This window comes from Micropterus salmoides, unplaced genomic scaffold (genome assembly GCF_014851395.1).
Source record: "Micropterus salmoides isolate LMB-PRFRI ecotype aquatic unplaced genomic scaffold, ASM1485139v1 Ms_hic_scaffold_8, whole genome shotgun sequence".
Taxonomy (NCBI): Eukaryota; Metazoa; Chordata; class Actinopteri; order Centrarchiformes; family Centrarchidae; genus Micropterus; species Micropterus salmoides.
This window is the reverse complement of record NW_024044570.1, coordinates 16,477,623-16,600,415: the sequence shown is the minus strand read 5'-3', so window position 1 is coordinate 16,600,415 and position 122,793 is coordinate 16,477,623. Positions and strand designations below refer to the sequence as shown.

The window sequence follows — 122,793 nt, the reverse complement described above, 5'->3', positions numbered from 1 at the left end:
ATCACTTGAGAGAAAAAAAGAGGAACGGAACAGCTGCAACACGGCAAAGCTCACACACAGTGAGCACAAGATGTATTTACAATATGTTTTGACTGTTACATCAATCTACTGCTGCTCCCAGGTGGACTGTACATCATGAGTGGCTTGACTGACATGATAAAAATCAGTGTCATTACATAATGCTGTATGAGTGCTCAGTAGGCGTCTGGGTAAAGCTGTCTGAGTCCCGCTGTCTTTTGAGTTCCCGTCCATTTGCACTAAAGTGTAGTTAACACCAGTCATCCATCTGTTTGTCTCATCTGAGAGCAGAGAGATGGACCACTGTCCTGCAGGGTAGAAGTACTGACAACAAGCCGAGCTCCTAATAAGGAAGGGCAGGCTGGCCGAGGCACTCTCTGTAAATATCCCTCAGGTCTGAGAAAGACAGAGGAAGGGAGCTGGGGAGGAAGAGGGAAGCGGATGGATTGCAGCCTTATATGGACAAAGCACTGCTTTTCCCAGGGTTTGTGGCTCTGACCCCCGGCATGGTGCCAGATGCTGCTCAAGCAGCTCCTCTGCACCCCCAAGTGGTGCAACCAAGGAAATGCTAGTTGAACAGATTTTTGTTTTTACAGTTTTGACAGAGGGTTTTCCAGATCCACTTAAATAAATAAAACAATAAATGAGAAATAATGTACCGAAACAAACCTCAGACAATGGATAAAATGGAAGCTGCAGAGGTGGAGGCATCCTGAGTCACCTACAATGCGAATAATGAGTCTTTTATTAAACCTTCCTTGCCTGTTAAATGCCCTTCTGTCAATTTGAAGCCTGACATCTCCAAGGTTCTTTCCCAGACTTTATAACGCTCATCCAGAATCACAGAATCATACAGCTGGTTACAGGTTGAGTAGTCATATCCTTGATTAGAAAACTGTCCCCCTTTACCTGGGACAGGTGGTATTACAGGGCCCCAGGACAAATCTTGGACATGTTATGTACAGTAAAGAAATGACTGGAGAGAGATGGCAAGAGACATTCTTGATGCTTTCAGAAGATGTGGTTCTTGGTCGGCACCTTAGCCTCAAGGCCACCAGGACCCCAGCTTGATCTCATTTCACTATGTTAAATACCATGCTGGTACTGGTTGTGGGACTTCCACCCATGCAACCAGGGGCAACCCTACCTGCAACCCCAATTATAGTAAAAACAATAGAAATGTATATTTAAACAGAAGTCAGAACACACAGATATTCTACTGAGGTGAAATCAAGAAGATGTAAAAGGGAATACTGATTCTGCCAGACTTTCTTCAAGCAGGTTGGTCCAGAGGCTCTGGCTGCAAAGGCTTTGTCGTAAATTATCGAGCAGATTGTTTGGTATGAGGAGTAAAATAGGTGGAACGGGTATTTAGAGCAACTGGAACGCAGAGTAGACATGACATGATTTAGCGTGGAGAGAATGACGTGATACTTCTTGGAAAATATATGGAAATGCACTCTCACTATGACCTGGAGAGTATTTTTTAGTCTCAGCCAAGTGGTCCTGGTGTTTTAAGTGATGTGCGTGACCCCCATTAGAGCCATTACTACTCTAACAAAAGTGTATAATATTGTTATCTTTTTCTTAAAGCTGGGAGTTGCCATCAGACATAGTGAGGTCAGTGTACTTGACATGTCACTAAAATCTAATGATAATGTTCAATATGTAGTGGTGTCCTACTAGTGATCCACTGAACAGATGGGTTAAGACGGTTAAGACCTGTCTTCTCCTCCACATTCTGCAGAATCCATGCCATGTTTTCCAGCATACCCTGACCCTTGTCCAGGTTTTCATTGCAGCACACAGAGCTGCATGGCCTCCTCCTACTTCTCTCTACTAAAAGTTGGATCTGTTTTTTCGACAACTTTTGTCTTCTTTGCTTTCACTAGATATGCCCTGTAGACGGAATTTTTAGAGGTTCAACTGTAAAGAACAAGCGGTTTGGGAACTTCTGCACGTTTTACCTTTGGTTTGGATTTTTCCTCTCTAACATTCCTCTTTGTTGCAGAAACAGATGCTTCTTCCTGTTCACATGAGAGTGAAACATTTCCACAGTAGTGATGTGTTTAGAGAAATTATGCTGGATGTTTATGCAGGCTGTTGACTGCAAGTGCAACAACTCCAGCTAAATTTTAGACTATTTAGCTTGATCACTGAGATTGTATGTTTATTCCTTGCTTTGCCAATTAAAGTAATTAAACATTTCAAGCATGCTTAATTAATGAGGGAAAAGTATTTGTCCTGTAATTTAGTTTTCCTGTTTATTGCTCATTTTAAACTAAATCTTTTAATCTATTTGCTTGATGATGTCTTAGGATGACATGTCTTGTGACACAAAAGTGTCAAAGTACACAATAGCCATTACTGGCAGGAACCTGTGAAAAGTGTGTGTGTGTTGTTCCACAGCAAAGATTTCCAGTAATGATTGATTGTTTCTTACATGTGCATGATGAACTTTATTTTACTTTACAGTACATAACTATTATAATCTTACTGAGGGAGTATAATAGTGCTGGTAGAGGGATGATGTCAAAATATAGATGTTGTTAAGCCATGCTAACTTGTAGTAAATTAAACTATGTTTTCCTTTTTTAAGAGCTTGGACCTTCTCAACAAACCTTGACTGCATTTGGAAAACCTTCCTCGTTCAGTTTAAGTGTTCAAAGCCTCCTCACCATGTCCTGCGACTCAGACCCTTACGTCTTCTCCACCAACACACTACCCACCGACCTCCGCTTCCTCCCTCCACTGGCTAACGGGCTTCTGGGATGGAGGGTGTACAACAATATCATGCACATGGGTGGCGTGTACAACGGGGAGGGTGGACGTTGTCATCGAGCAGACATCCCCTGTCCTTTGGCTGTGAATGTTGAGACAGAGGAACCGGCCCAGCACACCTACAGCCTGGACACCCACACAGGTAGTCTCTGAAGGGTTTTTACTGGCTGGTTGGCAGAACTTGTGTTGGTGCTGATCTTATTTCATGCTGTGAAGAATAAACGCTGCAATGACTGTCTCATCTCCTCATCCAGGCATTTTTACCCACACTCTGAGCTCAGCAAGTGTAACCGTCTCACAGTCTTTGTATTCACACCGATATCACTCCAACCTGATGGTGATGGAGATTCTGTTGGTGCGCCAGCAGACTTCGGCAGAGCCAAACACTGTTAAGCTGGTCAGTTCGTTCACACCTCAGAGCAAAGACATCATTTTCGAGTCTGGTCCTGATTACAAAGGAGGAAGGTACGGTTAACAGAAACGCATGTAAAAATGTTCACTATATATGATATCTTACACAGTCTATGTTGCTCTATCCTTCAGGCACATTCAAGGAAAGACGACCAGTGCTGAGATCCCAGGAGGTTCCTGTCCCACAGTACACCTTGTGTGGACCCCCATATCCTCCACTTTGACACTGCTTCCAGAGCAGAGCCAGGCTCGTTGGGGCTTCATCCTGGTTGTGGCTAACAGTTTAGACACTGCTGAGGCCAATTTTGATGAGGGCCTGAACCTGATGGCAACTGGTAACCTGCGTCCGTCTCACGAGAAGGCCTGGAAAGAACTGTGGCTGCAGAGCAAGGTTGAGGTGGCAGGGTCAGAGAGGCTCTGCAAGGCTCTGATTGGCTGCATGTTCTACCTGCTCAGCGCTTTCCCCTCCATACATGACACCTCCAGATCTTTTGGTGGAGTCAGTCCAGGCGGGCTGTCTAATGGTGGGGATGGTCAAGACTACTGGGGCCATGTTTTCTGGGACCAGGTAAGATTAGGGACAGTTGATAGTTGCATGTTGTTTGTTTGAGTGTTATGATGTGTCAAACAATGAGGCTATCTTCCTGTTAATAGGACATTTGGATGTATCCTGGCATAGCCCTTTTCTATCCCAAGCTAGCCCGAGCCGTGCTTGAGTACAGGGTGGGTACTGTAGATGGTGCAAAAGACAACGCCCAAAAGCAGGGCTACAAGGTAGGATGATCAGAGGGATGCTCAGGTGTCTCATAGCTCTTCTGCCCTCACTGACTATGCAGTGTGTTTAACACACATCCAATAAAGATGTTAAAGTGAGGAGTTTAGTTGGTCTTTGTAGTCTTTTTTTTACTGGAAGTAATTGTGAATCTGTGATACAATAAGCAAAGGTTAGCACAGTTTTTCTCGATTGCTTAAACACATTTCTTGAAATTATGCCTCTTTTTCTCGAAACTCAAAACACAAATCCACAACTTATCACCCAATTCCCCAAACATCCTATTTTCAGGCCAAAATGAAGCTCTCCACTCAAAATCATTCAGTCTTGCTGTAAAACCAAACTTTGCCCTCAGACATAACACACAAGCCCTAAAAACACACACACTGCAACACACTCTTACACACTGGTGAGATAAATTCAAAACAGTACTACAAAAACTGGTTATAAGTAATGTTGCTTGTGGTTCTCCCCCTCAGAAACCCTTTTCACATGATGAACACAACAAAAGGAATAACAAATGTAAACATTTGCACACATTTTTTATAACAATGAAACTGTGCCTGAGTCTTCTGAAGAAAAGATGCTGTTTGTACAGGGACTGAAGTTCCCATGGGAGAGTGCTGTGTCAGGGAGGGAGGTGTGTCCAGAGGATATTTATGGACTGCAAGAGATTCATATAAATGGAGATGTCACCCTGGCCTTCCAACATTATCTCTACCTCACTGAGGTATATGCTCTGTATCTGGATCTGACCATCATTATATTGTCTCACCCTGTGTGAGGATATTAACTGAGCTCTTTGTTGCAGGATCTGTCCATGTTCACAGAGGGCCGGGGCAGTGAAGTGGTTTATGGTGTGGCTGATTACTGGGTTTCTAGAGTAACATGGAACCCTGAGGAACAGAAGTATCATCTCCTAGGTAAAAAAACAGGTTTCTGTAATGAAGTAGGACTTGACTCTCAGTGTAATTGATGTTTATTAAAAGTTAAGACCTTTTTTAGTCAAGCAATGAATTATTATTCTGCAAAGAAATAGTATTTTTGAGGGTCTAAAGGGGCTCGAAAACTCACAAAACTTTTCACCATCATCAGAAGTGGCGAAAATTTACAGCTAATGTGGGTCTTGGTCATGGGTGTTGTAAAATGGCTCCATAGCTCCCCCTACAAAATGTTTTATCTAATGTAAACAAGATTTTTAGCAGATGTGTCATCCCAAGACTTCTAAAAACTTCTTGAAGCCATAGCCCAAACCCAACAGGAAGTCAACGATTTTGAATTGCAATTTTTGAGTATTTTCTGCCATTTACATGACCCGGACCTAGTGATAATATCGTATTGACTTAAATTTTTTGCAGTGCAATTCTCGAAAAACCTTCGGGTTTAAATGGTGCACTAAGTGTGAACATTTTATGAGTGGTTTGTCTATGGTTATGTTTTGATATGAAACAGGAAGTTGTAGTAACTTCAGTGTACATGATCCAATATGCCACAAATTTCAAATGTTTGATAAGAGTCCCGGCCTGAGCATATCTATACCAAATAGATGTAATAGTCATTACACCACCCACTGGCAAAAGAAAGTACACTGTGGGTAACACTTAATGTACTACAACATAATTAACATATACCTGGTGTTCTCTAGCACCAGGTAGCAGACACAGGAAGTGACTCCTTCGTGCAGTGTCTTAAACGCATTTCCCTTTTGTGCCATTTAGGTGTCATGCCACCTGATGAGTACTACTACAATATCAACAACTCTGTTTACACAAACACAGTGGCCAAATTCAGGTACTAGTATTGAATATTTCACTGCAGTGCAGTTTAACTCATGAATACCAGTAATACAAAACGTTTCTCATTTGCCAGTCTTCAGTTCGCTGTAGAATTGGCTGACCTCCTCCAACATCCTGCACCAAAGGAATGGCAAGAAGTGTCCGAACACCTCAAAATACCTTTTGACCAAGAATCCCAGTACCATCCTGAGTTTGATGGCTACCTTAAAGGTTAATTTTGTTTAAACCTTTCTGACTCTGACCTGCATAAGAAAATCTAATGTCCATAACCTGACGTCAGAATATCTTTTGGACCTCTCGCAGATAATCCAGTGAAGCAGGCAGACGCAGTGATGTTGGGCTATCCTCTTGGATTGCCAATGTCCCCAGAGATCAGGAGAAATGACCTTGAAGCATATGAGCCAGTGACAGACCCTAATGGTCCAGCCATGACATGGGTAAAAACACAGTATGATGTAGGGTCAGTAGAAGATTGATGTTACCGTTAATTCCATTTGACGGTATTAGAGATTTATTGTTAAATGCATTTTTAAAAAGAGATTAAACGATTTATGAAATAAAACCGGGCAGTGGTAAAGGAAGTATTCAGATCCTTTGCTAAAGTACAATCTTACTTGCCTTCAAAATCCTACTTAAAGCCACTTAGTTAATATTTTATATTAACAATGGATCAGTACAGAGAGTACATGTGAAAGGAGTTTGTAGTGATGAACGCAGAGAGAATTAACACCCGACTCTGTGGTTCCCCTGAGCTCGACAGGTGTTTCAGCCAATTGCTTTGGTTTTACATCTTGCAACTTTCATTGGATTTTCACAGCTCTTTATCATGCTCTGATAAACCTGCCCAGCACCAAATGAGAGACAGACAAAGTTAGCTACTAGCTAGTGACCATAGTGGAGGTATTGGTCAAGCCAATTTTTATCTACTTTAGAGTGTTGGGTGGTTTAATCTGTAACAATTCATTGTATTTTAAAAGCTTGTAACAGGTTTTGTAAAATATTAATCTACAAAGTAACTAATATTAATAGCTGTCGGACACATTAAGTTTAGTTATGTAGTCATTAGTTGCTTGTAGTGCGCAGAATTAGCTGTTTTACTGTTTCTCCTTGCATTGAATGTAAAAGCCTGTTGTCACTTTCACTTGTAAGGGTATGTTTGCAGTCAGCTGGCTGGAGCTGGGGGAGGCTGAGAAGGCTCAACATTTACTTGAAAAGTGCTTCAAAAACATCCAGGGGCCGTTCCAGGTCTCCTTCCAACTCACCCACACACACACACACACAATACTGATACATGCCTCTTGACTCGATATCCAGGAATGTGTGATTACCTCTCCTCACAGGTATGGAGTGAATCATCTGATGGCTCTGGTGCGGTCAACTTTCTCACGGGTATGGGAGGATTCCTGCAAGCTGTGCTGTTTGGTTACACTGGCTTCAGGTCGGTTGTCTATCCTCCCACCATGGAAAAACATTTCAATATGCACGTAGGCAGTGATACAAAGATTAACATAATGTGTTTTTTTCCTAGAGTCCAGAAGAAATGCTTGGCCTTTTCCCCACTTCTTCCCAATGACATTTCTGAGCTCTGTATCCGTGGTGTGAACTACCTGGGCAGTCAGATGGACTGGCTGGTGAGGAAAGATGACGTTTGTATCATACTGAGGGAACAGGCAAGCAGTGCAGGCAACGCAAAGTCCTATGATTTACAGGTTGTCCTGAAGTCATCGGGAGCTAAAATCCCTCTCACGCCAGGTAACACACAAGCCAGGACATGCAATGATAGCAGTCACTTTCTGTTTTTATTTGTTAACTTATGCAATAAATATGACATTTTGTACAGTAATAATAAAGAACACACTTAGCCTTCCAAATTATGGCCAAGTGAGTCATTTATACATGACACTAAACATAATACATTTCAGAAAAACAATAAATATCAGGAGGATTAATAAAAATGAATAACAGTAGTACATTAGGTCATAGGTAGGGCACAGTTTTTGAGAAACAAAATAAGAAAAACCGCAATGATGAGGAAAATTCACAAGATGAGTCTTGAAGTTTGCGTTTAACTATCTGTCTTATGCAGGGAGAAAATGATGGAGCACTCGCAGGCTCTCCATTTAATAAGAATTGGGTCTTCAGACACTGAAGAGGCAAAAGGCAGACAGGATTTTATAACAATGATGTCCAGTAGCATGACTCCCATAAAGCTGAGAAGACTCCAGGGATTGTCAGTGACCTTAGAGAGAGACATTCCACTTGTCAGAACAAGACAAGTTGCTTGCAGTATATTGAATGTAAGAGTGAGTCTGTGGACTGTGATGGGAATAATCACACTCTGGAGGAATTCAGTTCCTCGACAATTTGATTAAAAGATGTGAAGAATACTTTGCTCCTTGTGCAATGTCCACCCGTATCCAAAATGGTACATGATAATTCAGTTATTAACAGGCTCAATTCCCCACTGTGACATCCATCAATGTGTCCCTGAGCAAGACACTTAACCCCTAGTTGCTCCAGAGGCATGCGACCTCTGAAATATATAGCAATTGTAAGTCAATTCGGATAAAAGCGTCTGCTAAATGAATAAATGTAATGTTACTGGACAATTACTCAACAAGCTGAATGTTTGTGTCTCACTTTGAAATGATGTCATTTTATTCAGTACTGCATTATCCTTACTTTGTTCCTTGATTTCATGTTTCTTAATGACATTGATGCAGTAACAGAATCTTATTAATTTACTTCAACATATCTATATTTTCAGGGAAGCCAGTAACTATTCCTCGAGAGCCCGGGTATGTTTGTAAGGTGGCGTCAACATCCACCTGTTGGCCTTTCTGAAAAAGCAACCATGACCTTCCTAATCCTTTCATTTACCCCTTTATTTTTTATTTTATTTTTTATCTACACAGAGGGACTACAATAAGGATTTACAAAATATGGACTGCTTGTGTTTTTTTGATTAAAAGAACAAATGTTTAACTGTTCTGACTGCTTATTTGTTAACGCAATGGAAATGTTTATATTTAATATAAAAATTTCCATTGTGGAATTATAAATCTACAAAGATTTCTTGCAGTATGTCTGCATTATTTAGAATGCTTTTATAAAAAGCTATCACGTATTATTATATGCCATGTTATAAAACAATTAAATTGTATTGTAAATTATATATGTATTCAAATAAAACTCTCTACATTTAACTGCGCTTAATTTTCCTTTTTGTTTCCATCTCTTGTGAGTATGTTGTAAGTTGCACACAATACATTTAAAAAGAGTTCACCTTACATGGGCGAGCTGCACCAGCACAGCCTTTTTTGTGTGATTGATGGCTTCAGATATCCTGTAGCTTTGTTTCCTGGAGGGAGGCAGCAGCAGTCCCACAGACAAGGGACATAACGAGATTCATATTTACCCTCAGAAGCAACAACAGTTCCTGCCTCTCGCATAGACCCATTGTGGTTGGCCTGTCATTAATAAATAAAAAAATATGCAGAGCAGAACAAGGCCAATTCTAACTAATCAGAATCCTAAAAAGAGTTACCAATTTCTACAATCGAGTGACCCAAAAATCTCCACAAAGCCCTGACCTGCCAAGAGATAAATCCAGAGAAGAGTCCCCTAAATCAGCTAATGCCCCCCAAGCCTCACAGATCCTCAGGACAACAGACACACACTTAATCCAAACCAAACTGCAAATAAACAAAACACTTAAATCACACTTTGGAAGTAAATCATTCAGAATCAGAACAAGTCTTATTTGGCCTTAAACAGAGGCTATACACTAGCAAATTAATTTACTAACAAACCCAACAAAACAATATGGAAAACCACGACCATGTACAGACTCAGTGAACATAACTAGGCCATCAAGAGGCCACCATAGACAAACCTGGCTTCCTAGAGAGGAAATGATATGTTCACTTGTTCACAAAACAACATGTGAAAAATACAAGATCTAAGAAGAAACCACTTCCTCCAAATTACTGATAATAATTGCAGCTAAATATACACTGACTTGCATACCATAACCTGAGACCAGTGAAACACAAATATAAAATCACCATACTACAGCAACAATGTTATTATTGTTATGGTTGTTATATTGTTTGTTTATTTTCCTTTAATGCATTGTTATGCTGTTACTTTGACAATATGAACATCTTTCGGGCCAATAAAGGCATTTTGAAATTGAAATCGAATTGATAAGTAAAAAAGGGATATAACAAAAATGTAGACTTAGAAAGAACTCATTGAAATCGATAAATAAACGTAAACGTGTTTTGTAGCAGACTGAAAGAGAAGGACAGCTCTGAGACATGCTATGTTTGAGTTCCGTGAGCAGAGCAGAACAACTCCTGCCAAATATCAATTGGTTGATTTAAATCTGAGCAGCGCTGTAACTCCGCCCTGAACTTCTTTTGGGTTTGCTCGATTTACATTCACATGTCAACGGTTTCCTCACTCCGCACCATTGCTCACCATTGTTCCAAACGGTTGGTTCCGCCCTTGCGGATAATCACAGACAAAATCGAACAACTCTTCTCTAACGTCACTTGAGCTTCACCTCGGGATTGGCTGGTGCCGTTTCGAAAAAGTTAAACGGTTTCAGCGGGGAGGATTTCCAGTACAGTCCGGAGAGTTTATACATGAGCTGAAAGGAAAGTGGGAACTCCTACATTTCAGCACATTTATTTTTATGTCAGTATGCGATTGATTTAGCCTTTAAAATTAGCGCAGCAACGAGCATCGGATTCCTTTTTCTGAAACGCGGATATCAAAGGTAATACTAATTGTTTTGACTTCAAAGAAAATGTTAGCGTTAGCTGGCTAACATCGTGCCGTTAGCCGTTTAACTTTTTAAATTAAAACTTTAACGTCATCTCTGTTAAATGAGCTTATAATGTTTTCCAATAACTGTTACCACTGTTATATTTAATGATTGCTGCATGCTCGCCGATAGCATTTGACTGTTTAATATTAGCTAAGCGAATGTGTTAACATGGAAACGTTAACGTTAAGTTAGCTATTTGTGTTCACGTCTTGGTTTTATGTTTTGCGAATGTGTTCTGTTTTTCATGTAACACAACGTATCCGTGCTGCTGTAACATGAAAAAAGTGACGTTATGTTATTGTTGACCTCATTGTTATTAATGTAAAGTTAAAGGAAATTGCTGTACAGTAATCCGTCCGCGAATATAAGGCATTGCGCATGCACCGATTAACGTTACACCTACAAAGACATGAAGAGTGCAAAATGGATCCCATTACGTATTGATTTGGTGTTTGGTAATGTTACTGTTGTTATGAAACGGGTTTCACTTGTTTGTGTCAGTGATCTTAATGGATTGTTTACCTTCTAACAATGCTAACCTTTCAAGAGAGTATAGATGTGACCCTTTTTTGTAAGTTAACGTTACATGAGGACATTTCACTAAACAGACACTGTGATACTACTTTAAATATTCACAGTGTAGCTTAAATGGTTGAGACAGTCTTCATCTATGTGAAGCATCAATAGTTTACAAGATCTCTCAGTCAGTAATGGCCTCAGCAGTCAAGGTTTTGTGTATGTGGTGCAGCTTGTACACTCTGCTGTAATCCCGGATGAATTGCAAAATGAGTTGCTTTTGATGACTATATTTTTCTAATTTGCCGTTAAGGGGGTTTAAAATAAGTAGGTTCAAATAGTCATCCTGCTTATCAGAAAATAAAGGCTGTGTCAAAAAGGAAATTAAAACAGAAACAACCAGTCTGGTGTTTATGGGGTCTATAGTGATGTGTCAGTTCATTTTTACTGCATGTTCCACCTTGACCTGGAGTGCGATCTTTCCTTCAGGGCGCCAACATGAACTCCGTACTGTCATCTGTGCGATCCCTCATGCAAATGTTTGATGGCAAAGTACAAGAATTCACTAGCGACATTGATAATGTCCACATGGTTTGGCTCGAGGAGATCCAACAAGAAGCCAACCGCATGTTCTCAAGGTAGGCAGGAAGTAACAGACTGAATACAATCTTCAGAAATCTGTTCTTTTCAATAATTGTCTTTACTAATTTATGCTGTTTCTTTTTATTTCAGAGATTTTAATGCTGAACCAGAATTAATGCCAAAAACGCCATCACAGAAAAAGAACAGTCGCAGGAAGCGTGTGTCTGTGGGACGTCAGGAAGAAAATCAAGCCAGAAGAAGGTTTGTTGCTTTCTTTCCTGTTTTAGTAGAGGCTACATTTTCACGTTTTCTTTAAAGCTGAGCAATTTTAAACATGTTGTGCCTTTTGTAACTCTAAATAAATATTCCTTTCCTGTCCAGATTTTCAAAGGGAAAGCGCAGTAACCTTCGTCGCTCCTCTGTCAAATCACTGAACTTAATTGCTGAAGAAGGGGTCATTCCCGAGGCTTCCACCTCTGAAACCAACACCACCACACAGCCTAAACGCACCACCCGCAACAACAAACAAACAAAGTCTCAGGTGGCAGAGGATGTGAGCCAGTCACTTCATGGCAGCTGTATAACTGAGGAGGTGGAGAACAAGAAGCCAGTGCTAGTAGAGGATGAAGAGGTGGACAAAAATAACAAGGTGGATGCAGAAGTCAAGTCGGACTACATATGTAGCACTGCCCTGTCTCCACCAAAGATACCTTCACCTGAGGTCGTTGTCAGCATCTCTACAGCAGACCGCCTGTCTGCTGAGTTTGCCATAAATTCAGAGCCTTCTCCTGGCCGCACAGTTACTAAGATTGCAATAGCTGGCGACGCTCAAAGCTCTCGGCGGAGCTCTGTACGGTGCTCCCTTAAGCTACGTCACTCGCTGGCTGGTCTGCGGCACAGCATGACACAGGAGTCTGTTCGCCGTGCCTCACGCCGCTCCATGCTTAAGAGAAAGGTGGCTCGTATGGGCAACTCCACATGTAGCAGCAATGTTGATGGTGAGAAATAAACCATATTTGGTTGTTAACTTCATAACATGCTACTTTAGCAAATTCTACCTCACTTTATTCTTGTAAATCTGTTTATTATATTTGGCTGTTTTTCTAATTGTAGAGGACTCTTGCATGGACTTTGCAGAGGAAGAGGAAAAAGAGGTGTAAGTAATGAATTAAAATGTCTTTTTGCACAGATGAATATATTGACATCCTAATGGAAAAGAAAAAAACTGGTAACATTTTTTACTGTGACTGGTATATTTGTCAACATAACTTGCCCATAGCCACATGCGAATGGACATGATGATTCAATGTTCTTTTATTTATTTGAAAGTGTTCGTCACCCATATTAATTTATTCACTGCTGTAGCCCGTTAGAAGCTGCAACTGCAGACACAGAGGATAATTCGGCAGGCGAAGAATCAGTGGAAACTCCAGAGGTATGAATATGTGTCTTTGTCTAATGAGTGTCAAACAGAAATTCATTTTTATGCTTGGGTTATTGATCAGCTTACATTATTTAGACCCAGATTAACCAGCACATTCAACCGTCTGTTGGACGCATTACTCGGTCTGTGGCTGCAAACTCTCCCAAACTTGCGCCCCCATCACTGTATCCCGCTGAGCAAAAAATGAGCACTCCCAACAAGAGAACAGGTATGGGAACTCTCCATTTTAGGAATTTTTGTTACATTGGATTTGAGTTAAAAGGTCTTGTAATTTAAACACGTTTGTATAAAAAAATGCAACTTGTATGTGCTAAACACACGTTTGTGTCTGTTTCAGTTGTCACTGAGAAGCCTTCCCAGTCAGGTCGGAGGTGAGTGCTCTGTGTGTGTGTGTGTGTGAGTTTACCTAAATGACAGATGGGAGGGTCTTGCACTTTTTGATGACTGCAATGACACTGACAATGAGACTGTTGCATAAATGATGTGTTGTGTTACTTCTGTGTCTAGGTCACGCCAGAGTACCAAACGCAAAGCACCAGATACTGTAGAGGAAAGTCCCACAAAGAGGTTCTCTCCTCCCAAGAAAAGTCAAAGCGTAAGACCTAAAAATCTTGGTGTTGAATGCAAAATGGAGCATATGTATATAGTAATAATAATAATAATAATAATAATAATAATAATAATAATAATGAAAAATGGATTTCTCAACCAAACTGTAATATCTTCTCCCTTTGTTGTTAATACATAGGCAATCAGACCCAACATGAGATCTTTCCTTCACACTGTGCAGAAGAACCAGATGCTAATGATGACTCCAAATTCCCTTGGCCGGTCTGGTGTTATCAAGTCCTTCATTAAACACACCACGCCTATGAAGACTGATTACAAGGTGAATTTAACAGATGCATTGTCATGCAGTGTAATACCCGACTGTCGAGCCAGACGGTGGTAAAAGAGGCCAACTCTGCAATACTAACAGGTGTACAAAACACAGTTCATTAAAGGGAGGATGAGATTTTAATCAGCTTTATTTTAGCAAATGCCAGTCAATGTGCCTGGATAGACCCTGATGATTGACTCGAGAGATCTATACTGACTAACTAAACTCCACTTGCCCAAAACAGACGTCTGGTTTTGCAGTGAATTCAAAATAAATAGTATTTTTCCTGCATAACTCCTGATATCTTATAATTTCAGGTGTGTGTGTGTCCAAAACCAAACATATTGGAACCTGCAAAAGCACAAATTAACAATGTCACAAATTTAAACTGTTGTATTAAAAATAGAGTGCGTGTCCTTAAATTTTAAAAATATTGTGGGTCACATTTATGAATATTTGGATGTTTTTCTTTCTCCCTTCCCCAGTTGAGCGTTGGTTTAGTGGTAAGTGTAATGTTGAAGCACTGTATGTCTGGGCATTTGGTGGTGTCTAATATCCCCAGCTTGATTGAATGTCTCCTCATTTACCACATACATTTTTAGATAAGGCCCTTTCTCACTCATTTAAATGTTCAGGCTTTCCTCTGTATCAGAACTGAAATTAAGGCCCGGGCAGTTTGATAGCTGAAGATTTAGAAAGCTGTTGTTAAATATGGGCTCTAGTGAGAAAACAGTGGCTACGTTTCCAGATGAGTCACTCAAACGTTCGACTTTGTTTAACACAAATTTAAATGTGAGCCAGAGTCTGTACTACACTTTTTATGCACAGTAGACAGACTTGCATGTAAACAACCGAAACCGTATCACAATAATTTAGCCCTGAAATTTAGCAGGGTCTATTGGTGAAAGGGGCTACTGTGTTTCCACATCATCTGCACACCTTGTTAGTTGATGGTGTCTCTAATCCCACGGGTCATTAATGCTCATTCTTTGTAATCTTTAAACCTAACAATGCTTCAAACCACCTAAAATAACTTTGGTAACCTCACTGTTTGTTGGCTTTGAAACATAATTTCATCAGAAGTAGAAAGTGAAGTAAAAATCCATCTCAACCAGGAGCCATGAGTGTCAGTGGATAAAGATTTACTAGGGGAGGAGATCACACTAGAGAAAATGGCATTGTTCCTTTTTTTGGGGGGGGGCGGGTCTGGGTCATGTTCAAGTTTAATTTGTTGTAATCAAATGGTATTCAGCTACGGTTAGTGGTATTTGGGAACTTTGTCGTAATGTACTGGGTGATTGTCTGTGATGAGATAAACAGTTACATTAGTTAACATAGACATGACGGTAGACAAGTTATAATGGGTGATCTCTTTTAAACCAGCTACATCTTGTAGAATTGTAGGCTTGAAAGCTGCCTGTAAGTTTCTATTTCTTATTTTAAAAGTAACTTCCAGCAATGTCTTCCTCTACACTTAGCTGGTTGAATTTGTGCGCACACAGTAGTTTAGAGACTAACGATCACCGGTCAAAGGACAGGAGGATCTCTGCAGTTCAGCAGTGTGAGAACAAACTTTGATTTAACTCTTTAAGACCATGACCAAGTCTGTCAGGGTGGATTTTTGCTTCATCCGTCTGCTACAAGGATATGGTGATCTGTTTCCACATGAATGCACGCCACCTGCTACTTTGGATGCTTTAATGTTGGACACCTATTGCAGTGCATTAGAAATTGATTTCTGACAGCGTAGCTTTAATAAATCTTTGTTTTCTTTTCTCAGACGAAAGAGCGTCAGAAACTGGAAGCTCTTAAAAAGAAGCAGGAGCAAGAGGAGGAAAGAATGAAGAAAATGGAGGAGGAGAAGAAAAAGAAACAGGATGAACTTAAAAGGTTAACTCTCAGCCTCTTTATATACTCTCAACTGACATTTTAGTATAATCCTTTCCTTATTTTACTTATTATTTTACTTACGTATAAAATTTGTGTTACAGGAAGAGGGACGAGAGGCTAAGAAGAGTGTTTGAGGCCAAAGTCAAAGAAGAGCAAAGGGACCAAGAAAAGAAAAAGAAGATTGAGCAAAAAATGGCTCAGATTGATGAGAAGAATGATAAGGTATGCGACAAATTTGGGGTGTGTCAGTCTACATGTATAGCCCTGATATAACCCTTTTCCCCCTAATCTTTGATGTGACTGTGCTTCGTCATGCAGCGTCTGGCAGAGGAGAAGGCCAAAAAGAAGGGGGCTGTTAAACGTCAAGACGAGCAGGAGCAGAAGAGGAAGTTAGAAGAAGAGGCTAAACGGAAGAAGATTCAGCAAGCTGTGAGACGATGCTCTTTTAGTATTTATTTAGTTTTTACGTTGGTGTAGCTATGCTCAGCAAACTGAGGCTTTATCACATGTCAGTGCATGCAGAGCCCGTTCCCATCCTGCACAATAATGCCTATTGTCCACTCTGGTGGATGTAACCCTACTAGCTGATGAGTAATTTTTACTATAGGTTTTAGTGTTTTTATTTATTTATTTTTTTAAATAAATTTTCATATGGTTGTTAAACATATTCAAAGAGGTTATGTCTCATCAATATAAAGTACACATTTTTCATCTCTTTTCCTGTGGCAGGAAGTTCTGCCAATATTACATTTTCCTGACAGGCTTTTTTTGTTTGTTTGTGTTTTCTAAAACTTAAGGAGGAAGAGAAGCGGCTGCAAGAGTTACTGGTCAAGAAGAAGGCTGAGGAAGAGGAACAGCGAGCTCGTAAGCTGGCTGAAGCTCGCAAAGTGCTGGAGCTGAAGAGAGAGCAGGAGAGGGAGAGAGAGGTGGAGAGAGAACGACTGGCTGCTGCTGAAAGGTCTGTAATGACTGCTTTTACTTTTGAACTAAGTAGCCTAATTAACTTTTGAACATGGTAATGGTGTGTTACACTGAAACTTGCATCAGTGAAAACCATAAGGAAAAGGTCTGTATTTACTCCAGAGTTTGTTTTACTGATTTGCGGTCTGTTTTTCAGGGAGCGAGTGGAAAAAGAAAAGGCTCTCGCTCTGCAAAGGGAACTGGAGAGAGCAGCAAGAGAGAAGGAGAGGAGAGAACTGGAAGAGAAAAAAAAGGCACTTGAAGAAAAAAAAAGACTGGTAAGAAATAGAAATTTATAACCAAAACATCTTTTAACACGTCTGAACAGTGATAGTTTAAGCAGTCCAAAGGGAATTAGTTAATTAATGTCACCATTAAGCTTGATTTATACTCCTGTGGCGGGTCTATGTGTGTAGCTACGCACGAAGCCATGCATTTATACTTGAGCGTTGACGTCGTTCTGCAATTAAACCGCCAAAAGCTTGTTGGCAGTAGCGCTACATCGTCCACCATGTTGACTTTTGCTGGCCAAGCAGGCTAACTTCCGGTTTAGCCCTCTTTTAATGTGAATGGGGGTAAAATTGTTATAGGGTGTTATAGCCTTTTCAAATGATATCATCCGAATGGATCACATTCTGATAGTGAAACGAGTCATCCGGTTTTGACGGTCAAATATATTGATCCACCATGTTACAGCCACTGGTTTGGCCACTAGTAGATTTTACTTCAAAGTATGGGGCACTTCCTGTTGGCTCTGAGGCATTGCGAGGCTACCCAGCCGACCAATCACAGTTCTTACGGTCCGCGTTGCCTCAACGTGTAATTACATTTTTGAGGAGGTGCACGTCAGGTGACGGTGTAGCGACGGCGTAGGGTACAGGGCTACACAGAGGCTACGCCATCGATTCGATGCAGAAGTATAAATTGCAATTTAGAATGCATTGTAACTGACAAGTTGTTAAAAGACTGCATGTTGTAAAGTATCAAAACTCAAACTTTTCAGATCACTCCTGCAGTGCAGTGTACATAGGGCAAAAAAATTCAATACTTTATTCATTCAAAGAAGGTTAAAGTCAAGGGCAACTGGACTTGGTTGAAGATACTACAAGACGTTTTGTCCCTCATCCGCAAGACTTCAGTTCTGACAACATACCAATAAGTGCCCAAGCAAGAGAGAAGGAACAGTACCAACTGAAGGGGGCACTTGCAGCCTGTGGATACACTAAATGGACCTTTGTGAAAATTGCCACAAGATCCAGGAAGAAGAACAACACTACAAGGGATGAGAAGATCAAACGCAACAATATTGTGATTCGATACGTGTCTGGAGTGTCAGAGAAACTCAGGAGGATTTTCAACAAACGCCACAAATCTGTGTGTTTTTTTTTTTTTTAAACCCAAGAGCATGCTAAGACATAAACTAGTACACCCAAAAGGCCGCACAGCCAAACACAAGAAAAGCAATCTAGTGTATGCAATCCAATGCAGTGAGGAATGCACAGGGCTAACTCCTCAGGTCAAGACTCACACTTAAAGGACAAAGGACACTCGTTTAAGGATCACCAGTTGCACATTTTAGACAGAGAGGATGGATGGTTTGAAAGAGGTGCTCAAAGGCCATGACAAAAAGTCGGAAAGACACAATGCTTCAATTTACAGGGTTTATTGTGACCTAAATTAACCAAAAATAATGCTTAAATTTTGGGATGGGTCAGTCAGCAACATCAGTAGTGTAAGTGTGTGGATGGGTGATCATGGTGTAAACTGTTGTGGTGTCAAATTAAAGCAAACATGTAAAAAAAAAAAAAAAAAGTTGTAGTTGCTGGCAGGGAGGATGGGAGAGAGAGAGAAAGACACGATCTTGGAGGTATGGCTTTTATCTCCTGTGGAGCACTGGGGCAAGGTGTTCCAGATCAGGGAGGGACCACTGCAATCAGCTCCTCAAACAGAAAAGCACATCACTATTACAGTACTGAGACATACACACACACACATTCAAGCCACATGGGAGAGTCAGTTGTCTCATAATGGGCATGTACAGATTTCAGGAAAAAAATATTTTTCATTGGATAGTCCTGGTTTACACACATTTTAAAGTTAATGTATTAAGATATTCAGCAGCTCTTGGTTTGTTAGTTTGGCCACTCGGCTGTCTGGTTGCTCATGTGTTTATTTTATTTTTGTTGTACTAGGAGGAGCAGCAGAGATTAGCTGCCGAAGAGAAAGCTGCCAAAGAGAGAGAAGCTGCTGCTAAAAAGGCTGCTGATGCACAGGTAAACCAGCGTCCACACCGCAAGCCTTAGTGCTCGGATTTGGATATTTTGCTCAGAGCAAAATTTGTTTGGCTGTTCACTTTATTTTTAGTATGTGGCTAATATCAAATTCCAGTGTAAACACTTCCGCGTTCCTGAACTAACCACCATGCACAAAAGAACAATAACAAAGATGCCACATGGGGATGCTTATTTGGAGCCAGAAGAGATGGGATTATGATGTGAATGCCTTTTAGAGGAACAAATTTCATCCAAAACCTCAGGATGTCATGGGCTACTTTTAACTGTCAGCGCCTCCCTCCGTCATTCTATATTAACTCCCGCCAGCGCAGACTTGTGACAAAAGTCACGTAAAAGTCTCATGAATTCTGAAATGAAGTTGAAATCAGAATTGAAAAGGCACGATTCCATTTGTGTTTAAGCCATTTTGGCCTGCAGTCTGTAGTCTACAGTGTGAAACTGTATAGGCATTCATTCCCAGGTCAAATGACTGCAGTAGTCACGTGTATTTATCAGCTCCAATCAGCAGTGATGCAACTAGCATAAAAGGCAAACTCGTCTACTGGCGATGTGAAAGGAGTCAATCTCCTATTTCTATTGCTTTTATCCACATTTAGAAAACGTGCATATATGTGCTCATTCTGGTGTAAAAGGGCATTAGTGTAGGTACACATGTACAGCTGAACATAAGCAAAAGTTAACTCAAAGGCCCGATTTACTAACATCCCGAGTACTAAATTGCGTGTGCATTCTAAAATATTGCATGTGCAATTTTAGTACCTGTTATGGGTGATTTACTAAGAATTATTGCATAGATGACAACAGGAGCAAACACAATGGAGGTGGGAGTATTTAAATGAGGGTTTTGCGTGTTTTAATGGTTTCCGTCATGGAGAGTCGGAGTGAAAGCAGCGACGGCGCGAAAACCTTGGTTTGTTTCGTTCAGTGTGTCCGGAGTATGTGGAAATCGTATGTACCTGCAAGTACTTGGGACAGCACACCTGGAAAAACTGCTTTAGGAAACCCCAGCAGAAACGGCTACAATATGCTGGAATGACTCAGACGCGAGGAAATGCCAGCAGCAGAGGAAACAATCACTGACCGTGCCCGGTTGCCCTGGGATCTCCTGTCCCTGGCCCTGTACACACCCTCTCTGATACCTACAATGGGTTGTGTCGCAATATTATGACCGGCGCGCTGTGAGCAGTTGGTGATCGTTCCCTCTGGCTGGATGAATTTTACTCATGATCCATGCACTACTGCAGCTGGGGGCTCTCCGCAGCGCCACACAACTTTCTTACCTCTTCCATCTCACGGAGAAAAGAAGGAAATTTGCTTTATTGGCATGAATTTAAAACAGTATTGACAAAGCTAAAGGAAAATACAAAGAAATTCCATTCATATAGTTCATTGAATAAATAAAATAATTGTATTTCTATATATTAGATATAGAATAATATTATTAACTTCTCTACGTTTACTTTCATTATGGCTGTGTCTCCTTCTGGCAACAATAACAGCAGCCATCTCTGTGCAACACTTGGCGATTTGCACCTTCCTTTCAAACGTATTAAATACAGAGGCTGTTGCACTCACGTGAAATTGTGTTTATGCTTGGTAGATCACATTGCGTGTAGTAAATGTATTTGCACGTTGCGCCCCAAATTGTATATTCAGTAAGGCAAAAGTACTAAATGAACAACAGGTGCAATCTTGCGCTTTTGAATGACGTCACTCTGCGTGCCCACCGTTAGTAGATCATCTTACGTGCTAATTTGCTGGTGATATCAAGTTTACACACGTTTTTACTCTCGTGAACCTTTAGTAAATCAGGCCCATAGACTTTGCTCTTGACCACTTTTGACTTGACTTGACTTTTCTGAAATAGTCTATATAAAAGTGTTTCGTTTTCTGTGGATTATGCAGTTATTTGGGTGAATTGACACAGTACATAATATTGTATTTTCCATCTTTTTGAAGAACGCTGCTGCCCTGAATATGACTGTGGACATGGAGGTAAGGATTTAACACAGCCACTCTGAAAATAATTTCAGTTGAATAAACAAGGGGACATTTTGGAATAATACACATGAAACATTTACCTGAGCTGGGTTTTGTCTCTTAAAAAGTTGTTTAGTGCCTTTAGTGTTGCTCATCAAAAACACTTGTGTTCTGGGGGCTAACAAACACGCTGTGCTTATTTTTTTTTACCACTTTTCTTTTCAATCTTTGCAGCGCTCTGTAATGTGCACGCCTGTAAGAAAAGATGGTGGCCTCAATGTGACTGTGGATATTGAGGTAAATTAAATGAAGCATCTTTAATCAATGTCTATCTAATGAAAATAAGATTTTTTTCTTCAGAGCAAAGCCTGAGCATGATGTGATTTATCCTCCCCTGCAGCGATCGCCACAATCATACTCCATCACTCCGAAGGGCGGCAACAAGCCTTTGATCCCCAAAACTGCAGAAGATTACGGGATGGACCAAAACAGTGACGACTCCACTGACGATGAGTCAGCCCCAAGGAAACCTATCCCATCCTGGGCAGAAGGTAGGAGAATTTACTGTAATAACTTATTATGATGACGTTCAGTCTGCAGTCCAGGCTGTTTTTAGTTGTTTTATAATGCTCAAGGCTGAAAGTGACTGTTCCCTGAATCCATCCCTCAAACGCGATTATCCAATCACAGGTTAGCAACAATAACTACACACAGTCCAGCTTTGGCTTTTTTATGTGGAAGCGATAAGCATGGGATTGTACTAAGGATGATACCTTGCAAGTGTGCAAAGTTGTGTGTTTCTTTATAGGCTTTCCTAATATAAGGAGTGGGTTACACATTTTCTATTCTAATATTAGCTGCAATTGTTAGTGTCTGGCTAGCTAGCGGACAACCTACAATAGTGAGCGTTCCAAGTCCGCACCAATCAAAAACTAACAACATTAGTTTATTGGTTTACAGGTTACCTTTTAAACTTGCACATTGTGTGTGTCTGTCTGCCATGAGTATGGTCCCACTTTGTGGAAGCCAGTTGTGGATGCTATCAGAGTTTAGACTAACTGTAGCAGCTCTGTCCTGCTCTAAAGACCAGCACGTGTTGGTCTTCGTCCTGAGATGTTACAAGTCAAAACATACAGTTTGAAAATAGAAAGCTGAACAGGTTTATGTTAAATGAGAGGTTTTCCAGCAAACAGTAAATTTCAATATTTAGATTTATTCCAAATTTTGATTGTTACATGCCTGATGTAGATTTAAATGAAACATGTACTTGTTTCCTTTCCTAGGTGCCAATCTGCAGCAGATTATTAGCAAGCAGTACTTCAACCCTCCTGATTTAGACTCTTTCTTCGGAACAATTGAACCACCAAAACTGGAAAACATCTTTTACAAGAGCAAGCCTCGCTATTTTAAACGCACCAGCTCTGCTGTTTGGCACTCTCCTCCAATTGGAAACAAGTAATGTCTATACAGCAATGTATATCTGTATCAGTGTACAAAGTTTTTATTTTTGTTTTGTCTGTTTCCAATAAAGTCACGTTTTTCTCTGTCATTTCTAATATTAAATTTTTTTAAGGTATTAGGCATCAACATTTTAGTAATATTACTAGTTATGTAAAATATCATGGATTTCAAGCGAGGAAATGCTTCACACTTGTACTTGAAAATGGGTGTTTATTATAATCCAGTTGGGTGTGAACTTGTGAAAGTTTTTACCAAGTGATCAGTAAAAACTAATTTGTATAATGTGTGTACTGACTGTAAATGATAGCAATGTGTGGGATTTATTCCAGTGTATTAAAATGGTAAGACCACAATATTGTGTAGGTTGCTGCTTTTGTTTGGATATTACATCATACACATCAGTCCAGATAAGAACATCTGTGGGGCTGTAGCATGGTTGTGCATGGCCTTTACATAAAACCTAAGTGGAACCAATAATAATTGTGATGGTTCTGTTCCATTTAGCTTTATCAGTAAACCCTTACAGTGAGGCAGCATGCATATCACCAGATCCCTCGAACTGAAATACGGCTATGTTGTTTACACCGGTGTTTTCCTGCTATGTCAGATTGTATGCCACATACAGAGTGTCACCCCCAGAAAACAAGTTAGTATTCAATTTTGCTTTCAATCTAAATGGATTCTTGCATTTAATTGGTCATTTAACATCATGGACGTGAAGGGAAAACTTTGAAGACCTACAAATCCAGCAGGACCAAATTTCATCAGCTGAAGAAGATGTGCTGCTCTGATCAAAACTCCACAACAACTACTAAATGGATCCTAGGGTGAGTCTGTTCTGTCAGTCGGTCTCTCCACAGTCATGAATAAACTTTACATCTACATATTTATAGGAAAGTTGGAACCATAGCAAGTTTATATTCAGTCTTTTCAAACTGAAGCACCTGTCACTCGTGAGCTGTGGTCATAATAAAACAAGGTCCTGGATCTGTTTGAACAACTGGGAGAATCGGTAGGATGATGCCAGTAGTATATTAGAAACAATAGTTTCCACACTGAGCAGAAGTTAAATTCTTGTCATGACTTGTTAAAGTAACCAGTGGTGAAATGGAACTAATTTACTCAAGTAGTGTACTTCAGTACAGATTTCAGGTATTTTACAGTGATTTCTTTTTATGCCACTATTTACTTCTACGGCACTACATTTTAGAGGGAAATATTGTATTTTTTTATGTCATTACAATTATCTGACTGATTTTACAAATTATATTTCTGCTTACAAAACATGAAGAACTTATACATTTCTAGTTAAAATTAAACTACCAAACACTAACTACAGCAGAAATGATTAGTTGATTGACAGATAATTAACTGGCAACTAGTCATTTTTCATGTAAAAACATGTCATGGTTCCAGCCTCACAAATATGAGGATTTTGCTGCTTTTCTTTTTAATACTTTTGAGGTTTGGACTGAATGTGTCACTTTGGGCCCTGGGTAATTGTGACGACATTTGTCACATTCTTCTGTATTTTTAAAAACCACACAATTAGTGGATTAAATAATCAACAAATCAATTCATAATGAAAATAATCATAGTTGCAGTCTTATACAAAACTGTTTTTAAATTTTTTTTTCAACCGTAAAACCCCTACTTTACATTAATGCATGAGTAATAATCATCAACAGTCACAAGGGACACTTTTATGCATTGAGTACTTTAAAAACTATGTACATTTTCCTAATTATACTTAAAAACTTTTACTTAAGTAAACTTATTTGCGGGAGTATTACAGTGTGGTATTAGTACTTTCACTTAAGTAAAATATTTGAATACTTCCTCCAACACTGCAACAATAACTGCTTATTGTTGTGTTAAATTAGATTTGTGGTGCCAAATCCACCGTGCACATGGCTGTGTTACTGATTATGTACAGTCCCGCCCCTTTAAATGCTAATGTTAATATGCTAACATGCCAATATCTGAGCCACCTCCTGATACAGGCAGGTATGAGCAGCTAACATCAGCCAGTCTGCTAATTTCTGTCGTTGGAACTTCCATGTATCATATTGCTTCAAAACCAGCATAGCCACTTTGTGAGAAGTTCGACATCGACAAACCAGGTACGTTTACAAAACAGCTTGAAGCTGTGTAGGTTGTAAATGATTTTAGTTGTCTGAGATGAACTGATGGAGATCTGGTTGCTAACAGTGACTAACGTTAGCGACATTAAGGATGTTAACGGCTACTTAATTATCTAGCTAGCTGATGTAATAAAATAAGCTATTAGGCCCCGTCAGTTATCACCAATCTTATCACCAATCAAGGCTGTTTTCCTCTTTAATTTAGTGTGTAGTGTTGGCCGCCGCCATGTTGGCAAGCTTTATCATTTGTCAGCCAATTTTGACCTAACGTTTGTTTTTTTGTTAACTTATATGAACATGTAACGTTAGCTAAACATTCTTCTGTGTCTTAATCACATCTGATTAGCCACGGGTTTGTAAAAGATATAACGTTATCAGTAACTAGCTCAAAATGGAAGTGTTTATTCATCTTGTTTATGGTGGCTCTGACCAATAACGCCTGCCTTTAAAAATACACTTAAGTTTCCAGCTTTTCAGTCAGTTATTGTGAGATGAAGGTCAGTCTGTCTGGATCGATATAAATGCAGTAAATTGACGATGCACCCAAATCAGCCTAAGCCACAGCCATGGGAGTACGTTTGTATAGGGGCACTTTTTTGTTAGAAAGTACAGAGGTTGTTACATGCATACTAAATATCCATCCATCCATCCATCCATCGTCAACCGCTTATCCTGCGTACAGGGTCGCGGGGCAAACTAAATAGCTGAACGAATTTACTTTGAAATCCCATTCACCACCATTGTATCTGGGTCAAGGCAGAAATCTCAATACTTGTGCAGGTAACGTTAATGTTAACGGTAAACCCATAATGGACTGCATCGGAGACATGCAACTAGTCTAAATGAAGGAAAATGTCTTTCTGTTTTAGTTGTCTATGCCTGTTATTGGTAGTTGTCTTTAAGGTATTTTGTTATCCAGTAATATACTGCCTTATTGGACCTGCAGAAAAGTGTCATACGAATGTGTTTATTCAATTATTCATTTTTACAGAAATGACTTCACAAATCCGCCAAAACTTCCACCAGGACTGCGAGGCTGCTATCAACAGACAGATAAACCTGGAGCTCTATGCCTCCTATGTTTATCTCTCTATGGTAAGACATGGTTTCGAATCGAACCAGCAATGCAATGTGCACCTCTCCTGTCCAGTGTTCATGGCTCAGTGTTATTTGTGTCTTTATAGCTCAGAGACAAAAACAAAGGCTTGTTGTTTGTTTTTAGGCATACTATTTTGATAGGGATGATAAATCCCTACCAAATTTTGCAAAGTTCTTTCACGCGCAGTCTAAAGAGGAGCGCAGTCATGCAGAGAAGATGATGAGCCTGCAGAACAAACGGGGAGGTAGAATTTTCCTGCAGGACATTAGGGTATGTACCTGTTTTCAAGTACTGATTCACAAAGTAAATCTTTCATAAAGGTGTTTTGGTGATACTTGAAGTACCAATTTATGATGCAATTACATTTTTTTTTGTTTTTATATTTCAGTTGCTTATTTTTGTTAACTCATCTTTTGGTTGTTTTTTTTTTTTTAAATCAGTATAACATCGGTGTTGAATTATTTATGTCTAGAAACCTGATAGAGATGAGTGGGGGAGTGGCCTGGAGGCTTTGGAGTGCGCCTTACAGCTGGAGAAAAGTGTAAACCAATCCCTGCTGGACCTGCAGAAAATGGCGACTGAGCACAGCGATCCTCATGTAAGCAGCAGACTGAGGGCCGGTGTGCACAGCATCTGGTTCCGTCAGGGTTCATTTGTTTCAGATTTCGTATACACACATGCACTGCAAAACTATTTTTACTTCCGTCTCCTCCTGCTCTGTGTTCACTTGTACTGCATTTTTAATAAGGGTTGGGTATTGAGAACCGGTTCAAAGTCCAACTGTTACCAGAAGCATGTATTAGTCAACACACATGCATTTCAATTCCAATTTTTTTGCATATTTGAGTTGCACTTCCTGATTGAACTGCAGTGAGCATCGCATCATCATAAGTTGCACTTGTCTGTCATTTGTCATTTTCTAACGCAGTGCATCAACAAAGCATACGAGGGACACCGTTTAGCTTAGTTGGTAGAGCGCACACCCCATGTACAAAGCTAAGTCCTTACCGCAGCGGCCTGAATTCGAGAATCACATCATCAATTTACAATCCTGGACCATGGCGTACTGCAGCCAACACTCAAAAGTTTGGCTTAGTTTTACTAAAAAAAACACAACACGGCAAAATGCAACACCTGCAGTAAGGATATTTCGTGCTGGGGAGGAAGAACTTCCAACATGACCAAGCATTTACTTCAACACGGCATGAATCTGAAGGAATGCACCATGTTCAGTGTGTTGCGGTCTCCAAGCTATGATGACGGCCCAGATACAGCCAACGCTAGCAGTAGCAACATCTCACACTCAAGTACAAAACACAGATGAGCTGTAATACCTGCAATTCCTGCCGGATGTGACAGTGGTGAGAATAACAGTCTTTCCTTTGTATCCACAGATGTGTGACTTCATAGAAACACATTTCCTGGATGAGCAAGTCAAATCTATCAAAGAGCTCGCTGACTTGATATCCAACCTGCGCCGCATGGGAGCCCCTCAGAATGGCATGGCTGAGTACCTCTTTGACAAACACACCATGGTTGACGAGGGTAGTTAAACTACTGTGACACTGATGACCATCCCGGTCACCGCTGCATGCCAGCTCGCCCCTTGTCCTTAACATGTACTGCATATAATACAGATAGCGCTGCTTTATTTATGTTTGTTGGCTGTCGATCAACTGCAGTTTGCAAAAGGCTTCAATAACTCTAAACTGACCTCACCTAGAAATAAAGACTGAGCAAATCTAATTCATGACATTTATGTGTTGATGCTTTCTGATTGTGTGTTTGGTGTTTCCAGTATGGAGTCTAAAACACTACATTTTAATCCATCCATCCATCATCAGCCGTACATCCTGCGTACAGGGTCGTGGGGGGCTGGTTCCAATCCCAGCTTACACAGTTTGTAATAAGTTTTAAATAATTTAAAAAAAAAAATAAAAAATGACAATATATAAGGTCTTATATCCCACATGTTTCATACATGATCCACATTTGTCTCCTGATTTTTGAATTTGCATCTTATTTTTCTTTTTCAGGCTTAAATTTAGTCAAAACTCATTCTGATAGTCTGAAGTACTTTTTGTTCCCAATATTGCTCCTTTTTATTGTGTTATTGAGGACATTTAAAAGAACGGGAGTCCTCAAACCTGGCTATTGTTTTAGTATGTGCCCATGAAGGCGGCTGCTAATTCTCTGTGTTGAGCTTATTTTAGTTGTCTTATTAAGAAAAACATCTTTTACAATTAATTTGTACATGAATTGGCAAAGGAAAAACAATTGACAAATGAACACTAGTTAGAGTATTCCAGTAAAGTGGAATTAATTAAAAACTAAATTGTTTTATTATAATTTCACTACTTACCACAAGTAGTTTTGGTCACTTTCATAATTTAATGTTATCTGAACACATCATATGAATAAGCAGGTGAAAACTGTGAAAATGTTTCCTCAACTTGTTTCTTCAGGAGACGCATTGCTTTCTATAATTTATTTATTTAGTGGTTGTGAATTTAAGTTGTACATATAGTCCAGTTGCATAATAAAAGTAATAGTCGCAAACATCATTTCAGGTTTGAATGTTTATTGAAAAAAAACAAAATGACAAAAGAAACATAACATGATACTTTTTTAATTAAAGAGTACACTGATGGAAACAATGCTAAGAAGATTTTAGAATATACACATTTTGGCTCGGTGTCGCTGAGTTTCAGAGGAAGCTGGAAAGAGTTTCTTATTTTTCCTTCACATGTTGACGGTTAAATCTCATAAGGTGCTTTTTGCATTACAAATAGGTTAATTGTTCTCTAAAAGCTTATTAGGAAGATTAACTCGGTGATTGCCAAAAAACTTTTCAGTTGTGTGTATGGCTCCAGATGACTGTAATGCACTTCAGATATTAACAAAGATCAGTGGCTGCTGGTGTGAAATGTTTTGAATGATACAAAAACAGTCTGTCACAGCTTCTCATCTCAGTCCTGCTCCTTCCCTCCTGCTGCCTTGTTCACGCCACCGTCCACCAAAACTCCCAGCAGGTCCCCTTCAGCCAATGAGATGCCTGAATCATTGGGTGAGTTTTGCTGATTGGTTTCTTGCTGCTGTGACGCTGAAGTGGAAACTGTATTCATGTTATTGCTCAGCCCGCCGTTAGTGCCCCCGTTGCTTGCTCTCATGTTGGCGGCGAAGTTCCCATGGTTACTAAAATTACTGTGACTTGTACCGTTGCAGAGATTTCCCGTTGTGCCAGCGCCGCTGGTGCTTGTTGCATTAATGCTGCTAGAGCTGCTGGTGGGATTACTGGGATTTGCTGCTGCTGCGCGAGAAGGAGGAGTGAACGAAAACACCCTTTCTCCTCCGCTTCCTGCCGTCCGAGCACTCAGGGGTCCGGGCTGGCTGTCCGCTGAGGGGAGGGGGTCCAGAGTAAGGCGGAGAGGTGGAGGGCGGCGAGACAGAAGGCCATGTCCAGGTCTTAGTTTAGATATTGGGCAGAGTTCAGGTGGGGGGTCAGGGAAGGAGAAGGCAGGGGTATTCGGCACCTCTCCATCCTCGCTCAGCCAGGGGAAAGCAGAGGACGGCGGTGGTGGGAGGTTATTGGGAGTGTCGGGAGGCAGCATCTGTGAGCCCACCATTGGAGGTGCAAGGGAGCTGCAGCTGCGGTCCCACTCGTTCTGAGTTCGGCGGGCAGGTCGAGGGCGGGGCACCGCGGGGGGCACACAGTGGATGGGTGTTTGGGGGCAGCTATAGAAACCCGGTCTCTCATACAAGGGCATGGTGGAGAAGGCATAGTCTGGATCTCGCTCTTGGTTTAAAGGCTGGCGGCCTTGATTGGGAGTTGATGGTGTCTCGGGGTGCAGGTAAAGAGGGAAGCGACTTAGTGGTGCTCCAGGGCGGCGCCGCAGCAGAGAGACCCGAGAGGAGCGAGGAAAGTTAGGGGACTGGACACCGAGAAGACGACCCAGCCCTCCGATCAACGGGGTGGAGTAGTTGGCCTCCTCATGTTCTTTGATTTGCTCCAGGTTGGACTGAAATTCCATCTCCTCCTTAGGAACACTAGTTTAAATAGAGGGTTATGTGATGGTTAGCTAGAGTCTTTGAGAAAAATATATGCCAGAAAATAAAAACATTACTGAACCTGATATCAAGGGCTGAGCCCATGAAGGAGGGTTTGCGGTGTTCAGCACTGGCAGCAGTGTAGGGAGGCTGAGGTTCAGACTCATTCCAGTACATATCCCTCTCAACCAGCGGCAGGCTGTCGTACATCTCATCCACAGACAACAAGGAAACCTGAGAGACAACAGAAACCACCCCAAGTAGAACAAGTCAGCCTCTGTCCTACGGTCAGTGTAAAAGTGGGAAATAGTTTGGTTTGAATCTAAACCTGTAAATTGCGATCAACGAGCCAGTTGGTCTCAAAGTCGTCATCATCTTCACCAAAAGGATTGATGAGTTGCTCAGCCACCTGAGACCATGAACAGGAAATACCACAGCACAGCTCAGAAATGGATAAATAAATAAAACACTGATGAGTGTGACTCACTTCTTCTGCCCCTCACCTTCAGCCAACCAACGTAGAAGAAAAACTGCAGCAGGGTGAAAACAGGCAGGTAGAAATCCAGATCGTGACCTGGGTAACCCTGAGCTGGATCCAAGAACTGACGACCAATCAGACAAGCCAGGAAGAAGCTGTAGACCGCCACTGTCACCACCTAGTTAAAAGAGATTAGTCAAGTCTGAATACCACAGAGAAAGTGTTTGCTTTTTTCTTCTTTCTTTTTTTTTTTTTGCAGATTTCTTTTTCAAGGTCAGACTGCTAATTTTGATCAAACGGAGTTAATCATTTCAGTTACATGATGATTACTGTAACACAAAATCAAATTATTTATAGCCTATGAGCAGCCTAATATTAGCTTGCTGTCATTGCACTAATCATTGTATTACAAAATGACAATTAATTAAGGCATTAACTATATTCCAGTTATAGCATAGTGTATCAACAAAACCTGAGTATAGACAAGAGGCAGGCTGATCCAGTCATAACCGTACAGCTTCATACACTTTGCCCGTAAACTATTCAACTCCTAAACAGAGGGGGGGAAGCAGGACAGGCAAAACCAAATTTAAAAAAAAACTGTTTCAGAGCTAAATTTGCCACAAAGTGAAGATGTTTGGGTTATTTTGTCATGCAGACGGATTAACATGAAGACCTACAGAGAGAATGGCTGTAAGCGCCACGTCGTTGTTGATGCGACCCTCAGTCCGAGCCCTCAGAGCCAGGCTGACGAACCACATGCAGGGGACCCAGAACTTGTTGTGAGGAGAGGGCAAGTCCTCCAGGTGCCTCAGCTCCTCTGACGTCATCAGACCTGAGAGGCACAAATGCAGGAAAATGAAAGTAGCTAAAATTATACAAAGAGAGAAAGCCTTTAAGATGTTTGTTGAGTCTGAACCTGTGCCACGCTGGGCCAAATGCACCACTTCACACAGATCACATAAAGAATTTTAAAAAGTGCAAACAGACCCTGGAGCTTTGGATGTGTGCTGTATGCGAACAGTGACACAACGGTGACTTTTGGTGGTTTCATCGTACCTGCCTGCACCAGATGCTCCATGGTGGGAAACCTCTTGTAAACAGCTGTGCTGACAGAGCGGTAAATGAGCACACCAGAGAGGTTGGCGTATCGCATCAGAGTTCGTCGGGTCAGCCTGGAGGTCTCATCAGCTCCACGAACATGACCCCCGACTAAAGCTGCCAATCGGTCCGGCCAGGGGACGTTCTCAAACTGGCCCCACCAACGGGACACGACCAAGGTGACATAGAAACCTGGCAAACAATGAACAAATAATTAATATGATATGCCAACCTCCTGTGATGGGTTCCAGGAACACGGTCTTAGATTGAGATGTATGCACATCTATTGCCCATGTTTAGATTTAATTTTAAAGTAGTTAAACAATCAGCCCTCAACTCACCCAGCACAAACGACACAGGGATGAGCTCGGCATAGCGGTCACAGTATAGTGACAGCTTCTCAAAAAGCCTCTTCTGGTCTTCATTAAACACAAACCTGGTGAAGGAAACATCTATTGAGTCCATAACAACTAAAACACAGGGAGGTGACATTTACACAACGGTCTATGGACTAATGGCAGCATGGTACTCACTGTGTTGTTATAACATGTTTCTCACTTTGACAAGATATTTTTAATGTTATAACAAGATATGTAATTATAAAATGTTCTTATTATTGCAACATACCAAATTATTTTGTTTTTCTTGCATAACTTGCATTTCTTTTTATCTTTTTATATCACAAAACAAAACAAATGTATCTCATTAAAATGAGCAAACCTTTGTCTTTATAACACAAGTTGGTATGTTTTTAGGAAGAAACCATATGTTGTTAACATGAGAAAAAAAGGGTCCAGTCTTGTTATAACAGAATCAGTTTGTTGTTATAACGAGAAAAGGATCTAAAATGAAAACATTTTCTTGTTATTATTAGAAACTGTAAAGCACACTTACTAAACCAAACCTTTTCATGTGAAGGACCCATAAATACAGAACTGTGTAATGACCCCCATTTGAAAATTTCAGTCCAGTAAAAATGCACTTTAAGTAAATTTAACTTTGTCATACATGTACACAACAGTAATTGGTGTACTGAAAGCGTGATGGAAACAGTTGTCCTGAAACTATACAGTTATCTTTATATACTTTTAGGGACAAAACATTTTATTATATGTTAAATTTTACATTCCATACGCTATGGACCCTGTTGTCCCCAGATTCCCGCTTTAAGACATCCTAGATTTGATGAGTGAATAAATACTGTTAAATAATATTACTATTACTATATCGGTCCTGGCCTAATATCAGACAATATTGGCTTATCAAAGATATATCGGTAAGTTGGCCATTAAGTAACTGCATAATTGCTAGACAGAAATGCCATAGAAACATTGGAAATAATTTAGAAACTGTTTCTATTACATAGTTGTCCACCAGAGAAGAGAACAGTGATAAGTTTATTCTTATATTGCAGAATGTCCTGATTAATATTAATCTCCAGTAACTAAATTTAAGTGATCATTAACAGACCTGTCTAGATAAAAAATAAATATCAGATGATATGTAGTTTTTAAAACTCAAACATTTGTCTGGATCAGCCTCAAAAATCCAGTACAAACTATCGTCAGTCTGGGCTCAGACTAGAGGGCATGAAATATTACTAATGGCGTTTTCTCAAAGAGAGTACCTATAAACTATACTGAAGAAGTAGTAGAGAAAAGTGAAGATGATGAGCTCTCTGTAGAGCAGTTTATAGATGCTGCCTTTCCATCGCAGAAGCAGGTGAAAGAAGGTCCCCAGACCTGCATCAGCAACCCTGCGAGAGTATGTTACTGTCATTGCTGCTGCTCGCTGGCCGACTTTCTGGCTGACTGTGGCGTGACATGAAGGAAACCAGTGTGATGTTGTTCTCTGTGCTTCGTCTGAGCTCAGCTATCAACCTGGATTTGCCAATTTGGTCACATATCTAAAATGATAAAATTAAACACAACCAGGTTAGTTATTTCATTCATATTCTCTACCTACTCCACACTCTATGTGTTTGGATTTATATACCCCTACTATGTTGAGAAACAGAGTAGGGCTAAATCATACTAAATCTACTGACACTGATTTTCCATTTTCTACATATTTAAATGATCAGTTAAAATGATAAATTTCCTTATTTTATGGATCTAAATTACACAACTATATCCGAAGAGATGTCTGCAGGGCTACAACAAGCAAATACAATATGTGAGGGTTCTAAAAAGTAAATTCTACCAACTCACACACAAAGCTGTGAAGTTGTGGATACTTACCACTCAATATGAAAACGTCTGGCCATCGCACTCGATGTGGTTCGAGATGTGTGGCGGCAGCGTCCGTGGAGAATGTTGGAGAAAGGGAAGCAGGAAAGAAAAAAAAAGAGAAAAAGGGGCTCCTACACCTCCGGTCACTTGATGTGTTAATCTGTTTCAGCAACAAAGCTGCATTGTGAGGCCGGGTCCTGTTAATCTGAAGTGCCTACACTGCCACAAATAGGTTGGTTTGAAGGCATGAGCGCTTGTTGTGTTCAGATTTTGGAAATACAACCAAATCAATTTCAGCAACTTTTCTACCCATTTCCTTCAAAGTTTAACGACCAGTTAGGCTTATTTCCCCTTTTCTTCTGTTGAATCACAAACACACACACATTTGAACATATTCTCGTGTTTTGATTTCAGCAAACTTCTAGAGGCAAAAGTGATTCTTTTCCGTTTGAAACATCAGTCAGCTATTGTTCATGGAAAAATCTTGATCTGGTGAGACTCTGCGCCTCCCCTCTGCTGGAAGAAATGTGTACAACTGGACTCTAACTGGCCAGAAAGTGTTAGTGATTAACCCTTCCTGTCTAACCAGGAGACCAACAGCAGGGCGAAGTGCAGAGACAACCTGCTGAACTCTTGAGATTATCAAAGCACAATTTCAGCAGCTTTTTTGATGCAGTGGCAACAACTGAGGAACACTTTGGTGGGTATATTCTGTGTATTTTTGTGTCCTTAAGACATCCTGGATGACTGTCTATTGTGTGTGTGATACTTGCATGAGACTGTTACTTAATGTTGGTTTTGTTTGCATTGGATATCTCAAAGAAACAAATTCCTTTAGTATGACAACCTGCAAAGAAAACCTGCCATACCTCCTCTAGCTCTGCAGTATTCAGAGAAGGAAGAAGTGAGTAAGTTACAGTTTAAACACTGTAGAGGTCACAGCTTGTCCGTTGACTACTGGAAGACCTTGACTGTGAGGTTTGGCAAAACTTTCATGTGCTTTTATGTTGCAGTATGTAACTCTTTCTCCTCTGCATTTTAGGTGCTTGACACCCACAGACATCAGGATCATTACACACCAGTAAAAGCTTTTAATAAAGCGATTGTAACTTCAATGAGGACGTCTAGTAGTTTCTGATTAGTCTCTGTACTGCCTGAGAGAGACATGGATGCTTTTGAGGGAATTCACAGCGTCCAAATTTCCTCTTCTCCACCATCTTCGACAACAGCAAGCCCAGGATATGAAGTCCTCAAAACAGGGAGAGCTGGAATAGCAGTATATTCCTCTGCCGTCTTCTTTGGCACACCGGATGTCCTGAGAAGGCCAGTTGCCAGACACAAGTCCAGCAGGAAAGCTGAGGAGGAAGGCTGTGTTGTTGGACGGTAAGTGAAGTAAAACCTAAAGCCCTGGGATGAGAGAAAGATGAGTTTGATCTTACCTGTATGAGGTAAAGATGATGGTTTTAATTGGTTAAACACTTTACTCTCCATGATATTGGTACCACTGCACCTACATAGGAGACAGCAATCAGTTAATTTTCACACTGATCTAACAAAAATCTACTACAGATGTGGTTCTGTTGGACACAATGTTCACTTAAACTCCACTTTTAAATAATCTGTTGAAATCGTGAAAAGGTAACAAGACCTGTGAGTCACTCCTGCGCTGCTCTGTCACAACTTCAACCCACTGAACGGACGAATGTTCCCTTTAGGATTGCTCATGTTTTCAATCTGTGACCTTCACATTAAAGTAGTAGCCTAATTGTCAAGCCAGATGACTACACATGTAAACTAGCAAACAAAAGTTTTATTCCCTAGAACAGCCATTGGACAAATATAGTAAAGAGAGTCCAAAACAGAGGAACGTTGGCTTATACCAGCAGCATGTTCACAGAGCACACAGTCAGGCGTGCTTTCAGTCTGTGGTGCCTACTGCAGGGTCAGCTCAGGACTTGTTTTGATTTTAACTTTCTAATATATGAGAGTACAGACAGTAGAGAGCTGACAGGAAATGAGGGAAGAGAGGGAGATGGGGGAAGAAGTGCCACAAAGGTCCCGTGCACTGGTGTGCTTTATTATGGCAGATTTCTTATTTGTAGAATACGAGGGGGGTGAACTACTTTGGTATGAGAGTTTGCATGTAAACCCTGTGTGATAAGTATAATAATAATAATGTTGTCAGTACTCTTTAACCAACAAACTATGTAATGGGGGCACTGTTTTTAAGAACGTATGTGGCATTTCTGCACTGCAGTTTCTTTTTACTAATTGGTAGGAGGCCAATATTATCTGGGATAATCAACCAATTTATTGTTTTGTTTCATGGGAAATAGATAAATCTGCTTATATTTGTTCACTATTTGATTATTGGTAAATTCACTTTAACAATAATCAAAGTGCTTTATTTATTTTTTATTTCATGAATAACTGCACTACAGTTAAAAAGGTCTGATGTATAGTAAACTGTCTCTAAAGACATGCGTTATCATGGAATGCGTTTGGAAAGGTACAACGAATGCAAACTATATGAAGTATTTAATTGACAGTGAATACTCTGCAGGATTACCAATGCTTTTATATGGGTTGAGATAAATCTCCTACTTCTTGAGCTAAATGACCCCTTGGATTAGCTAGAAAACAAACCTGAAAACAGGGCTGTTTTTCTGAGCTCATGAAAAGTTGACTATTACTCTCAGTCGTGATGATCTTATAGAATATGATGCACTGTTGTAGATTAAACTACCCAACTGCATATAAAGTGGATAAAAATAATCAATCAATAATAATAAAATCAACACAATGAACATCTGCAGCAGCGATTACTCTTAAAACATCACACATTACAGTAAAACACTGACAGGGAGCACTTTCTGCATAATTAATACTTTAAGTACATTTTGCTGATATTTTTTTTAGATTTTGACTGACTTGTAATTGCAGGATTTACCACTTTGATAGATGGGATGGCTTTATGGTAGGCTTTTTGATAATTTTTACTAGCTTTGGCCAAGTTTGCATTTTTACTACTCTTGTTGAGAGTGAAAGAAACTAGTTGTTTCAATGAGTAGCTTACTTTTAACTTTGTGTTGTCTTTGTGCAGTCTTTGGCTATACATTTCACATTAATCGACTTACAATCAACTCAGGTTGGTGGAAAATGGAGGAGGATGTCTTGTGCAGACTACCATAGTTCAGTACAGATCCCACAAATTTGTAATCTCACTTGTCTGTTGATTTTTCTCTGAAAAACAAATAGGTGAAAAGTATAGCCTATATTATCAAATCATAAATGATTTCCCCCCTTATACCGCCTGGTGACTGCAGAAATATTCCTGAATAGGCCTGCTTATTCCACCACTGCTTAACAGAGGGCCAGCTCATCATTTGGGCCCCTTAGTAGGACAATCTGGCCATGATGGTACTCATTTTAAAATGGCTTTATTAGTGAATAATGTGTGTGCTTGAAGTTTTCATTGGTATAGGCCTGACTGTCTGGCCTCACTTACACCCACGTATAGATAAACAGCCAACAAACAGCTAACCATGCCAGGTGAAATAAAAAGATGACTCTGTGAGTGTGACTACACTAATGCTGACTGGATGAATGTGGCGGTGTGCTGAGGCTGCGGGCTCCGGACGGGATGTTTCAGGACGGTTAGAGCGAGTGGATGAGCTGTCATGTGACTGGAGAGAAAGAAAGAGGCAGAGCGGAGACACTCGTTTTTTCCCTCTTGCTGGATAAAAGAACAAGGGATGCGAAGGAAGAAAAACAGTGCAGGACAAAGCTGGAAAAGTGTACCACACTAAATCGTCGTTACACTTTAACGTTACCGTTCCGGACTGCTGCCGTTGTTGTTGTTGTCGGTTTGTTCAGTTGTCTACGTCAGCGTCCGCATTCCTCCGCTGTGATTTCAAACGGCTGAGATTAGTTTAACTGCAACTAGCTAACGTTAGCTCACTTATTTGTTAATTTAACAACAACAACAACTACTACTACTAGTACTACTGAAGGACACTGGAGGGGAGAAGCTGACAGACAGGGTGGGAGGTTTATCTGCTGCTGGACACTGACAGGGTAAGGGCGGATGCGGATTCCCTCCGTATTAAAAAGTTGCAACTTACGACGATTAACTTAGCTAGCTAAACGTCCCGGTCTGTAACTTAAGTTCGTAAACTTGGGTGATTTGAGCATGAATTTTAACGTTACAGCTTTGTGGGGAAACGAAATGAAATGCGAATGCTAATGCAGTAACGTTAAGTGTCTAAAACTGTGGTCCGGGGTCAGCTCACAGGTCTGTAAATCAAGTCATTTCCCTCACTAGCTGTAACTTAATGAGAAAATGTATAGTTTTACATCATAAAAGCTGGAAAAGAGGAAATATTTGATGTTGTCAGACACAATTCTGTTGTATAAATCGACGATAAGCAAATATTGTTAGAAAACTTTGGTGGGAAACATTTTAAAGAACACCATATTGAAATATCAGTGTTATGTTGTAACTTAGGCTATACCCTAATATTTTGAACATTTAAATCATGTATTTAAAGATCAAAATTATCCACATATAGTAAATATACACCCAGTTTATTTGGTCTAGCTAGCTACAAATAATGGTGTCTCAGCGACCCAGGAATAAACCCTTCTAGACCATATAATGATATGATCTGTGCTAATGAATTGTAAGAGATACATCAGTTTCTGTTTTTACGTATAAAATAATAAAAGCATTTAAAAGTACAACACACTGTGGTTTACACTGTACTTGTTATTAGTATAAACAAAAACTGAACAATATAACCATAATGGTGTTAATAGTTAGGATGTATTCGGTTTAACAAGCCTTAACGTTACCTAAAAAAACAAAAAACTGAATGTATATAGTTTTGAGTTTTTATGATGATCTTAGCAGTTTAGTTACCCATAATATACCCCAGTCCTACATGAAAATGATGACTCTGGTTTCATGCTCCTCATTAGGTTCACTTGCCGTGTATCCATTTGTGAATCCTCAACATGAAACACTGTCAAACTAAAATGGTTTCATTTGTAAGGGACGATGTAACGTTACAATATTAAACATACGGGAGTTATTTTAAAAGCTAACTTATATCTGCAGCCCTTTTCCAGTAACAATTAAAACATACACACAGCGACGTACAACATGCAGCATATAGGACAGGGCAGGCAAAATGTGAAGAGTCAGTCAATATCATTAAATCAACCGTATTTCCTAATCATGGACTGGATAAAACACGGACGTAGTCTCTAGTTGTGGGCGGTTTCGCCTGTCGCCATCTTGGCACTACTTGACTTGCCTCCCCGGCTAATCCAAAATGGGCAAGGCAATGGAGCACCCGTGGAGCTGAGGCGGGCCAAATGAAACCTGTGAGGGCACCTACCTGTCATGCTTTCCCCTTAATTATGCATAACTTTAAGCCTTAAATAATTTAAACCGATAGGTTATATAAAAATTCTATAGCTATAGAGACTAAAATAGTTTTTTGTACCAGGCTGTAAACGTGTTTATTTCTGCTGTAAAATTGGCCGTTTTAACATTGGGGGTCTATGGGATTGATTAGCTTTTGGAGCCAGCCTCAAGTGGCCAATTTGATGAACTGCAGTTTTTGGAACTTAACTGTGTTTGCTTCATTTTCCAGGTTGCCACTTGGTCGTAATCTCTCGTTACAGCAACCCAGACATGAAATCTATATCTCCCCACACTAACCATACTGATTATATGTCTGCTTGTGTGAAGGTTGGTAGATCTGGATCCAGAGATAGAGTCCAGAGTGGAGGGAGGAGACCAGGCTGCGCACACCTCAGGCAGAGACCATGGCGACCTCTCCCGGCTTCGTAGCTCTTCGCTGGAGATCAAAGAAAAAGAAATCAGAGAAAAGGGCTCTGAGATCCTCAGGGAACAGCTGGATGCTGCAAAGAGGGTGTTGTAACCTACTTTATGCTGACACACAAAGCATTCTGTGAACTGGGAAAAAAAAGAGTTGACAAAGCAAATGTCTTTCCTTGTTAAATGTGGTTGTGGCCTTTTCTCTTACACATCTCAGGAACTGAAACTAAAAGACAAGGAGTGCGAACGCCTGTCGCAGGTCAGGAATCAGCTGGAGCAAGAGTTAGAAGAGCTGACGGCCAGTCTGTTTGAGGTAAGCAATAATAAGCACTGCCCTCCACTGAGTGCGCTCATTTTGACACATGCCTTAGACACTGATGATGAGGGAAGTGACTTGATGCTCAATCAATCAATCAACATTTATTTATATAGCACTTTACAGCAACCAACAGGTGTCCAAAGTGCTTTACATCAACCAAGAATAAACAACACAGCATTCAATAAAAGACAAGAAAAAAACACGAAGCCTAGAAAATAGTAAGCCAGATAAGGTTACCTAAAAACATCAGAAGAAGAGGGAAGTTGTTGCACCACTACTGCGTATTGAAAGCCATTCTAAATAAATAAGTTTTAAGTTTTGATTTAAAATGAACAACGTCCCTTATAGTGTGAATGTCAGGGGGGAGCTTGTTCCAGAGTTTTGGGCAGCAAGAGCAAAGGCTCGATCGCCCCACTGTTTGTACCTCGACTTGGGGACTTCTAAAGCCCGTTGATCCGAAGACTGCAACAGACGATTTTGTTAAGTTAAAAGCTCGGACAAATACTCTGGGGCTAGGCCATTTAAAGCTTTGAAAACAAGCAATAAAATCTTGAAATCGATTTTAAAATGTGTGCACTTCTATATGTATTTGTTAAAAAGCGAGCAGCAGCACTTTGCACAGGTTGAAGACGCGAGGTGGATGTTTGACTTAGACCAACATAAAGAGCGTTGCAATAATCTAGTGTTGAACTAATAAAGGCATGGATAGCCTTTTCTAGATCGTGCTTATTAAGAAAAAGAAGCTCGTTCTGACAACATTGCTAATTTGCTCTTCAAATTTCATGCTGCAATCGAATGTCACACCCAAATTTTTGACAGTTTGCTTGGTGCATGAAGTCAAAACTCCCAGACTTAAAGCTGGATTGTTTGACATACATTTAGTACTGAAGATAATACACTCAGTTTTTTAATCTTCATTCAGATTAAGAAAGTTCCGAGAGAGCCACAACTTAATATCATTAATGACATTAAGCAGGCAGTTTAGTGCAACACTGTCATTAGGTTTCATAGGCAGATAGATTTGCAGGTCATCTGCATAACAATGAAATGACAGGTTGTGCTTGTCTATTATAGCCCCTAACAGCAACATATATAAAGAGAACAGGATGGGGCCAAGAATTGAACCCTGGGGCACCACGCAATAGAGAGGAGCAGATGATGAGGAGAATAGTCAATTGTCAAATAGGAGCTGAACCATTTAAGTGCGGAGCCTTGAATGCCTACAAAATGCTCAAGGCGGGCAAGAAGGACTGCATGGTCCACTGTATCAAAAGCTGCTGTGACGTGATCTAAAACCAGATTGAAATTTTTCACTGAGCTCTGTTGTAGAAAGACTTGTAACTGTTTAAAAACAACTTTTTCCAACACCTTTGAAAGAAAGGGCAGATGTGAGACTGGTCTAAAATTGGACAACACATTGGGGTCAAGATTAGGCTTTTTAAGTAGGGGCCTAACCACAGCATGTTTAAAAGCTTCTGGGACAGAGCCAGAACTGAGACAAGAGTTAAAAAAAAGTAAGTACTGTAGACTCGACCCAATGGTGCTAAAAACCTTCTTCACCATCCTATCGGGAAACCTACACAGTTGGTAGGTTTCATGTGGTGTACGACCTCAGTGAGCAGTGACAGAAAAACAGGCTTAAATTCCTCAAACACAGCAGAATGCACGGGATCAGCAGGTACAAACACACAAAAAATCAACACTGACGTTTTGCCTGACTGATGCTACTTTATCAATAAAATAACAGAGAAACTTCTCACGCATACTGGTTGAAACCTCTGTCAAAGCAGAGGCGCATGGATTTATAGTTCATGGCAGCTGTTGGCTATGGCAGATAAGAGAGAGTTCATCTTCGCCACCTTTACAGCCTTCTGATACTCTACAAGACTGTCCCTTAATAAACCCAAAGAAACTTGTAACTTGTCTTTCTTCCACCTTCGTTCAGGTTGTCTGCAGCGTTGCTTAAGGGCCCTTGTGTTGTTGTTTAGCCAGGGGTCCACTTTAGGTTTAATAGACTTAAACCGATGAGGGGCAATAGAGTCTAGGATTTCAGCACTTGTAGAATAGAATGCAGAGAGAATGTTATCTGGGGAAGATGGAGAAACCAGACCAATCTTGGCATAAAACTGAAAGCCCAAGAACATCAAAGTAAACTCTCCAGCTGAAGAGGAGGTGATACAGCGACGCGTAGAGGCTGAAGACACAGGTTTACTAGGAGGTGGTGGAACACTGATCTCAAATGCTGTGATGCACTACAAGACTGCATTGCAGTTAAAACCTTTACTGCACGTTTAACTCTGTAATATTTCATCTTTTTTGCTGTCGGGAAAAACTAGATATTTTGGGATAAGGGTTCACTAGACAAAACATTTAGGTCAATTTTTAATGACATAAAATTGAGGGGGGGGAAACTACTTTGGAGAAGCTAGAACCAGAAAACCATGAACAACAACTGACTTATTTTTACTTTCTTTTTTTTGTTGCAATTTGCATTGCATGAAAAATACAATTATAAAAGATACATGTACCCAAAGACATTTACATATACAAACACTCCTTTACCGATTATACTCAGGTATACATGGATGCAAAGTAAAAAAATAAAAGACTGACAATATGTAAGTTTGAATTCCACAAAACAGTGCCTCTTGAACCACATTACTGGAACATTAAGGATGATGAAGATGTTCAGACTGTCTGGTAGGAAGTGAATAAATGACTGAATTAGGGTGGCTGTGGCTCAGGAGGTTCAATCCCCAGCTCCCCCTGGTTGCGTGTCGAAGTGTCCTTGGGCAAGATACTGAACCCCGAATTGTTCTGCCAGTGTATGAATGTGTGTGAATGTTAGTTTCGGTTTAAGCACTTAGGCTCAGTGTGTGACTGTGAATGCAGATGTAGTGTAGAAGCGCTTTGAGTGGTCGAAAAGACTAGAAAGGCGCTATACAAATATGGAGCATTTACATTTAGTGAATTAGTTTGGAAAACAAATATGACTTCAATGATTAAATTATGCAAATTTTTACAGACTATAATTGCCAGTTAACTAAATGATTAATTAGCTCTATTTGGCACATAAACTCTGTTCTTGACAACCTTGTTTCCAGTTGTAGCAGTTCAGATCTGTGTTACCTGTATCAAACAGACAGGCATTGACTAGCTGGAGAATTTAGCAGCTTAAGAGCTGGATTTTTCCTGCAGTAATTTGCTGAGACTAATTAAACTGAGTGCTAATGTTGCTCCGTGTCTGCTGGATGTGTAAATGGGTAAACGCATTCACCATAACATCTTTGTGATATTGTTGATGTTGCGTTTCCTGCTTGCTTTGCTGCCCCAAGTGTCCATAAAGAATGTATTAATTGCTTTAACCTTAACAGATTTACCATTCACCATTAGTGAATAATCAAGAACAACTTTGGATCCCACAGTTTAGATTTTGACTCGGAGTGTTTTAACCGTGTGTTAATGTTTCAATCGTCATCCCAACAGGAAGCTCACAAGATGGTGCATGAAGCGAACGTTAAACAAGCAGCAGCGGAGAAACAACTGAAGGAGGCTCAGGGAAAGGTGTGTGAAGTTGTTTCTCTGTGTTTCTGTATTCCACTTAAAACTTTAGGTGATGCTGCTTAACCCTTTGTCCCATTAAAATTCATAGCACCGAGACTATTTTTGAATTGCACTTTTGATTTGTCTTTAAAATGGGCTGCTATTCTAGGTACTTTTTCAAAGATATATTTGAGGTCAACAACAAAAGGACATAAATAGCGTTTTGGCAAACTTATTGAATTTTCCCTTCCCACATATTCTGTACTTTTTCTGTGTCTGGCTCCAGATTGATGTTCTGCAGGCAGAGGTGACGGCGCTCAAGACTCTGGTGTTGACATCGACGCCTTCTTCACCAAACCGCCAGCTGCATCCACAGCTGCAGTGTTCAGGAACCAGGGGAGTGCACAAACACGTCGGGGGTCACACCCGCAACAAGAGCACGAGCGGCGCCTTTCCGTCCCCGCATGGAAAACAAGAACCTTCCTCAGTGTCCATCCAGCCTGTGGTGAAAGAGGACCAAGAGGTAACCTGCCTTGCTTCTCCTTAAATTATGTTTCTGCAACTGTGTGCATTTCTCTGTTTCTACCCTTCATTCCTGTTTCCAGTCACTCGCATCTTTTAGCTTCCTCTTCTCTCTCAGTACTAACCTCCCCCTGATGTGTTGTTCTTCCTCTCTGTTTGTGCCGTCTCTTCCGCTCTCAGCCTGCTGTTCCTGCTCTCCTCTCTCTGATACTCTGCCTGGTCCCTGGCCAGTCTGTCAGTGTGACCTTTGAACCTTACTGGCAGGAGCGGGGAGAGGGGCTAGGCGCTGACAGCAGACAGGTAACTGCATTCCTTCGACTAGGCCTGATAAGTCTTTCAGATTTAGCTGCTTTCAGAAACGTTCAGAGACGTTATTACTTTTCCTTTATAATTATGTTTACAGCAGGAGTCGGATGAAACACTTGTGCTGGTTGTGCTTTTTAAGCAGCTGAGCTATTAACAGCTGGGGCAGAGTCTTCTCTTTGCACTTGGTCCAGACTGAAATATCTATAATATATATAATAATAACAGCTATCGCAGAATCTATGAAATTTTGGGGGAGATATCAGATGGTGCAGATGGGGCCCAGCAGGGCTCTACAATGCAAACATTTTGCTTGCATATGCCCCTAAAAATCGATACGCGTGAACTGGAAAAATGATTTACGAGCTCAATGTGCGAGTAACTACAACCTACCATATTTAGCTATATCGGGTGCCTTTTGTTGAAACATGTTTTCATAAAATCGATGTACTCATCAATTTCACTTTTCGTGAACTAACCAATCACAGTCTGGATGGGGCGGGACATAAAAAAAGTTTGACATGCTACAGTAAACTTTCAAATGTTGAACTTATTCTGCATGAATGGTTCTGATTATTGAAGAGATAGTAGCATTAACACATTAACATACTAACAGTATTTAGTACTTTTTAGAACTTGAGAACTTTTTATCTAATATTATAATAATATAAATACTAATACACTCATTAAACTAATTTCTCCTCCATGTTGTGGAAAGGGCCTCTGCAGTGGAAAGATGCAGATTTCCACTGCAGATATATGCCAGTATGTGCTCCTAGCCTTCTCCTGAGAGCAACATGTTTCCCTTGTTCTGTTTTACTAAAGTTATTGTCATACTGTTCAGTAGTCTTTTTTTACATTAGGTGTGTCGTGTGTTGTGTGGGTGCTGCTGGTGTATCGTGAATCTGTCCCTGGTTCAAAAACCACACAAGCACCAATCCCAGTAAAGTTTTTTTGTGATGAGTGATCTGTGTTTTAAAAGCTGTTTTTTCAAAACATCTTTTTCAATATTTTAAAACGCTTTGACAAATTTGTAAGGCCGATGCTGTGTGTACAGATACAAGGGTCTTCACTTCCATAGTCCACTAATGGTTTCACACCATAGTTGAACACAGAGGAGTATAAATATGTATATAATAAATAGTTTGTTAAACTCTGTGTTACTTGAATATTTTTCACTGTGCTCCTAAAGCCCTGCCCAGAGAGTGAATCGTAGTGGTTTTGCTGACTTTTTCTCTAGCTCCACTTATTCCACTTATTCTGTGAAATATCTCTACATCTCCTACATGGTGTTGACATGACATGACATGACATGACATTTGGCGCAGACATTCATGTCCCCCTCAGGATGAATTGTAGAAACTTCGATCCCTTAATTTCTCCTCTTTAGCATCATTATTAGGGCAAAAAAATTCATTTGTCAAACACTTCTAACTGAACTAATGACATTCCCATCAGCTTGTTGCTTATAAGCATTCCAGCATGCTAGAAGAGTGAATGTGGTAAACGTTACATCAGGTTATGATTATCATCACTTAGCATGCTGAGCAACATTAAGCTTTAGCAAGTACAGCCTTGCAGAGCTGCTAGCATGACTGTAGCCTTGAATTCTTGTTCCACAACTGAACTTTTATCTTTTAAAGTAATGTTTTCTGATTTATTTCCTTAATGTCGATTATCGTTCAATACCGGAGATTTAATGATCATTTGGAAGGGTGCTGGGAGTTCCTCTTACAATCTGTTAAAGGTTGTTAAAATCCATCTCTCAAGCTAAGAACTAATAAAACTAATCTTTCCCTATCATTATTATAAAGGGGCTGTAACTGCATGTAACTGACACATTAGACAGGCATTTTAATAAATGAGTGGCTTGTTTTGTCTTTGTAGCTGGACAACGTTCTGTATGCAGAGTTTTTGATGTGGAGGGAAAACCCAAGTCTAGACCACTCCTCTGCCTTCCTGAGTCGCATCTACAGAGAAGACATTGGACCCTGCCTCTCCTTCACGAGATCTGAGGTCAGAATCTTACTGCTTACTGGTCAACCCCACCCCACTGCATTTGTTAAATTACAGTGTTTAAAGTTATGTTATTGATTCTTCTTCTCCACAGCTGTCGCAGATGGTGCAGAGTGCAGTGGAAAACAACTCTCTGACTATCGAGCCGGTGGCCATGTCAGCATTACCGATGGTTAAAGCTTCAGCTATAGAGTGTGGAGGCCCTAAGTGAGTTATCACGTCCGCATATCAACTATCAGTCCTGTCCTCTCTTTCACCATTCACTGTTTAACCACAGCTAAGTCAACACCAAAAATCCACTCTTTGATTTTGAAGTCTTCCCTGATGATTAATGGTCATAGCTGATGGTTTTTCAGTCTTACCACGTATCTGAGAGGGGTTTAATCATTGGGCGCATTTCTAATCACTGTCTGATTTTAAAATCTTTTTTTTCCAGTGGCTTTAGGGCAGCAATAGAGACGTAAGTCCTCTCAGGAACCAATCGTTCATGCTTTCACTAACACAAATTACTGTAGCATGAAATGAAGTCTGCCTATCGAGTAAAACAAATCTGTAAATTCAGATGGGGTTTTGCATGCGTCTGCGTGTATATTAATGAAACCTTGAACCTTTTCCTCTTCCAGTGACTAACTAATTTCTCTCTCGTGCACTATTATGTTGTGTGTTCTTTCTTGTGTAGTCTTTATTCAAAGCTAGGTCTCCTTGATTTTAATACCTGATGGGGTATAACTCTTGTTCAGTGTCTTGCTGTGATAAAAAAACAATAGTGTCTGTCCACGTCTTGTAGCTGTAGTTGTCTGACAGCTGAGCTTTCTCTGTAGAAAATGTGCATTAAGCGGCATGTCGCGCCTCTGCCGACATCGTATTAAACTTGGCGACAAGGGGAGCTACTATTACATCTCTCCTTCCAGCCGAGCACGGGTAACTATCACTTCATATCTGTAACGTTAATTAGATACACTGCTGTTACTACTGTTAAATGTTGCTACATGTGACCTTGTTCTTACTTTGCCTTTCTAGATCACGGCTGTTTGCAATTTTTTTACTTATATCCGCTACATCCAGCAGGGCCTGGTAAGACACAATGGTAAGTTAACGCCAACATGTTGAAATATTATGTAATTTTTCTTTGTTTTGCTTCCTTTGCGTCTTGTTTTGCCACCAAGGGTTTAATACAGGAACTGACATGTATGCTTTGTTGTTATCGGTTTGCCCTCTCCCAGCGGAGCAGATGTTCTGGGAGGTGATGCGCCTACGCAGAGAGATGACTGTGGCCAAGTTAGGTTTCTATCAAACTGACCAGGGCTAGAAGACCAGACCGTCCACTGAAACATCCGGCAGGAGAGCATGATCCCAGGACTTTGCTTATTCAAGATTCTAGTCAGGATCAAACTGTGGTAACAAACAGGTCTTGAAACAGTAGAAAATGTGCCACTATTATGCAATAAGACAAAGAATTAAACCAGCACAGCTAGAAAGACGTACAAATAAGTTTATTTTTCAGTAATTCTCTCCACTGGCAAGGAGTACTGTTTCTGAACCTCCCTGGTGGAGTACACACAACTTCTCCATATAAATACAATAGATTCTATGCATTATGTTTCAGTTGTTAAGTCTGTTGAAAAGATGAGCACAAAGCATGAAAGCAGTCTAGAGAGTTTAGTTGGGCTCTTACCTCAAGTGTTACATGCTTATATAACTATGTGATGTAATAGTTCTATTGTGAGATTGACAATATCCATAGTTTTCACAATTATTTGGATTTTTGTCTTTATTTTTATAAAAGTACAATGCTCACTAGCATCTCGCAGTTACTTTCTGTTATCAGCTCAAACACCAAGACTTTTTGCCTCAGCATGGCCTTAATTTTTTGTGATACACTTGGTCGCACTACCTGTTCTAGATGCCTTGTATGAAAACACAAACAGAAGCAGACTCTTGAAAGAAACAGCTTCATGTTAGCCTAGCCTGTACTGAAAAATCAGATATACTGATAATGAATTACCGTAGTTATGACACCTCCACATGCAAAACTGTTGTACAATAGTGAGAAAATGAATAAGCTTTAATACAAGTGATTGCAATACGCACAGCTGTCTGCAATGAACAGCATGTACATAAAGTAAAAGCCATAAATGACTTTGCATGAATGCAGTATATAGCCATATTATGCAGTGTATACTGGTTGTACCTCAAATTATAGAATTATTATTAATAATGGACACTTTCCACAGAAAAAACGCTTGAAGGTAAAAATGAAGAATATTGTGTCAGAAAGTGCAATAACTGCTTCTTAGCCTTCTTTAGGGCTTGGTGGTTCCGAACCTCAGTGTACTGATAATTAACTGTCTTCCGGTGTAAACACTCCATTAAAGACTACATCACCTTTTGTACTGTATGTGATTTTAACGTCTAGTTTGAACTAAATCTGATAAATCAATCAGCTAGTTCGACTTTGATGTCAGTTCTTTGTGGCCTTTTGTAAAGTTTAGACTCAAGTTTGGGAACGATGACTCATCACTGTAATTCAGTCCATACAACAAGATGACACAGAGACCTAGTTTTCTCAGGGCGGCACTGATTTGGGTTTAGATTAAGGTCATCACCAGGAACTGTTTATCCCAATACAAAACGCGAACAAACACACACACAGTTGCCTAACAGGTTTGTAAGCAGGAATCAGGCCGCTCAGAGGGGCTTTTTGGTATGAAAATCTGTTTGTGGATCGTTCATTCCAGAAAGATTTTAGTTTCCGGATTAAAAGGACTTTTGTAAGCTTGTTATTCTGTTTTCATGGCCTCATCGTACAGATTAACCACATTTAAAAATAAACCCTAATAAACAGTTTGACTTGGGTGTTGTTAACAAATGAGCAGTGACATAATGTGTAGTCGAGAAAAACATGCGACCATATGAGCGGATCAACAACAGAGATACTTATTAATGTAAAATATTGATTTTACTTAGTGGGATATTTTTATTATAAATTAATAGGAAATCCGTAAACAAAAATACAAAATATTCTACTACTATAGACAGTTAAAACGGGTCCAAAAATCCACATAAATATTTGAAGTTGCAAATATACTGAAGACATTTTCATATAACACTGGAGGAACACAACAATTTTTAACTTCTCCCTTGGCAACATCCAGCATTGACCAACTCTTCTTTCTTGGGGAAATATCTGCAAAAGACACATTGAGTTATTCATATTTCACCTTAACGCTACTGTTGTGCTTATGTTTCAGGGATGAACAAACAATTTTATAGAACATTGCTTTTACTTTTAAATCTACTGAATATGTAAGGTTTTAGTAATTGTAACGTCTGTGTTGTTATGGTCTTAATTTGGGCTGACTATGTACATTAAATTGATTTCTACCTTCAGTGACTCACCTTCGATAACAGAACATGATCAGCAGCAGCACGGCGACACTACTGATCACTACCATCACTGCAGTGACAACAGAAATGGCAGACAGCGAGGAGGGCTCTGGATCAGATAAAGGAATGTTCAGGATCACAAGTGAAAGATGCTTTTATGATTGTGCTTGTTTAAATATGTCTCAATTTATTTCTTCACAAGACAAGAACCAACCTGAGCAAATAAAGGATCCTGGTACGTTGAGGCACTCCAGGTTTTGTGGGCAGACAGACATTAGTTCTTCACATTCATTAATATCTGCAACAATCAGTCAAAAACACCAGAAGTTAACGAGACATGCATTTTATATCTAATGGGACTCAAGTGTTGTCTAAACCAACATTTGTTCACAAGCTGAGAAAAAGACAGTAAGACTTTAGGCAATAGTTGACAAAGCAAGTTAACCACACGCTTTAGTACCTGTTCTGGAGCTTTTGATTGTATCACTTGATCTTCCTCAGCAAATGGGAGTTTCCCCAGGTGTCATGGAAATGTAGATGTTCAAAAAAAATTTTGTTTTGAGGACTTTCAGGCCAGTGTAGACGAGAAACCCATAAAGATATAATTAAACTATAATAATTTCTTTACAACTGGGAATTTTTATCTGCTGAGATCATGTGATACAATCGAAAGCTCCAGAACAGCTACTAAATGGACCTACCTGGGAGGTTGTTTTGCTGATTACAGTTTACAAAGAATGAACTGAAGAGTTTTAGCTCTGAATATCGACATCACATCATAAGAACATGAGTATTGTTAAATGTGACATAAACCATATTATGATGCACCGGTCTTCAGAAACCCCATAATATCTGTTCCAGTCACGTCACCAAGGCAAGACAAGTTTATTTGTAGAGCACATTTCAACAACAAGGTAATTCAAAGTACTTTACAAAAAACATAAAAGCAACAGGGAAATATAAAACGTTTTCAAAGAATTAAATAGAAAATAAAGGCAGGCAGGTTTCTCACCTTTGCCTGTTTTACTCCTTTGATTCCCTATCTCCCACTCTATCCTTTTTTTTAACACTTAGGACTCTGGTAAAAGCAGTTGACTGCAGGCCCTGTCAACAAGTTAACAGCGGAGAAAACCGGGACTCTAAACCTTGTAATTCTACTTGGCCCTGTTAACTGAGGATCAGCCGTGTGAGATCGTAAAATCAAAAGAGCACTCTAGGCTTTTTAAATAGTGTTAACTGAAAATCTAAAAACAGAATAAGAAAACAGGACAGTTAAAGTTACAGTGCAGTGAAAGTTATCAATCTACAGCTTTAAATCTGATTTCATTACAAGGCAGTAGTAAAAAGAAAAGTCTTCAATCTTGATTTAAAGGAACTGAGACTTTCAGCAGACCTGCAGTTTTCTGGGAGTTTGTTCCAGATATATGGAGCATAAAAACTGAACGCTGCTTCATGTTTAGTTTTGACTCTGGGGACAGAAAGCAGACCTGTCCCAGACGACCTGAGAGGTCTGGATGGTTTCTAACGAAGCAGAAGATCAGAAATGTATTTTGGCCCTAAACCAAGGCCCTGGTTTAGTCTTCGCACCTTCACATGTTGGAGGTGTGGGGCTCCACTTCTGGCTGTTTGGATCACAGCTGACAGACGAAGATCCCAGCAGCTTGAAGCCAGTGTGACACTGATACAGAATCACAGAGTCACAGAGCAGCGAGTAGCCGGATTGAATCCTGGGTATCAGACCACAGCTGGGATCTGGAAGAGAGGTCAGGAAGGGAGATGGGAAAACACAACAGACAAATGTGATGCCACACTCAACGTGTCTTCTTTTCTCCTTCCTCACCTGCGTCTGGTTCTTTCCACGGAGTGAGGTCGAGGTGGGAGATGAGCGGGTGTGAACAGGCCAGCATGTCCTCTGGCCTCTCGGTGCGCGAGAATGGGTCAGCAGGGACGTGAGTGATGCGGCTGTTGTCACAAATGATGCGGGACAGAGAGACGGCGTGGAGGCTTTGCCTCTGGGTGCTGGTGAACACGCCTTCCCGCTCCCACCAAAACCTTGGGAGATGAAATAAGATTTAGATTTCTCTTCTTGCTTCATAATTAGTCATGATTTTAAACCAGCGGGCACACAGAGGATTTAGTTTCACCTGTCCCCATCTCTCAGCGCTCTGAACTGTCTCGCCAGCAGGCAGGACAGAAGTGGTCCGACTCGACCTCCAGGCAGAGCGGGCTCAGAGATGCCGCCCACCCACACATCGATGTTGTGTGGTGTCCCGTACAGCAGCTGGAGTTTGTGAGCCAAAGTGAAGTTACTCAGAATTTCAGCCAGTTCTGATGTAGTGTTGGGAACAGAGAGCCTGCAGAGCCTCCTCCACGAGCTGTATCCTGATGGGATGAGACAGGACAGGAAGTGACTGTCTACTGCTACACTGAGTTTGGTGACTTCACGTAATTCCCAGCAGAACTCGGCACAGCTTCAACCTGAGCACAGGTCTAATAATAACTGATTAATAACTTTCCTGTTTTCTTAACTAAAAACATCTCTGCGGGAGTGCAGGTCATTTAATATGTGTAGCTTTTGTTTAGGCCATCATCTGTTAACTAATTAATCGCATGAAAATATACAGTATTTTATATTGTATGTATTATGTACACCTGTACTGCTTAAATTGTGTTTTTCATACTGTTTTTAATATTATGATCCGCATTTTATATTAGTCTAATTAACTGGGTCTACAACATTTAGATGTGAAACAAGCTAAAAATGTCATTGTGCCACTGCACATATGATAGTAAATAACTTGATTTCTTGATTTTGATTGACATGCCAACTTTTTTTTGAGTGAATCCCTGAATTATGTTTTTTTTTAGGACACATTTCTGTCCGACTCATTTCTAGTCTACCGTTGACTCTAAACCAGTTAACTGCCAACATCTTTTGTCTCAACTGACAAGCAGTGTTTATTCAGATAACTAGTACCAGACTAGCTGGCCTCTGGAGTGCTAAAGAACACATTCCTACATCTGGAACAGTTCATGAATCAAGAGACTTTTTACATCACACAAAAACACAGGCGTAACAGACACCATTAATGCTTATTCTTGGTACTGCGCATGTTGACTTACTATGTCCCATTTCATGCTAATTGTATACAGTCATGCAGACTAAACTCATTTTCAAAGTATCCCATTTTGCAGCTTGCTCACAAACAAATAATGTCACTGTACCATTTAATACTAAGAGTCAATCAAAAGACTTTCCAAAGATAAAGTAAAATGACGGTTCTTTTTCTTTACTATATTTTTCTGTTACTCACTCACTTCCACCTGCACGTTATTTTAAGTTTTTGCAGCTGTGAGAAAGCTCCTCCATGTCCTTTGTGTATCACATGGTGGAACAATAATGTGCATCAACAGCACACAGCAAGAAGATTCAGGATCCATACTGACTTTTTGAGTCTCACACGTGAACACACCACAGACTGAACCTGCTTAGAAGTCAAGTGTAGTTTGGAATTTCAACAACAACTTCTAGCACTGGTTTACTGACATATTTCAATGTAATGGAGCAGTCACTGTTTAGGTACATCTGTGCTTTTTCGTCGTTCGACAGGTCAAAATATCTGCTGTGTAAAAGGCCAAATTATTTTCTGTCCTATAACCTTTATTTTACAGAGTTTGTTCTCTTACACTGTTAAAGTTAAATTGACCCTTAAACCTGTTGTCAAGTTGTATGCACCAGACTCGTGTATGTTAAGTGCTAAAATGTAATTTTATTTAACAGTAATCTGAACAACAGTACTTATAAGTTAACACACAGGACGATGATAAAATAAATACTGTTAAACCAACAGTGATAGTAATAGAATAGAAGTAATAAAGCAGGTACCAGGCAGGCCGTGATCTCGGCCCCTCTGGAGGTTAAGAGCCCCGAGGTCCAGAGGCATCCCTCCCTGTGCCTGAAACAGCCTCTCTGTCAGCTCCTCCACCATCATCTGACCTGGAGTCTGCAGCTTGGCTGGAGACAGCAACAGACCGCGCAGCACAGGGTCTATACCACCTGAGACAGAAACAGAAAACACACGTAAATCGCAAGCCAGTTGAGTTTAATGCATGACAGCACCGTTCTTTACCTTCTTCTACAACCCTCCAAGAGGCAAACAATGAATGATGCAGAGGCAGCGGGGGATGCTGGGAGTTAGTGGTGTATCCTGGCCCTAGCCTGGACACCACTGGCTGTACGGTGACGTGGGCAAAACGAAACGCAGCGGCTGCAAAGACGTTAGCGATGCTCGGATCCACCTCAGGATCATAACCTTCGTAAGGAGGCATCAGACGAGACATGGCGCTCTCACCGAGGACCCGCGGCAGGTAGTGCTCCCACGTCAGGATCTGGAAAGACAAAGGAAGCAGGTCTGAGTGCCGGGAACGCTCAGTGAGATAGAGGTGAATGGATGTCCAGCTGAAGCTGCTAATGATACCTGATGAATGGCTCCCACGATCTTGCGGGCCTCCTGATAAAGAGTATCAGGGCTCCAGTGGTGGTTGAGCAGGTGCAGCTCTTTGACCAGCCGGTTGTGCTCTCTCAGGAAGACTGTGTGCAGTGCAATCATTCCCAGATGCTCATTAGCTCTTGAATCACCTGTGAAATAATAACCATGAGCAACAGCTCCGCTGAAGCCTGCATAGAACGGATGACTCGCTACATTTGCTCGCTCACCAGCTTGAAAGCAGGATGTGGTGTTCTCCTGGCGTGTGGATCTGCCCGATGCCACTGAGGCAGTGGAGTTTCGAGGGCCGCAGGGGTCCAGGTGAGCCTGCAGGCGTGGCAAGAAGGGCATGTAGGCCAGCTCCTGGTCTGAGCGCTGGGAGTTGAGGGCCATTGAGCCCATAGGAGAGGAGTGGTTTCTCAGAGCCGAGCCGAGACTGGGGGAGCTGCCGTACACCATACTGGCGTCTACAAAGGAGGTGATGGCGTTGAGCTGCTCTCGATGGCGATGAGACAGTACTCCAGCAACACAGCTGGGAGCAGAGCGGAAGAAAGGCATGCAACTCTGGACGCCATTACGAGGATCTGACAGAGGGATCTGGGGAGAAAGGTTTCATTTTTTCATAGTTAATGATGAGGGGAAAACATGTTAATATAGTAAAATAAGACACTTTGTTGTATAAATAATTAATAGCTTGTCATTTACAACACTATACATTCAAATGCACCTTCATCTATGAATGGCATGTATGGAATATTAATACAATTCATATATTTATTTTACTATGTATATCAAGCATCTTTGGCACAAACATGTCTTTCAAGATAAATAAAGTTCTACATAACAAAAGCCCAAAACAAACCCCTTGTTAAGTTGGTGATCAAAGTAACTTTATTTACAGGTTTAAGAGTGTGGGATAATAATGTCCACTTTCTTTGGAAAATTTCACCTATAATCCATAAGAAAGAAAGAACACACTCATTGTAGTATCCAAATCAGTTTCCTCTATGCCTACTGCAGATACTAAGTTTTTATTTGTGAATCTAAGCATAACTTTACTTCTTTAGACCTCTAAAAAGGACACAAAGTTCACCCTTTGCATTAACTGGTTATAGGCCACAGACAATATGTGTCCCTGGGTCACAAGATGAAATGTTTGAGAAGCACTGTCTTTTTACCAACAGGCAGGGAATGATAAAGTTTGCATAGAATGTCCATTGCATTAGTTAACTGTATGTTGTAGGTTTTATATTTGTACTTTATATTAAATTTAAAATAAAAAACAGAGGTGTAGCCTTTACATAGTACATAGAATGACGGAGGACTACTTACGGAGGGATGGAAATGGACAGAACACAGAAGTACACTGAGAAGCAGCTGGCAGTTAGTAAAGTGCACCTGTATGGGGAAGCAGGGAGTGTCCCGGCTGCAGGTGTGTGTGCAGTCAGCTCCTGTCCTGAAGGCGGCTGTGCTGGGGCTCTGAGGCGTCAGCACCACGTCGTGGTCTATCCACTGACCCCACTCCACCAACAGGTGGGACAGAGTGGAGTCCAGAGAGATGTTGTCATTGTGAGTGAACAGCACTTCCTGAGACACCAGCCGCACCTGGACAAACAAAGTGAGGAGTGTTGGCGTAACAGCAGCTGACAGGACAGAGGAGGACTGAGTGCAGCTGCACGACTCTTACTGGAGGCAGAGTGGCGTTATGGTAGGTGTGCTCTGGGTCCCAGCCTCTGGGCATCCCCCACACATCCTCATACTCTGGAGGCAGCCAGCGGGAATACGGGATGTTTGCAGCGCCCCATCTGGGATGCTGCCTACACAGGACATGAATGAATAGACACACTATTCCAAATCTATTCAAGGCAGCACTGCTCTGTTCTCACAAACCTGTTGTTGCACTCTCCTGTGAGGGATCTGTAGCGCTCAGACAGACAGTCAGAGTCACAGCTGGGTTGCTGCAGCTCAGCGGAGCAGCCTGTCACCTGCAACAGGTTCTCCACGTCTCGTTCGTTTCAGCAGCTCTTTGGGAACATACGGTAAACATAAAGTTATACAAATATTAACTTGCATTTTTGGAAAAAACAAACAAACAGCTTTTTGGAGCCTTATGTCAGAGCTGCTGACATTTTGTGACATTTGTCTTATTGGGCTTGCTTCTGGGACCTCCCAGTGGGCTCTGTGGGTCTCTACACCCCCTGAATAGTTTAGTTTTCTGACACAGAGTGTGAAATACACTAAGTACATCAAAAAAATAACTACAACGTAATCCTCAATAAAGACAAAGAAATTGGGCTCAAAGAGGACCAAATAATGAAGAATTAACATCTATTCTATTTGACTTTGTTTGTGGCTCTTTGTGGCTGGATACTGAGAAAAAAGTGATTCTGTGATGTTAAAGGGATCCTTTTAAGCCCAGAACTGCAGAAAAGTTTAACATAAGGATAGCTTGGCATGTAAGATAAGTACTAGATTAGTTGAATACTTGGAATTAGTTAAAAAACACAAATTATTTGACAAACAGGTGCAGAAACATCTACATGTGTTGTTACGCTGCTGATCAATACCATGAGAGTCAGGCTGCACCATATTGTGAGTGTAGACCATCTCCCTGATCAGCTCCACTGTGTTGTCCAGCAGTTCTGCAGCCCGGATCTGAGTCCTGGTTCTGGCTTCAGTCTGTTTAAACTGAGCCAGCAGGTCACTGGGTTTCAGGGCGCCTTCAGACAGAGACTTCTTCACCCTGGAAGCAGTAATAGCTTTGAGTGCCAACACAATGCCTTATAGAGGTTAAATTATTATTTTTGCTTTTCAGTGGGTCAGCTCAGTCTGAAATATTTCACAGGGTCCTGTGATTTATCATTATTTTTTTTTACCTCTCACTTGTGCGGGCGTAAGCAGCATCAGTTAGCTCCATCGCCCTCTGAAGAGCCTCCTTCACAAACACAGATCCTGGATACACACTTCCTGAAATTACCACAAAGGAGAACTTAAATGTAGTTAGAAATGCTCCTCAGTACCTGGTCTCATCAGTAATAAATCACCCAGGAATCCTACCGGAGGTGTTGTCAAATACTCTGTTCAGTGAAGCGTGCTCAGGGAAGGAGAGCAGGGCAAGAGCCAGTCCAAGCAGAGAGACGGACACCTGAAACCAGAACATGAGTATCTCAAAGAAACTTAACTTTATTTTATTAGTTAAAAATAAACAAGAAGGAAAACTCACCATAAGTCCCGTGTCCATCTAGAACGTTAAAACGCTTCAATCCGTGCAGAAAGGACTTACTTCAGGTTTAGAAAACCAATCACGCTCATAGTATACCGCTGTGCTGACCGTGACTCATCTTGAGAGCCAACTGGTGTGTGTGTGTGTGTGTCTCAGTGTGTGTTCGTCTCAGAGCGTCCAGGTTGCCATTTATACACTGGCAGCAGGGCCAACAGGTATGTGCAGAATTCCCTTATCTGTCCTCCTGGTGACAGGAACGCAACATCAAACACTGGACTCACTGCCTCGACCTAATAACATTTCAAATCAAATTTACTTCTGTCCTCTCTGCCATGATGAAAACCCTCTGTCATATGTGAATCGTTTCAATGAAACAATTCCACCCATCCCCCGAGAGAAAACAGAGAATGAATATCTTTGTAGCAGTGGATGAATACATGCAGCTGGAAAATGTAATGTCCATGACACTTGAGTAGCAGATTTAAAAGACAGGCTAATTTATTAGCATCCTAATGGGATTTCACGACTAGTACAGTTAATTTTCTTGTGCAACATTTTCATTACCAGTGTCTTCAATCTGATCGTCTCTGTGCCAGTGACACAGACAGGTGAAGATTCTGGGAAATGATAAAGAACCAGGGATGAAAAGAACAACGATCAGACAGAAAGGGCTCAGTTAAAATCACTTTAGAGGATGTAACTCAAAGTCTGGCTGCCCGCTTCTCCCCTTTGATGATCCAGGTGTGTGATACCATCAAATGAGTCATCATTTCATTATGATGTTATTAATGTTATCTCTGTTCTCCCATATTACCCATCATCTACTGTGTGTGCTGTTGAGTTTCAAGATCTGAAATGTAGAAATCTTTTGTTCTCAAAAATGTCCAGTTGAAGAAAATACAGGCAAATACTTGACTTGCAGGTAGATAATGGGTCAGTTCACAGGCCTTTCCCCACTTAGACATATGTTTTCTTTAAGGTGGTTGTTTTGGTTTAACTTTTAATTAAACTCAACATAAACCAAAGATATCCACATGGCTGTATACTAGAAATGAGTTGGATTTTGTTTTGTAATTTTCATAAAATGCCCATTTGAAGTAAACAAAAAAAAAAACACTGAAACTTAAAAATATTAAATAAACAAAAGCATATACTTATTTATCTACAGGTTGGATTAGATTCACTCTTATGCTTGTCTTCTGCTCTTTATGTGGACTTTTGCGTACATGGAATAATACACATTCACCAGGTTTGACTATTGTCATGCTGAATGTTTTAAAAACAAAAGGCGACCAATAAACAACAACAATAACAATACAGACGACCTTTATTTACATATTATTACCTGGTTAGAACATTTCACAGTAATTACTGACAGAAAATTTTTTGTCATACATGATGATTACCTGTACATGCATTCAACCTTATTCATTAACATAAACAGTAATGTGATGATACCCTGTACGTCTGGATATTGCTCAAATTGACAAGTAAATGGATAGAAGAGGATAATACTGGAAAGATCTGTGTACATGTTAACAAGATAGTACTGTTTTCACTAAGAGGATAAGTACCTTCATTTAAACAGGAAAGCTTTGACAAAGTGCATAAATTAAGTCGCTTCTCCAACAGCAGTTATTGGGAGACTTACATACAGTGTTAGTTATCTTGTTTGGCGTGAAGAGGCTCCTGACCGTCTGAAGTTAGGCATGCTGGGACCACAGGAAGCGATCGCAGCGCTCTAGCATCGTCTGGATCATCGCTCTGAAACACAAAACAAAAGAATTTATATATATATATATATATATATAATAATAAAATAATACAATGTAATAAGTCCATTCAAATAACACTGATTCTCTTTGGTTGTAGTGGTCCCTTTTCTGACTATGAAAAGCAGTTCCTTTACTGACATTTCAGACTTCATTTACAAATTTTGGTTCAATATTTACTTATTAAAAAGGGATTTTAGGACCACTAACATAACTATCACACACTCCAAACAACAAAGACCTCTCCAATATTTTAGTCTGCTCTCTTTGGAAAGCAAATTTAATTAAGTTGATGGATCAAAATGGCATTACAAGCCTTCAAAAGATAACTAAAATCCCATCACATCAGAAAATTTGTTTTATGTTTGGTTAAATTTTTATTGTTGTCGACAACTAAAAACATATTTGAAAACAGTACTGGAACTCTTTCCCACCTCTGCCTCTTCTCAGCGACCCTCAGCAGCTCACAGACCAGTTTGGAGTGCGGCGAAAGAACCAGCTGCACCCCGCACTCCTCCAGAACGGCCAAGGCGCGGTCGGGCCCGGCTGTGCGAGCCAGCATCAGGGTCAAGTTCTCCGGGCTGATCTTTCCACCGTAGTCTGCTGACCCGTTGGACCAGCTGCTTCCGTTCACACCTGTGACCTGCTCTGAGTTTACCACGCTGCTGCACTGCTGAGATATCTGGATCAAGAGCTTCCACTCTTCCAAGTTTTGGGGCTCAACACCTGGAAAATAACAGACATTAAACTATGAAATAGCTTTTAGGATTTAACTCATTTGGGTGGTTGTCAGAAGAGCTACTCTGATGAGAGCAGACTGTGTCATTAATGATTTATGACTACAGGCTGACCGACCTTGGTTTGGGACCACGTGGAGCACCCAACTATAAGTGAAAGTTTTTTTGGGGGGGTTTTTGTATAACTTTAAAAAACACTTTACAGGTTATAAAGTGCTGTCTATTTTAAGGTTCTGTCTACATAAACATTGACAAAATGTTAATCAGCTGTACTGTTTGCAGTTGCTGACATGTTTTTATTTCTCAATAATGACAAGATAAAGAAGGAAAGTTAAACTAAAGCTGTGTTTCTACTTCTGGAGTTTGATCTTTTGGTGCTGAAGGTCACGCTGACCCTGTCTGTATGTTCCTTCCTAAATGAGACATGTAAAGTACCAAATGTCCAAGTTTATCACCAGGAAGTTGCTATCAAATAGCCAACCAAGTATAAATTCCATTTTTAAACTGGGGTAAGTGCCATGTTATAATATTATCAACAGGACACTACATATTATATTGGCATTTGTACTGTTACACTGTTCTAAAAACTCCCCTCAGTCCAAATTATTCCCCTGGAAAGTGAATCCACTTGTGTGTGTTCATCTTTGTTCGTCTATTTTGGCTCTACCTTGTAACTTATGTTGAGACGAGGTTACTGTGGATAGTTTAGATAAACATGCTACGCTACTAATGTATAGTATGTGCATGGGATTTCCATGCAGAAGACATGTGGTTTTAACCCCTGACACCCATCACTTTTAGATTATATAATGTCAAATTATAATTCTGCTTGCGCATGAAAGTGTCCAAGGAAAACATTTTCTTTTTAGTTGCAGTTAGTTTTACCCTCAGGTTCCTCCAGTAGACTGATGTCATCCAGCTGACAGATGGTGGAGAACGCTTCTGTGCGACGCTGCAGCTCACGGCAGAGGTACAGGTAGCCCGTCCAGTATCTAAAGTTGCATATGATAATGCAAACTCACTACCAAACATCAACAGCAAAACAAACAAAAAGACAGTTGACCTAAAGAAAATTAGAAGTACCCATGTCTGCGGCAAGTCTCTGTCATCTTCTGCTTGGAAGACAGGTCTGCAGGAAGGCCAATCAGGAGAGACAGGAAGCGTCCGTAACCCCAACTGAAACAATGAGAATGCCACCTGCAGCAGGATTTACAAGAATTCACAGTTATAATTATTCTTATACTTGACTTTCACTACTGGATTCTATTTAGGCCACGGTAATGTAAAATAGTCAAATGAATGTACCCAGGACGGTAGCGTAGATAACATCCACCTAGGTATAGCGTTGTTATTCTTTAAAATTTGTTGTTGTTTTCTAGCCTCATACTAAAACATACATTAATAAAAAGGAACATAACTTTAGATTTTTTTCACACACTAACAGAACCACACCTGGGCTGTCCATCAGGGGTCAGAGTATCACAGTGTTGAGGGGCATCATGGGTAAGTGCCAGCTCCAGCCAATCCTGTCTCAGGGATTCTGGTTCAAGCAGAGACTGCAAAAAGGACGACCTAAGGGAAAAAATGAGTGTAAAATTCAGCAACAAGAGGACTTTAATATCTTTTGTGCCTTTGACAAAAAGATGAAACTGAAGAAATACCTGTGCTCCTCAGTTTGTGATTGGACCAGATTATCCAGGTATGCCAGGAAGTGGCTTTGCTGAGCCATGATCATTACGTCAGCAGGAGTTATAGTAGGATAGAACTGGGTAAACGAGCGTACAGCCGCCTCCCCATGCTTTTCATACAGCCTAGATAATAGCACAGGGAAATTATTTTACAAGCTTCATCACAACTGTAAATAAATATATATAAATATGTGCTGACTGAAGAAATATGTGTACTGACCTGTGTAAGTGAGCGAGGAGAGGAGGAGCACTCCAGGGCTGCAGCTCTCTCAGACTGCGCAGTGATCTCAGCAAATCTCCTCTCTGAATAACCTCCACCACCTTACTGGACTGAGTGAGATCTGCAGAGAAACAAAAGAAGTTGATTTTTTATTTTTTTTAATAAGATTAAACTATTAGAGTATCAGAGCAGTGTGGAGTTACTACATGAGGTCTGAAAAGAGGGATTGGATCGCGGAGGTGGATTATAAATTGTAGATATAAATTAATACAGTTTGTTGCCCATAAGCTCCAATACCACATAACTAAATGAGGACAATCAGGATCAACATTATGTGACAGATTTTTAAATGTTAATTAAATTAGTACAGAGGTTACTTTCTAATTTTTTTTTGTTCTATGTGATTATTGGTTAAAAGTCTTCTAAGGTAAGAGACTGAACCAGATCTGCACTTAGCAATAATTGGTTATTATGACAAGCTTTTCATACAGCCACCAACAAGTATTAATGTTTGACATGGTTGGAGCAAAAAAACAAAATAAACAACCAAAAAAACCCCAACAACTTCTAATTGGAAAATAATCTGATCCTCTATGTTTTAAAAAATGATAAAATGATGACTGAATGGTTTTTATGGTTCGAATGTAACAACTGCACTGATCTCACTCTAAAACAGTGTTTTGGACTTTTAAAGACTTGACTGCTACTGTGGGATGTGATCCAATTTAGAAATATCTATACAAATTCACTTTAAGCATCATATTATCAACGCTCTTATTTCCTGTTTGTCTGTGTTTTCCTTTTTTTCCCTGTATGTGTACGATTTAAAGCTTCTGACCTTGCATGGCCTCAGTGAAGGAACTCTGCAGCTCCGGCTGCTCCTGATAACGCAGCAGACACATTCTTCTCACACGCTCTTGGTCCAGCAGAAAGAAGTAGCGGCGCAGGAAAGTTGTGCACCCCAATGCTTGTTCATTCTCCTGGTTTCTAAAGCAGCTCAGCTCAGAGTACAGCGTCGCCAGCTGGGTGAGATCAGCCAGGAGGTCCAATGGTACAGGTCTGGGCGACGCCACTCTAACAGGCTCAGGAGGCTCCTTCTCAGTGGAGTCACAACAGTCATCTTTGTCTCCGAGCTCAGGAGACTCTTCTTTCTTCTCCTCTGAAGTGGTCTCTGTTAATTCTCCTGGTAAGCAGGTAGCTTCCTTTTGTTTCTCTAAGTAGGAGTTTAGATAATCCCGCTCCCACCTCTCCTCTCCTTGTCCATCCATGGTTGAATCATCCCCAGCAGTGGACCCCTGCGCTACAGGTCCGAGTATTCGCTCCAGCACCAGCAACCACTCAAGCAGAGTGTCTCCCAGGTAGACTGGATCCAGTAGCACCAAAGGATCTTGGATGTGGGTGCTGATGTTGGGAAAAATGTAACATTTAGTTTCTACAATTAAAACTTGGTAAAAATAAGTGAAATCCTGGTCGGCATTCTAACAAAGTGTAGTACTCACATAGCACGCTCTGTTGCTGATCGAAGTTCTTGCACGTCGGCCTCTGTGTTAGGCATTTCGTCATAAACTCTATGACGACAAATATAATTCACTGGTTTTATTCATTCATGCATTCAAAACAAAGGTAAAAGTTATTTAGCCAAAAGTATAAGAAAAGATGAAATGACTGTGGACTAATTTCTCTTTTATAAAAATTATAACACCACCACTTTTTTTCCATCCACTTTTATAGGTTTGTACTTACCCATTGTCCATCTCCTCTGAGTATGGAGCTGTCTCAGTCTGTCCGCCCTCTCTGAATTCAGGCCGTTGCCAGAGCTCAGAGTTCATCTGGAGGGTGTTGATCTTCTCGGTTGTCTTCTTAACAAAACTAGAAACACTGACAAAAAGAAAATTGAATAATAAAAGGAACTTTCACAGATAAGATTACTTCAGAAGTGTTTACCAACTGATGACCCGAAACGCAAACAGAACTACAAAAAGTGGACAAATTCATGACAAATGACTGAGGGTGATGCTTGAAATGAAACCTGCCACATGCGCCTACACAGTTGAACAATGAAAAAAAAAAAAAACTAAATGTCTTCAATGGAAAAGGGAAGTAAGCCATCTAAAAGCACAGCTGCACTTGAATTATATATATATATATATATAATATGATACAATACAGGAGTTTCAAAGAAAAAAGAAGTACACAGATAATTTCATTCTTCTATTTAAAGCTGTTAGCATGTCTGTCCTTTATTTCACTGGATGTATACCTGTCTTTGACGGCCTGCAGTGCGATGCGAGGGGGTTTGGGGCGGAATGAGAGGGGGAGGTGGAACTGCAGGCCTTGCTCAGACCGCTCAGGCTCCATGCGCTCGCTGTTCTGTGGATCTGAATAAAGATGGGGGCAAGAGCCAGAGGAAAAACACAGATGGATGGAGTACTGGAGGGTAACGATGAGAGGCAGAGGACATAATGCAAGCAGATGGAGCGAAGGTGATTGACTCCACTAAAGAGGAAATGAAATTAAACGCTGCACAATGCAGAAAAACTGAACCATAATGGTGATATGTGTGTGATACAATGGGACAGACAAGAAACATGACATTAACAGTGTGGCAAAGAAAAGATTATATTTATAAAGCATACCAGCCATTAAAAGTGATCATTCAGCTCTCACATAAAATCCAGAGGTACAGCAGAGCAGCACTATTGATTCAATGATTATGTATTTTTTTTAAATCAATTCAAAAACACATTTATTTTAGAGGCAAACATACAAGACATTATGATGAACAGGTACATCTGAGTATTAAGACAACAGAGAAAAGTCAAAGAGTAAAATTATTATCAAATGTTCATATTGACAAATCTTTAGCAGCCAAAATATAAATATCTTATTCAGCATTTTTCCTCAATGTTTAGTTTTTTGTGCTAGATATAAAACTTCAAAAATAATTTCACTCTCTATTGACATCAAACTCAGAGAGGAAGAAAAATAGTTTGTTCCTGCTAAACACACACCCACACACAGTATATACAGAGAGAGAGGAAAAGAGCAACAGAGAAAAAGTGAGTGAAAAAAGAAACAACAAAGACCGTGTGTGAAGACACTTCTTTTTTTATGTTTCTGGTTTGCTGTGATCGTTGTTTTAGCAATCGCTTTTTTGGGGTGGGGTTTAATTTGTTCTGCTGATGAAGAGTTTGTTGTCTGAGAGTGGATGAAAACACCATGATCTTTGAATCTGTTCAGTTACAACGTCATATTAAGATAAGATCAACTTTATTGTCCCCGAAGGGAAATTTGTCTTGGGCATCAGTGCCTCAAGAGGGTGCAGTAAGCAACAGTAACACATGGGGACTTTACATTCACATTCATCATACAGTCCGCACCATACATTTACATTACATTGCACAAGTATCAGAGTCCCTGCCCCTGTCAATAATTAATTACAAGGAAGGAGAACCTGAGTTATATAAACCAATTAATTATTATATTCAATTGCACTTGAGCACATAAAGCAGAAAACAATATTAGGGCTTTTGTAGGTTATTAAATAAACAAATTAGCTGGAGCCACTTTTTGTTTGTGTTATTAAAGGCCCTGTACTATATTAAAAGCAGACTTTAGCTCTGAAAATATGCCACTGTAGTTCTGTATAGCAGGATACTGTATCCATATCACTCTATATATAAACTTTCACCCCAGGGAATCCTCCAGTGTTTCTTCTCATATTCATATATCAGAGTGTGTAGATTAAATTAAAATAGAAGTAAATAAGGTTTTAACAATAAGATAATACAAAACAGGTATTCAGGTCATTATCATTAGTATTACCTTGTCAGGGTAAATTAGTTTATTTCCAAAAATAACATTACATTTTTGCAGCTATTCTTTTTGTCTTAATAAATTAATATGTAAATAAAGTACAGGCAATGATAACCCCTGTTCAACTTGATTTCATCTGGTAATTATTATATTACTAAGAGTAATTATTGTTATTACTAGTAATTATTATATAAATATTTAAAAACACCTGTTCATTGATCAAATTAGACCATCCTAAGTGTATCGACAAAAATAACCTGAAATTGACTATAGATGAATTTTAAGATGTACTGAATTTCATGTTTGAAGATAGCAGTCATTTTTAATTTGGCAGCTGATCATCTCTTACCATGATCCACCTGATCCTCCTCCTGCACAAAGCTGAACTCTTTGAGCCGCTCCTCCTCTGACACAGAGTGGTTGATGAGGGAGTTCGTCTCCTCATCTGACTGACTTCCTCTGCGGCTGATCACACGATAGATTCCACAGTCCAGGACATTGAAGCTCTCCTGGATAATTGTAGAAAAGAAAATTAAGGCTAAACTGTGTCATAAATCAGTTTCCAACGTAACATAGTAATTATGTTCATACAGGCCAAAAGACAATGATTAAGTATAAATGTGCCTTTTATATGGAGTTGGTCTTCAACATATTTTGCACATTATTAGTTATCAGTAAGTTGTATTATTACACAAACTTATTTGCATGCTATATAAGTAAGTCAGCATATTCATATAATTATGTTAGTATATTCGTATAATCTTTTTACTATACTCAAACATGAAGTAGTGTGCCAGATGTTGCTGTGGCTAGGCAGACGCCACTAGTTAAGGGAAGTCCAGGGGGAACTCCCTCTCCCCTGCCGTCAGTGAGTCTGGGTTAGTAAGAACATGCTTCGGTTGGCAAAAGGAAGTGCCAGGTGAAACAAGGATGTGACCGTTAGCATGAGCAACTTACAAGCAACTGAAGATAATCTAAAGGGACTGACAAAGAGAATGTCAATAGCAAGGTCAAAACGATGAAATGGTTGAAAAACGACTTAAGCTGTGCAGTAAGTTATGGACAGTCGAGTAGGGGAGTAAGGAGAAACTGAGAAAAGCCCAGGAAGAACACACACAAGATTGTTAGAAAGCATACACAAATATAAATTCGGACATTATTGTAAGAGCTAATTCACACATGCAAGAGGGACAGTACAAAGGGGAGAAGGGTATAAAACCAGGCTGAAGCAACCTCAGCTTTAGTTCTGCATTTTTGGACCTGTGTGATGCAAACTCATTTTCATGTCTTACAAAAGAATAAATGACTCTTAGGGGAACAGAACTCTGTTCATGCCTTTTTGGGTCTTTGTTGCTGCATTCAAAACTTGTTTTTCCATCGAGCTTTATTTATAAATTTATCCCACATAATGATATATCAGATATCAGCGAACTAATGTGTATAATACAGGTTTACAGAAGCTGCGTGCTTCAGTTACAGTTGAATTAGAAATATGTTGAATGGACATTCCTGTTAACAACAAAATGCTCTGCTTCTGTGTAAAACAAGACGTGCGACCTCTGACATATATAGCAATTGTAAGTTGCTTTGGATAAAAGCATCAGCTAAATGAGTAAATGTAATGTAATGTAAAACATTATCCGGCTAATGTTAGCTGACTTTGTTCATACAAGGATAATTCCACTGTTGAAACCTGGTAATTGGAAGGATCCCACAGCAAAGTAAATGAAATGGAAGTTGGGTGCTTATCATCTACAGTTATGGTGGTCACCATTACCTGGTAAATTGATTGTTCAGAGAAATTATCTATAGAAAGTTACTTTGACTTACATGTGAGGAGATGCTACTTCTGCGGCTGCTGGAGGCGGAGCCGAGAGGCTCCAGTTTAGTGATGACTTCCTCCAGCTGGCCAGACAGCTCAAGGTGTGTGCTGGGACTGAGCTGGGACCTGAGATGCTCAAGGCGGTCGATGGGAATTGATTTCCTGGCCTGAAGTAAAACACAGGAATGATGAACAAGGCGATCATAAATGCTTTATCAACACTTCAGAACAATGCTCCAGGTGTCAAGCGCTTACTTTGATCATGAGAAGTGTGGGTAAGTTTCCTGATTATGGTCTGGTATGATAATGCTCGATTTACTTCAAACTGTACATTTCACATTTAGTTTTCATCATCTACACAATCCAGATTCACTTGGGGCATATAGTACATAGATCAAATTACTGTATGGACTGACCATATCTAGCACCTGCACATTTATTTTTCTACTTGTGGTCAGGGCATTCAAGGTGAGAAACTTCAAGTGACCAGGTTTATTCTGTGCTAATATCCTTACTTAAGCTTGGCCAGACTAAAATTTTAGTTAGACAGTACACAGACGAGGCCAGTTAGGGCGGCAGTAGCAGCCATCTTACCCTGCTGGTGGTGATTGTGTGCTGGAACATGCAGCAGACTATAGCAGCTAGAGGCCAGGACTCCCTCCGCAGCAGACGCTCAACACAGCGCTCAGCAGATAACAGGGAGAGGTGGGACAAACGACCGCTGCCATGGAGACAGAAGAGCTCGTTGCGGTAGACAGCAATATCAACCAAATCTACAAAACCAGAAAACAGCTTTGGATCAATTTAAAGTAAATCAATCAGGAACAACACATCTGGGTGATGAATTCTAAAATGATTAAATATTATCATCTTTTATTTGTTGTTATTAATGATCAGTAGTCCAAATGATTCAAGGGTAAGAACATGTCTAGGATCCATATCAATATATAAACTGATTGTGTGGGTTTATCAATAAAATGTTTGCTTAACTACTCCAAAGGATTTTGGGAGAAAGCAGCAAACACACCTTTCACTTCAGTCCACAGCAGCACTTGTCCATTCAGAGGTGTGAAGATATAAATAGCTGAATCAGTCCAGGTCACCAAGTTTTGGTCTCTATATAAATAAATAAAGTGTACAGTTAGTCAACTGACAGACTTGCCTACAGTTATTATCTAAAAAAAAAAAAGGCAACTGACAAGCCTAATAACTCAGATAATAAATTATATATAACATTACCCCAAATAAAGAAGTTTAGGGAAGGCGATCGACTGGGGGCTCTTCTGCGCTGGGTTGTAGTGTGGCTCATTTCTGCAGGTAACAAAAGACAAATTAGGAGTTTGCCTTTTTAAAGAAGACAACTTAAAAGCAAGAACAATCAGTACCTGATGGTGATGAGAGGTAGAGGAGGACAGGCCATGGCTGTTTGAACTGATGGGTGCTGAGAACCTCGCCATTAAAGCTGGCCTCCCATATTCGAGACCCCGGTCGGGCACAGTACAGCAGGGGGGGTTGACCAACTAATAATCCCCTGTTCTGAGGGAAAAAACAAGCTCCATACTCCCCATCGCGCTCCTTATTTCCAACACGCCAGAACTTCTCTCTGAAGGCAGGTATAGACAGAAAAATACACCACTGCTGAGATATGTCCAGGGATCAACATGAATAACATTCTGACAGAGTTGTTTTGGGAACCCAATTTGATTACCTTTTTCTTAACTTGTTAATTACCCATATAACATTAGACTCAGCTGCATTATTATTTTAATAAAAATGGTTAAGAAAATAAATAAATGTTACTTTCATCCACTTTCTCTACCTACTTGTGCCGCGCAGAGTCACAGAAAAATTACTTAATTATAAACCAAATGCTGAAATTGTCCTTAAGCATCCTCAATAAATCAGCATAAAATGATTATGTATATGATTGAAATATAGATTCACCATAAACAACACTGAAGTGTGGACAATATTTCCAATATGGGGGCATTAACATGCGCCCTTTGAGAGTCTCTTTCTCTCTTTCAGAGACGCAGTGTGTACTTACCTCTCTGTGTCACAGAGGTAGCAGCGGCTCAAGGAAGACACCATCAGGCGACCATCTTGGTACCCGAGCTGAACCACTTTGGAGTCCACAGTGGTGACGGTCTGAACAGGGAAGATACGAATGCTGACCCCTAGCCATAAAGAAATCAAGCATGGATATGAAGAAGGATATGTACATTACATATAATATAAGGACAAGAACACAGCAAAGAGTGACATTGGTTCATTTAGCTGAATCACAAGAAGTGCAAGAAAAAAAAAATCTCAGCCAGCAATTATAGGCATATTTCTCGAGATCCTCAAAGGTTTTAAAAATACTAACATTTGTCTCTCATTTCCACATGATTCCTATTGCCAAGACACAAATGTGATTTATCACTTATTAGAAAATATAATCACCTAATTGATTATGCTGGTGGTTTTGCACATTTTACCCTTTTTTCTACCACCTGGTTAACCTTTACATTTCAGTTTGAGATGAAAATGAACTTTAAACAAAAACAAATGAAACACCAATTTTCAATTAGAGAACCTTACTTTGTTGAACTTGCCAAGTGAAAGTCATTTATTTGAATTTTTAGATCCTTCGTGAGGTCTGTGATTTTGGACTGTAAGCAGGTTTGAAGGGTCAGAGAATTTAGTAACCTGTCACCTGGCTTCAATGTAAGGCTTGGTAATTTGATTTAGTTCAGAGACCTTACATAACTGCTTGTGGATGAACTCCAAATTGTCTAAAACATTTCAAAAGCTGCATTTACTTCAGCAGTCAATACCTTGCCAAGTTTGGAGGATCCTGCACGGAGAAGAGACACCTTGCCTCCTGAGTCCCCGACAAAAACTCTGAGCGTGCTGGTGTCCCAGCAGAGCGCAGTGATGATCCGACCTCGGTGCTCCCAGGACACACCGACTCTCTCTGGACGTCCCCGCCGCTCCAGCTGCAGCTCCCACACCGCCACCAGACCCTGACTGGAGCAGAAACACAGCAAACATGGTGAACAATACAGGCAACAGAAGCAAGAGGAGAAAGGTGACAAAGGGTGCGTTTTGTTTGAGGATAGATAAGTATAAAAGATTTCTTTACTACATAGTGAGATTCAAACCTTGTAGCAACAGCAATGAAGTCTTCATCATGAGGGCAACACACCACCTGAGTGATAGATCCCTCCTAAAAAGGGCGCATAATGGGTTACCACTTAACACAAAATTAGGAGAAACCGACACATACAAACATTGTATTACGTATTATGTGCAGCTGTATAGAAAGCTTAAGTCCCTCCCCTTCCAGTGGTACGGTAGCACAGACAGCCAAACATGAAAGAATCTACAGCGGATTGTCAACAAAGCATCCAAAATCATAGGCAACCAACTCCCCTCATCTGATTCCCTATACACTCAGACTGTAAAGCGAGCAAAGAAAATCATCTCCGATCCATCACATCCTGCTCACCACCTCTTGCAGCTCCTTCCCTCAGGTAGGCGATACAGGTCACTTTCCACCAAGACCAAACGCTTCACAAACAGACCTTTCTGGGAGGGACTTAGGCTCTCTCTCTTTGCACAATAGTACCCAGTCACATATTACCTTGTGAGTGAGGATGAGCTTTTGTTTCCAGCCCTCCCTCTGAATCAGGTGCAATCCTCCTGCTGATGTTCCTAATGCGAGCCACTTCCTTGACACAGCCAAACAGGTGCACTAAAACACAACAACAATGATTACCTTGTGTTTCTTGTATGCATCATACTGATTTTTTCAATCTTCCATTGATGGGCATAATGTATCGTGCTGTTTTATGTTGTGTACTTGTTGTTCAGTGGTTGTTTTCCTTTGTTTTGTCTACCTGCCAAGGGACAACAGATGCAAATTAGCTGCTAGCAAACTCTGGTGCACTCACTTTTAAATTTTGTGCTGTCTGTGCAAAACTAAACAATAAAAGAAATGAAACAGAGTCACATTTAGGAATTGCTGGCTCACCTTTTCATGTAGATACACTGTTAGATAAACTAAATAAAAAATAATGTTGTAATTTGCAGTATTGTACCCAATTATCCCAAGACTCAGACAATCTGATGTGTTAATCACCTGGCATTTTTCTGCTTTTAAAGTCCATTGTAGCAGTTGGATTTTTAATTATATTACATTTATTAATCTGTACCACGTGTACTGTGAGTACAAAGTACATAAGTTACAGGCCCACTAACTGTTTATGATAAGGTTAACCCAGTATTTTCACTATGTTGCACTTTAAGGACACCAAATAATAAGCTAATATAAATCTTCATTTTAACACAGACTCAGAGATGTGATAGTGAAACCTACCTTAAGTCTGCTGGAGTCTAATCGGAGAGCAGACAGAAGTGGATCGAGGCAGTCAAACTCTGCCAGTACATGACTGTAGTTCTCTGGCACAACCTGTATCAGAGGCATCTTCACTGGCGATCCTCTACAACTGAGAAAGAAGACAGTTGTTCAATACGTTCTAATTTAGCAAAGTGTTTCTGACATTTTCTAGGAGTCGCCAAGGAAGACACTATTGTCACTAAATGAATAAAGATGAAAAATGGGGGGAAGTTTCTTTACTCACATACACTGTTGGTGACTTTGACTTACTTGTTGTTGGCTATGATTTACTTGCTATGGTTTTAAGTGAACTTATGAGAAAGGAGAAGCTAAACTAAAGCTGCAGCTCATTAGAGTGATCAAACTTTTGGAAGAAAACATCAGTGTGTGTGCCGCAAAAATGTTTTAAAACAAAATATCTGCACATAATTGCTCTGAAGCATTGTAGTAGTTGACACAAGCATCTGAAAAGCAGGTAAGAAGTAACAGTCAACCTCTGTATCGGCTAGCACTCTACTGCACCAGGAATATATTTGGGAGTGAAGATTTGTACAGATTCGAGCTGACCACAGTTGAATTGACCTGCTAAATTTACTCGAATTGGGCCCTCGATGTACAGGAGTCCTAACACACAAGACAAGGCCTAAAGTCAAGATGATAATTCAGAGACACTGATAAGGGCCTGTCTTTGCTATTGACTGGGCCTCAGCCTGACACTGATTCTGTTTGTTTACTAAAGCATAAGTAGTGCCAAACTGCTTACTTATCTAAAGACAGCACATATTCAATATGTGTGTGTTGCCTATTATGGATTGACAAATTTCAGTTAGATATAAATTGAAGTCCCTATTAAGAAAAAGTATCAATAGCTAACTACAAGAACCAAAAGTAAAAGTGCATGCCAGTGAGAATTAAGTTTCACTATATCAGATTATATTAAAACATTAGCAATAACGTTAATGTTACTTATGCAGAAATGCGATTTTATTGTTGTAACTGGTCAAGTGGATTAAATATTGAATAATTTACATACTAGTGGGGAATTTAAGCCATAACAATGTGTAGCTCAAATAAATGCAGCGAAGTAAAGTTAGCAAAATGTCCCTCAGACGTGTAACATAAACAGAAAATACGCACAAACCGGCATGAAACGACGGCTCAGCTGGCCGCAGTGTCAGAAGTTACCACAGACTGTATAAAAGTGAACAGCTAATATGTAACTACTTTACTATGCTAGAGAGGACCAGCCGTCAACTAACTTGGCATAGTTACAGTTATAAATGTACGTTACTAACTTTTACTATTTAATTTGGAGGACAACACTGGCTTTCACTTGACATTACAGTGACACCGCAAAGTATTACATTCCTACGTTAACGTTAATAACCGTCAAACTGTCACATTTCGTAACGTTATTCAAATATTCCAGATTTTTGACAGTAAATGCGACTCGAACAAACAAGTAATTAACTGAACGGCTCTTCTAGGTTCGTTTTCGTTGATAATACACAGCAAGTCCGTATCTTTATTAAGTTGCCGCACTGCAAACAACTTACTTCAAGAGGGCGATTCCATCAGTCGATTTTGTGGCAGTCAGTCTGCATCACGAGACCCGTCATCTGCTGACACTGGCGCTAACGTTTCTGTCAAAACTAACGTTAGGGGAACCTTAGCTTTAAATAATTAAATATGAGCACGACATGGCTATCTTAAATATGTCTTCACAGTTTACTGACATTAAGTAACGTTATATTCTGAGGAATATGTTCAATGCGCCGACTCGTTGTCACTATACTAGCAATAACAAATTAGCAAACATGCTAGCTAGCTAGCTCTGAAAGTGATGCTGCCATTCACTCGATGTTGTCAGTTTAACTCACCAAAGGAGAGTCGGAGTGACAGGCCAGTGCTACCGCCTATAAATCCACTCTAAACCGCCGTTTTTGTCCACTTTTCTGGAAGAAAGTCAGCGGTCAGCGTCTCGCCACTCTTCCTGCAGCCAGCAGACCTGCCACGGCTCCACTCAGCTGACGTGAGGACACTTCCTGAAAGCAGAGCTACGGCTTCCCAATAGCCGCACTGGATGCTTCACTGAACGTCTTTCACACAAACTTCTACCGCTCTTATAAACACATATATAGAGGACCGCATTAATACAGACCAAAAATACAGTAATTTAAGGTACATGGACGTGATGAAATGCAGAAGGTTCATTAACAAAAGCTTTATGCCTCACTTTAATTTAGAGTAACACTTTTGTCTTCAGTGCAGACATTACAAACCAAAGACAGTGTGATTCGAGTCACACAAACTAATGCACTCCAGTGTGAAATGTCTTTACAGTATTGCTATTTATTTCGCCTTTATATTTTCTGAAACTCTTCTCCACAAATCGATCCGGTGCTCAGAGGGGCTCCTTGTTATGTCCATTCTCTCTTTCGCTGCTCTGTGCACCGATGAAACACATGTTGGCAGCCCTCTGCTTGCTTCTCATAGGATAGCCTGTCGTCCGGAGTGCCTTAAATGATTTTCCATCTTTCTTTCCATCTATTTGGTCATATTACACCATTTTGAACGTCCCATTTAACCATTACCGATACCAAATTCTCAACCATTGAAAAAACACAAACAAAAGAGAAAGAAACTAATTACAGTTATTTGTGACTGAGATGCCATTAGTCTCTGTTGAACAGTTGGGGATGTAGCAGCATCCATCTATATCCTCATTAAGCCCCTGGTTAACCACGCCCCATCAGACTGTGATCTGTGGTTTCTTCACAGCAGTCTGGAGAACCTTCACAGGCCATTTGTCCATAAACTTTCACATCTTCCTTGTCCTCTCTTTGACAAACCATCAGACCTCAGGTTTTCCTCATCATGCGACGGGTTTGCCAGATGTGAAACTTGCTATAGGCTGTCTGTAACATCTCCTCCAAATGCCCTGTGAGCTGTGGGAACATACAAGAAATTTAATGAAAGTGTCACCTGGTTAAAGCCAATATTGTGTCATTATTAATAACTTGGAGACTTACATTTGTACTTAAGTACTGACGCTGAATCTTCTCCTGAAAAGGACAAAGCTTGGTCATCTGAAATCTCTCGAGGTTTGACTTCATTTTCATCACCTGTTTGAAAAGTATGAGATGATGAGAACAAATCTGAAGAAAAACAAAAAATTAAACTTATGTAGGGTGACTGCCAGGTGTAAGGTGGTGGTAGTGATTGAGATTATACTATAAAACTACATATTAAAACCACAAAGAAATGCAAAAAAATTATTTACAAGTACTATTAGACAAGTATTAGAAGTGCCAATTGATCTTTTTGTTGCCAAAATTTCAGCTTAACTCTGTAACAATTATTAGACTTTCTTTCAATACAGGGAATATTAAGTCACCTTTTCCTCCAAAAATGGTGTGTTTACAGGAAAACAGGACCAGAAGTGTCTCAGCAACTCTCCAGCAGCTGCATAAAGATGCTTTAACTCTCCTTGAACCTCAGTAGGTACCATCTCTGGAAAAAGAAAAGACAAAATAAATTACTGGCAGTTTAAATACTCAACATTTTTCATAATATGGGTCATCATTGAACAATACAGAAACATTACAGAAAAATAAGAGCTTATGTCTGCTTGTACAAAAATAACCCATCCCTCTATTTCTACAGAATGCATGACAGCAGTCATGAGGAAACACCTTGAAGTTCAGTGTGTTGCTCAGCGGCATTTCAGCAACCTCACGCTACAGATGTGCTATAGGCATCCACTGATCACCTTTCACAGTTTCACAGTTGTACAACACACTTACGATTTATGGCTTGTTGTGCTCCTGCCTGCATGAGGATGCCACCTGGAGAAAGTGCTGCAATAGCAGAGCTAGCGGTTGTGCTGGACAACACCTGCAACGAGTATCACTGGGGTTAAACTCTTCAAAGACACCATTCATACTTTAAACAATTTACATATTCCTGATTTTTCAGGAAAACCTAACTTTGAAAATATTTGTACTGCCTTCCCAGTCCACAGTGCTTTTAGTGGGCTCTTATATTATCACAATAAGTGGAAAAGGAACTAGAGGAACAGGTTTAATGATCTTGACCTGGGAATGTGTTGTTATTGGACTTCTGAGATGTGTATGATCATTAACTTTTGTCCGAAGGTCAGTGATTGTTAAATCACAATAGAAGCTGTGTTCTGTGCAGCTGACTTGATCAATATCTGGTGAAAACCTGATGGCACTGATCAGCATGCATGATAAAGTTAACGAAATATAGTGAGCATGACCTAACCTGAGTGAGGTTGGGTTTGTAATTGACCATCTCTTGCTGGATGTAGTTGACAGAGTTGATGATATCCTGGCTTGTCGTATACTGTTGAGACTGAAGTGGCACAGGCCCATGGGCGTACCTTACAAATAAAGAGAGATACTGTGAGAAACATTATATTAGAACATATAATTTTTCATTCCTGGACAATTTTTAAGGCAAAAGTCTGCCAGTTTGAGCAGTCAAAAGCATAAATTTATGCTGAAGTGACATTCTGGTGTTGGCCATTAGCAGGAACTTCAGCACAGTGAAAGCAATGAATCTGAGCTGTAAAATGAAATACAAAATCTATTTTGAAATAAGCAGTCTGTCCAGAGGAAGTGAGACTCACCCCCAACAGATGAGCATCTTCCTCAATTCTGCACAGAGAGCTGACACAACTAATCAATTATTTAGTTTTTGTTTAGTTGATGAAAAGAACATTAATGATTATCTGTTGTATTAACTGTTTTCAGTTTCAGTCAATTATAAAGTAAAACTACAAAATATTTGGTTGTCACAGCTTCTGAAATGCAGAAAAACCCTTACTTTGCTTTTTCAGATATTAAAAGCTGAATTTTTATGTGACGGTAATATATTACTTATTGACAGTTACTTATGGCGTTACATGAAAATACTAGTCTAATAAAAATGTGCATACATCAATGCCACTAGGAGTTAACATTTAACGAACACAGAAGAAGAAAAAAACCCCGACAAATTGTACCTGTCAGACTTCTTGAGGTTTAACGCAATTGTTTTTGGCCTGTTTTCCCTTTGCAGATCTTCATATTCAATGGCTTCTTGTAATCTGACCTAAGATAGTTTGCCAACAGAAAAGAGACACAGGACAAAAGAGAGTAACCAGTCCAGAAATTAGGTTTCTTTAGATCTATATACTAAGAAATTATATTTTATTATTTATATTATTCAGTAAAATCATATGGCATTGCAAACATTATTGTTAATCAAACAACATCAACATCAATAAATGAAATGCTACATGATGTGGCCTACTCCTGTAAAACATTATTTTACTGTACTGTAATTCTGCATTGTGTTACATCTTAGGAGGGTTGGCTCATCTGGACTAACAAAGCAAAGAACATCAAAAACTATTACATCTAGTGAAAGTATGACCACTGACAGATAACAAGAAAAAGTAAGCACCGTTTCTGCACCACAGTCCATTACAAACCATATAATACATGACGTTTACAAAGGCAAAGTCAGGTGAGGATCAAGACTCCTCTCCACACAGTCTTGCAATCGCACCGCTGTTAAAAGTTTTCCACCAGGGCAGTAAAATGTGAAGTTTACCTGTTTAGTCCATGCTGTACCCTTTTTATTGCCAATAATAATCAGCTGATTGTCTCAAAGACACATTTATGTCCACACTGCAAAGCCAAGACACAGTTGGAGAATAATATTAAAAATTACAATCCAACTAAATATTTTTTTCTACCAGAGCAGTAAAAGTTTAGCTGACCTATCTCAGCTTCCAGCTGTAAGCTACTTTATTGCCAGTTAATTAGCTAATTGTCTCACATAAGCGACACATTTCTGTCCACATTGCAAAGACAAAGTGCTGGACAATAACTAACTTTACATGAAATTACAATCCAACTATGTTCTTTCTACCAGGACAGTAAAATGTGGAGTTTAACTGGCTGATCGGAGCTTCCATTCTGTAAGTTGGTTACTGTTTTATTGCCAATTAATCAGCTCATTATCTCATGAACGTAAGTGGCACATTTCTGTTCATGTACCAAAGCCAAAACACACAATGAAGAATAATGTTAATGAAATTACAATCCAACTATATTTTTCACAACACTGACAAGGCAAACACGTCACTTCTATCTGTGATTATCGGCAGCTTCTAGCCAACGCTATCAAACAGCAGTTTTCCTTTGTATCGCTAAAGTTGCACTAACTTAATTACGTGTCCAGCAGAAAACAGACAACTTCAGCGCCACTTTGAATCAAATCAGAGCCTTCCATCTGGGAAAATCTGTCTGTCTGTCTGTATCTGTCCCGATGCCGTCTGGCTTCATCATGTTTTCGCTTCTTTGGTGACGTAGATCCACACACTGCTGGCTCGTGCTAAACAATACAGGTAGTCCACCATTTGTCCAAATTTCACTTCTCTTCTTACTTCTAAACCAGATGACTACTGAGAGACCGTATATTATTATTATTTTCCTCTTCTTCTTCTATGTACACATTCAACGTAGTGACGAGCGTCTACACTGCTGGAATTATACAAGCAGAAAAAGAACAACCTAGTGACAAAACATGCTCTGTTAGCGCTGTTTGTCCGTTTTCGGCTACTGTAGAAACATGGTGACGCAACATGGCGACATCCATGGATAGGGGACCCGCGGTTATGTAGACTGAAATGGCTCATTCTAAGGTAATAGAAACAGAACGGTTCATTATGGAAGGTCTTTTTACACCACTGAAAACATGGTTATGTGTATTATATTGCATTTCTGTCAATAAATCCTCAGAATTATTACACACTGGACCTTTAAAGCTACAGTCATCGTACCTTCTTTACAGGAGGCTGGAAGAAGTCAGAATCCCTTGAGTTTCCATCTGTACTGCTCGTCTCACTAGCTTGGTCAGTTGGTGTTTCCCTTTAAAAATATTATCTAGTTAGCAAAAAAATTAAGACAGCAAGCAAGTGATTTTTTTTTGCAAAAGTCATTTCATTACCCCTTGCGTGAGCCTGCCGCCAGCACCATGGCACTGTGATGGTTGAAACGCTTTATAATGGCCGCATTGCTGCTCTCCTTCACCGTCCTGTTTGAGCTGGAAGTTGAGGGTGTTGTTGTGCAAGCCCCGTAACCCTGTGTCACAGAAAATACCAACTCTTGAGATCGCAGGACATAGAGGAAAAGAAAGCTATAGAAGTAAATGATTTTTGAGTAGTATGATGTGGCTTTGTTTGCCTAATCATCTCATTAAATCTCACCTCATCTAACGTCTTATCCTCTAACGCCATGAGGTCGACCAACGGATTCTTCACTCCTTGAACCACCATAGACTTTAACCCTGCATGAGACAGATTTAAAACCTTTACATGGAAAACAGATTCATGGCTTAGCAGTCCCATTTGCAGTAATGAAGTAAGTGTCGAAATCATGTACTGACATCTGACAAAATACTGACAAAACCTTCACATTTACATGTGACATTTGCACTTGAGAACGTTTCAAAATTCCCACCCTTTTCATCCTGCTTGGCGCACTCTGAGAAGATATCCTGTGTTCCTGTGCTGATGCGGTCTCTGTGAAAATAATGGGACTGGAAAAAGCGGGTCCAGAACTCCTTCTCCGTCAGGTTATGAGGCACATTTTCACTATACTTCTGCTTCACTGCAAGTGAAACGCACGTTGATATAAATATATTTAGTCCAATCTTTTATGTAATGGATGATAAACACCAGTTGCACATTTAGAGTTACATTTACAGTACACTGTTTACTGGCTGATTTCACAAAGAAATCCGTCCTCTCTGGTTGACAGTGTTGTGGTCTTAGCTGAGATGAAAATCAGAGCTTGTAGAAGCTTTTTTCCTGGTCTTTCAATACCATTGCAATTGATGACCGAGCTTCAAATGTAAGATGTAATGGTTTACCTGCAGGGTAAGTTCTGAAGATGGACTCAATAATGTCAGCTGTCAGATTATATCTCAAGCCGTTGCATCCATCAGTCTGAGGTCTAATGTCTGCCTGTTAAGCAAGAAAATGTAGGATGTTAACGTTTGACAGTATGTTGTTAATGCTGGGGTGTTACTAATGTCGAAGTTGTCAATGCTGGATCAATGTTGACATTTAATTAGTGCTAGGCAACCATTAAATTTTTTTACCCTGATTAATTGTATAGTTATGCGCAAAATGATAATTAATAAAGTAGTGTACTGCGCACTTTTAATTTAAATGTACTGCTGTAAAATGTGCAATAATTGCACATAATTTAAACTTGAGTATAATTTTAACTTGAGTTAAATAAGCTACAGCTGTGTAGCGCACAGAAGCCGTTGCCATGGTTACTATCCATAGAGCGCCTGCCGTTTACTCGTGGATCTCTTATCTCTTGATCACTGGAGCAAAGAGCAATCAGCAATCAGCATACAGTGTGTAGCTATCCACTCCGCTATGGCATTTGATCGCTTGTCCTGCTGTTGTTTATCTATTTCTCCCACACACTGCATCCAACATAGTCTGCCGAAGCCTCCCTCCACCGCTTGTTTGTGTGGGTGATTTGCAGGCTGATCAACATCCCACCCCTCCTGTGACCAATGGTTTGACTGTAGCCTATGTGTACTCAGAGTCAGTGAAAATCGGACTTTCAAATTAATAATAATAAAAACTGCGTTAACATGCGATAAAATAATTGTCGGCGTTAATTATGAGTTAACGCAATAATAACGCGTTAACGTGCCCAGCTCTACATTTTATATTTGGTTGTTTTCAAAATGTAAGATCTAACTGTGCCAGACTTAATGCACTCACCAGAAAGGCTCCAGATATACCGACTTCCTGTTTGTTGTTGTATAGTGCGGGGTCTGCGTTGTTTATGTCTCCTAACCGGTTGGCCCAGAATTCGTCAGCACTGATCACTTGGCTCACTACGAGATCTTTATATAACTGGAAAAGCACTGGATCTTCTTGAAGCATCCTTGAGGAGGAAATAAAAATAGTGTAAGAATAAAATTATTAAGTAATGAATCACCTAAAAACCTTATTAGTAATTTTGACATGAAGCTGTTAATTGTTAATTTCCTGCTAAGTTCAGAGAACTGGATCCATTTACAGTAATGTATCTAATAAGACCAGGAAAAGACGTTATTTGAACTACATCATGATAATGATGATATTAAAAAAATAAAAAATAAATCCCAGTCAGGTTCTACCCTCATATAATAGGCTACATTTTGTTCTTTAGTTGAGATTATTATAAACACCCACACTCAGAGTTACTACACATTTTCCAATTTAAAATTCCATAATTTCAAGACTTACAAATAGTCTAGAATTACAAAAAACTGACACTGACAAATAGCTTGATGTTTATTATGTAAATAAATGGTTTCACAATCCAACTGTTAACATGTATGATACATTCTGACTATGTATGCTATTATGTTGCCAGATAATTGCCAGATGATTGTAGCTAGGTACTGTAGCTCATTAAAATCAATCAACAACAAACCACTGTCAAACCTCTCTGTCCAAAGAGGAAGTAAACTAACCTGTGCTAACTATATTCTTATTATTTTCCCTTAACGTATTGAATAAATATTATATTCATTATCAGTCCATATTTTTTGTCTCTTTTATAAATAAGAACTAAAAATGGGCTAAATAATTATATTTTCATTGAATCTGTGCAACCTTGTTTATTCACTGTGTCCATAGAAATGACGATGAATGCAGCCATAAAAGGCAGGTTTTCCTTATGCAGAAAATAGTCTGTTGACTTTTCTGATAACTACATCAATGCATAGCTCATAAATTTTCATAGAAGCTTAATATTTGGTTATTTGTGATGCTATGTATATATGCAATTCAAAGATATTGCTACTTATTCCTTCAAACTAATTTGGTCGCAGCTCTGCGTAGGAGTGTGTGTTCAGTCACACGCCATGAAGCTCCAGCCTGCGCTCTCTTACACAATGGAAAACATTTTGACTGCACTGGCTGGCTGCTCCAAACACGATGAAAAACACTTTGCTTGAATTTACATTACATTTATTCATTTAGCTGATGCTTTTATCCAAATTTACTTACATTTGTGAGATATTTTAGATGTGTCACAGTGGGAATCATCACTTTATTTTCAGAAAATTATTATTTTTTTATTTTTTCCATACTTCCATACAGACCTGGAAATAACTTCCATACTATGTAGGAACCTTGCATACTGTTACCAAGGTCAACAGTGAACCCCCATGCTAGTTTAAGCAAAAACTGAAAATCACCTACTTTCATTCAAAATTCTCTTCCCCCGTTTACGGCTCTCTGGCCCAAGCTCATCTGTTGTTACAGAGAATGTTAATCTTTAAAAATGTATCCAAAATACTAGCTTTAAAGAGGTGGTATTATGTTTTTTGGCCTTTTCCCCTCTCCTTTATTGAGTAAAACTTTTTTTTTGTGCATGTACTAGGTTTGCAAAGTAAAAAAGCCCAAAGTCCACCCCAAAGAGAGTTCCCATCTCCCACAGAAAACACTGCTCTGAACTGCCTGCAAAACAGCTCGTTGGTAGTCCTGCCTTTACTTCCCTTTCTTGTGATGTCACAAGTAAATACGTGTCATAATGCTCGCTAAGCAACTATTCCGACACGCCCTCAAAAACACTGGTGGAAAAACACTGAGCTGCAGCACACCTCTCCTCTCCCTTCCAAACACTAACTATCCTCTAAGCAGTCAATGGACATAAAGTTGTTACTGTGATGTAGAGACAGAGCTCAGTTAAAACTTTATGGATCAAAGATACTTTTGTTACAGATTAATAACTCACCACTCTGAAACTCTTGCTCCAGTCCATATTGCCAAGTTGGTCGGCCTACAGCTGAATCGAAGCTTTTTACCATCTTTTCGCTGACCCGCCTTTCTCTGCTTCTGATTGGCTATTACCAGCCTTTCGCTGACCTGCCCTTCTCTGCTTCTGATTGGCTAGTAGTCCTTAACTAGGAACTGCGCATGTGCAACTACCAACAAAGATCATTTAGAGACAAGATGTATCACTCCAATGTTAAAACAAAGCCTTCAACACACAGGGTGAAAAGAGGAGCTGCAGCAATGTGCAGTATGAAAAAAAAATATGGTGATTTTTTTAAATTAAAGCATGTAAACCTGTTCTAGTACAACCCCTAAATAGGATTTTGAACCTGAAAATCAGCATAATAGCATATCCCTCTTTAACCCCTCATTGGTGTGTTCTTAATAGTTTTGGACACAGTGGAGATATATGACAGTGAGGAATAAGCTATATATTAGGCTTACACAGACAGTACTAGAAGGATACATTTTTCATTGGTTTGGTACAATAAGAACAACAGAGAATGTTACCAGACATCTTAACAGTAGAAACTGCCGAGTCTCACCTGTTTTTCTCCTCCAGTTCTTTGTTGGCTTTCTTCTTGAACTTGGGCAGTAGCTGCTGCAACAGCTCCTTGGCAGCCTCTCGGTCTTTGAGTGCACTGCTGTCATTGGAAAAGTGGAATGTGGTACTCTCGCCAGTGTGAAGGACCAGCTGGAGCTGGATTTTGGATTTACCATCTGGACTGATCTTCTGACCTTTAGAGGAAAACCAATAAAGTGCAACTTGAGACCACCACCAACATATCATTGGCGTTACTTGTAATTTGATGGTATCAAGTACTCACAGCGAATATCTGCATACAAGTGGCTGACTGTGAAGCGGTCTTTGCCCTCTGGACCCCAGGCTATACGTTCAGCCATCAGATAAAGTGTGCCATCCTGCTTCCTCTGGCGAACCTTTTTCACCACCAGCAGCACCTCCTCTGATAGCGATGCCATGGCTCAAACAAATAACTGAGAATGCACACAAATTGTCATTGATTATCATTAATATTCCTGCACGACAGTATTGATACAATCTCACACAAAATATAATAAACAGGACATTAGAAAGAAATGTGTTAAATCTCTATTTAACGCTGTAACTAAACTACCTCCAGTTACAGAACTGACATTAACGGTAGCAAGACTAAAGCCAGTACATACACTAAGATACTAAACACTTTAACGTTAGATGACAAGTACGAACTATTTCAGCTGACTTCAATACAACGTCCACAATAAATGTTATGCTTCCCACAACACCTTTATCCAAACACAAGCAAGCCACAGTTGTGTTTACGGTTTTATCATATCAACTTAGCTAACCAGCGTTACGTTAGCTAACGTTACTAGTCAAAAAGAAAAAAGGGAGAGGGAGAAGTCGGCATAAAACTTATTTTACCTCTAAAGAAATCGACACTGCAACGATACGTTGTTTTCCTTCAAAACATAACCTCTGACTAATGTATTCTTGAATACAAAAATTACAGAATGAGTTATGTTAAACAGGGATTTGCCTACTCTAACACTGAGCGTCCCGACTTCTGCGCCGACATGATTTCCAAGCGGTGTGTTACACTAAAAACGTACCGGGTAGAAACCGTGATCAGAAATCAGTTCCGGTCAAAGCATATTCTGGTCCTGTCCTCTTTAAAAAAACAAACAAATCTTGTTTCATATCCTATATTATTGGAGTTTAGTTTGGGCTGACAAGGTACATATTCCTGAATAAAGTTGTGCTTATTCCAGTTAATAGGAGCCAAAGGCAAACCTTTCCCCCAGGGCTGGGTAGCCCAGCAACTTATGTATGCAATTAAGACAAAACAATGAGGGAGTATGAGCTATTGCCCTCGAGGCTGCTGTTTCAGGGGACATGTTCAGAGGAGACTCCGTGTCTCTTTCATGCTTTCATCTCAAGTGCTATTTATTTGCTCCATTCCTTTCATTACCCTGGCACACTTGCACTCTTGCATTCATCAATCAGCCATAACATTATGACCATCTGCTGATCACAATGTATGTCGCTCTTTTGCCACCAAAACAGCCCCGACCTGTCGGGTAATGAACTCCACTGTTTATGCACTATGTGTATCAACTTTTTCAACAATTTGACCTGCTGTAGCTGCATGCATGCATGCATCAATCAGCCTTGGCCGCCCATGACCCTGTCACTTGCTCACAGCTTTTCCATCCTTGGACCACTTTTGAAAAGTACTTGGAGACTGTTTTGGAGATACCACCACCCTTGTCAAATTCACTCAAATTCATCAACGCTTGCCCATTTTCCCTGTTTCTAACACATGAACTTTGAGGACAAAATGTTCACTTGCTGCCTATAATATCGTACCCACTGACAGGTATCATGGTGATGAGATAATCAGAGTTGTTCACTTCCCCATCAGTGGTCTTAAAGTTATGGCTGATCAGTGTCATACTACACACATACTCTCTCAAGCTTTAGATGGTGCACCAACTGTATGGCTAAGACTAGACAGAATTTGTACATTATGTAGTAAATACAAGCAATCTTGATAATTGTATATTGGGGAAAAGTGTCATTCAATAAATTATTTTTAGAGTTGATTAATTATTGGAAGAGGACTCAAAGTACGCATTTGTAACTGACTGTAAATATCTACATTTCAAATATTTATAAAATAATACATCTAAAATTATGAATGATGGTACACTGCCGTAGGTCAAAGACATATATTTTTTAAATGAAATTAACAGTGATGATTTTAAGAAACACAAAAAATGTAGTCAGGAAATACAAAAAACATGAACACATGGTCATCAGTGAACCTGAGTTTTAATTACGTTAAAGACATTCAGATGTTGGAAAAAGAAAGGTTAGATATTCTTTTATTTATATATTCAATGAGATGAGAGATAATTTTTACGGATGCTGTTAGAAATTATGAGCAACAATCATTTCAAATTAAAAGCAATATTTTGAAATGAACTGTCATTTTGAAGCCATTCTAGAGTATTTTAGCTCTCAAGACGTATACAGTAAAAGAAAAAGAAACACCCTGAAGACTGAAAATACCACATTGCAAAGTCTGATTAAAGGAACAATCTCTTCAATAGCTAAAAGAGACACCATGACACAAATATGTGTTGTCATCACAGGGTACTATGCGGACCTGCCTCCATGGCAATACATGTGAAAGTGATGAAAAATATTGTCAAAGTACAAAGGGCCCATTTCCAGAGGTGTGGGAAATTTCAGACCACAACATGTCAAAAGGTTTTGGCCCGCTGAATACACAAAGGTGTATCTTTGGTGGTTTCTGCATATTGTGTCTTGATTCTCTAATAGTTTTTGTAGAGGAATTATTCAACTTTTTAAGTATAATAGTCAGATTTTCATTTAAGCTTAGTTTCTTTCAAAATCTTTCTATGTGTTCTCATGACATTTAGCGACTTGGCAACCGCACTGGTCAACTGAAATGTAGGAGAACTTTATCTTGCTGCCATCGGCGCAGATCATGTCCACCTCCTTCTGACTGGTAGCCTTCTCCTGACAGCATGAGCATGAATGCATGAAACTGTTGCTCTCCGCGGAGTACCTGGAAAACCGGACAGTTTTGGACAAGATCAGTGTCAGTCACCTGCTGTTCAATGCAAACAAACATTTATCTTAAAAATGACGTGAAAACTAGACAGGTGGTTTTAGCTTGATTGAGTTAAGTAGTTTGTACTTTATATCCTTCAGAGATACAATGTTATAAATCTCACATTGATGAGGATGCTCCACAAGATCCCTCACAGGCTGTGATTTCCACTGGCACAACTGACTTGCAGTTCTTTGTCTGCAGATAGGTGGTGGTCCTGTTCAGTTGACAGTTATAACGAATGGTACCTGTGAATTACACAAGAGCACCCTTTTCATCTGGCTGCAAAAACAGTATGTTTTCTTTATTTTACTTTGCTGAAATGATGATGACTCACACCATCATTTCAGTGGCACAATAAAATAAAGAGTTTTTACAAATGTATTCTGGCCAGGCTGTTTTCATGCAAAACAAAACACCATTATAGTTTATGAGTGACCACAGATTTGACAAGTGACTGATGTTCTGACAAAAGAAGGAATCAGAAGGCATAATCTTATTCTCTGGAACATTTTTTGTTATTTATGACATTTGATAAATTATTAATAAAAAAATATCAACATATTGATCAATGATGCAAATAATCATTAGATCAAGCACCAAGGGCTCACTTGTAAGTTAAGTAATTTAAATGAAGAAACTTATAACTTAAGGTTTATGAAGATCTATATTTACATGTAATTGCATTTTAAAAATGTATTGGATAATACTGTGTAACTTTGATAAGTTTAATAGACTCATACTTACAATTTTTGCAACAACCGTTCATGTCAGTTTGTTCAGTTCCCTGTAATATAAACAATACAGATTGTAATATATGCAGATCAACAGCACTGACAGATTTAAAGTCACACATGAGTCACTTGTATGATTGGAGCTTTTGCACAAGGCAAAATAAAACTATTTTCTCTTGTACTTTTGCACATTTGTTATATTTATGTCCCTCATATTGTTGTAACTATATACATTAACTTAGAGTATTTATATTTCAGTCCATTTTCATATACATTTATCTGTACCTGCAGTGCCTATTTTAAAATGGTTTGAGATACAGTTTGGATGCAAAGTGCACTGTAAGATAAGCCAGTATCAGTTCAGAGTTTTAAAAGATATTTAGCTGCCAGAAATAAAATATGCTTCTTTCAGGTCTGGATTCTACTCACAGGAATGCAGTTCTCTGGATCAAAATCTGGACATGTTATTTGGTGTTTAGTGGTTATCAACCCATCCACCCCCTTCTGGCAGTCGTACTTGGTACAGGTGTCATCTGGTGGTGACCAAGACTTAGAAGGCTATCAGAAGTGTAGCAATGGTCAATTAGTGAACATAAACTATTCTGACAACAGTAATTAAAGACATAATATAAATAAAGACAATTTAAGGTTATAGACATTTCACTGTACTCACTTCAATAATGATCGGAGTAGTGGAGCCTGGGACCTCCAATACACAGCTTGTCTTTTTACATGATCCACAACATTTTTCAGGTTGGTTTTCATACTCATAGCCCTATTTGAAGGAAATGCACAAATCAATGTGGTCTGCAACTTTAATCACTTAAATGCGTTCATACAGTACCTAGTAATTCATAGTGTGTGGAAAATAAGTCCACCCCTTAGGATGGTTTCATCCCAATTCTACAAAGACTTGTAAAACTTTTTTCCTGATCCCCAAGTGGTATCTAACCCTTCTGATAGTTCTGGTTGTATTTGCAAAAGTATAAGATATCCATCCTGGGTTTTTTGTTTTTTGAATTTCTAAAATCTACAGATCAGACTGTCATCAGTGGACAATTTCTTCAGTAGAAACTCCACAAACAAAGTTACATTGACCTTCATTGTTTTCGGATTCAGATGTCTCAAACCTGAGCAAAAGATGTAATATAAATCATCGATTTATCGAAATTATATATTTTTATCTGTTCAAGCATAGCTATCGTGAGTCAAAACCTGCGTGAGACTGCATTTCCAAAATTGACATCTTCAAGCCTATCATCATGTGCACATAAATAACAAAGTCTATGCATCAGAAACTGTTACTCAGATCAACAGTACACGTCTAGCATATGAGTGAGTGATTAAGCATGGGCTCATTTTAAATATTTTTGCACAATATGTGACTTTACAATAAATAACTTTTAAAATTGAAATGATTAAAAACAGCAGAACAATAACTGAAATATAAATTTTTTATGCAAAAGTACCTTTGGACAAGTTGTGTCACACTGCATCATGTAACATTCAATGGCGTTCAACTGGCTGTTGGGATCCACAGTTTCAGTACATTGGCACTGTTCACATGGGCTTTTGGTGAAATTCGTACCTGGCTGTAATAAAATAAAATGTAAAATCTAAGCCTATTTCAAATAAATGCCAGCAAATTAAAAGTCACTCTGGTCTGATGACAGAGAAGAATGGTAAGCTATATTTAACTTAAATATTATTCTTAAGATTGTATTTCATTTAGAATAAACTACAAAGATTGCATAGTTTTAGTAACACCTGAACAAGCAAGCTTACATTTAACACAGTACATTCAAAATATGTACAATATTATACTTTACCTTGTACTCAACATCACTGAAGACACAGACATCTTTGGGTACTGGATAAAAAAAATTGATCATATTAAAGACACATGCTTAGTTTAGTTTTAAGCCTAAGATAAACTAATACTATAAATATAATAGAAACCTCTATGCAAAGCTTACCACAGCTGTAAGAGGGGCAGCAAACATCATTTGAGATTTGGACATTCAAATTAAATCCCAGTTTGCACTGTGGTGGCAACGAACAGCGGTCCTTGTCACATTCTGTTGGTTTAAAGGCAAGACATTTCCAGGGTTTGTGAATATAACATAAAATTAAACCAAGATTACCAAAAATGGTTTGGTTAAACAGACAGTAACTCGAATGATTGAAAGTACTTTTACGTACCAGAAGGGAGTTACAAACTCAATTTCACTTTACAATCTGTTGTAATGTGACAAATAAATCTACCTTGTACCTTCTGGAAAATAGGCTATTAGGGATGGACACCATTTTTCATAGATTGAAAAATGTTTCATGATAAACAGCAGCAGCCGCTGCTTTCTCTAGTCTTACCAGATATCCAAGTGCCATCCTAGCCAGTCATTTCAAATGTCAATTTCAGTAGAATTTTTATTTAAAATAGGCACACCACCATACCTTTCTCACCATCTTTTGCAGTTTTGATTGGGGGGTTTTAATAGAGGAATGTTAAACTAACAACAATAGTGATTACAGTTAAATGGTAAAACCTCCAAATCTGCACAGTTGGTGTTTGTGTGCCTTTTAGCATGTACTTACTCAACACATTTCCCATACATATCTAAATTTTCGGTAAATACTTTTTAATTTAGCATTGCAGTTCTGCAAAGCTGAAGGACTTGTGCGAAACCGACATGAAAAATAACAATCAAACTTGCAGAGTCCAAGAAATGCTGGATTCTACAATTCCCATAATGCATCTCAATAGTTAAATCCTCCAAGTGAATGTCTGCACCATTTTGTTATGCTTTCCTTCTCAAAGGCTTTGTCTTAAAAGGTCTGTTGCCTGTTTCTTAGGTACACCTAGCTAAAACTAATGTCCTGGAATAAATTATGTGTAAAATTGGTGAAGTGTCCTTTAAATCATGTTTTTAAAAAGATCATACCTATCTGTGTTAAAACATTATGTCAGCAGATGTAGGTGTGGCACTTTAAATCACTCACCACATTTCTGTATCTCACAGCAGTCCAATGTGCTATTCACCAACACCTCACCTTCCTCAGTACAGATGATTGGTTTTTGAGTGGGACATGTGAGAGGGTTACACTGAACACTCAGAGTTTCCTGATCACAAGAACACTGCTGACAGCCACTCTGCCAAGTCTCACCAAACTGTTTGAGTGACGGAACAAAACAAATGCTGTTACAGCAACAAATACACTGTAAATAATGATTCACAGTGTCATGTATTAGTCATGTCATGTAGTCATGTATTGGTGCATTTACCTTTTTAGGTTGGCCATCAGGACCAGTGCAACCTTAAACAATACATAGTAATATGTCAGTTTACCTGTACATTAAGTAATTCCCCAAAAAATATTTTTTCTTTCACAAATAAAATGCTCTTACAGGAGGAGACACAGGTGTCAGAGGTGGAACTGAACAAAGTCTTCCCGTCAGGACAGAAACATCCCTCTCTGAATAAATTACAATTGTCTCCCTGGCATGGTTGTGTGTATTTCTCATTGTATCTAAATATGAAGACAATTAATGGTGAAAAACACACAGAATAATTTCAGACATAAAAAGTGCATAATGCTGTGTTGGTCAGTCTCTTTGGGCCAGGCTGAAATATCACAACAATTATTGGACTCGGTGCCATGACATTTTGTACAAACATTCATGGTGGCCACCAAAGGATGAATCCTAATGACTTTGGTGACCCCCTGACTTCCCCTCTAGAGTCACCATGAAGTAGACGTGTGGTTTTAAGTGAAACGTCTAAAGAAATCAGATGGATTGGAATGGTATTTGGTACAGACATATATGGTACAGACATATGTCGCCCTCGGGATCAACTGTAATCAATATGATGATTCCTTTACTTTTCATCTAGTGCCACAATCAAGTCAAATTTTTATTTTTTCCTATACTTTGGTTTACACCAAATGTGCATGTGCATTTAGTCGCTAAACTAAGATGGATAGCATGGTAAACATTACTCAGCATGTTATCATTGTCATTGTGAGCATGTTAGCATGCTGATGTTTGCATCAAGCTCAGCCCAAGTACAGGCTCCAAGAGCCACTAGCCTGGCTATAGACTCTTAGTCTTGTTAAATTACATGCTGCTGACATTTAATTTAAGATAATGCAAAACAGAACTGAGTGATTACCTTGCATTGCAAGTTCGTACAACAGTTGGTCCACAAGCCTTATAGACTTGAGATGGTGGACATGTATATTCTACAATAAAAGAAAGTGGATTTAAACATCAAAATGATGAAAAAAGGTAATCTGGACATCTGGAAATAATGTTGTTTGCTTTCTACTAAAACAAAAAACTCCTACCGCACTTTCCGTTTGTAGCACTTCTCCAGTCTACACAGACAGATGCTCCAGCACACAATAGGGCATACGCCTCCACACTCGAACAACCGAGGGTGGTATTTGTGTGGCAAACATCAAATTGACAGGCCTTAATGAAGTTTTGTGGTGAGATTACTTTGTTGCATTCCTCAAAAACCCTTAAAGCACAAATCAAAAGAAAGTCTGTCAATCCGAGGTATAGATCGGAATAATTTGATATATTGTCGTCATGTGTATTCTGTAAACTCTTACTTGCTGGTCAAAATATCACAAATAGTAGGTTTGCAGGGTGGTGGGGGTGGGGGTGGGGGTGAGGGTGTTGTTGGTGTTGGAGGAACTTGACAATATGGCTTATCCTTGTCTGTTACATTCCACTGTCCCATCTGAGAGCATGAGGGATCAATCTGGCCATTTGGTAATCTGCAGTCATTTTTCATGTTATTGTCACAGGTACCTTGTGAATGTAAATGTTAACATGTCAGATATTACAACCCATGTGTTACTGACGTAACGTGCAGCCATATTTGCTGTTCAACATATTTTTCAAACAGCAAATCGATTATCAGCTTACCACACTGTCCCTCTGTGTTGTTATTGAAACGGGAAAATGGCAAGTTAATGCTGAATAAAAGCCCGTTGAACGACACAGTTGCTTCAATTGCCGAGATATTCAAAAGCATCACAATTCCTGTACTTGTTATGATGAAGTCTTTATTAGAGTAGGTTGGGAATTTCTGGACTCCGTCGACATATACCTAAACAGTTTCAACATTTTAAATTATTATTTAATATAATTTAAATATATTCACATAAAACAATAGAGTTAAGACAGTGTGTTATGGCAAAACTTACCATGTTCACGGTCTTTGGTGTTCTCTTCTGTGTAAGAATAATTTCATACTTTTTGTAATACACCTTCAAGGATTTGACACAGGTCACAGTTCCAGAGGCATCACAGTTTTCGTTGTCGATAAGAACCTTAAAATTGTATTGAGGAATGATCTCTTTGACCAGTACATATGTGCAGTTTTTCTGAAAGCTGTAATACTGGCCATCAAATGTCACGTAGTGAGGATCTCCCCAGCCACCACATAAACCTGCAAATATTAGATTCAGTGTTACATCAAAGAAAAACAGTATATACTGTATTTTGCTTATACAGAATGTGTAGCAGTTTTAAGATGTTGTTTGAATGTGGCATTTTAAAAGGGTTTCATTTGAACTTACATTGGCAGTCGTATTGGAAACAGCAGCCTCCTTTATCATAAACCCTAACGGGTGGCTTCCCATTCTCACATACAGGCATGGTCACTGGGCTACAAGGCACATGTTCTGCTATTACTTTTCCCTTATCACATGTTGCTCTGCTGCAGGTATCTGGACTCCAGGACTCACCATCCTGTATAGGGAAAAGTAGTACTTTTGACAATCTACCACAAGTAAAATAAATATTATCTTTGAACCTGCCAGTTGCACACATCCACAACATATATACTGTAAATCTATAATCTATGCAAATCAGGAAACAATGAAAGAATTTTACATAAATGTAAGTTGAAATATAGCATATGCACGTGTATTGTTATGAATCTCTCATCGTTGAAATGCTTGTTTTACCATACAATACTGTAAGCTTTTTCCAGGGAAGAACTAAGGTATGAAACAACAAACAAGCAGCCATTTTAAAATGATTAAATGAGGTATTGTAGACATCTGAAATGAATCAGTAATTGCATGTTGAATTTAGTAAGTGTTGTAGCACTTTTAGTTGATATTTTTTATTAATTTAAGATCAGTCAGAGTATGACACTCAAAGCTCATTCCCCTTATCTAAGGTATTAAAAAACCTTGTTTTTAAGCTCTCTCAGAATAGAGGCCCTGGGAACCAAGTTCATATAAAACTTTTTAATGATTTGGAGGTCCATACATAATGAGATCATTTTTATTTTAAGATAGATCCATTTTAAGATAGTTCCTTTCAATTACATGTTTATGTAACTGAATTCAAATACCTTTCTGGGTGGCCTGAGAAATAGACAGTCGATAGGCGTTGGGGATGTTGTCGCAGGACTAATAGTGGAGTGGCATGGTCTAGCAAGCTTCACAACATTGCATGTCAAATTGCAATATGCTGTGAAACACCAACCTTCTGCGTCAGTCTTATTGTACATGAAGTTACCTATATGAGAATAAAACCAAGGCAATTAGATCAAAACGACTAATTGGGGGAGAAAACAAGATAAATGTCAGGGTGAGAGTTATCTTTATAATGCATCCTTTGTGAATATAACTCTAATTTTTGGATAAATATGGTTCCAATTGCTAAACGCTCTGGCCATACTGCCAGTGAGGATATTGTCATCACCAAACTTGCTAATTTTGGTCTCTTATCATACAAATTTGCAGGCGCTAGGAGTCACTAGTACATGGAAAAAGAATCAGCCAATTGTTTCATTGGAACACACGTACTGCCAATAGGTATCAGTTGTACCACATTTCGGTAAGAGTTTCGAAGAAGAAATACAGGTCAATTCAGAATGCAGATTTTGATAATAGATCTCAATGCAAACATAATTTAAACAACAGTACAAACACCTTTCAGTTTAGGGGGACTGTTGTGATCAGATGTGCAAGGTTGCATTGTAAGAATAACATAAAAAACAAACTGATGACAATTGCCCATTGCTTACCAGGGAAGAAAATTTGATCCATGTACATGCAGGAACATGAAGTTGTGCTGCCTGGTGTTGAAGATGGAAAGGTTGAAGTGTTTGTTGTTGTTTTTTCCTTGGTTGTGGCAGGTTTGGTGCTGGGTTGTTGTGTGGTATTTAAATATTGCTGTTTAGTTGTATATGTTGTATGAACCAGTATACCTGTTACTGGACCTGAGGTTGTAGTGGTGGTTTCTGTAGTGGAGGTTGTTGTTGACGGGGTGATAGTGGTGGGAGTTTCTGTGATTGGGGTTGTAGTGGAGGTTGTTGTTGTTGACGGGGTGATAGTGGTGGACGTTTCTGTCACTGGGGTTGTAGGGGAGGATTGTGTTGATGGGGTGACAGTGGTGGGGGTTTCTGTGACTAGCGTTGTGGTGGGTGTTTCTGTGACTGGCGTTGTAGTGGAGGTTGTTGTTGATGGGGTGATAGTGATGGGCGTTTCTGTGACTGGGGTTGTAGTGGACGTTGGTGTTGATGGGGTGATAGTGGTGGGCTTTTCTGTGACTGGGGTTGTAGTGGAGGTTGTTGCTGTTGATGGAGTGATAGTGGTGGGTGTTTCTGTGACTGGCGTTGCAGTGGAGGTCGTTGCTGTTGATGGGGTGATAGTGGTGGGCGTTTCTGTCACTGGGGTTGTAGTGGAGGTTGTTGTTGTTGATGGGGTGATAGTGGTGGGCGTTTCTATCACTGGCGTTGTGGTGGAGGTTGCGGCTGTTGATGGGGTGATAGTGGTGGGCGTTTCTGTGACTGGCGTTGTAGTGGAGGTTGTTGTTGATGGGGTGATAGTGGTGGGTGTTTCTGTGACTGGCGTTGTAGTGGAGGTTGTGACTGTTGATGGGGTGATAGTGGTGGGTGTTTCTGTGATTGGTGTTGTAGTGGAGGTCGTTGCTGTTGATGGGGTGATAGTGGTGGGCGTTTCTGTTACTGGGGTTGTAGTGGAGGTTGTGACTGTTGATGGGGTGATAGTGGTGGGCGTTTCTGTCACTGGTGTTGTTGTTGTTGATGGGGTGATAGTAGTGGGCGTTTCTGTGACTGGCGTAGTGGAGGTTGTTGTTGATGGGGTGATAGTGGTGGGTGTTTCTGTCACTGGTGTTGTTGTTGTTGATGGGGTGATAGTGGTGGGCGTTTCTGTGACTGGGGTTGTAGTGGAGGTTGTTGTTGATGGGGTGATAGTGGTGGGTGTTTCTGTCACTGGCGTTGTGGTGGAGGTTGTGACTGTTGATGGGGTGATAGTTGTGGGAGTTTCTGTGACTGGGGTTGTTGTTGTTGATGGGGTGATAGTGGTGGGTGTTTCTGTGATTGGTGTTGTAGTGGAGGTCGTTGCTGTTGATGGGGTGATAGTGGTGGGCGTTTCTGTTACTGGGGTTGTAGTGGAGGTTGTGACTGTTGATGGGGTGATAGTGGTGGGCGTTTCTGTCACTGGTGTTGTTGTTGTTGATGGGGTGATAGTAGTGGGCGTTTCTGTGACTGGCGTAGTGGAGGTTGTTGTTGATGGGGTGATAGTGGTGGGTGTTTCTGTCACTGGTGTTGTTGTTGTTGATGGGGTGATAGTGGTGGGCGTTTCTGTGACTGGGGTTGTAGTGGAGGTTGTTGTTGATGGGGTGATAGTGGTGGGTGTTTCTGTCACTGGCGTTGTGGTGGAGGTTGTGACTGTTGATGGGGTGATAGTGGTGGGCGTTTCTGTCACTGGGGTTGTGGTGGAGGTTGTTGATGGGGTGATAGTGGTGGGCGTTTCTGTCACTGGTGTTGTGGTGGAGGTTGTGACTGTTGATGGGGTGATAGTTGTGGGAGTTTCTGTGACTGGGGTTGTTGTTGTTGATGGGGTGATAGTGGTGGGCGTTTCTGTGACTGGTGTTGTAGTGGAGGTCGTTGCTGTTGATGGGGTGATAGTGGTGGGCGTTTCTGTCACTGGTGTTGTAGTGGAGGTTGTTGTTGATGGGGTGATAGTGGTGGGCGTTTCTGTCACTGGGGTTGTAGTGGAGGTTGTTGTTGTTGATGGGGTGATAGTGGTGGGCGTTTCTGTCACTGGGGTTGTAGTGGAGGTTGTTGTTGTTGATGGGGTGATAGTGGTGGGCGTTTCTGTCACTGGCGTTGTGGTGGAGGTTGTGACTGTTGATGGGGTGATAGTGGTGGGCGTTTCTGTCACTGGGGTTGTGGTGGAGGTTGTTGATGGGGTGATAGTGGTGGGCGTTTCTGTCACTGGTGTTGTGGTGGAGGTTGTGACTGTTGATGGGGTGATAGTTGTGGGAGTTTCTGTGACTGGGGTTGTTGTTGTTGATGGGGTGATAGTGGTGGGCGTTTCTGTGACTGGTGTTGTAGTGGAGGTCGTTGCTGTTGATGGGGTGATAGTGGTGGGCGTTTCTGTCACTGGTGTTGTAGTGGAGGTTGTTGTTGATGGGGTGATAGTGGTGGGCGTTTCTGTCACTGGGGTTGTAGTGGAGGTTGTTGTTGTTGATGGGGTGATAGTGGTGGGCGTTTCTGTCACTGGGGTTGTAGTGGAGGTTGTTGTTGTTGATGGGGTGATAGTGGTGGGCGTTTCTGTGACTGGCGTTGTGGTGGAGGTCATTGCTGTTGATGGGGTGATAGTGGTGGGCGTTTCTGTCACTGGGGTTGTAGTGGAGGTTGTTGTTGATGGGGTGATAGTGGTGGGCGTTTCTGTCACTGGTGTTGTGGTGGAGGTTGTGACTGTTGATGGGGTGATAGTTGTGGGAGTTTCTGTGACTGGGGTTGTTGTTGTTGATGGGGTGATAGTGGTGGGCGTTTCTGTGACTGGCGTAGTGGAGGTTGTTGTTGTTGATGGGGTGATAGTGGTGGGCGTTTCTGTGACTGGTGTTGTAGTGGAGGTCGTTGCTGTTGATGGGGTGATAGTGGTGGGCGTTTCTGTCACTGGGGTTGTAGTGGAGGTTGTTGTTGATGGGGTGATAGTGGTGGGCGTTTCTGTCACTGGTGTTGTGGTGGAGGTTGTGACTGTTGATGGGGTGATAGTTGTGGGAGTTTCTGTGACTGGGTTGTTGCTGTTGATGGGGTGATAGTGGTGGGCGTTTCTGTGACTGGTGTTGTAGTGGAGGTTGTTGTTGTTGATGGGGTGATAGTGGTGGGCGTTTCTGTGACTGGTGTTGTAGTGGAGGTTGTTGTTGATGGGGTGATAGTGGTGGGCGTTTCTGTCACTGGGGTTGTAGTGGAGGTTGTTGTTGATGGGGTGATAGTGGTGGGCGTTTCTGTCACTGGCGTTGTGGTGGAGGTTGTGACTGTTGATGGGGTGATAGTTGTGGGAGTTTCTGTGACTGGGGTTGTTGTTGTTGATGGGGTGATAGTGGTGGGCGTTTCTGTGACTGGTGTTGTAGTGGAGGTCGTTGTTGATGGGGTGATAGTGGTGGGCGTTTCTGTCACTGGTGTTGGGCTGGAGGTTGTGAGTGTTGATGGGGTGATAGTTGTGGGAGTTTCTGTGACTGGGGTTGTTGTTGTTGATGGGGTGATAGTGGTGGGCGTTTCTGTGACTGGTGTTGTAGTGGAGGTCGTTGCTGTTGATGGGGTGATAGTGGTGGGCGTTTCTGTCACTGGGGTTGTAGTGGAGGTTGTTGTTGATGGGGTGATAGTGGTGGGCGTTTCTGTCACTGGTGTTGTGGTGGAGGTTGTGACTGTTGATGGGGTGATAGTTGTGGGAGTTTCTGTGACTGGGGTTGTTGTTGTTGATGGGGTGATAGTGGTGGGCGTTTCTGTGACTGGCGTAGTGGAGGTTGTTGCTGTTGATGGGGTGATAGTGGTGGGCGTTTCTGTCACTGGTGTTGTAGTGGAGGTTGTTGTTGATGGGGTGATAGTGGTGGGCGTTTCTGTCACTGGGGTTGTAGTGGAGGTTGTTGTTGTTGATGGGGTGATAGTGGTGGGCGTTTCTGTCACTGGGGTTGTAGTGGAGGTTGTTGTTGTTGATGGGGTGATAGTGGTGGGCGTTTCTGTGACTGGCGTTGTGGTGGAGGTCATTGCTGTTGATGGGGTGATAGTGGTGGGCGTTTCTGTCACTGGGGTTGTAGTGGAGGTTGTTGTTGATGGGGTGATAGTGGTGGGCGTTTCTGTCACTGGTGTTGTGGTGGAGGTTGTGACTGTTGATGGGGTGATAGTTGTGGGAGTTTCTGTGACTGGGGTTGTTGTTGTTGATGGGGTGATAGTGGGGGCGTTTCTGTGACTGGCGTAGTGGAGGTTGTTGTTGTTGATGGGGTGATAGTGGTGGGCGTTTCTGTGACTGGTGTTGTAGTGGAGGTCGTTGCTGTTGATGGGGTGATAGTGGTGGGCGTTTCTGTCACTGGGGTTGTAGTGGAGGTTGTTGTTGATGGGGTGATAGTGGTGGGCGTTTCTGTCACTGGTGTTGTGGTGGAGGTTGTGACTGTTGATGGGGTGATAGTTGTGGGAGTTTCTGTGACTGGGGTTGTTGCTGTTGATGGGGTGATAGTGGTGGGCGTTTCTGTGACTGGTGTTGTAGTGGAGGTTGTTGTTGTTGATGGGGTGATAGTGGTGGGCGTTTCTGTGACTGGTGTTGTAGTGGAGGTTGTTGTTGATGGGGTGATAGTGGTGGGCGTTTCTGTCACTGGGGTTGTAGTGGAGGTTGTTGTTGATGGGGTGATAGTGGTGGGCGTTTCTGTCACTGGCGTTGTGGTGGAGGTTGTGACTGTTGATGGGGTGATAGTTGTGGGCGTTTCTGTGACTGGGGTTGTTGTTGTTGATGGGGTGATAGTGGTGGGCGTTTCTGTGACTGGTGTTGTAGTGGAGGTCGTTGTTGATGGGGTGATAGTGGTGGGCGTTTCTGTCACTGGTGTTGGGCTGGAGGTTGTGAGTGTTGATGGGGTGATAGTTGTGGGAGTTTCTGTGACTGGGGTTGTTGTTGTTGATGGGGTGATAGTGGTGGGCGTTTCTGTCACTGGGGTTGTAGTTTTTGATTGACAATTATTGCAACATTTGACTCTTATTTTATAGTTATAACACTTCGGAAATGGATTTTGGTCTTTGTTATGACAGATAAGTCCAACTTCTGTGTCACATGTTATATTTTGTCCTAGTTCATTCCAAGGTATATCTGGCCATTCTATTGCTCTACATTCTATTTCCAGAGGTTTTGTGCACACACTCAAATCTGGAAATGTAATTTTTTCAATGGTTTCATAATCTCCACCATCTGGGTCAAAGTGAGGGTATTGCTCGTCCACCCAGTTTGACCACTGACAGCAGTAAGGGCTGGAGGTTGTTAAAGGTGTGGTAGTGGTGGGCGTTTCTGTCACTGGGGTTGTAGTGGAGGTTGTTGTTGTTGATGGGGTGATAGTGGTGGGCGTTTCTGTCACTGGTGTTGTTGTTGTTGATGGGGTGATAGTAGTGGGCGTTTCTGTGACTGGCGTAGTGGAGGTTGTTGTTGTTGATGGGGTGATAGTGGTGGGCGTTTCTGTGACTGGCGTAGTGGAGGTTGTTGCTGTTGATGGGGTGATAGTGGTGGGCGTTTCTGTGACTGGTGTTGTAGTGGAGGTTGTTGTTGTTGATGGGGTGATAGTGGTGGGCGTTTCTGTGACTGGTGTTGTAGTGGAGGTCGTTGCTGTTGATGGGGTGATAGTGGTGGGCGTTTCTGTCACTGGGGTTGTAGTGGAGGTTGTTGTTGATGGGGTGATAGTGGTGGGCGTTTCTGTCACTGGTGTTGTGGTGGAGGTTGTGACTGTTGATGGGGTGATAGTTGTGGGAGTTTCTGTCACTGGGGTTGTTGTTGTTGATGGGGTGATAGTGGTGGGCATTTCTGTGACTGGCGTAGTGGAGGTTGTTGCTGTTGATGGGGTGATAGTGGTGGGCGTTTCTGTGACTGGTGTTGTAGTGGAGGTTGTTGTTGATGGGGTGATAGTGGTGGGCGTTTCTGTCACTGGGGTTGTAGTGGAGGTTGTTGTTGTTGATGGGGTGATAGTGGTGGGCGTTTCTGTCACTGGGGTTGTAGTGGAGGTTGTTGTTGTTGATGGGGTGATAGTGGTGGGCGTTTCTGTCACTGGGGTTGTAGTGGAGGTTGTTGTTGTTGATGGGGTGATAGTGGTGGGCGTTTCTGTGACTGGCGTTGTGGTGGAGGTCATTGCTGTTGATGGGGTGATAGTGGTGGGCGTTTCTGTGACTGGCGTTGTAGTGGAGGTTGTGACTGTTGATGGGGTGATAGTGGTGGGCGTTTCTGTGACTGGGGTTGTTGTTGTTGATGGGGTGATAGTGGTGGGCGTTTCTGTGACTGGTGTTGTAGTGGAGGTCGTTGCTGTTGATGGGGTGATAGTGGTGGGCGTTTCTGTCACTGGGGTTGTAGTGGAGGTTGTTGTTGATGGGGTGATAGTGGTGGGCGTTTCTGTCACTGGTGTTGTGGTGGAGGTTGTGACTGTTGATGGGGTGATAGTTGTGGGAGTTTCTGTGACTGGGGTTGTTGTTGTTGATGGGGTGATAGTGGTGGGTGTTTCTGTGACTGGCGTAGTGGAGGTTGTTGCTGTTGATGGGGTGATAGTGGTGGGTGTTTCTGTGACTGGTGTTGTAGTGGAGGTTGTTGTTGATGGGGTGATAGTGGTGGGCGTTTCTGTGACTGGGGTTGTTGTTGTTGATGGGGTGATAGTGGTGGGTGTTTCTGTGACTGGTGTTGTGGTGGAGGTTGTGACTGTTGATGGGGTGATAGTTGTGGGAGTTTCTGTGACTGGGGTTGTTGTTGTTGATGGGGTGATAGTGGTGGGCGTTTCTGTGACTGGCGTAGTGGAGGTTGTTGCTGTTGATGGGGTGATAGTGGTGGGTGTTTCTGTGACTGGTGTTGTAGTGGAGGTTGTTGTTGATGGGGTGATAGTGGTGGGCGTTTCTGTCACTGGGGTTGTAGTGGAGGTTGTTGTTGTTGATGGGGTGATAGTGGTGGGAGTTTCTGTGACTGGGGTTGTTGTTGTTGATGGGGTGATAGTGGCAGGCGTTTCTGTGACTGGCGTTGTAGTGGAGGTTGTTGTTGTTGATGGGGTGATAGTGGTGGGCGTTTCTGTCACTGGGGTTGTAGTTTTTGATTGACAATTATTGCAACATTTAACTCTTATTTTATAGTTATAACACTTCGGAAATGGATTTTGGTCTTTGTTATGACAGATAAGTCCAACTTCTGTGTCACATGTTATATTTTGTCCTAGTTCATTCCAAGGTATATCTGGCCATTCTATTGCTCTACATTCTATTTCCAGAGGTTTTGTGCACACACTCAAATCTGGAAATGTAATTTTTTCAATGGTTTCATAATCTCCACCATCTGGGTCAAAGTGAGGGTATTGCTCGTCCACCCAGTTTGACCACTGACAGCAGTAAGGGCTGGAGGTTGTTAAAGGTGTGGTAGTGGTGGGCGTTTCTGTCACTGGGGTTGTAGTTGAGGTTGTTGTTGTTGATGGGGTGATAGTGGTGGGCGTTTCTGTCACTGGTGTTGTTGTTGTTGATGGGGTGATAGTAGTGGGCGTTTCTGTGACTGGCGTAGTGGAGGTTGTTGTTGTTGATGGGGTGATAGTGGTGGGCGTTTCTGTGACTGGGGTTGTAGTGGAGGTTGTTGTTGATGGGGTGATAGTGGTGGGTGTTTCTGTCACTGGCGTTGTGGTGGAGGTTGTGACTGTTGATGGGGTGATAGTTGTGGGAGTTTCTGTGACTGGGGTTGTTGTTGTTGATGGGGTGATAGTGGTGGGCGTTTCTATGACTGGTGTTGTAGTGGAGGTCGTTGCTGTTGATGGGGTGATAGTGGTGGGCGTTTCTGTCACTGGGGTTGTAGTTGTTGATTGACAATTATTGCAACATTTAACTCTTATTTTATAGTTATAACACTTCGGAAATGGATTTTGGTCTTTGTTATGACAGATAAGTCCAACTTCTTTGTCACATGTTATATTTTGTCCTAGTTCATTCCAAGGTATATCTGGCCATTCTATTGCTCTACATTCTATTTCCAGAGGTTTTGTGCACACACTCAAATCTGGAAATGTAATTTTTTCAATGGTTTCATAATCTCCACCATCTGGGTCAAAGTGAGGGTATTGCTCGTCCACCCAGTTTGACCACTGACAGCAGTAAGGGCTGGAGGTTGTTAAAGGTGTGGTAGTGGTGGGCGTTTCTGTCACTGGGGTTGTAGTGGAGGTTGTTGTTGTTGATGGGGTGATAGTGGTGGGCGTTTCTGTCACTGGGGTTGTAGTGGAGGTCGTTGTTGTTGATGGGGTGATAGTGGTGGGCGTTTCTGTCACTGGTGTTGTTGTTGTTGATGGGGTGATAGTGGTGGCCGTTTCTGTCACTGGCGTTGTGGTGGGCGTTTCTGTGACTGGAGTTGAAGTGGGGGTCGTTGCTGTTGATGGGGTGATAGTGGTGGGAGTTTCTGTGACTGGGGTTGTAGTGGAGGTTGTGACTGTTGATGGGGTGATAGTTGTGGGAGTTTCTGTGACTGGGGTTGTAGTTGAGGTTGTTGATGTTGATGGGGTTGTAGTGGTTGGTGTTCCTGTTATTGTTGGAAAAAAATTCTACATCATCAAGTTATCTTTAAAAGGATCAGAATCGACAACTATGCTGTGCCTCTTTAAAGAGTATTATTCTTACCAGGAGTTGTAAAATTAAAGGTTGTTGGTGTGGTTGTGAAGCATTGCACCATGTTTCTGATAATACTTCCATTTTCTCCACAAACAGCATTGAAACAGGTTCCATTTCCATCATGCGTTTCATAAACTGCATCTTCATACTTGTATATACGTCCATTATATGAACAATTGCATTCTGCAAAATTATTAATTATTTAATAATTATATGAATCTATTTTATTTCACAAAATTCTTACTATTGTCTTTTTTATTATTCTTTATGCTTTGATGTTTTCCTCAGTAACAACAATCAATCACAGTAATAGTCATAACCATATTCACCTTGGACATTGTAGCTGCACTCCACCTTCGTTGAAGAACAATAGCTAAATAGGTAAAAGAAATAAAACATTTTAAACACAATGCATATACATATAGGGAACTAATTCAGTGTATGCACATGGCGTAAAACACAGCACAGAACCAGGGGATTGGTATTTTCCTGGGGTGCACTCACATAATTTCTTTGACTGTGTCGGTTTGGTATCTTGGGAACTTGCAGTTTAAGTCCCAGTGGGAGGAAAGGTGCTATAGACTGTGTGCCGACCGAAATCCAGTAGTGAACAAATTTAGTGCAATATGTGATAAGGATGATTCATAACAGCCTCTGTCATCCATGATAGCTAATAGTCCAGACTAACCTTCCTTAATAGTACACTAGTGATAGGCAGCACATATCTGTTCCATCTGCAATCTCTGGAGTGAATCTGCTTATTATCAATGGACAATTACACATGGCAGATATGCTGGTTAAATTTTATTCAACAAGCACAACAGCAGACAAACCATAGTCAAGTGTCAACAAAGTAATCAGTGTACGTTACGTGTTAATATTTATTATACTATACTAATATATTATTATATAGTATATTTATACTATAATTCCTGCAAATATTTATTTATGATAGCCTAATGATAATAATAAAGCAATGTTTCAATTCATACCACTGTTGTATATTTTATTCCAAAGTGATTTTAAGTTTCACAAACCAAGAATATTCTGTAATGTTTCATCACGAGCCAGATGTGTCTCGATTTAGGTTAAAACTTAACATTACTGAGAATTTATTGACAGAATAACAGTGGTACGAACATTATCAGCTGTGGCTGGACAAGTCTGCTGTGTTGGCTGCAGTGGTCTGTGTGACTGGGCCTGGGGGAGCTAGCTAGCTATTCCTGACAGCCCCCGAAGTATATTCCTCTTACTCCAACCAGGGTATGTGCTTAACGTTATTGATTATATGCATGTCGACCGGTTAACCCTACGGTGGCGCATGTCGACGTGCTAGCAGATAGGGTTAACCTCCATTGTGTTGCTGTGCCACCTCCGGTAACGTTACTGCAGCTATAACACCCGTTGGCACTATGGTCGGCACTTGCGGAGCTTCTCAACTCCGAAAACGTTTGAACACATTTTCGATTCGCTGCCAATTTTCGTAAAACTGCCGATCTTCAAAATCTACATAGTTGATTTCTCGCCTAAAAACTTCTCAGAAGTGTATTTAAAGTTCTGTTGTTGGCTTCTAAAGAATAAAACGGTTTGCATTAGGATCTATCATATACGTAAGCCGAGATGAACGTCATCACGTTTTGTGCGCAGTGTCTTCTGGGACAAACCATATTTGGAAGTTCAACTTCCGTCACAGTCTGCAGGCTGCAGCTGGATATACTTGATAAATGGGCTGTAATTACACATTCAAATCAAAATGGCTAACGTCCTGTCTGTTTTCAGGTATGGCTCCAAGAGGCTTTTTTTTGCGTCTTGGGATAATACATGTACCACAAAAGTTTTGTGCATGTTGGTGATTCAGTGTGCGGGGGCTTTAACGTTGAAGGGACACCTCCTTATGCCAGCAAGTGGCAATGTTAGGTTGAGTGAATTTTGACCTGTAGATGTGTTGAGGGTGTGGCCCTTATCAAATGTGTGAAATTTGGTGAGCGTATACAGCATAAGTTACAACTTCCTGTGTCATGGCGAAGCATCAAACTTTGACGCCACGCCAAGGAGACACCGTTATCCAAAAACTCACAAGATTCACAACATTGCATCATCAATTTCTTAAGGCTCTTCTAAGACTGTTTTGAAGCAGGTGAGGCAAATATGTTAGGAGTCGTACATAACAGTGTAAAACTTGATACTTCCTGTTGCCAGCAGGTGGTGCAATGACATTGCGTGTTTGTTGGCATATGGATATTTTCAGGACTGGACTGTCAACCAACATGTAAGGTTTGGTGCAGATGTGAGCATGATCACTGAAGTTATAACAACTTCCTGTTTCATGGCGAATCATCGATTTTGGACGCCATGCCACGGACATGCCTATTGACAAAAACTTACAGATAGCACAATTTTTCATTGTCAGTGTCTTTAGAAGGCACAGCAGAAATTTCAAGTTGATCAGATTAATTCTGTATGAGAAGTTTTTAAAGTACGCACCCTGTAAATTGTGAAAAATTAGTTAAAATCATACTTTCAATTCAAAATGGCTGGCTGCCTGTTGAGTTTAGGGTATGGGTTGTGGAGGCTTTTTTGTGTGTCTTGATATTATACAAGTCTCCACAAAATTTGGTGCATGTAGATTGAATGCCGCGCGGGGGCAAATTCTTTCCAATTTTGTAGGTGGTTTTTGCCACGCTCATGTCCGAGACCCTTAAAATATGTAATTTAGGCTGTCAAAAGTGTGATTTATTTGGGAGAAAGAATAATCCTTACACTTTAAACAGGGTCCTTGCATGTTTCATGCTCGGGCCCTAATTAAAACCACTCTTACTAATAACTCCATGAGGACTGTCCATTCCTGCTGGTCCACCCCTGTGTTACCATCTAAAACACCGGTATCCAGGACACTGACTACAGGTATCATCGTTTAAAGTCTGTATTCACAACAAACAGGCATTTCGGCGATTAGCTCAAGGTTGTGCAGCATGGAAGACATGATGACTTAAATATACAATATGTCTAGAAACTTGAATTTAGCTTGTAGGCATATGTTCAAGTATTCATCCACAGGGTTCCCAGACTGTGACAGTGCAGCAGGGTTCATGAACTGTCTCATTTTCACAATTACCTTATTTAATTTAATGTATAGGTATATATTTACAGTATATTCTGTATGAGGATTGCTAATTCTGCAATAGTTTCATTTTATAATACAGCTAAACAAAATGATTGTATGATTTTAGCATACATCATTTCATTAAATCATTGTTTGTAAAACCAATAGAAAGCATCAACTACAGCATCAATAAGATCTAAAAATATCCTACCATTTGTGACAGTTTTCCTTTGGAGGGATGACCTCCCCTTCTTTATAATGGTTCCCTTCGTTATCATAGCAGCCACATTCATGCTTTGACACACATTTCATGGTAGCTTCTTCCAAATAAGATCGTTCAGGTGGGCATCTTGGATAGCAGCCTTAAAAAAAAAAGTTACTGTAAATTGCAAAACTAGCATAGGATAGATACAGATGGACAGTAGCGTAAACCACATGACATTCTCTGAGCGGTGAAAGTTAATAGTCACCACAGTAAGCACAATTGCTTTACTAGAAAAGAGCATGCATGGTCAGCTCTCCCAATATAATTATAACCTATAACATACATACACAATCATGTCATTTATACCTTCTAATGGTGGAATTTTATTGTAGCAGATTCCTGAGGGATTCCTGCATGTCTTCATGCATGGTTTTCCACAAGACTCATAGTGCCATTCACACTCTCCGTCATCGTTGTAGTAATCACAGAATAGAGCTACAGAAACAAAAGAAAGCAACATTAACAACATACAAGAATTTCATAATTATTAAAAGATCATGTATAAAACCTTCATACTAATATGACACTCAGGCTGTATTTGTAAATGTTATAATTACAGTTTTCTCCATTAATTAAACACTATAACCAGGCTTTTAATCCATTGCTTAAACACTATAACCAGGCTTTTAAACTAAAATTTCAACTTCATTTTTCAAAAAGCACACCCATTTCTCTAAACTCTTCACACAAATCCCTTCATTTCTCATTGCCTACACCATGTGGTAATTGAGAAAGCACTGACATTCAATATTGTTCACTCAATTAACACAGGGTGAGCTCAATTAGCACACAACTAGGTGGAAACACAAACAGTCAAAATTGATAACAAAAAAAGCAGAATAGATAAATAAAACGTCCAGAGTCAGTTCAATCAGTTTTGGAACAGTGGATCTGAAATCTGAAGGAAGAGGTGTAGGACACCTGAGAGGAGGAGGAGGATGAGGAAGAGCAGTATGGAGAGGAGTAAGAGGTGAAGGAAGAGGAACAGTAAGAGTAGGAGGAGGCAGAGGAGGAGTAGGTGACAAAGGAGGTGGAGAACAAGAATCTCTGGCCTGTCCCAGACCAAAGACAGGATGCTGGGGCAGAATAATTAGTTGTCTGGTGTATTGTACTGTACAGCACACTAAGGAATAAAAAATGTGCACATGCTTATATTTATTTCTTTTGTTCATTGTGTGAAAAGGTTTTTAAGGGGGAGAACCACAAGCACCATTACTTATAACCTGTTTTTGTAGTATTGTTTTGTATTTATCTCAGCAGTGTGAGACTGTGTTGTAGTGTTCTCAATGTTATGGGTGCTGCATAGTCTGCCCACCAGAGGGCGCCCTACAGCTCCCCTGTTAACCACACTGCCTCAGCACAAAAACCACAGAAGAATACAATCAGAGCCTACCGAAGTGATTTTGCAAATCCAACTATAGCGAAGGAGTCCCGCCCTCCTCTGACTCTGATTGGCTCAGCACGACGATGATGTTTCTAGAAGAAAACAGAAGGTTTTCGCTCTTCTGCTGTGTTGAGCAACTTTGTTCGAAATTGTCAAACCGAGCAAAATAGTTGCGGAGGTTGAGAAGAAACATTAACGTTTTTTTGGGCCACTAAGATGCGGCAGCCACTTGGGGGATGAAAGACATGCGAAGGCAGCTAGCAATACTATAATTTTAACCCCTTGCTCTGATTTAATGCAACGGCTTGAATTAAAATAGAAGTAAGCTTTGACTCAACATAATATCGCCCCTTTCAATGGGTAAAGTCCCACTGATTCGTCAGACCATATTAATGTTCATTTGAATTAACCAGATAAATTCTGATGGTTTATATCAGCGGTTCTTCTACACCTTGACCAGGTTGCTGCACCCCCAAACCCCCTCTTCCTAGGTTTGCTCATATATATCTCTATATATGTTAATTTTATTTTATTTTTTTCCAAAACTTATGAAAGGCAGGCAGCCGATATTGCTGAAGGTGTAATAAACATCAAAATATGATGATTTGTTTCTATGATGACAAGCAGCACAGTGGCCCTGTTACACCAGTGAACACGGCCGAAGTCACAGCTACGGGGTTTCACTCTGTGACACTCTTGAAAGTGACAGTTTTAAATCAGTCGCTCTCTCTTTACCCACTCACTGAGCAAAAATCTCTGATATTCAAAAAAGCTGATGGGTGAGCTACGTAAACGTCATCGTCACGCTGAGCCAATCAGAGGCAGAGGAGGGTGGGACTTGCCTTCGCCATAGTAGGAATCGCAAATTAGCCTAACGGAGCCAGCTTGCCCGCTGTATGTTAAAACACAGAGAGGGCTGTGTTAGTGGTGATTTGGTTCTTCATCTAGTTAATTTCATGACTTAAATAATTATAATAAAAACAGACCCAATCTCTTCTCCTGAAAACATTCATGACTTGCTAATAACCCTCCCGTTTTTCACTGCCCTCTCCCGGCTTCCTCCTGGCTCAAAGCAGTTAAATGTTACGTTAGTTGGGTGTTGGAAGCTACGCTGCTGACAAATGTGATTGTAGATTTATTTCAAACAATGTGGCAGTTCAAGTAAACGGTCCACATTTATCCCTAGTTCATCACTTCTAAATATTCTTCTAAAATCACGTAACGTTACAGCAGCTAACGCAGCCCTTTGCTAAATTAGCCACAAAGCTAATGCAATGTTTGTCAGTGGAAGAGCGCTAACGTTGAAATGAGCCATTAAACTGGTGTATTTTAAATATACCTGCCAGCCGGAGTCTGTAGTCATTATCGGTGTGTTGATTGATTGATGATTAAACCAGAGCAGACAGTGTGTGCTGAACAAGAATCTTACGGCTTCCATTATCTCCTCTTTGTGTGATGTTATATATCCTGAAACTGAATTGTTTGTCAAGTTTTCCCTCTCATATAATTGTAAACATCCAACGAAAATATTTTACTATATAGATACAGTGATAAACAAATGACAGTTTCTTCTCTTGACAGAAAGTGCAAGAAAACTCAATATCAATTCTAAATCATTATCACTTCTGAGTCAAGTAACGGGCAATACAAATTAATTAACATACTTTACAAAGTTGAGATAACCCAGCTTTTTTCAGAGCGCTATGAAATATTTTTTTGTGTTCAACTGTGCTCTGGTATGACCACGTCAGTAACGTTATGTGGAGGCAGGCCAGTTAATCAACTAACTAAACAACGTTACCGTTACCGTATTATAAGCTGTTGCTAAATGCCAAGTAGTAAGATGTTGAGTAACGTTAACGTTAGTTAACATACAGCCCTTCTATTGTAGAGACTAATGTTAATTACCTGAAATGGCTGGAACGTTATATATATTTGTAAAGGAGTTTTTTTTACTGTGGAAATTTTTCATTGGTGATGAATACATTTTATTATGTGTTGTCATGGAATGTGAACAGGCGAACTGTATTGTGTTATGCAAGAAGCGTTTCTGTTATTTAGCACGGCCTCACAGATATTAATGGGATGGACATGATAACAGAAAAACCTGCCCATGTGCTACACTTCAACAGCAGCACAACAAACTGCAGCTTCCAAAATTATCATACTTATTATTAGTTATTTTAGCAAAATACTGAAAATAATCATTTTCATGAAGGAAGGATTTATGGCAGGAATGTTGGATTTGACTGTATTACTTTTTAACTAGATATAATTAATAAACTGGTAACTAAGTCTTACTATTTCTCTAAACTATTTCTCACAAAATTAAACTCACGACGTGTTTGAGAGAAGTATTTACATGGCCATTATTTTGTAAACTAATAAAAAGTTGGTGTTCTTGTATTGTGTGTGTGCGTATTAAGGAATATAGAGAGTGCTGCTTTCATCATGCCCATAAGCACCTGACTGGCAAGAGCAGCTATTGTACAGGTGAGTCAAATATATTATGAAATACTGTAAAAAATCAGCATTTGATGATGATGTTGTTTACTGGACTAGTGGGAATTAATTATATTGTTTGTTAAATCTGCTCCCGCAGGATCAAAGTGATTGTTGAGTGACACTACATTATCTGGATTATCAACATTAGGGTTGGTATATTTTACTTTTAATTATTTAAGAGTATTTGGACTTAATGCTTTTTACACTGCATAGATTTGAAAGACTTGAGTTAAAGGCATTTTAAGGACCATACAGGAATGTTTTGGCTTCATTATTAAAAGCAAGTTAAGGGTCTCTTCCTCCCTCAGTGGTACAGAATAAATAAACCATCCTGTGTGTTAGATACTGTGTACCTGCAGACAATTGCTGTCTTGCTAATCAGACATATGGTGGATAAAAAAAATACTACATTGCTTCTATAGGAGCCAACAACATTTCACAGTGGATGACATTTTTAAATGAAAAGAAGCAATTTACAGCTGTCACAGATTGTTTTTGATACCTGAATTATTGGCAGTGATCAATTTTTTACTATAGACTGTGTGAAATGCTGTTATTAACGTATTATAACTCCTTTATGGTCCTTGAGCTATTTATTACCTGACTGAAATCATCATCATAATACTGTGTCAATGCAGTGGTCCATGTCTCAGGTAAAAACTTTGCCATGTAGCCAGCCGTCCTGCTTTAAAAAGTAGCCTAATTGATTCATTATGTTTTTCTGTGAAGGCCCAAGTTAAAAACTCTGTATCAATCTACATACATTTGTGTTTATGTGTTTGTAGGCTTGCAAAGTAGAACATATGCAAACTATTCTACTGCAAGCTTGACAATACACAACACAACTGATTGCCCACATGCAGAAGGTCTCACAGACAGGCAAGACAGCAGAGGCACTGCGGACATCCTAAGGGGTTACGACCTCCAGGTGAGTTTAAGATTAACTTTGCCATAGCCACAGTGTTCAGTCAACACAGATTGGGACAAATCTACTATTAATAGTGACATTTTATTGTTATTGATGAGATGACTAGGATGATAAAGCCAACTACTTTAAATTGGCATGACAGAGAATCCTCACTTTCACTTTCATTTTGTGTACTGAGTAGGGGTGTAACAATACACCCAACTTACAGTTCGGTTTAGATCTAAATTTTTGAACCACGATTCAGTTCATACCTCGTTTTTTCCTCCCATGATGCCTCAATCATGACTGGATCAAAATTGTCACGTGACACGCAGCTGGAAGACAATGAAATTGGTCCAAGGTGTAATATTTACAAATTCTAGGCCTACAGCTTTCACTAACTTTAGAGTGTTTTTTTTCTTGTGACATACTTTACTTAGGCAGGCCGGCCAGGTATATTTTCACCTGCCAAAGTATATTTGGCAACCCACTTAAACAATTTGCAGAGAAACATAGAGAGAGATGTTATCTGATATTACGTTAAGGAAACGGAGGAAATGTTACATTGTGGAGCGACAGTGAACGCACCACTGCAGATGTCACTCACTAACATTAGTTTCGGTTTTGATCCACATGCTGCGCACATTAAAACTGAATCACAAGTTTATTAAACACGGCGACTTTATGAAACGTACTGCTCATGGAGAAAGTCAGGAGAGACACATACAGGGAGAGATAGACAGGAAGAGGCAGAGCAAGCCAGCGTGTCTGTCGTTAGAGACCAGAGGTGGAGGCCAGGTGTGTTTGAGTGTGAGGAGAAGAGCAGAGGAGTAGATTCAAGTAAATAAATACTAAACTAAGGTGGAAAATTACCTACAATAACCTGCTGTCAATACAAATGCAATATACACCGGTACCGTCCGCTGCCGCCACAATTGCACTGTCTTAATGAGAGCTTAACAGTCCGGGGAGTGGGTGTGTCGCGGATCTACTTCTCGGATACGCGACACGAGACTATAGACTTTGTGTCTTGTGTGACTTGTGTCGCGGTTTCGGTTTCAGAACAGAACTGCTTAGTGCTTAGCATGATTTATTTTACTTTTTATCCATCCAAGAGACCAAGCCAATCCATGATTGATCCCTGTAGGCTACAGTCTACTGACAGTTGCAGAGAAACAGACAGAGAGAAATGTAGTGTGGGCCTCCTCCACATGCAGTTCACCTGTAGTTGTACCTACATAGCCTATTGGAATCGCGGGTGAAAAAGTCCAAAACGCAAGCTGTGTTTTTTGGGCTATAAAACACAACTGCTGAAAAAGAAAGTTGAAGACAGATAACAGCCTGTATGTGTCTACCCCTGTATGATGCAGAAAGAGGTGGGTCAATGTGTATTATGTGTGTAAGAAACAGAAGTGTAGGTGTGTGTGGGAATATCCAAATCCCAAAATTGATTTTCTACCCAATGAAGTAATTACTTACTGCGCTGGCTTTACATTTTTATTGTTGTGTTTAAGGTAATGGTTGTCTTCTATTTCTAACCCATTGTTTTAATTACTGCCTTTCTATAAATTTCACTTGTCTTTTAGGTATTTGCAGTTAAATGAATGTGTTATTATTGTAGGTGCAGTAGCTCATATCAGCCAAATTGATCAGGCTCTACTTATAAGTGCATTGTTTGTATTTTGCAGTGCGAAGATGAATCAGACATTGCTGACACTCCTCACTGTGGTCACTGACAACGCTCCTGGTGCAGTCTGCTTCAACCATGACAGCGTTTCTGTTGTAGTCGAAGGTGAAAATAGTTGTAAATGATGCAGGTTGACAGATACACTGTTGTTTGGGTCGATATATGCTTTGAAATTACACTATCCATATAAACTTATTTATTTTATGTTCAGATTTGTTCAGATAGTAATAATAATAATAATTATATATAATATAATAATAATAATAATAATAATAATATTATTATTATATAATAAATATTATTATTATTATGTTTGTGAAGTGCATTACCACAGAATGTGTGAGATGAGTGCTATAGGGCTTGTAGTGCTATACCACAGATTCTATGGTATAGTACCACAGATTGGTAAAATACCGCAAAGCCTGAGGTACAATCCTGTGGTAAACGTCCCAAAATACCATACAAACCTGTTCCTGTGGTACTGTACGTGTGGTACAGAAAAAGGCAGAGTGACAGCAGCTGTAGACAGGTAGGGAGACAGCTTCACACAATATATTGGAAATTCAGATAAACCCCTACCGCAACGTGACATTAATAGTTATATCAGCTGCAGGTTGAACTAATCCATGCTCTTTACATGGTACATTTACTGCATTTAGCCGACGTGCTACAGCGTTAGCGCGCCTGCTGCTTTCAGTAACTATCTTTACTATCTGTGTATCCTTCACCGGAGGCTCAGCAATATCAGCACAGCTACATGTATTGGATAATAATGAAACGGGTAGTGAGCTGGACTGAATATTATGAGATTGTGCCAGACTTAATAATAATAAGACCACAGTAAGTAACTTTACTGTAGTGGTAATGCACTTTTATCCAAATGCACTTTTTTTACAACTGCTATTCACGTCAGAGTTCGCACGCCTCTGGAGCAACTAGGGGCTAGGTTTCTTGCTCAGGGACACAACGGTGGATGGGTCACAGTGGGAATTTAACCCAGGTCTCCCACACCATCTGTCTTATCCATTGCTCCATCACCACCCCACATGTGCATAGCTCTTCCTCTTGGCTGTTGTCGCTGTGAAGTTGCAATATTGTATATTATGTGGATCACGTTAGTTACAGCGACTGAGAGGTGGAGAAGCTGTGTACCTGAGTATCGGTAAAACCACAATAAACCAGACCTGAACGTTACGAAGCAAACAGCGGCAGGTCCGAGCTACTGTAGCGTTAGCTGGCTGCTCCTGGCTGCATCACTATAGGCTAACGTTGGTAAACAAATTGCTCCACATTTGCTTTTTACATTTACATGCTTTCTTGCAGGCTAAATCACAGGATACACAGGATAGTAACATGGGTCGTGTAAGTTGATGAAGTAATGTGGAAAGCTAACGTGACTTTCTCTGTGTTTCTCAAGCTTTACAAATGCTCACTTTGTCCTTACTTGACATCAACTGAACCTGTTTTGTTTGATGGGCTTCAGCGCATAAAACTTATTATTTTGTATGCTTACGTGGAGCCTGTGTTTTGCTGTGAGCCGGTTGTTTTATGATGTTAGTGGACTGCGTGTTGTTAGCTGCCGTGTTGTCGCTGTAGTACGGGAGAGGCTTGGGAGCCCGCAGAGGGCTGAATCCGACCCAGAGTCCTCACATTAAAAGCAGAATAGTGGCTGATGCAGGCAACGGAAAACAGGCGTGTGGTTCATTTACAAGTGAGTTTTGAGCCCACTGACAATAAGGCAATGAAAATATGATTAATTTCATTGAAATACTTACATATTGTCCCTTTAAAGAAACAAATAAAACACTCACGGCAGATTGTGGGAGTTCTCCATTTCACGCAGGCTCCAGCCCTGCTACAGGCTGCTGCGTAGGCTGCGACAGCTGAGCAGAAACACTCACAGTCTCCCCTGTGTTGCAGGAACATGTGTCTCTCACACAGGCTTCATGATAGAGTTTTGGATTCACCTTATTAAAAAAAAAACAATTGTAAATGTAAGTAGAGGCTAAATTATATTCTGATAGCTAATTTTACGTAAAGTTATTATGTAGACAGTTTAATGATGACCATGTTTGCAATTACATGCCATGTGACACTTTTCTTACCTTTGAATGGCAACTAGCAAATATTTCACTGGTGACAATGCTGCAGTGTTTTAATGCCCATGCCTGTCTGTGTGAGTACAGACTGCAGGGATTTTTTAGTGTATCCGCATTGGGGCAGGTAGGTGACACTTTCCAGCTGTTTCCAAACTTAAAGGCATCAACCACAACTTCTTTGTTTCTAGTGGTGAAATCGTTCTGGATATTCCCATCATAATTCCCACACATACCACAGACTTTTCCCTGGATAAAAATAAGATGTAGTTAATTTGTAAAATGGCAACATTTACTTGAATACCGGTATATCTGCTCACACACCTGGAACGTGGAGCTGAGTTTGATCATGAGTGTTGTCTTTTTATTCCAAATTAGAACAAGACCATTCTTTGCCTCAATGACAAGATATATACCCATAGTGTTGACATGGAAGGGTATGTCCTCTCCTTTGTCTTGTTTGATAACTTTGATATTTTCCTCTGAAAGAATAATTTCATTGTTCTGAAAGAAACAAAACATGCAAAGTTATTTTAGCATTTAAAAATGATTTTAAATGCATAAAATGGTGTTCTGTACCCCTAAGTAGAGCTTGATAGCAGTGGAGCAGATGCTTTCTGTTGTTCCACATGGGATGCTCTCAGTCAGGACCCTGAAGGTGCCATCTGTATCATCCCCACAGTAATCCTGCAAGATACTGATGTCAGTATCACAAGACTGACTTTTCAAATCACAGACTAAACAGAAATTGGTACTATACCTGAGAGACGATGTAGCCACAGTCCCCATTAAAGGAGAATCTATTTTCATCAAAAGTGATGTAATGCCCTTCTCCATATATGGTACACATTCCTCCACACTCATTATCTGTACATTTCCATATCCTGCTTTTGCAAGTGCTATGATTTAAATAGATGAAAAAATGTCAAGATGTTATATATCTCCAATAAAAAAACACACACAGTAAGCTAAACAAAGCACCACATTACTGTAGAAAGGATTAAAGGACTCACCAGGTATTGCATTTCACAGTGACAGTCTCTCCAGAATTATAAGATTCTCCATTATATGTGCAGGGACATTGATCGTCCTTAATACATCCTCCATTACCATCTGACAGTAGGCCAGCTGGACACACACAACCTGAGATACAATGTGTACTGACCTAAACACCGTAACAGCAATGTATTAACATGTCATCCTGCTGCTTTAGTTAACGTTAATGTGTTGAATATTCAGTAAAAGTAATGAGTCTCAGTCTTACACAAACTGTGTCCAGTGTCTGGCAGCTTTTTTGACACTCAGATCCCTGCGCACCTGGCTTTGCGCTTGAGCAGTTGAAGAAAACCATTGGATATGTGCATGCTGATGACAGTGAGGATGATAGTGTGTTACAAAGGACGCAACTGTATGCTTGCTGTTGCTCATACTACACATTGCTATAGAAGGAATACTATGTTAAAAGGCTGAGTGCTTTGTACCTACATTCACTTATCTGGGCTCCTGTACAGCTTAGTTTTCCACTGTGGCAAGAGCTGAAATGCATACAAAGACAGGTAAAGTGGAAAGAAAAAAACTTTTTCCTGTTAATTTTTAGGATCTGCAATGTTCCTCAATCAGTAAGTCATTGTCCACAAACAGGCTAACTTGACATCTGTCTTTTAGGTCTGATGATAAGAAAAGAGCAATAAAGCATTTGCTTTAGTGAAAAGAATAAAGAGAAGGAAAGTTACAGACCTCTCTACCATCAGCTGACTAATAACACCATAAGATGCCCCCCAAAAAATCATAAAAAACATAATATTGAAATCCTCACCATGATTGTCCTTGAATCGTCATCATTTGCCCAGGGTGTATCACCGTGTCTCCCACATAACAGGGGCATTGTAACTCTGACACACACACTCCCTTCTCATTTAGGTAAGTTCCTTCAGCACAGCCGCAGCCATCAAGCGGGGTGAATTCAACCTCACATGATGGGTCTGACTGACTAAGAGAGCCACAGGTGCGACCACAGCTTTTCATTTGGTAGTCATATGCAAAAGTAGAAGGGCAGCCAGTTGTGTATTTCTCTTTTGAAAAGGAAACAGATTCACTTTAAATATACATCCATGTGGACTGCATTTATTTCACATTTGATAGTTTGGGCTTAACTTACGGCATATGGTGTCCCTCCATCCATTTAGTAAGAGCCCTTTAGTAGCACATGCATAGACATAGGAGGATATTGCAGCACACATGCAGTCCTCACTGTTTTCACAGCTGCAGGTGTCATATACAGGACTGTGGAGAGGAGCAGCAAAAACTGAATAGTTGGAAGTGAATTGTTGAAATGAGCAGTTGTTAAAAACATAAAACACACACACACACACACACACACACACACACACACACACACACACACACACACACAATAAATACATACTTGTGTCATGGGGACTTGTCATTGAAATAATGCATTCTCTAGCCCACTACTCTTACCTTAACATCACAACTATGTGCCTGACCCTAAAACCAAGTCTTAACCCTCAAACAGCCCTTTAAACTGGGGGGTCCAGCATTTTGGTCTCCCCATAGAGGTCAGACCCGACAAGGATAGTGGGCTTGTGTGTTTTCTTAGACCTACAAATATATTAAGACATGTCCACACACATTAGAATGCATACAAAAAGAAATACTTACAGTTTGATAGTCTTGAGGGTTTATTGTAGAATGGCATTGAGAGAAAATTCCTTTTGGGTCTGTCAGCATGGAGCACCAGTGTTTGGCATATTTCTCTACAAAAACAAATAAACATCACTGGTAGAGTGTTGTGAAGAATGATATTAAAATATGGAATGTGGTCTGTCACCTACCATTGTCTACACTCAAAATGCAGGGGTCCCTAAGTATGTTTGTCACATCAGGGCAGCTTGCTTTGGTCTTCCATGTGTTGGCAAATGTCCAAGCTGTTCCCTCAATCAATCCATTTGTGCTTTTGAAGTCATCAGCTCCCACATTGTTAAAATTTCCGCAAAGGCCTGGATAAAGACAATGACTTTGACTTACTACTTAATTAAATTCTCACTACAAATATACACTAAGGTGGATATTTGACACTATAATCAAAAGTGCTCAAAAAGTAAAACACACCGTTCAGTTTTCCTTTATTTGAAACACTGGCTTTGATGTAGACCTGCATAATGGGTGTGAGCTGAATCTCAAGTTGAAGCCCATAGGTGGTGTGGATTACAATGAAGAATGTCGATGGGCTGAAGACTGTGATGTCATCTGCGCAGGAAAAAACATTTTGAATAAAGAGAATGTTTTTTCAGCAAACTCATTTATATCCTGACTTTATAGAAGAATGCACACCAAAAAGAAACAACCACTTACCCCTGTAAAAAGGCAGGTGAGAGGTCATTTTGTTATAAGTAACCTGTCCATTGGCCTCAACCACAATCATCTGCAATTGAAAAAATACCGAATGGCACATATAAATATACAGTTAATATGTAAAAACTTCTGAGTAAATCTCAAACTTTCCAACAGATATAAGAGACCCATATATACTGTAATTTTACCACTTGATTAGGCAGTAGTAGAGTGACTGCAGTCAGGCAAGTTGTTTGATCTGATTTTTCACATTTGACCAGGTCACCAAGGACACTGAAAGTCCCATTAGTTTCCTAATATCGCAAAGATAAAAATGCACTTAATTACAAACGGTTTGCTTATTTACAAATATTGTCATTTTGTTCGAATTTCAGTCTAAATGCCTCACCTTGGTGAGGACATAAGAGCAGAGTCCATGAAACGTGTATGTTTTATAATCATAGGTGGAGATGTGGGAGCCACCCAGTATGGAGCAGATACCAGGACAGTTCATTTGGTTACAGATCCACTCCCCCTGGTCACAAGTGCTGTCAACAGAGTTCAGTCAGTTCAACTGGACAAAGCCACATAAACATGCATGTTGTAAATGTAAACATTATAATAAAGTGAATACAGTGAAGTAATTACCATTTTCTACATGGACTTGAGTATGATTCGCCTGGTTTGTATGGCTTGCCATTATGTAAGCAGGAGCACTGGTCAACAGCAACACACCCACTTTTTGTAATGTCATCGAAGACAGTCCCTTGGGAGAAAAACAATGACCTGATTAATCTTAAGCTTTCTTAAACTGCTCTACACATTGCAAACCCTGTTAGCGCAGTACATGTGTAGTACTGCAAAACATTTATTACCACTTGTTTTACTTGTTTTATCACCAGAGTGTCCCAAGGAGCCCAGTAGGTGTCATCGGAAAAAGAAATTGCCTTTGAATTGCTTAATTTGTGCTCTCAGTTACAAAATGTGCATGCATGAATTAACAGAACATATCTTAACATAAGTTTAAAGGATGTCAAAGTCAACAACATTGTTTACTAGGCAAAGAATATTGAGTATATCCACATATCTCCATTTAAAATGTAAAAAACTGCATTAAATCCAAGCACCTTATTTGGATTTTATTGTCGGTGGCCTGTCAACTTTCAATGTTTTTAATAAGGCTACAGAGTTGTACACCTAACTGATTGCAGCCAAAAATATATACAAAGATGAGTTTTGAGAGGACAAGCACAAAGGTAATGAATGTGATAAGCTCATACATGAAGTATGTCTTTTAGGCAAGTAAATACCAAAACACAGGTGCTGGCTTGCTGCTAAAACTACAGCTTCATTTTGTAACATTTGCTGCTCTATGTACAAATATGATCTGTGCTGGTTTTAAAATCAGGAAACTTACCAGATGGACAGAAGCATCCATCTATGCAGTGATCATCACACACTTGGCTTCTCTGGAGGTTGCTGCAGGAGTCAGAACAGGGACTACCACATTCCTTATACACCATGTTGAAAGGGCATGTTTTTTCTATTCAACACAAATCAATTTTACAATTTTACAATTTCAAAACTGTGATTCTGATACAAATACAGTGAAAACATCAAAGCCCGAATATGTAAATGTTTTGACTGCTGTTCTTACCACACAGTTGTGCACTCTTCCATTGCTGTGGTTTCCCGCCTGCATGAGCACACTGACGGGAGTACTCTGATATGGTTGGACACAAGCATGACGTATCATTGCTGTTACAGTAGCACAGGTCCTCCACACAGGCTTTGACAAAGGAGTCAATATCAATCAGGTTTTGACAGCTGTGGAATGCAGGTTTTTTCAGCAGATTCTCACAGAGGGCTATCTGTGGGTCAAAGTATATTATTTATTTAAATTTAACACAAACCTAAATGTTAAAATGTAAACTATTTCAAGCAAATCCATTTTAACATACCTGATTTTCACACGTCTTTGGGGCTGTAGAGATTGCTTCGCAGTTTTCCGTAGGACCATTGACTTTCCATGCTTCCCCATAATAAGGAGTTATAGAATTCCCTGTTTCTGAGGGGGAAAAAACATTTAAGCAAATGTGAGTACTTTACGCAGTTTGTTTTAAGTTTTATTATTTAGTATTTACCTGAATCAGTGAACTCATTATAACGCTGGACTCCGTTGAAGTCACCACACAGGCCACATGTCTGATTCTTGAATTTCTTATCCAGCTCAACCTTAAAACCAGGGAAAAATTTCAAGTGATCTCAAGGTCTCAACAAGTGGTGTCCTAACTACCTAACAATTTTTGTAGTTTCCTTTCTTTTTTCAACCAAATCAAACAAGAATGAAAAGTTTGAACATCCACATGATAACTTAGCGAACTGCTGATGAAGACTGTGTGATTCGATGCAGAGTAAGTGGGCCTTAATTGTTAAGATTAAGATTGTTTTGACAACTACTGTTTCAAGCTGTCAGGCTTAAATTTATACTCCTACTTTTTGTGCTCCTTGTTGAAGGAGTAGCCTTCCTGAGGACATGAGATGTCCTTTTAAAAGAATACTCAAAACTGAACATTCCCTATTGCTTTTTAAGGTAAGTAAGGAATATTGTCTGAATAGTTGCAATGGCGTGGTTGAAAACCATTGGTTGTCAATTGTTTTCTTTAACATATGCATTTAATGCATGCAAAATGCATTTTTAACAGCATCCCTGGTAATATGATGTTTGGTCTTACTTTATAGACTTTTCTAACAACTCAATGAGTCGAGTAAATCTGTTTATCATCAAAGGAAAATGTCAAAGTGTCGATCAAGACACTGAACCCTCACAATTACTTCCCTTTAATTTACTGTGAATTAATTTAATCACCTGAGTCATTTCACCAATCTCTTGAATAGCAGTAAAACTAAATACAGTACATATATTTCCAGAGCTTAATGTCTAAGCTCATCTGTAAGATATCAAAATAATAATAAAAATCAATATCAGATATTATTTACACATAAGTGCAATCAGGTTTGATGACGAGCAAGATGGATAAACATACCCAAAGGGAGTCTTCTTCATTCCACATGATGACCAAACCCAGCTTTGACTCGATTTTGACATAGGAGACAATTCTTTCAATTGAAATGCCAACCTGGCTGAATGGTATATTGACACTAGAGGAAACAAGAAAAAACTTTCCAGTAAGATGACCAGACAATAACCATCACTGTCACCAAGTACATCAGCTGATAAAAAAAGTTATCAAAGCAGACTCACAGTTTATCATTGACTTTGATGGAAGTATTGACTAACTCCACAATGACCCCGTCCAGTTTCATAGTGACCTTCTTAATGGTGGGGACCCCATTTATCTCATGCCTTTGCAGCTGAACATTGAATGCCTCGTAGTTGCTCTTACACTGGGACACAAGGATGTAGTTGCAAGTGGAGGGAAGCTGGAAGAAATCTCCATCGAAAGTCTTAAATTGGTAATATCCCCATGTGCTGCAGCACTGGTCGTTGTGAGAGGGGCTAACTTCTAGTTTGTGGAGAAAAAAAACATTCATTACACTGTAGTTCAAATAGGACATGATTTTTGGTTTGTTGTCTTTAACAAAAAACTAATTACCTGTAATTACTGGCATTTTGGTCACCGGATGAAACATTTCTTACAAAAGAGAAAGACATTTATATAGTCACTGGACATGATCAAAATATCAGACAAAAGGACACTGTTGTATTATCCATTAATTAACCTTTATACTTGATGGACAGTGCAGGACAATAAGTTTGGATCTGATACAGTATGAATAAATACAGTGTCCCATACATACCACTGGCCTCTCCAAATAGTACAAGGCAGAGGGTTAGCCATGGTATCACCCATCCAAATGGCATCCTGGCTGTTCTCATGATCATTGATTCCTGTCCTTAGAGGGATCGAGCAAACGGACTTCAGTGTCATTAATATAGGTCATTGGGTGTTTGCAGTTAGGAGTGGTAAAAGATACATTATGGGTGTCAACCACTGTGGTTTTGTCTTCATTAAGATCACACCCATGAAGAGGGTGCTTATAATAACACTCTGACATGAAGCATCCTATTATTCACTCTGTCTACATAGCTCTGTTTAGGCTACTCTTTGGTAAACTTTAACACACACACACACACACACACACACACACACACACACACACACACATTTATATATCCTATAAGTATGACAAATATTTGAAAATGAACTGCCATACAGCAGTTGCAGTTGATGAATGGGTTGTGGCTCTGTATACATATAGTGAGGGAAAAAACTATTTGATCCTCTGCTGATTTTGTACGTTTGCCCACTGACATAGAAATGATCAGTCTATAATTTAATGATAAGTTTATTTGAACAGTGAGAGACAGAATAACAACAAAGAAATTCTGAAAATCATGTCAAAAATGTTATAAATTGATTTGCATTTTAATGAGTGAAATAAGTGTTTGACCCCCTCTCAATCAGAAAGATTTCTGCCCCCCAGGTGTCTTTTATACAGATAACTATCAGGGTTGAGGGTGAGCGCCCAAATGCAAGACTCAGGAGCGGAGATACAGTTCAGGGACTTTAATCCATAACACCGAGAAGGCAAAACAAGGCTTACAAAGTGCAGGGACTGGCAACATCCAAAATCGACAGCACAGCAAAGGCAGAACGCTCTTCCTAGGTGACAGGGATCAGGACTAACGAGACAGGCAGAGAGACAGAAGAGAAATATAACTGACAAACTAACACAGACACAAGCTGACAGATCACCAAT

The 122,793-nt window shown here is 40.2% G+C and overlaps 8 protein-coding genes and 1 pseudogene across 17 annotated transcripts; 4 read left to right on the top strand and 5 right to left on the bottom strand.

Annotated features, from left to right (window-relative positions):
- The first annotated feature begins 1,817 nt into the window (after positions 1–1,817).
- Positions 1,818–8,984, top strand: pgghg (protein-glucosylgalactosylhydroxylysine glucosidase). Of its 3 annotated transcripts, none has more exons than XM_038706328.1 (14): positions 1,818–1,990; positions 2,618–2,941; positions 3,054–3,264; positions 3,343–3,778; positions 3,865–3,984; positions 4,581–4,712; positions 4,794–4,905; positions 5,701–5,773; positions 5,852–5,988; positions 6,082–6,215; positions 6,928–7,023; positions 7,119–7,216; positions 7,307–7,409; positions 8,546–8,984. In XM_038706328.1, exons 2-14 carry the CDS (start codon positions 2,698–2,700, stop codon positions 8,555–8,557), a joined length of 1,908 nt encoding a protein of 635 aa, XP_038562256.1. In that variant the 5' UTR covers positions 1,818–1,990; positions 2,618–2,697; the 3' UTR covers positions 8,558–8,984. The 3 variants fall into 3 exon arrangements, with proteins under 3 accessions (XP_038562256.1, XP_038562254.1, XP_038562255.1); XM_038706326.1 differs by having other exon boundaries at positions 7,307–7,530; XM_038706327.1 differs by lacking the exon at positions 1,818–1,990 and having other exon boundaries at positions 2,006–2,941; positions 7,307–7,530.
- Positions 8,985–10,400: 1,416 nt separating this feature from the next.
- LOC119893918 (inner centromere protein) lies at positions 10,401–22,972 on the top strand. Of its 2 annotated transcripts, XM_038706323.1 has the most exons (21): positions 10,401–10,564; positions 11,621–11,769; positions 11,864–11,974; positions 12,095–12,711; positions 12,827–12,869; positions 13,079–13,148; positions 13,233–13,365; positions 13,495–13,528; positions 13,665–13,752; positions 13,906–14,046; positions 14,523–14,540; positions 15,818–15,927; positions 16,029–16,149; positions 16,246–16,356; positions 16,725–16,885; positions 17,045–17,165; positions 19,080–19,160; positions 21,141–21,176; positions 21,396–21,458; positions 21,562–21,712; positions 22,445–22,972. In XM_038706323.1, exons 2-21 carry the CDS (start codon positions 11,630–11,632, stop codon positions 22,618–22,620), a joined length of 2,526 nt encoding a protein of 841 aa, XP_038562251.1. In that variant the 5' UTR covers positions 10,401–10,564; positions 11,621–11,629; the 3' UTR covers positions 22,621–22,972. The 2 variants fall into 2 exon arrangements, with proteins under 2 accessions (XP_038562251.1, XP_038562252.1); XM_038706324.1 differs by lacking the exon at positions 14,523–14,540 and having other exon boundaries at positions 22,445–22,620.
- Positions 22,973–24,589: 1,617 nt separating this feature from the next.
- Positions 24,590–27,620, top strand: fth1b (ferritin, heavy polypeptide 1b). The gene is made up of 5 exons (XM_038706317.1): positions 24,590–24,745; positions 25,758–25,861; positions 25,989–26,135; positions 26,338–26,463; positions 27,260–27,620. Exons 2-5 carry the CDS (start codon positions 25,760–25,762, stop codon positions 27,416–27,418), a joined length of 534 nt encoding a protein of 177 aa, XP_038562245.1. The 5' UTR covers positions 24,590–24,745; positions 25,758–25,759; the 3' UTR covers positions 27,419–27,620.
- Positions 27,621–28,453: 833 nt separating this feature from the next.
- On the bottom strand, positions 28,454–37,986 carry best1 (bestrophin 1). Of its 3 annotated transcripts, XM_038706279.1 has the most exons (12): positions 37,556–37,986; positions 35,162–35,232; positions 33,732–33,936; positions 33,119–33,397; positions 31,833–31,927; positions 31,450–31,683; positions 31,071–31,225; positions 30,863–30,940; positions 30,416–30,568; positions 30,241–30,321; positions 29,995–30,146; positions 28,454–29,912 (listed from the first exon to the last, which is right to left on the bottom strand). In XM_038706279.1, exons 4-12 carry the CDS (start codon positions 33,268–33,270, stop codon positions 28,835–28,837), a joined length of 2,178 nt encoding a protein of 725 aa, XP_038562207.1. In that variant the 5' UTR covers positions 33,271–33,397; positions 33,732–33,936; positions 35,162–35,232; positions 37,556–37,986; the 3' UTR covers positions 28,454–28,834. The 3 variants fall into 3 exon arrangements, with proteins under 3 accessions (XP_038562207.1, XP_038562206.1, XP_038562208.1); XM_038706278.1 differs by lacking the exons at positions 35,162–35,232; positions 37,556–37,986 and having other exon boundaries at positions 33,732–34,330; XM_038706280.1 differs by lacking the exons at positions 30,863–30,940; positions 35,162–35,232; positions 37,556–37,986 and having other exon boundaries at positions 33,732–34,330.
- rab3il1 (RAB3A interacting protein (rabin3)-like 1) lies at positions 34,864–48,671 on the top strand. Of its 4 annotated transcripts, XM_038706300.1 has the most exons (12): positions 34,864–35,105; positions 39,481–39,664; positions 39,788–39,883; positions 43,376–43,453; positions 43,719–43,955; positions 44,135–44,254; positions 46,145–46,273; positions 46,368–46,480; positions 46,710–46,733; positions 47,095–47,194; positions 47,294–47,360; positions 47,497–48,671. In XM_038706300.1, the coding sequence occupies exons 1-12, from the start codon at positions 34,888–34,890 to the stop codon at positions 47,580–47,582; spliced, it is 1,452 nt and encodes a 483-aa protein (XP_038562228.1). In that variant the 5' UTR covers positions 34,864–34,887; the 3' UTR covers positions 47,583–48,671. The 4 variants fall into 4 exon arrangements, with proteins under 4 accessions (XP_038562228.1, XP_038562230.1, XP_038562229.1 ...); XM_038706302.1 differs by lacking the exon at positions 44,135–44,254; XM_038706301.1 differs by lacking the exon at positions 46,710–46,733.
- Positions 48,672–49,226: 555 nt separating this feature from the next.
- On the bottom strand, positions 49,227–58,545 carry epx (eosinophil peroxidase). The gene is made up of 16 exons (XM_038706123.1): positions 57,205–58,545; positions 57,024–57,114; positions 56,586–56,890; positions 56,038–56,161; positions 55,835–55,964; positions 55,546–55,752; positions 54,378–54,744; positions 54,139–54,299; positions 53,791–54,049; positions 53,547–53,717; positions 51,805–52,042; positions 51,501–51,712; positions 51,248–51,412; positions 49,875–49,958; positions 49,673–49,769; positions 49,227–49,460 (listed from the first exon to the last, which is right to left on the bottom strand). Exons 1-16 carry the CDS (start codon positions 57,386–57,388, stop codon positions 49,403–49,405), a joined length of 2,853 nt encoding a protein of 950 aa, XP_038562051.1. The 5' UTR covers positions 57,389–58,545; the 3' UTR covers positions 49,227–49,402.
- Positions 58,546–58,679: 134 nt separating this feature from the next.
- hps5 (HPS5 biogenesis of lysosomal organelles complex 2 subunit 2) lies at positions 58,680–73,867 on the bottom strand. The gene is given in 25 exon segments (XM_038706260.1): positions 58,680–59,134; positions 59,577–59,868; positions 60,765–60,871; positions 60,963–61,076; positions 61,332–61,451; positions 61,541–61,690; positions 61,788–61,908; positions 62,626–63,188; positions 63,287–63,355; positions 63,531–63,665; positions 64,048–64,165; positions 65,953–66,112; positions 67,434–67,592; positions 68,020–68,198; positions 68,453–68,541; positions 68,665–68,736; positions 68,811–68,847; positions 68,850–69,028; positions 69,473–69,590; positions 69,593–69,602; positions 70,245–70,437; positions 70,572–70,636; positions 71,054–71,164; positions 71,789–71,918; positions 73,690–73,867. Coding segments are annotated over 24 exon segments (3,330 nt in total). The 5' UTR covers positions 71,897–71,918; positions 73,690–73,867; the 3' UTR covers positions 58,680–59,073.
- Positions 73,868–74,018: 151 nt separating this feature from the next.
- gtf2h1 (general transcription factor IIH, polypeptide 1) lies at positions 74,019–84,284 on the bottom strand. 2 transcript variants are annotated; one of them, XM_038706295.1, is made up of 15 exons: positions 84,109–84,284; positions 83,510–83,678; positions 83,228–83,420; positions 80,634–80,799; positions 79,757–79,850; positions 79,345–79,494; positions 79,092–79,171; positions 78,833–78,966; positions 78,666–78,753; positions 76,839–76,927; positions 76,097–76,214; positions 75,616–75,706; positions 75,207–75,322; positions 74,842–74,934; positions 74,019–74,757 (listed from the first exon to the last, which is right to left on the bottom strand). In XM_038706295.1, the coding sequence occupies exons 2-15, from the start codon at positions 83,661–83,663 to the stop codon at positions 74,671–74,673; spliced, it is 1,653 nt and encodes a 550-aa protein (XP_038562223.1). In that variant the 5' UTR covers positions 83,664–83,678; positions 84,109–84,284; the 3' UTR covers positions 74,019–74,670. The 2 variants fall into 2 exon arrangements, with proteins under 2 accessions (XP_038562223.1, XP_038562224.1); XM_038706296.1 differs by having other exon boundaries at positions 84,228–84,268.
- A 1,215-nt stretch (positions 84,285–85,499) lies between these two features.
- LOC119893915 lies at positions 85,500–121,923 on the bottom strand (annotated as a pseudogene).
- Positions 121,924–122,793: the final 870 nt, after the last annotated feature.

What these genes read in the sequence shown, in the direction of transcription:
- pgghg (XM_038706326.1), top strand. Translation starts at nt 2,698, where the DNA reads ATGTCCTGCGACTCAGACCCTTACGTCTTCTCCACCAACACACTACCC. An exon ending in CCCAAAAGCAGGGCTACAAG is followed by an intron (nt 3,985 to 4,580) that starts GTAGGATGATCA and finishes CTGTTTGTACAG; the next exon opens with GGACTGAAGTTCCCATGGGA. An exon ending in AACACAGTGGCCAAATTCAG is followed by an intron (nt 5,774 to 5,851) that starts GTACTAGTATTG and finishes CTCATTTGCCAG; the next exon opens with TCTTCAGTTCGCTGTAGAAT.
- LOC119893918 (XM_038706323.1), top strand. Translation starts at nt 11,630, where the DNA reads ATGAACTCCGTACTGTCATCTGTGCGATCCCTCATGCAAATGTTTGAT. An exon ending in GCCAACCGCATGTTCTCAAG is followed by an intron (nt 11,770 to 11,863) that starts GTAGGCAGGAAG and finishes TTTTTATTTCAG; the next exon opens with AGATTTTAATGCTGAACCAG. An exon ending in CACTCCCAACAAGAGAACAG is followed by an intron (nt 13,366 to 13,494) that starts GTATGGGAACTC and finishes TGTCTGTTTCAG; the next exon opens with TTGTCACTGAGAAGCCTTCC.
- fth1b (XM_038706317.1), top strand. Translation starts at nt 25,760, where the DNA reads ATGACTTCACAAATCCGCCAAAACTTCCACCAGGACTGCGAGGCTGCT. An exon ending in CCTATGTTTATCTCTCTATG is followed by an intron (nt 25,862 to 25,988) that starts GTAAGACATGGT and finishes GTTTGTTTTTAG; the next exon opens with GCATACTATTTTGATAGGGA. An exon ending in CTGAGCACAGCGATCCTCAT is followed by an intron (nt 26,464 to 27,259) that starts GTAAGCAGCAGA and finishes TTGTATCCACAG; the next exon opens with ATGTGTGACTTCATAGAAAC.
- best1 (XM_038706279.1), bottom strand. Translation starts at nt 33,270, where the DNA reads ATGACAGTAACATACTCTCGCAGGGTTGCTGATGCAGGTCTGGGGACC. An exon ending in TCTACGTTGGTTGGCTGAAG is followed by an intron (nt 30,322 to 30,415) that starts GTGAGGGGCAGA and finishes TCATGGTCTCAG; the next exon opens with GTGGCTGAGCAACTCATCAA. An exon ending in TCGTTGATCGCAATTTACAG is followed by an intron (nt 30,147 to 30,240) that starts GTTTAGATTCAA and finishes GTTGTCTCTCAG; the next exon opens with GTTTCCTTGTTGTCTGTGGA.
- rab3il1 (XM_038706300.1), top strand. Translation starts at nt 34,888, where the DNA reads ATGGATGCTTTTGAGGGAATTCACAGCGTCCAAATTTCCTCTTCTCCA. An exon ending in AGCTGGATGCTGCAAAGAGG is followed by an intron (nt 39,665 to 39,787) that starts GTGTTGTAACCT and finishes TACACATCTCAG; the next exon opens with GAACTGAAACTAAAAGACAA. An exon ending in TGAAGGAGGCTCAGGGAAAG is followed by an intron (nt 43,454 to 43,718) that starts GTGTGTGAAGTT and finishes GTCTGGCTCCAG; the next exon opens with ATTGATGTTCTGCAGGCAGA.
- epx (XM_038706123.1), bottom strand. Translation starts at nt 57,388, where the DNA reads ATGGACACGGGACTTATGGTGAGTTTTCCTTCTTGTTTATTTTTAACT. An exon ending in ACATGCCAAGCTATCCTTAT is followed by an intron (nt 56,162 to 56,585) that starts GTTAAACTTTTC and finishes AGAGCTGCTGAA; the next exon opens with ACGAACGAGACGTGGAGAAC. An exon ending in ATCATGTTCTGTTATCGAAG is followed by an intron (nt 49,461 to 49,672) that starts GTGAGTCACTGA and finishes TGTCTTTTGCAG; the next exon opens with ATATTTCCCCAAGAAAGAAG.
- gtf2h1 (XM_038706295.1), bottom strand. Translation starts at nt 83,663, where the DNA reads ATGGCATCGCTATCAGAGGAGGTGCTGCTGGTGGTGAAAAAGGTTCGC. An exon ending in AACCTCAAGAAGTCTGACAG is followed by an intron (nt 76,215 to 76,838) that starts GTACAATTTGTC and finishes TTTATTTGTAAG; the next exon opens with GTACGCCCATGGGCCTGTGC. An exon ending in ACAAACCCAACCTCACTCAG is followed by an intron (nt 75,707 to 76,096) that starts GTTAGGTCATGC and finishes TACTCGTTGCAG; the next exon opens with GTGTTGTCCAGCACAACCGC.